Genomic DNA, 143,867 nt, shown 5'->3' on the forward strand with positions numbered 1-143,867 from the left:
AGATCTAGGAATCTGTGGAGGGAGAGAGTGCGCAAACCCTAGGTCTGGGAAGCTATGGAGAGTGTGTACGCACGCAAACCCTAGATCTGATTAAGATCTGTAGAGTTGAGACAAATTTGGGAAGCGATTTCACAAATCCTAGATCTGGAATGCTGTGGAGAGAGACTGCGTGCGAGAGATAGATACTGGAGAGTGTGATCAAGACTTTTTAAGAACGAGAGAACGAGAGAGCGAGAAAATGAGGACGAGAAACAGAGCGTCGTTTTTCTTTCCCAAAAAAAATTCTGATCGAAGAGTTGATCTTCTTCTTGAAAATTAGAGAGAGATAGATTTGAGAGAGAGAGAGACAGATAGATTCGACAGAGAGCGATGGATTCGAGAGAGAGAGAGAAGACAGAGTCGTGAGAGGAGCAGTCGAGTGAGAGTGAGAGAAGAGAGAAGTTTGACAGTGGCTATTGGCACCCCAAATTTTACTTATCACCGTTTGTTAGTTGAAACGACGATTAAACGACTGCCAAAAACCGTCGCCATTAACGACAGCCTTTAGCAGTCGTTTTTACCGCAATTGTGGCGTTGCAAAAACCGCATTATGTGCAATGCAGTCATAAATCAACTGTTAAACTCATTTGGGATCGAGCGGGAATGGGTAAAACTAAAACTGTCGGTAAATTGCTATGAAGCCTCTTAAAATCAAATTATCGTACCCTTGCGTGTGCCCCAACAAACGTTGCAATTAATGAATTGGCTGCACGTGTCATGGATTTGGTTAAAGTCTCCAATGATTTAGATGCTGGAAATGATTTGTTGTTATATTCATTTGGAGATCTTCTTTTATTTGGGAATAAAAATCGATTGAAAATCAGTGGTGATCTCGAGGAGATATTTTTGGATTATCGTGTTGATAGGCTTGTAGAGTGCTTTGCTCCGTTAACTGGTTGGAAGAAATGTTTTACATCAATGATGGATTTTCTTGAAGATTGTGTTTCTCAGTATCATATATATTTAGCTAATGAATCAAGAAACATTTCATTCCTTGAGTTCACACGAAAAATGCAGTTGTTTCATGGTCTTGCTCTCACCCATTATACTAGGAACTTTTTTTTTATTATATAGATTCTTCGGTTTCTTCAACCAAGTTATGACAGATTTACGTATTTAGAATTTGTTGTTACAGCATGGGATGGATCAGGAAAGAATGTCAGCATTGGTATTGTATTCCCATAGTCTGCTCAAGTTTCTATAATTCAAGAGAAACTGAGACAGAAGTATGAGAAGCTCAAGGAGTTCTTTGTAAGGGTGAAGTCCATTGATGGGTTCCAAGGTGGTGAGGAAGACATCGTAATAATCTCTACTGTTCGATCTAATTTGAGAGGATCAATTGGGTTCCTGTGGAATCGTCAACTCACTAATGTTGCTTTGACAAGGGCTAAGTATGGATTATGTGCTTCTTAAATAGATATTTGCCAAGCTGATTACCTAGTTGTCTCTATTTACTTCAATATTGGATTCTTGGCTTTGCAGGCACTGTCTTTGGATTTTGGGAAATGGAACAACTCTTGTTAACAGTGTGTCTGTTTGGGTAGCATTAGTCCGTGATGCAAAGGACCATCATTGTTTCTTTAACTCAGACGAAGATAAGGACATCGCCATAGAAATATTAAATGTCAAGAAAGAGCCCGATCAGTTGGATCATTTGCTTAAGGGGGGTAGCATATTTTCAAAAGTGCAAAGTGGAAGGTAATTTTGTCTTCAATAGTGGAAGATTTGTTCTAATTTTTTTTCCATAATTTATTGTATTTTTCTTTTATATAGGTTTTCAAAATTGTCTTCTATTTTATTCCAATATTCCCAGATTTATTGCAGAGACTTTGGAGTGGTTGGCGCCCACAAAAGAGGAATGTAGACACTATGTGTGAAAACTTGTTGCAGCTTGTCAAACAATTCAAGGTTGAAGGCCTATATGTTATTTGCATAGTTGACATTGTATACTCAAGTGTTGAAGATTTGGGATATTGTTCCGCTAGAGGAGATACCAAAACAGATCAAGCACTATGTGAAAAAAGCCCATATTTGACGGTCTTAGCCCGTCAAATTTTGAGAAATTTGACGGACCCTCCCATCAAATATGCTCGTCAAATATTCTTTTGTAGAATTTTTTTATTTTGACGGCCCTGGACCATCAAATATTTTCTTGTAGAATGGGTTTCAAAAAAAAAAAAAAATCCATAGAATATGACCATCGAAAATGGAGATTTAACAAACAATAGGCGGTCCTCTAATTCACCAATCACAATAAATGAAATAATAATATAAAAAAATCAGAAAAATAACAAACAAAACAAAAATCATAAAACAAACTCCAAATTAAACTAAACAACTCAAAATTCATATTATATATTAAAATTCCATTACTAAACAAGCTCTAATTGAAACAATTGGATAGTTACAAATGAAATTATGTCACATAATTGTTTAGAAATAAAACACAGTTAGAAGCAAATGGTCGTGATGCCCTTGATCTCTTCTGCTCTCTCCGTTTTATCGCGTCCTCTTATTTTCCTCAAGATTTGGATTCCCCCCCCCCCCACATTGCTACTGTTTTGAAAGAAATCCTAATAGCGCTCTCGTACCTACACGAAAAAGATTTGATCTATCGAAATATCAACCCAAAGTAATAAAAGAACATAGTTAGATTTTATTCACAAATGTTAAAAAGTAAGAAATATATTATCAAAAGTGCTAGAACATGGTTCTATATTATATATATATATATATATATATATATATATATATATATATATATATATATATATTTTTTTTTTTTTTTTTTTATGAACAAGTAATCGAGCAAAAAGTAAAGACAAGGAAACTAAACCTAAGCAAATGCCCTACCAAGTTCAATTATCCCTGTTGTTTGTTGGAGACCACCTTCAAGAGTTCCAAGGGAGTAGTTTTCCACAACCCAAGCAAAAATTCCTTCATCAGTGACTATAACAATCATATGCCATTTAATAGTAAGCTTCTAGACTGTGGACAAAAGTCTGAAAACAGATTGTAAATGCAGAAATTGGCAAATATCAAATGATGCAAAATAAAATAACCCAATTTAAATAAACAAATACAATACTGCGATGCAAGCACACCCAACAAAAAATATATATATTTTATAAGGGGTTTTTTGACCTGCCATGCAAGCACACCCAACAAGGCAAAAGGTCGGATGACAAAGCGTACAAGTTGAGATTCAGCAGAGATTGTATCATTACCTTGCTACTTAATTTCTAGCATTTCCACATGTGAGAAGCTTCATTTCACCCAAACCAGCCTCTGGTGTGAAAGTGCTACAGTAAGTAAATGTTGAAGAAAAAAAGAAAGCGTAGACTAAACCATCTATTGTTTTTTTTTTTTGGCTAATATGTATGACAGGAGGGAATAAACAAGGAATTTGAAGACAAAAAGACTGAGATCCAAGCCAAAGTTGTTGAAATCTATGAAGCTTCTTCGGTTGAAATCAAGGTCAGTTTTTTTTTTTTTTTTTTCCTTTGCTTTTGGTCTTACAGTTACAGAGAGACTTATAATTGATTTTATCTTCTAAACAGACTTTGGTGAAGGAAAGAAAGGAATCAGGAATCAAGAAGAGCTCAGCTGAGGTTCACAAATTCCTGAAAGAACTAGCAAAAATCGGTAAAATTCAATCTTTTTTTCTTAATTTTGTTCTATTTTAAAATTTTAATTCCTTGGTGGGTATAATTAAAAATTAAAAATTAAAAGAGAGATTCTATTAACACACCAACTTTTACTTATAACACATCAATATATTGTTAAAAACCATTTCTTGATTGATTGTGCTTAAGGTATGTTAGATGGCCCCTGTCAACATAACTAAAAATCCTGGAACAATTATCTGTGTCAATTGGGATCATGTCAACACTAAACTATCGACATGGAATTGACTAAAAGAAATAAAAAATCAAAGTGATATTATCATGAAACAGTTTGGATATATATATATATATATATATATATATATATATATATAACAAATAATTATTGAGCATACCTCCTCTGCACTAAACCGATGAAGTGTTGGGGGAGGAACAAAAGCATGTTCCATATCAACTAGTGCAACCACCATCTTCTTTGCTTCGTTCTTAAACACATCCAATGCAGCAAAAATAAGAAGCATCGATGGAAATTCCCAACCATATAATGCATAACTATCTCTCTCTTAAACGGAGGATATCTTCCAAGACCCGGTGTCGAATTTGCAGAAGTAGAAACTATGTCTACCAGTACACGGTGCACCTGTTTGGTAGTCCGCATGAATAGCACAGAAAAAACAAAGTATGTCCACATCAAACACTACGTGAAAATCCGAAATTTTAACCAAAAAAATCGATGGGCCTGACCCGTCAATTTTTTATACCAAAATACCGCGGCCCTCGGACCACGTTTCCCATCCTCGTTCGATCTCACTCTCTCATTGTCTGTCTCTCGATCTCATCTCTTTCTCTGTCTCTGTCTCTCTCACAGTCTCTCTCTCTCTCTCACTCTCTCGATCTCATCTCACACACTCTCTCTCTCAGTCTCTCTCTGTCTTTTTCTCACAGTTTCTCTCGATCGATCGACCTTGCTCTTTATATCTCTCTATCTTGATCGATCGACCTCTTCATCTCTTTCTCACAGTCACTCTCTTGATCGATCGACCTCTCCATCTCTCTCTCTCTCTCTCACAGTTTCTCCCTCGATCGATCTGTCTCCCTCGATAGATCTCTCTCACTTCCATATCTTTCTGACGTAATCGCAATCGGATTTGAAGTCTCTAGGGTTTCGATTTCTCTCACGCAGTCGGATTGAACTCTCTAAGGTTTCGATTTTGTCACAATCCGTTGTCTTAGATTGGAAGCTGAGTTTCTGCTAAGATATTCTCACTTTTCTAGGTATGATCGACTGTAAATTCGATGATGATTTGTTGGTTTACTAGTGCGTCTTACGATTAAATCTATCTTCGATTATTTTAGTGATTCATTTTGTATTATTTTGATGGTTTTAATGGTGGATTCTATGAGGATTATGAGAGTTTGGATATGAAATTGTGAGATTATTCTGTTTTGTTGAGGTTTTGAAGGTATATGAAGTGGAAAGTTGGGTTTTTGGTTAATTTTTGTCGTACAATGAACATCTTTTAGTGTTTTCAGGTGTTTGTTGATCTTCTAAAGCAATTGGTTTGATTCTATTTTTTGTTTCTGTGAAATTGGTTTCCAAATGTTGAATTAGATGGTCAGATTCTTGAGAAATTATAGCCATGTAGATTGTAGATTGGAATTTTGCTATAGGTTTCATCAAAGTGTGTAATCTGCCTGATTTCATGGATAAAAGAGAATAAAAAGAACTATTGGGGGTAAAAATATATAATTTTTTATTCCCTTGTTAGTCTTCTTTAATGGACACACGTACACACACACACACACATATTGATTTTATAATTGAAGGTATGGATTAAATGAAATCATTTTTCAAATAAGAATGTAATTATCCTTGTTAATTGATATTTGTAAGTTTTGGTTATTTTGAGTGAAAGCTCTTGGTTTGTTAGGAGATTAAGATCTGATCCTCTTGACCGGAAAAAAAATCCAATTGATCACTTTTTGTTTCTTGAATTTTTTTCCTTTTTCTCTATTTGAGTTTAGGAGACTTGTGGCCTTCATTGCAGTGCAAACTTGAATTGCTTTGTATTTTGACTTAACACATAAAGCAAGCAAATGGATGGTGGTTGATATGAGATTAATTCCCAAATAAGCAAATGCCATTGTTCACCCAATATCTGTATAGAGTATGGATGATGTTGATGTAGTTTTCAAAATTCAGTTCATTATGTTTTCTGTATGTAATTGCCTTCTACTAGGAAGAACTATATATATTCTGCCTGGAGCTAAGGTAACTTGCCTCTCTCTCTCTCTCTTGTCCTTTTTTGTGTCTCCCATTTGATACAAGTTGTCCCAATGGACTTTGTGATGTGGGATTCTACAGTCCCTGATCTCTTATATATTTCCTTTACAAGTGGATTAGTCATAGGAAACCAGCATTTGTTCTTGAAAAAAATTCAATTTAGTCATACGAGTAGTTCAGTTATTATGGTTAAGCTTCACTTTAAATCTTTCACACTTTTTTCAACTGATAGTTAAACAACTTTGAGAGAAATTTTCCTAACAAGATCAAACAGCTCCCCTTGGATAGACATTTTGACATCAACAATGTCAAAGGGGTATCTTTCTCTGCTCTTTATTCTATTTGTATTCTATATATATATATCACAACATATATATCAGCACAAATTGAACATTTTGTATTGCACATTTCACCCTTAACCTTGAGTTCATTTCTCATAGGACTAGGAGTTCTGTTTGTTGATTTTTGGAGAGGAAACCATCCTCTCGAAAAAAAAAACCCAACACTTCTAACCTTGTGACTGCCTATTTCACCTTCAATTTTTTAAAATAGCTCATTGTAACATATCAAACATATAATTTAAAAGAATCTGGACTATTGAAATCCTAATCTACTTTAAGTTCACAATTGATGAGGTTGATAAGTTTAAGAATGAGCTGATATTTGTGATGGAAGTGACCTTCTTAGTGAGGAGAATATTCTCACTAAAAATCAGCCTTGTGAACTAGTCTGTAGTACCCTATGAGATTTTCAGGGAAAACGACACCAGATGATTCTTCCTAGCCTCTAAGTGTGTCACTTGTTTTCCATGACTCCATACATTGGAATGTTTTTGAATTTTCCTCAGGTTTCCTCTTTTAAGTTTAAATTGGTTGTTATTGTTTTGTTTCTTGTGCACAACATTTACTAACTTATATGCTCAAGTGAGATGTCATAGTTTGGGAAAATGGATCATGGGTATTTGGTGCTTTTTGAAACATAAAATGTTTCGTTGAATTATTTTTAGTTATTTACATGATCTAATGAGTACTCTAATTGTGATGATAGTCCAATATGCGAATTTTGGTTACTGGGGGCGCCGGATTCATTGGTTCTCACCTAGTGGATAGATTGATGGAAAATGAAAAAATGAGATACTCTTAATTTTCTTTATTTTCATAATTATTTTCTTTGTTTGATTGTTATATATCACCCAAGTGTTGGGTGATATCACTCCCGCATAAAATATTTAGGTAAATAAAAAATAAAACTTGTAGTATGCAAATACTAATGCCAAAAAAGTAGGTAGATGAGTTGATATGTGTCTAATCTTTTAGACAAATGGAGTATCTTTCTTCCATAAGATTTATAGTAGGGGTCTGTCTTCTTTCTCAGGTTATTGTTGCTGATAACTACTTCACTGGCTCAAAAGACAACCTCAAAAAATGGATTGGTCATCCAAGATTTGAGCTTATTCGGCATGGTACTTCCTTCTCTTAACTTATATTTCACTGTACAAAATAGCATATCACATCCAGTTAGAGTATATGCTTTAGTTGTGGTGCCAATCTTATCTTACAAATACAAACATTCCATCATCATATTCTTCTTTTTCTTCTATTGGTAGAATGAAGCAGAGGAATAAAAGTGCATTTAAAATTCCAGTTTTATTTAGATCCACTTCAAAAAGATTAAATTAAACTTAGCTGGTGAATAAGAAGATACATGTTCCCACTACGTTTTAACTTTCGTAAATGGTTTTGAGGGATAAATCATCTAGGTTGGATCTAGCAATTCTCTAGAGCTATTTTCTCTGGATTTATTAATGTTTTGTACTTCCTGCTTCTTGTTATTATGTTTCGCTCAAAATGGTTTACTTATATCCTCTACTGTCTTCACCCAAATTCGTGTCATTGTAAGGGTTTTTTTTTTTCATCCTTATGTCTCGAGTTTCAGGAATTTTTCTTAAGGTGAATGATTATTTTCTTAATTTTTGCTCATCCCCTGATAATTTTGTATTTACTCTTCTTGTAGACATCACAGAGCCACTGTTAATAGAAGTTGATAAGATATACCATCTTGCTTGCCCTGTTTCCCCAATTTTCTACAAATATAATGCTGTAAAGGTACGCATTTATGTATTTTCTCTTGTACATGAAGTGCTAACCCTCTCTAGTTTCCAAATTTAAGCCACATGATTCTATTTCACAGCTCTGTCAGTGCATTCATCTTTTGCTGCAATATTGATTCTTACTTGCAGTAGACTATTTGTTTTTATTTTTTATTTTATTTAATTTTTTGCATGGTGGTGAATTCTGCCTTCCTTTACCACTTTTATGATAAATGTAAATTTATGTCTTTTGCAAGTATCTTTGTGCCTGTGTAGTGTATCATCCAATTTTGATAATGTTGTTGACATGTTATTTCACCCATTTATAAGGATCATAGTATTGAATTTCGACATATTTCCACAAAATATACTGAACTATTTCCACTTCCACAAGGGCCAATATCAAATTTAGCTGATAGTTTATTTTTGTATACATTTCAATGGCAATCACTATTGATTCATGAAATATCTAGGTGAACAGTAAATTTTGACAGAAATGATCAAATTTCAGGTATAATGATGTGTTGTCTTGACATTGAAGGATACTATGATGTGTTGCACGAATTAGGAGTTGCTATGATGAGGGGAAGCGTGTAGCTGAAACTTTGATGTTTGATTATCATAGGCAGCATGGCATTGGTAACATAACATTAATTATTTGCTACTTCTGTGGTGTCTATAGTTGCAGTTAATTATTTGCTAGCCCCCGTGTACTTATCATTTCTTCCCCCTACAAATACAATAGGCACTATTTTTTCTTTTGTGTGTGTGTAAGCATGTTTTTAATGATAGAAGAAGTATGATGGGAAATGAACGCAGGTGTATGCTATCCTGCTTGCTCTTAACACAACTTCTAGCCCAATTACCAGAACGTGTGGAAAAGGTTTGTTTTTTTTTTTTTGTGGCACCAAGTGGTACCTGTCTTTGGAAGCAGAATTGAAAGCCAAACTTGGCAATTTACAGAAGTTGCTATATCTATCCATGTTTGGAATGCACCACTTAATATAGTTGTAGCTCTCCAACGTCTTTGAGAGTAATAATCCAATGAGTCTAAATTGACCAAAGTCATGGAGTTTTAAGAGTTCTCTACAACTCCAATTTACATTGGATTTGTAATTAAACCAGTTCAATTTTCAGAACTCAGAGTAGTACAATTTTTATTAATTTTTCAGAACTCACAAGTACAACCTTGAGGAATCAGACATATCCTCAGTGCTCTTTGTTGCCTTGTCTCATTGGGTGGAAAGTGAGTCCTATTAACAGGGCACTGGCCATTCAATTTTGAAAGAATCTAAAATATGCTTTTTAGACATACTCTGAGCAAAACAATGGGGACGCATTGATGGTGTCTTTTATCAGTCAAATACATCAATAGGTCTCTAATTCTGAAACATGGAACCAAATCTCCCATCAATTTGATATATACTTCAAAATCCATGAAACCATTTCCCATGGATGAACAACAGTCGGCTTTGCATGGATAAATTAGGACTGGTAAATACCAATGTAGATGATACAAGAAGAGAAATTGGATTAGTATCTTTCTTCTAGGAAATTAACTGCTACTGACCACCCCTTCCCAGCTTCCCCAAAGAAATGTGGGCTAAGATTTTTGCACACTAGCCTTAACCTTTGTTGAGAAGCCTCTCTCAACCATTTCATTGAGAAAATGTGTTGCCTTAGGGATAGCATTATTTTGGATCAATCCTTGAACCATGATATTGAATGTAACATCATTTGGAATAGAACCCTTCTTTTCCATTGTCATGAACAAATCTTCAGCTTCTTTCAACATTCCTCCCTTAAGAAAACCGTTGTGCATTGTGGTATATGTTATAGTGTCAGGTCGAAGATCTTTGGTTGAAAGATTGCAAAAGAATTCCTTTGCCGCATTTATGTTCCCAGTTTTGCATAAATTATCTATAATGATGTCATAAGTTACAATATCAGCTTTCAATCCATTGTTTTCCATCTCATTAAATAGTTTCATAGCCTCGAAAAGGTAATTGTTTGTCCACAACCCATCCAACAATGTATTGTATGTGATGATATTTGGAATTTGGCCATAAGTTTGCATCTCATTGAAAAGCTCTTGATATTCGATGAAGACTGAATGGGATTTTGACAAATTCATCACACTAGGAACTTTCAATGATCCTTCTAATGGATACCTTGTAGATGATGTGTGTGTGTTTGGAGCAGAGGTTTTTGTCTGCAAGGAAAGAAGTAGAGGCGTAGGAGAGTGTCTCTCGATGATAAAGGGAGCTAGAACTAATAAGCACACTTGGAAGATTGATAACCTTTTAGATGAAAAAAGATTTAAGCAACGTCATTTGGAATCTGAAGCATTCATGGCTGGAAATCACGAATGGTATACATACATACATATTAGTACTATTTAATTTAATTTGTTTTCAATTAATTGGTATATATTTTGTAGGAAGATTGAGCTCTATCCAAATGGACATGGTGAGGGAAATGGAAATAGTGTTTCTATGTTTTTAGCTTTGGCTGATTCATCAAGACATTCTGTTGGTAGAAAACAGCTTGTGGATTTCACCTTGAGCCTAATGGACCGAAACCTGAAGAAACGACAAGCTAGTGGTAAGTATATGCATAGATCCTTGTACATGTTTTAAAACTCATCGATCTAAGTTGAGTAAAGTCACAAGTTGATTTTTATGAGTCAAATAATTGTAAGCTTTGTTTCTAAGTTGATTTTTATGAGTCAAAAATCCTTAAACACTAGTCTCAATTTTACTCTCTTTGATTACCCATCAAGTGATCAAAACCTTACTCTGTTCTATGGGTGCTCGATTATAGCTATAGCTGCACCACCAGCCCCCAATTTTACTTGTTCAATTAATGGTGTTATTAGTGATGTTTATGTGATTGGGTTTGGTCCAATTCCAGTAATTGATGGCTTAGGGAAGTGTAATGTTAGTGTTTTGGTTCCAGTTCTTCTATCATCTTTTGAGGCACTTAGGATCAATGAATCTAGTCTGGGTGAGGTTCTGAACCAAGGGTTTGATGTGCAGTGGTTCATGAACAAAACGTTTTCTAGGGATTGCATCGAATCTGGAGGACATTGTGGCTACAATTGGACTTCAAATGAACCGATTTGTTTTTGCAACGATGAAGCTTATTTAACGACTTGTCCTGCCTCAGGTACACATCTTAAAACTTAAACTTCGTGTGATGATTCTCTTTTTCTTAGTTCTTAAACTTCTGAAATCTGAATCGTATGGTTTTAAAACCTAGCTTTCCGAATTCCTAATCGGATTGTCAATCCCCGATGTGTTTTAATTCCAATCGTTGTCATCATAGGAACGGGATAGCGTTGTGGATTGGGAGTCACCCAAAGTCGCACGCACACGTAGTCAAAGTTCAAGTAGTGCTTGTTGTCCATATATTTTTTTAATATTTATTGTTCTAAAGCAAGCAACACGGGTTCCCAATTTTTTACGGAAAGGAGGTTAGTTAGTTACAGTGTTCCTATATCATTGGTTTTTGGGCCAGCATATGAATTACCTGTTTCATAGAGCTATTTGCATACATCACTTTTTCGTTAAATTTTTTTTTCCTGCTTTAGTGGGAATGCTTTTCATGTAATAGCCATTAATGTCTGTTCTCAAATCCTGTCCTAGTTTAAATAAGTATCATTATTTCTTGCTTGTTCACAGCAACAATTTGACCAGAGAGTGTAAATGTTGAAGCTGATTTTTTTCCTTCTGTTATTAATGTTTCAGGTGTCATATTTTTTCAAAAACCGTGATGTTACAGATATAGTGATCTTCAAGGCTCCCCCAGGCCTGCAGGTAAAATATGCAACTTTACTATGCAGCCTTATTCGTGCGATATATGTGATAAAGCCCTTCGAAATGACATCATTCAGTTACTTTGTGCAGGAAAATGGTTTTGATGTGTTGATCAAAAGAATTGTAGCCAAGGCAGGAGATTGTGTTGAAGTGAGCTTTCCCCTCCAAATATAAGCTACCACTTTTACTCTGGAAGATCCTTTTGTTTTACTCTTTTTGGTAATGGGTTCCACTTCTCTGCATGTCCATCACTTGAAATTTCAGCCCACATTCTTCAACTACTTGAAATAAGCCCCTGTAAGCACTCCAATCATATTGCTTAGGACCCTTGGCTTCTATTACACCCCACCACACATCCACCATGACCCCATCAACATCTACCCCTAGTTGCTTGAGTTGTTTCTCAATTTCGTCTTTGTTTTCAAAAACATTATCAACTGTCACCACACCCAACTATTCCACAACACCCAATTACATAATCAAAACAAAACAAAAACAAAAACAAAAAAACATGTCAACATTAGTATTTGATGATATATGTTCATGACCAACCTTAGCATATAGTAAATATTAAATGCTTACGTTCCAAAGTTTAAATGATACTTACTGGTAACATGACAAATACAGGGACATAATTAGCCAACATGCTGTCTTTCTGAGTGAGTAATGTTGGTGCCTGCATTTTTTTGAAGAAAGGAAGAAAATGGTCTTAGCTCTTGGGGGGTTTCCTTTGTGAGAATAGCAATGGAGATGCTAAGCTTTGCTGAATCAACATTGCTTTATAATGTTGGAGGCAATCATCATCAGGTAGATGCCCTTATCTTCAGGACAGAGACTTTTACTGTGGCACATACATTTGCTTTAACGAGACGTTCCAAATTTGTTCATTGTTTCTTATTTTAGGCACATTTTCTTAATCAATCATAACGAGTTTATCATTCTTTGTGTTGTGCAGATTTTCGCATTGTTCCTAAGGCCAAAGAAGGAGCACAAGTACAGGATTTACTGGAATTTTTACCACCATATTGTTGGATACTCCATCCTTGTTCTTGGTATCGTCAATTGTTTGTGTTTCGTGTTCTAAATTAAATCAGGAGTGTGAATTAAAATGCTGTATATATATCATATACTGCTTTATTGTCAGTTATTTGTAGCTTCGACAGAATTTTCGATCTTAATAAAGAGGTTTACATGTATATTAACTTTTTGATCTTTTGTTTTTTGTTTTTCTGTTTTTTTTTTTTTTTTTTTTTTATATTATTTTGTTCATTGTGATTGGTGAATTAGAGGACCGTGTTATTGTTTGTTAAACCTCCAAATTTGACGGTCATACTCTATGGATTTTTTTTTTTTTTTTTTAAAGTCCATTCTCCAATAATTTGATAGTCCAGGGCCGTCAAAAAAAAAATTCTACAAGAGAATATTTGACGGGCATATTTGACGGGAGGGTCCGTCAAATTTCTCAAAATTTGACGGGCTAAGACCGTCAAATATGAGCCTTTTTCACATAGTGAAAAGTGCATAAAGAAATATAGACAATGATATATATTGTAAATTTGCAAAAAGAAATACAGACAATGTTAATGGAATACCAGCTCACTTGTGAAAACTAGATTCCATGGTGCAGGGACAGTTGGTTGATTGATATATTCAAGGAAACCTTTGTGTGTACATTCATATTTTATAATGAAAGATTGAGGGCAGAAGTCAGGCACCAAATTGGAAGAACAATTACACAGAATCAAGGCCAAATTTGAGGGAACAGTTAGAGAAAGAAAAGTATAAGAACCGTAGCCATTAGCTCCAAAATAGAACAAACCTTCAATTCTGTAGACCCCCAAAAATACTATATAATGAAAATGAGCCTTTACAATGTTTAAAATTTTCAGCCATTCTTCAACACATTTTCTTGTACCACTGAATTTTAGTGGTCCATCAAACCACTTTCTTTTAAAGTTCTACATACAATCAAACATAAAATTTATAATTAGACTTACCCAACCAACATTGTCAAAATGTATTTAGACACCACATATGTATCTAATTTCTTGTTTTTAATGAAAATTCATCAAGGTGTGGGCCAACGCATGTATGTGATAGGGTACCAAGAAAATACGTCACGTGTTCAACAAGATAAGACTGTTTATTTGGTAGCGGGCCAATCCAGGGAGTACAGGATCATCTCCCCTCCACCACTTAAATGCTTAAAATCCTAGAGGATTGAGGTGTCACTTGGGCCAGTGTAGCAGTCCATGCGACCCAAATATGTACTTTGGTCAATATATAAAATCAACGGAGGTCCTCATTTGGTCTTTGTGAATTACAGGACCGAACAACCTCAGTACGATAGGCAGAGCCAGCTGCAATGGACAGATCCAAACCACATCAAGACCCATCTTTGGCCTGCAAATGTAATGTTTGCTCGAAAATTAAGGACATATGAAGGGCAACATATGTTGCCGACATGAACCCTGCAACACACACAAGACACCCACCCAAGCAGATTCACTGTGTCATCGTCATGCTCGTCATGCCAAATCATGTGGCAGTTACACACACACAGAAGCAACACATGAAGGCAAGTAGGCAACAATAAATAAGACAAAAGGTCCAAAATAATTTTACTAATGAACAATAACTTCTGACAAGGCAATACTCATGGTTCACAACATTACATGACAAAAAGGACTTGTGCTTGCATAAATATTCAGAACGGAACAATAAAATTTGAACCCAATCACACTGAACTAAAAGTGACCCAAGTCGAATTAAAAAGTTTGAACACACATGCAGACATAACTGTCCATCCCAATTCACACCAATGCAAATGTGTTGAAGAAATAGTCTCCATATCAACTGCCTCTAATAAACACTTTTACTACAGCTAAAGCTAATGAGGTCATACAATACCTGTTTGCAAAGAAGTGTATTAACAACCCTGTTTTTACCAAATCGATCGGTCAATCCTATTGTGCACCGGAAAACCCCACCAAAGCTTACATCTTCTCCAAATACGTAAGCACTGAAAAAAGAAAAATTATTTAATTTTAATTTACATGAAGATGTCAACATTGAATATCCATGTGAACTATATTATCTAATCATTTCCAATTAGTGACCTCAAGAACAAACTGTATCCCATCTCAACTGGCTATGAACAATGTGCTGAAAAAGACCAAGTTCACTTTATTCTAGAGTAGATTTAAAAATTAAAACTAAAAACTTGTTAAAGTATAACTTGAGCACATGATAGAGTAATTCTTACCTGCTGTGTATTGGGTAGTTGAAGAGGGAGAATTTGGTAGAATGCTGCACATGAAATCTTCAGCTTGTTGTCTGAATGGCTCAAAAGATTTATCCTTGTCAAGCAAAGCTCGCTACACCAATAATAACAAGAGAATGTTAAACCAAAGATTTAACAATACCCAAGCAAACTAAACACAAGCTTAATAATCTAGTTCCCCACATCACAAAATCAAAGATTTAACAATGCCAATTCAAACAAATAAATTAGGAAATTGAATAAAACTAGAGAAGTTAAATAAATGAGTAAATGATGAAAAATATAACAAATATTAGGCAAAAATAGGAAAGGAAGTTGAAAATTTATGGTAGTAGTTACAGTAATGTCAAGTTTCTAGCTATTATCAGATACGTGTCACCGTAACCTCCAACAAGTTTAAAAAATATAACAAATTAACAGAGATACATTGGCAACAAACTTGAACTACAGTCATAGAAGAAACAAATTTACACTATGAGAATCAAGAATCTTAATTCAATATGATGAGCACCTTTACATTTATGTGCCCTGTGAATGTTTGGAGAGGATTGTCAAGTACCCGTGTCACCATGCTTACATTGTAAATAAACAAAAGTTATAGTTGGAACACCAAGACAATACTCACTTTCCCAAAAGCCTTCTCAAATGTGGAAACCATTTCAAACACAAATGTGCCACGCCTAGTCCCCAAATTGTAGGCCGTACACAACCTAAGATGAGCATTAAAACTCAATTACAACTAATACAGTCATATGTACATATACATGGAGGGTTTGTATGAATGCATGAATGTATCTATTGGGAAAAAGAGAAAGGAATCACCTATATTGTCTGTTGCAAATAGCAAACCAAAAATACACCTCCCCTTCATCATCCAAAATTATATGGAATGGATTGTATTCAATCTCCCCATCTTTATAGATTATAGATCATTCTAGAAGCAAGCCATGTTAAAATAAAATATAAAAAGACTCAAGTATTCACATATCATAGTAATGAGTTTGAATGGTGATTGTGGGGCGATAGATCATAAGGTCAACAGACTCCTACGAGGCGTTTATAGAAACCAAATATGGAATTGATTCCCTTGCCAAAAAATGACTAATAATACTTTGAAATTATGGTTACATGTAAGATGATTAATCATCAATCAACAACTGTGCCTCATTTGCAAAGGAGGCATCTGGAATTTTCAACTAAAAGGCTTCCCACTCATTTGCACAAAGTCAAGGATATTGTTGGCCTGGCAAATGTTCACAGCTGAGATACAACTCACTTGGCCAATCTCAGAATCTATCACTGATGAAATTGGATGTTGATGCTAAGTTTAAAGAGTATTTCCATATGTCACTTGTTTCTTCATTCAATGCCCAGGTTCAAATGAGCACCTAGAGCTTTTTCATAACTTGCACAATATGATAAATAAATATAGATTTTAGGAATATAAAAAATACTTGTACATCTAATAAAAACAGAGTCACTTGTATATTCTTCTGACTTTTGTCTAATGTGGCATTTCAGAAATGAATAGAAGACATGGTGTTAAAATCATCAAAAGATGGACAAAAAGAAACCATGACCTTCTATGTTTGGCTCAAATCAACATAACTACCAGTTGAAAAAAGTGTGAAAGATTTAAAGTGAAGCTTAACCATAATAACTGAACTACCTATATGACTAAATTGGATTAAAGAAGACTAACAAAGGAAGAAAAAATTATATATTTTTATCCCCAACAGTTCTTTTTATTCTCTTTTGTCCATGAAACTAGGTAGATTATACACTTTGATGAAACCTATAACAAAAGTCCAATCTACAATCTACATGACTATGATTTCTCAAGAATCTGACCATCTAATTCAACATTTGGAAACCAATTTCACAGAAACAAAAAATAGAACCAACCGATTGCTTTAGAAGATCAACAAACACCTGAAAACACTAAAAGATGTTCATTGTACGACAAAAATTAACCAAAAACCCAACTTTCCACCTCATATACCTTCAAAAACTCAACAAAACAGAATAATCTTACAATTTCATATCCAAACCCTCATAATCCTCATAGAATCCACCATTAAAACATCAAAATAATACAAAATGACTCACTAAAAGAATCGAAGATATATTGAATCGTAAGACGCACTAGTAAACCAACAAATCATCATCGAATTTACAGTCGATTCTCTTCAAATCAAGATTTACAATTGATCATACCTTGAAGAGTGAGAACACCTTAGCAGAAACTCAGCTTCCAATCTAAGACGATGGATTGTGACAGAGATCAAAACCTTAGAGAGTTCAATCTGATTGCGTGAGAGAAATCGAAACCCTAGAGACTTCAAATCCGATTGCGATTGCGTCAGAAAGATATGAAAGTGAGAGAGATCTATTGAGGGAGACAGATCGAAAGAGAGATCGATCAAATAGAGTGGGAGATGAGATCTATCGACGGAGATAGATCGAAAGAGAGACTGTGTGTGTGTGTGTGTGTGTGTGAGAGAGAGAGAGAGAGAGAGAGAGAGAGAGAGATGGAGAGGTCGATCGATCAAGAGAACGACTGTGAGAAAGAGATAAAGAGGTCGATCGATCGAGATAGAGAGAGATAAAGAGCGAGGTCGATCGATCGAAAGAGACTGTGAGAGATAGATATGGAGAGGTCGATCGATCGATGATTGAGAGAGAGAGAGAGAGAGAGAGAGAGAGAGAGAGATGAGATCGAGAGACAGACAATGAGAGTGAGAGATCGAGCGCGAGATGGGAAACGTGGTCCGAAGGCCGCGGATTTTTGGCGTTAAAAATTGACGGGCCAGGACCATCAATTTTTTTGGGTTAAAATTTGGATTTTCACGTAGTGTACCCAATCTCGTACCCCAATTGCATGCATTGTTTTCTCTTTCTTTTCCACCAACAATAGGGTCGATTTTGGTATTCTCTAGAGAAAGAAGGTACATTAATTGCTTTAGAAAAAGAGAGAGAGATGGAGAAGGCCTTGACTCCGATAATGGTGTCCATCTCTTATCCCATCTATCACTTATTTAAATAAAACAAAAGCTTCTTGTTTTCTTAAATAATTTAAGAAATTGAGATGTAATAAGTAAAATGGTTTTATTAACAACTTAACGGATGCAATAAGTAAAATGGTATTGGTAAAAGAATATTTTTTAAATGGTATTTTCCATACAAAATCCAATTTTGTATTGCACTTTAAGGTAAATGTTAAAAAGGCCTAAGTAAAATTTGGAGTGACATGGCATTTCTATTTGAAAGAAGTGAGTTAATGTTTTACTTTCTCTTCCTTTGACAACGAGGTTAGTTTTGGTATTCTATTGAGAAAGAAGATACAATAATGGCATTAGAAAAAGAGAGAGAGGTGGATAAGACTTGACTCCAATGACGTCCATGTATTTCTTATCTCATATGCTATTTAGTTATTTAAACAATCAAGAGCTTCTTGTTTTCTTAAACCTCTAAGAGCTTTGATTTTATTTGTTTTTTCACATAATTAAAGAGAGAATTAATGGAAGAAGTTGTGGCAACCATTTTCCTTCGGAGATTAAATTCACTATTACGTGAGGAGTCTGAAATATTTGGTGGCCTAGAAGATGAAATCCTACTTCTTAAGTCCCAACTTTCACATCTAAATTCTCATATTCAACCTTTTCATAGCGAACTCGTTCAAATCGATTACTTCAGTGCCATGTCCAACATAATAAGCATTGAATTGAAAGAATTGATTCACAATTGGTTGGTTAGGTTCAAAGAAACCATCCATGACGCTGATGATTGTATCAATCTATTCATCATTCAGATGACTAATAATAGCAAAGATGGTTTGAGCGACTCAGATCGGATAGTGGCTGCTGCTCTGCTCGGATGTGAATTGAGAATTATCAACGAATGTTTCGTTGAAATTCTGGGTGTCAAGTCTCAGCTGGATACTTCAATTGCGTCAATGTCAATCGAACATAATGCCATTATTAATGATGAAGGTGAAAATTCTTTTATAAATAAATTTATTACTTTATCGATAGACCTTAAATCCTGCTTCATGTACTCTTGCTTTTACATTCAAAGTAGGTGTACATATAAATACGATTTGGTTCAACTATTGATGGCCGAAGGTAATATTGTCGAAGAAATTCCAGGAGGAGAGAGAATGGAGGATATTGTCGAAGGCAATATCAACAAGTTAATTGAACTAGGTATGGTTCAAGTTCAAAATGAATATCTGCCCGACTCTCTTCTCTGCTCTGTTCCCAAGCCATATCATCACTGTGTTGCAAAAGGAGATGCATATTTGTACATTAAGGATATTCGTCACCTACGTATCTACGACAAAGAAATAGTAGTCAACTTGGAAAATATCCATATCTCATCAATTCGATCTCTATTTATTTCAAATCCTTTGGAAATGAAATTATATAATTGGAAATTGTTGCGAGTGTTAAGACTCAATTATGAAGGAAGTAAGAGCATCATGATAGAAGAAGTGGGAAATCTGATAAACCTAAGATATCTAAAATTGACATTTCATAAGTTAAAGAAGCTTCCAGAGAGTATAGGCAATCTTCGAAATCTCCAAACTTTGGATATTGATTGTCCTCCGTTGAAAGATCTACCAAGTGGAATTCTGAATCTCTTACAATTAAGGCACCTTAATTGTAAAATAAACAGATACATTTTTGAGCCGAAACGAACTTTGGCCCTTATAGGGATAAGGCGATTGACGAACCTCCAGACTTTGAGTATTTTATACGTCGGTGATGGCATTGCCAGTGAGCTAAGTAACTTAACCCAAATCAGAGAGCTTGGAATTGTTCAGTTGGGGGAAGAAGATGCAAGTGAGTTATATGCTTCTATAAGGAAGATGACTGGACTTCTCTCCTTATCTCTATCAGCAACAGCTTGGAACGACTATTGTTACAGCAAAGAAGAGTTGCTACCTTCTTTGGAACCATTCTCGCCTCCGCCTCTCCTTCAAAAGCTTCGTCTAGTAGGGTGCTTACTGGAAATGCCTGATTGGTTCAGCTCCATGAAAAACCTCACTCACTTAGTTTTACGGTTTTCTAATATACTCGAGAACCCAGCTTCTGTCCTTGAGTCTCTTCCTAACTTGAAATTTCTTGAATTCTATGAGGCCTATGAAGCAAGGTATATTGGTAGAGAATTCTGCAGGTCTGGTGGGTTTCCTAGTCTAGAGACTCTCAAAATTATATCCCATTCTCTAATTGAATGGACGGAACTTGAAGAAGGATCTTTTCCAAGCTTGAAGTTCCTCTACTTTCATTGTTGGAGTTTGAGAACTCTCCCCGAAGGTTTGCAATTAATCACCACACTCCAAAAATTGAATATGCCCAATTGTCACGATGATCTTGCACGGAAGTTGAGCCCTGATGGAGGCCCAGAGAATTATAAGATCAAACACATCCCAAGGATAGAGTTTCATTGGTAAAATTCTTCACTTTTAGATTTTATTTCTTGACAACATGTTGATCGATGGTGTTAAAAAATGGTTGTTATTTATCAACTTATGAATTGTGGTTACAAGAGCTTTCTTTGTGTTAAATATATAGAGATGTTGGATGGTCATGATAGGTCTATAGAAATTTCTCAAATGTGACTACACTTTTAAACCCATTAATGTGGAAAGACTAAGCATTATGAAGCATTTTTTTTTTCATTTTTATATTTTAAATTCATTAAAGAGGTTGAGATAAATTAAGAATGTCATCTCGGTCTTGGAGTCAACCAAGCGAGAAAGTCAAATTGAATCATTCGTGATCTGGGATGACTCAACCGATATTTTGAAATCTTGGCGAAGCTTTTGAAAAGTCAGCCTAATTAACCAACGTAATTTCATATTTTATATTGTTTTCTAATACTTTAAATGGTTGTGATATATATAAGATATGATTTTGTGGTTGAGCATTTGAGCATCTGTTGAATTGAACCACCTTTTAATAGATAATAATCATTTAAATATACATCTATAAACTTCCACCTTTTAATACATCTATAAACTTCCATTTTGAATTTGAGCATCTGTTCTGCCCCTACAATTAATGGACATGGGTAGGGAGTATTTAGGGTATTTTAGTGTAAAAGCTTACCATTTTAAAATTTAAATATATATTACACATTGAAAAAACAGGGATTGGTAAGTATTTTGGAACGTGCACTGTCCCAATTATTCAACCACTCTAGTCATTCTAAGTAGAAATCTGATTTAACAAACAAACTAGTTTGTAATTCAAAATTGAAGTTAAATCATATAAAAGAAAAATGAGAAAATCATTAAAAGAAGAATGAAGATAAAAAAAATCTGATGATAACAGTGGTCCAATCAGAGAAGAAATCCCATATATATATATATATATATGTATATATAGCTATGTGTTTTTGTTTTCTTTTCTGTAAGTACGACTAGGGTACATAGAGAGACATGGACTGAATCTCTGACTCCCATATTTTCTTTAATAGTTGAGAAAAAGTCGTGCATTGCCTATGGTGTCGACATGCAGAGGAGCTGCAGCGAAAGAAAAAGTTGGCATCTCATACAACGGAAGACAAGCTTAATGCAGAAACAATAGGTAGAAGCTCACTTGATTCTGAAAGGGCACCAATAGTTCCAAGGAGAACTCATGGCCGGAGATAGCTTACAATGTAAGAAACTTTACATTTCAATTGTTTTTTGAACTTGGTATTTGCTTAATTGGATTTCAGGGTCCGTCTATGAATTCAACGCCTAATTTTGGGGTTTCACCCTTGTTTTGACAATACTTGAGTGCAAGGGCCTAGAGTTTCAGGTGATTGATTTTTTCATTTCTAGGATAAATCCCATTTTCATGTCCAAGACATACATGTATTGATTTTTCATTTGCAATGTGGCATAAAATGTTAGCTCAGTTCAAATATTGGTCTAATCAATTTTTGTAACTTTTTTCCTTTTAGATCATGTCTTCTTACATTTTGTTGCTTTTGCAGGATGTATTGATGTACAATTTTTTTGGCACATCTCCTCTGAAAAATCAATTGAGAGTAATCTATGTTTATATGAAGGAGCAAGACGTGCTTGACTCCGCTGCACCAAGTTTCACAAAATTTGGTAAGGCCAAACACAACATCCTTTGATCTGAACTTAAGCAATTGGAACGTTGCTATAAAACGTACAAGGCAAAGGTTATGGATTTGTGAGAATACAGAAGATTTTCGAAGCCTATGTTTGACTATTGGAAGAAGCTGTGCCTTGTCCAAGTTAGATTACTTGATGACTCACTTGCACAGGTGATGCAAGTTGCTAGCAGCAAAGAGGATTGGAGTTCATGTGGTATCAAGGTTTGAACTGGGATGTTTGAGTTTTCTCTTCTTTCTTTTTTCATATTTGTTTTTTTTTTTCCTTATTATTCGACTTCATCACTTGTTCTTATATTTGGTAGAGAAGTTCTGAGTCATTCCTAGGATTCTCTTACGTATTTAACATCTTCGCAGATATTAAACAAGGGTAACTTTGAGATGGCAACAATGTGCTTTGTATTGTCTGCAGATTTATCTTTAGGTGAGTGGATCGAACTTTCTTTCTTTAATTTAATTTAATTATTTTTTTTTTTGGCAAGAATTAAGGTTTCTTTGGAATTTGAATCTCATCCAGGAGGTTGATTTTAGGGTTTGGTTTTTTTCTTCTCTCTTGATGTACATCGAATCGATCGATCGATCGATTTCAGTGTATATTGTTTGTTGAAATTTGTTTCTCTTAAACCTTAACCCTAATAAATAAATAAATTAGAATTTGAGAGATTGGGCGGTCTCTCAAATTGTTAATCGACATTATAAATTTCTCAAACCAGATGTATTTGTTAAATTAAATTGTCCCAATAATGTATCATGTTTTACGGATCAGAAAATAATATATAGTTCAGGAACCTATGTTGTTGCAAAATTAGAATTTTGACTCTATTGCTCTGCTCAAGTTATTATTTTTGTTTTGCCCAATCCAAAATTGGTTACTATTTCAAGAAACCATAGCAACGAAGTTTGGATTCTGAAAATTATTTCGCATGGGTCAGTTTGATTAAATTCGGATAATGCACAAAAATTTGGGAAATTTTCAGGTGGAGGAATAGGCTACAAAAAATTCAAGTAGAGGGATAGATTAAAAGAATTTCTGACTATTTTGAAAAATCGGTGAGTTTTTTTTTCTAAATAATTGATGACTTATTAAAAAAATTGCGGATTTTTGCAATCGACCCATTAATCATTGATTTTTTCAATGAACCCCCTCTTTCGCGATTTTTTACCATACCAAGAACCAAAGGTCTCATTCATGGTTTAAAATTTCATCTCGTTTCGTACGAAACATTTCGGAATTTTAACTTGCCAAGAAGAAACATGCAATAATCTAATGATCCTTCAATGTTTCGTTTGTATCGAAATGTTTCGTCTGAAACAAAGTCACGAATGAGCCAAAGGGAGATGCAACTGTCACATATGAGGATCCACATGCAGCATTGGCTGCCGTGGAATGGTTCAACAACAAGGATTTCCATGGGAGTATCATTGGAGTATTTATAGCTGAGTCAAAGAATAAAGATGATCAATTATATAACTCGGGGAATCAAATGAATCAGATGGAAGATCCAGGTTTGGTTGGTGATTTTGTTGGGCAAGAGGATGCTAGTGATATGAATGAGAGTGGAGGAAGAGGTAGAGGTAGAGGTTGGGGTGATGCTTCAGGGAAAGCACGGCAACAAAAAGGAGACTGGTTGTGTCCAAATTCAACGTCTGTTATGTGACATTGGTGAGCAGCTCTTTCTTGTACATCTAGTTTTAGACTCTTTTGACTCTTTTGTTGTGTTATATATTATTGAGGATACATCAGGGGATTCTGTTTCATTTTGCTAGTAGTTGTTCCAATGTAAACTTCGCATTTCGTGGTGTGTGCAACCATTGTGGAAGTGCTCGGCCTGTTGGTGTCTCTGGTACCGGTGGAGGTGCTGGTGGTCGTGGGAGGGGTCGTGGAGGTGATGAATCTGGGGGTCGTGGCCATCCAGTTGGTGCTCCTACAGGGCTCTTTGGTCCAAATGATTGGTCTTGTCCAATGTAAGATTAATCTAACTTGTGTTCTAGTTTGATCGTTTGCATGCTTTGTGGGATTTCTGGAAAGTTTCGAAGGTTGATATTCATAATTGATTCTATCAGCTCATTTTTCTATTTTTTTTCCCACCTATTCATTTATATATGTCTAGAAGGTGACATCTTTCCTTTTGGGCTTATTTAATAGAAAAAAAGGGGCTGTGCCTTCTGGAGATGCTTTGCCAATGTGCTGCTACTATTCTTTTTTGTGCCTAGGTTTTACAATTTATACGTTATAATTGAATTGTGCATGTATCATAGGGCTAATGTTGAATTATGCAAGGTTGTGTAGTGAGTCAATTATATGATCTTTATAGATATTGTTGACACCCAAAAAAACATTATAAAAAAAATATTAGTGTGTGCTTCTTAGGAAAATTATTTTCTTAATGAGGCAATTTTATAAGACCTTATAAGTTTAAGCAAAGATACATAAAAATCATAACCGTTTTACAAAGATAACTACACTATTCATAGAACCCTTTTTTTGTTGAGCTAGCCATATTTCCAAATTGAAGCTAGAATCTATGACAATGTAATATTATAGCTCTATAATATTTTGATAAGTAGCATCATAGAGGTTAGAAATTTGTAGGTGAAGGCATGATTCGAACATAGATCATGGCATCAACACTCATCGACTTTACCAACTTAGCAAACTATATGAAAAATGTTTTACATAAATCTTTGAGTTGACTGAAAGTTCTTTTGAGAATGAATATGCAACACAACATAATTTTCTGCAAAGAAATTCTACTAAAAAAAAAATAAAGAATACATCGGTAGGATTAATATTTTTCTTGCTTGGTATAAATTCAAATACCGATGGATTATAAATACATTATGACTAAAATAATAAAGGAAATTGCAAGGAATAATAGTCCTTGAAAGAAGATATTGTCCTGAAGTGGTGAAGGTATGTGCAAAAAATGCATGTTTCTCGTCATCCTAATTATGGGTCTTTTTCGACATATTTCAAAGCTCCATAGGGTTGAGATAGGGGCACCTGTCGTTCCTTTCCTTTTTTATCAGTGTTATCAAAAGGGGCAAAAGACACTTGTCTAGGTGTTGCCATGCAAGGCCAAATCGCTTCACCTTCTCTAGGCTCTCCATTAGGTGTTGAAATACAAAGTTGTTGACTTCTGGTCATGTCAAATGAGGGTTTCAAGTTAATGGTATTATGGACAATCCAATTTTTTTCAATTTGTGATCCTCTTTTGGTAAGGCTAGATATGTTGGAATGAGCTCTTTGTTGCGAGTATGTTCTCGATGGTGAAGAGATGTCATTGGTTTTTTTTGTTTGTTTTGTTTTGGAAGCGCACATGATTTTGGTGTGCTTTTGTTGATTGTTAGGATAAATTAAAGGAAAGGGAGAGAGAAATGAGGAAGCGGAAAGAGAGATGAGCAAGAAATGGAGAGAGTGCGATTAAAAGTTTGTAGAAAGGAGATAGTTGCTTCTTATCAAGCTTTACTAGTAGAAATAATTAAAGATCCTCAGGTAGTTTCCAAATCTTATTTGGTTAGTTCAATGATGTTTGGTGGACCGTGCAAACACTTGTGAAATGGCATTAAATACCCTTCTTTTTTTGTGGTTTCACACAAAACTGGATTCACACCAAACACTTATTCTTTAGAAGTCTATTACTTCAAATTAAATCTCTTATTTTGGCTAATAATGGTAACAAAATTCGAATTTGTTATTATTCAGTGGGGGATTCAATTCGGTTAGTTCGAAAGTTACGTGAAAAATTGGCAAAATTCTGGAGATTATACAAAATATGTTTTTGGGTTTCTTGCCAAAGCCCAACATCTTCAAACTCTATGAAAATCCTGTAAAAAATGAAAATTTTGGAGGTGAAGGGTAAAATTATTCCCATGTTCCCCATTAATTGAGGAATACAATTAATTCATCAATTTGCCGATTTAATCGGTTAAGCCCTAATTTGGAGAATTTTACATTTTTTTTGAAAGATTCGGAGAGTTTTGTGACTATCTAATTGAATCCCAAGTTTCTAGTTTCCTGGTTAGTACCTACTTTGAGTTAATTAAATATAACTTTTGTGCCTGCATATGCATTTTTTAGGCATCTTGGACTGAATCAAAGCCTAAGTTGGAGAAAATTCCCCAAAGGCGTGCTATTAACTCTGAATTAGATCAAGTTGACACAGAAAAGCTCTTTCGGGAGCACATTAAGGTTCTTCACGAGGTAATTCCACAACCATTTCATGTTACCTCTTAGGATTTCCATATCAGAATTGTTTCTAATTACACCATGTTGTTGATCCTGTAATTATTGAAGGTACACGCTCTTTGAATGTCCTAGCTAGGATGGAGGCAATAAGTTTTCGAAGATCTCTATAATTGTGACCTCATGTATCACATACTCTTCTATTTTGCTTTTTTTGTGTGGAACAATTTCAATTTTATGGAAAAAAAACTCTGAAGCGCCCATCCCTCTTTAAACTTTCGGTAGAACCCTCTTGCTTAGATGACATGTGGTTCTTCAGGGAGGTATCCCAAATATTAACGAAAAATAAGGGTGAAATAAAAACAAAAGAGGTTACATGTTGTGTTGCGAGGAGGGTTCCTCCAAAATTTTGAAGCTGCTAGGCCGCTTCAAAGTCGGACTCCAATTTGATGGTTACCATCATTTTAATAGGGAAATTTTCACTCGTTGATACTCACACCAACATGAACGAAATGTTATCAATCGTCATTTTCACATACCATATGGTTATATTTAAGAATAATGATTTTTTGATGCCCCCATCACAGAATCGTGGATCATTTTCCTTGAGATATGTAGAATCATAAATCTTTTTCTTGTGTATCTTGAGGCAAATGATCTATGGTTCTGTGATGGGGGCGTATGTCAGAAGGGGACGTCAAATTAGCACTACTCTTATTTTAATTTTAATCTGATGACATAGGTTTTATGCTTGTTTCATGATGTCCTAAAGTTTTACACATTTCCACTATTCCATCAATTCCTTCAAGAATCTATAATTGCCACTCTGGTCAAAATATTTCAATTTCTCGGCCAACTTAAATAGACATTCAATGAACATAAATTTAATGCTTGATTTTCCTTTTCAGCGATGTGCACGTGACTTCCAAACTCTATTAGTTGATATTATAACTGCAGAAGCAGCCACCGAAGTGACTGAAGTTGGGAAGACTGCCTTACTTCTTGGTTGACTACTAAACACCTTCTAAAGTCAGATCCTAGATATTCTAAGGTGCCGAGAAAAGATAAAGTCTCTATGGTGTCGACATGCGGAGGAGCTGCAGCGAAAGCGAAAGTTGGCATCTTATACAACGGAAGACAAGTTTAATGCGGATGCGGAAATAATAGGTAGATGCTCACTTGATTCGGAAGGTCACCAATAATTTCAAGAACTCATGGCCGGCAATAGCTTAGAATGTAAGATACTTTACATTTCAATTGTTTTTATGAACTTGGTATTTGCTTAAGTGGATTTCAGGGTTCGTCTATGAATTCAACGTCTAATTTTGGGGTTTCACCTGAAATGATAATTTTAGTGAGCTGCTATTGTCACCCCAACTTTTACTTATTGCACCCCTTTAAAAATAATAAAATAAGTCAATGGTTGAAAATATGTAATAGTTGAGTGTATATTTTCCTCCACTCTCGGGTGTGTCATATCCCAATCAAGTCCCGTGACCTAATATTCATTGTTTTCCCTTTTTCCAATAGATTGGTTTTTTGGGGTAAATGGTTTGTCAACTTGGTATCAGAACGGGCCTTCCTCTCCTCTCCTCATCCAATTCATATCTTCATGTGCTTTTGCCCAGTTCGGCCCATACTTGCAGGGGTGTGTTGAGTGTAGTCCTACATCGAACACAAATTTCCTTGTCTCTTCTTATAAGTTCCTGGGCGTTTTCACTCATTGCCAATTGATTTTGAGTTGGACCCCCAAACTTATCATGATATTAGAGCGTTAGGTTCGTATAGGTCACGGGTTCAAATCTTTCCACCCTTATGGGTGAGTGAGGGGGAGTGTTGAGTGTATATTTTCCTCCACTCGAGCGTGCCATACCCCAGTCAAGTCCCCTAACCCTTTTATATTCATTGTTCTCCCTTTTTCCAACATATCGATTTTTTGGGGAAATGGTTTGTCAACAAAAGTTGGGGTGCCAATAAAAACTCTAAATTTCTATTTTTTAGATTTAGGATTTTATATGAGCCTAATTCTAATTGTAAACAATTGTTGAAATTGTTTAAATGCCTTACAATGCTTTGTAATAACTTGGACCAAACGTTTAGGATGTTTGAATGGTATGTTTTAATCTTTAATAGGGTGATAAACAATTTAAGAAATTTGGGTGTAATAAGTAAAAGATGGGGTGCCCGACATTTCTAATGTTGAAGGTAAGGTACCCAACATTTTGATTGTTTAGTCTATGGGGTATCATCTCGATGAAAAATCAGTTGATAGGGTACTCATCAATTCTAGAAGAGCCATAGTTTCATAAATTTCCTCATTTTTTTTGCTAGGTAACTAATGGACTGGGTGATTTCCCAGCGTCAAGAGACAAGAATCATGACCTTGTGGGGAATTCTCAAAATGTTGACCGAATAATATTATAGAGACAGGTTTGTTCACAAATGATCAGTAAGAGAACAGTTGCTCCTTAGTCTCGTAAACTAGGGTTAGTGGCTTTGCCTGTTTTGCATAATTAGTTCTAGTCCAAATCGAATACGATCCTCATTGTATTGGTCCCAGATTGACCACAATCCCATCTAGACCCGATCCATTGACAGACCTACTTGCTTGGTACCCCAGATCCATATGACTTGGCCGAGTCATCTCGTTTTTTGGCAAGTTTGAAATTAGTTAGTGTGTTTCGAAAAGAGAGTTGTTGGCACCCCAACTTTTGACTTATTACACTAATAAAAAAAAAAAAAAGGGTGAATCTCCATTTCGTGTGTTGAATATGACGAAATTTCAAGTCTAGTACACTGTTCATTTTAATTCTCAAATCATTTTTTTCAGTGAATCGTCAATGATTTTTCCATATCAACAATCTCATTGGTAATTTATCAATGAATCTGTTGATATAAAAGTGATGAATTCATTGGAAAAATATATTTTGGGAATTAAATGAACAGTGTGCTAGAAGCAAAATTTTGACATAAGTTGCGCACGTTTTGGAAAATATCTCATAAAAAAAATATGTAATGGTTGAGAAATAGTAAAAATTCGGGTGCAAAAAGAAGCTCTCTCTCTTTCCCTTTTTATTTTGTTTAGTTTAGATTTCTATTGGTTAGATTTAGGATTTTATATGAGCCTGATTCTAATAGTAAACAACTGTTGAAGTTGAATGTGTTATAATTCTTTGTAATGTTGAGGCAATAACTTGAATCAAACTTTCTTAATTTTTGAATGGTGTGTTCTAAATTTTAATCTTGAATTAGGTTGTAATAAATAAGGAAAATACTGTGTAACATTGAAATTGACATCATTTCAAACATCATTGATGTGGATTTGGGTACAGAACCATAGATACTTTTTTATCAAGATACAAATGAGAAACATCTATGGTATGTGCACACCAATGCTTGAAATGATGTCAATTACAATGTTACCTCAACAAGACTCTTATAAATAATTTATGAAAGTCATGTTGGGGTGACACAATGATTTGGTGGCGTGCACACAACCATAGATGCTTTTCCGCGAGATATGAGTAAAAAGCATTTACGTTTGTGCACGCCACCACGTCATTTGTGTCACCCTTGTATCTTTGTTTGTGTCATTCCAGCATTAGTCTATGAAAATTGGGATGTAATAATTAAACGAATAATGATGAATGCACACAGTTGGATATGTTGTTGACATGACAAGGGAATGGAACCACACATCTTTTTCCTATGTATTCCAATGAAAAAGATCAATGATTTTGTGTCCTTGCCAAGTCAGCCACGTACCTAACCCCGTACCAAAATTGCATGCATTCATCACGACTCTTTAAGTAAAAGGGTTTTCGAAATAAGCATGTGAGGGTATTTTGGTAAAAAAAAAAATGTATTTTTAAAAAGGTAGTTTTGGTACAAAATTCATTTTCAAAGTGTATTTATTGAACTTTAGTTTAAGGCACATGTTAACAAAACCTTAAGTAAAATTTCTGGTGCCAATAGCATCTCTCTTCGAATTGAAAGAAGTGAGTTAATGTTTGAATAATGATGAATGCACAGACTGACATGGCGAGTTTCTAATGTATTCCGATGGAAAAAGATTCATGATTTTGTGCACTTGCCACGTAAGGCACGTACCCAATCGCCCATCCAAACCGCGTGCATTGCTTTATCTTTCTTTTGCATCGACAACGGGGTTGGTTTGGTATTCTCTAGAGAATCTTTTGCATTGATAGCGGGGTTGGTGTTGGTATTCTCTAGAGAATCTTTTGCTGTGATTTATCTTTTGCATCGACAACACGGGGTTGGTTTTGGTATTCTCTAGAGAATCTTTTGCATTGATAGCGGGGTTGGTGTTGGTATTCTCTAGAGAATCTTTTGCGGTGATTTATCTTTTGCATCGACAACGCGGGGTTGGTTTTGGTATTCTCTAGAGAATCTTTTGCGGTGATTTATCTTTTGCATCGACAACACGGGGTTGGTTTTGGTATTCTCTAGAGAATCTTTTGCATTGATAGCGGGGTTGGTGTTGGTATTCTCTAGAGAATCTTTTGCGGTGATTTATTTTTTTGCATCGACAACGCGGGGTTGGTTTTGGTATTCTCTAGAGAATCTTTTGCGGTGATTTATCTTTTGCATCGACAACACGGGGTTGGTTTTGGTATTTTCTAGAGAATCTTTTGCGTAATCTATTTTCTGCTTGGACAATGGGGTTGGTTTTAGTATTCTCTAAAGAATCTTTGCATTGATATCGAGGTTCGTTTTGGTATTCTCTAGAGAAAGAACGTGCACTAATTGCTTTGGAAAAAGAGATTGAGAGAGATGGAGAAGACCTTGACTCCTATAATGATTCCATGTCTTATCTCATTTGTTATTTATTTGTTTAAAAAATCATAGATACTTTGATGTTATTTATTTATCAGTCTTACTAAGGTAACATTGAAATTGACATCATTTCGAACATTATTGATGTGGATTTGGGTACATAACCATAGATACTTTTTCATCAAGAGACGAATGAGAAACATCTATGGTTATGTGCACACCAATGTTTGAAATGATGTCAATTTCAATATTACCTTAGCAAGACTAATAAATAATTTATGAAAGAGTCTTGTTGGAGTGACACAATGACTTGGTGGTGTGCACACAACCATAGATGCTTTTCCGCGAGATATGAGTAAAAAGCATTTACGGTTGCGCACACCACCACATCCTTTGTGTCACCTCTCTGTTTGTGTCATTCCAGCACTAGTCTTTATTCAATTGGGATGTAATAAGTAAAAGAATAATGATGAATGCACACAATTGGATATGTTGTTGACGTGGCAAGGGTATGAAACCACACATCTTTTTTTTATGTATCCGAATGAAAAAGATCGATCAATGATTTTGTGCACTTGCCAAGTCAGCTACATACCCAATCATGTACCAAAACCGCATGCACTCATCACGACTCTAGGTAAAAGGATTTACGAAATAAGCATGTGAGGGTATTTTGGCAAAAAAAATATTTTTTAAAAGGGCATCTTTGATACAAAAAATATTTTTTAAAAGGGCATTTTTGATACAAAATCCATTTTCAAAGTGTATTTATTGAACTTTAGTTTAAGGCACATGTTAACAAAATCCTAAGTAAAATTTAGGGTGCCAATAACATCTCTCTTCGAATTGATAAAGGTGAGTTAATGTTTGAATAATGATGAATAGACATAGCTGACGTGACAAGGGCACAAAACGCACATCTTTTTCTGTATCTTTCATCGAGATACAAGGAGAAGCATTTAGGATTATGTGCACACCAATGTTTGAAAGGATGTCAATTTCAATGTTACTCTAGCACGACTCGACTCGATAAATAATTTAAGAAATTGGGATGTAATAATTAAAATGGTTTTATTAACAACTTAACGGATGCGATACGTAAACCTTGGAATAAGGATGTGAGGGTATTTCGGTAAAAGAATATTTTTTAAATGGTATCTCTCTTTGAAAGAAGTGAGTTAATGTTTTACTTTCTCTTCCTTTGACAACGAGGTTAGTTTTGATATTCTATAGAGAAAGAAGACAGATAATGGCATTAGAAAAAGAGAGAAGTGGGGATTAGTTGTGATATTATTTTAAGAAAGAAGGTGCAATAATTGCTTTAGAAAAATAAAAATAAAACAGAGAGAAAGAGAGACGACGGAGACGACCTTGACTTTATAATGATGTTCCATATTTTTCTTATCTCATATGCTATTTATTTATTTAAACAATCAAGAGCTCTTTGTTCTCTTAAACTTCAAAAAAGCTATGATTTTATCTATTTCTTCACATAATCAAGAGAATTGATGGAAGAAGTCATAGCAACCATTTTCCTTCGGAGATTAAATTCACTATTACGTGAGGAGTCTGAAATATTTGGTGGCCTAGAAGATGAAATCCTACTTCTCAAGTCCCAACTTTCACATCTAAATTCTCATATCCAACCTTTCCATAGCGAACTCATTCAAATCGGTTATTTCAGTGCCAGGTCCAACATAATAAGCATCGAATTGAAAGAATCGATTCACAATTGGTTGGTTAGGTTCAAAGAAACCATCCATGACGTTGATGATTGTATCAATCTATTCATCATCCAGATAAATAATAATAGCAAAGATGGGTTGAACGACTCAAATCGAATAGTGGCTATTGCTCTGCTCGGATGTGAATTGAGAATTATCAACGAATGTCTCGTTGAAATTCTGGATGTCAAGTCTCAGCTGGATACTTCAATTGCGTCATTGTCGATCGAACATAGTACTATTATGAAAGGTGAAAATTCTTTTATAAATAAATTTATTACTTTATCGATAGACCTTAAATCCTGCTTCATGTACTCTTGCTTTTACATTCGAAGTTGGCGTACATATAAACACAATTTCTTTCGAACTTGGCCTACATATAAACACAATTTGGTTCAACTATTGATGGCGCAAGGTCTAATTGAAGAAATTCCGGGAGAGAGATTGGAGGATATTGTCGAAGGCAATATCAACAAGTTAATTGAACTAGGAATGGTTCAACTTCAACATGAATATCCATATCTGCCTGACTCTCTTCACTGCTCTGTTCCCCAGCCATATCATCACTGTGTTGCACAAGGAGATGAATATTTGTACATTAAGGATATTCGTTACCTATTTATCAACGACAAAGAAATAGCATCCAACTTGGAAAATATCCATATCTCATCAATTCGATCTCTATTTATTTCAAATCCCTTGGAAATGAAATTATACAATTGGAAATTGTTGCGGGTGTTAAGTCTCTGTTTTAAAGGAAGTAAGAGCATCATAATAGAAGAAGTGGGAAATCTGATAAACCTAAGGTATCTAGAATTGAGTTTTCCTAAGTTAGAGAAGCTTCCAGAGAGTATAGGCAATCTTCGAAACCTCCAAACTTTGGCTATTAATTGTTGTTTAAAAGAAGTACCAAGTGGAATTTTGAATCTCTTAAAATTAAGGCACCTTAATATACGCGGAAATGGGCAGAAACGAACTTTGGCCCTTATAGGGATAGGGCGATTGACGAACCTCCAGACTTTGAGTGGTTTATACGTCGGTGATGGCATTGCCAGTGAGTTAAGTAACTTAACCCAAATCAGAGAGCTTGGAATTGTTCTGTTGGGGGAAGAAGATGCAAGTGAATTATATGCTTCTATAATGAAGATGACTGGACTTCTCTCCTTATCTCTATCAGCATCAGAGGGCGACAATTGTTACAAGAAAGAAGACTTGTTTCCTTCTTTGGAACCATTCTCGCCTCCGCCTCTCCTTCAAAAGCTTTGTCTAGTAGGGTGCTTACAGGAAATGCCTGATTGCTTCAGCTCCATGAAAAATCTCACTCAATTAGTTTTAAGGTATTCTAATCTATTGGAGAGCCCAACTTCTGTCCTTGAGTCTCTTCCTAACTTGAAATTTCTTGAATTAAATGATGCCTACACAGCAAGGTATATTGGTAGAGAGTTCTGCAGGTCTGGTGGGTTTCCTACTCTAGAGACTCTCATTATTATATCCAGATCTCTAATTGAATGGATGGAACTTGAACAAGGATCATTCCCAAGCTTGAAGTTCCTCTGCTTTTCTTGTCCGAGTTTGAGAACTCTGCCCGAAGGTTTGCAATTAATCACCACACTCCACAAATTGAGTATGCCCAGGTGTCACGGTGATCTTGCACGGAAGTTGAGTCGTGACAGAGGCCCAGAGAATTATAAGATCAAACACATCCCAAGGATAGACTTTTATTGGTAAAATTCTTCACTTTTAGATTTTATTTCTTGACAACATGTTGATCGATGGTGTTAAAAAATGGTTGTCATTTATCAACTTATGAATTGTGGTTACAAGAGCTTTCTTTGTGTTAAATATATAGAAATGTTGGATGGTCTTGATAGGTCTATAGAAATTTCTCAAATGTGACTACACTTTTAAACCCATTAATGTGGAAAGCCTAAGCATTATGAAATTTTTTTTTTCTTTTTTATATTTTAAATTCATTAAAGAGGTCGAGATAAATTAAGAATGTCATCTCGGTCTTGGAGGCAATCATGCGAGAAAGTCAAATTGAATCATTCGTGATCTAGGATGACTCAACCAATATTTTGAAATCTTGGCGAAGCTTTTGAAAAGTCAACCTAATTAACCAACGTAATTTCATATTTTATATTGTTTTCTAATACTTTAAATGGTTGTGATCTATATAAGATATGATTTTGTGGTTGAGCATTTGAGCATCTGTTGAATTAAACCACCTTTTAATAGATAATAATCATTTAAATATACATCTATAAACTTCCACCTTTTAATACATCTATAAACTTCCAGTTCGAATTTGAGCATCTGTTGTGCCCCTACAATTAATGCAAATGGGTAGGGAGTATTTAGGGTATTTTAGTGTAAAAGCTTACCATTTTAAAATTTAAATATATATTACACAATGAAAAAACAGGGATTGATAAGTATTTTGGAACGTGCACTGTCCCAATTATTCAACCACTCTAGTAATTCTAAGTAGAAATCTGATTTAACAAACAAACTAGTTTGTAATTCAAAATTAAAGTTAAATCATATAAAAGAAAAATGAGAAAATCATTAAAAGAAGAATGAAGATAAAAAAAATCTGATGATAACAGTGGTCCAATCAGAGAAGAAATCCCATATATATATATATATAGATACGTGTTTTTGTTTTCTTTTCTATAAGTACCACTAGGGTACATAGTGAGACATGGACTGAATCTCTGACTCCCATATTTTCTTTAATAGTTGAGAAAAAGTCGTGCATTGCCAATAGTGTCTTTATTGGAAAAACATGTTTTAGGAATTAAAATGAACACTATACCGGAAAGAGAACTTTGACATAAGTTGCCCACGTTTTGAGAAATATCTAATAAAAAAATAAGTCATGGTTGAGAAATAGTAAAAATTGAGGTGCCAATAGAAACTCTCTATCTTCTCTTTTTTGTTTTGTTTGGTTTCGATTTCTATTTGTTAGATATAGTAAAAATTGAGGTGCCAATTGTAAACACTTGCTGAAGTTGAATATGTTATATTTCTTTGTAATGTTGAGCTAATACCTTAAATCAAACTTTTGTAATGTTTGAATGGTGTATTCTAATATTCAAGTCCATGCTTTGCGACAAATGGGATATAAATACAAATACCCGTTGGTCCCAGGTAGGTGATTTTGTATGAAATCACATGTTTGGCTTAACATATCTTCTTTATATTGTTTACAAACACCTATTAAAAGGTACTGAAGGATGAGTTGCATGTGAAAACATTCTGCACATCAGAAAGATGAGTTGCATCAGCCAAACGAACTTCTTCAGATTTGAAATTTCAAATCATATGTTCTCAGGAAACTTGTTATTTTTCTTTTCCTGATCCATTTGGGTCTTAGAGAAATGGGTACCAAAACAGGATTTTGTGTTCTTGACATTATCAAAATCACATTAATTTTTGAAAAATTGCACCTATATTATTCATAATTGATTCCAAGAGAACTGGACTTAGTGATGAAATTTTAGAAGAAGATTACACCTACTTAATTGATTCCAAAAGAAATGGATTGATTGGATCCTCAATACTCAATGGGGGCGAGTTTTGGTTATGGTCCATTCAAGAGTTGTTTTATCAATTGTACAATTTTGATTGGTTTGCATATCATTAATTGTTTACAAAAAGTTATGGCATGATAAATGATACATGGGTTTGATACTTCTTTTCAAGAAAGATTTGTTGTGCAAATGACTATGAGCTTAGACCTACGTATTTGTAGTACATAGATTGTTTTGCATTACATGGAGTGTATCATCCCATTTGTTTTAGCTCATAAAGAAAAATATGCATGAATCTTTTGATTCAGTATGAATTCTAAATCTTACAATTTCTCACACTGATTTGATTTTGACAACATTGCTACACACATGCATGGGGTATTTTTCTCTTGATGTTCCTTTCATTGCGTATTTATTCATCTTTATAAAGGATATGTTTAATTGTTATTGGTATAGGTGAAGGATGGCCTCGGTTATTGCTTGGGGGGTGTGGAACGAGAGAAATGACAGGGTGTTCAATAATAAGATTAGAAGCTCTCATGCAGGTTTCTTGGAGATCTTGGGTTTTTTGTACCTTTCATCAAAACACTACATAGACTTTGTGGGGATTACTTTTGATGACTTTGTTTTTAGATGGAACTCTTTATGTAATCACTGATGTTGTAGTTTTCTTTTGGTTTGCTGCTATTTGTGAGGCTTCCTCGGCCTCCTTGTACTTTGTTCTTCCTCTTTTCTTCAATATATTATACTTATAAAAAAAAAAAAGGATAGGCTAAGGAATGACCCTAGGTACAAATCTGTCAAGCATGAAGAAAGAGGGATTTTATTTAACAAGTATATATCTGAATTGAGGGTTGTGGAAGAGGAAGCTGAACAAGCAACAAAAGCCAAAAGAGACGAGTCGGTAAGCACACATGTTTTGCTATTGAACTGTTTGGAATGGGTTATATACAAGGTGATGCCAAACTATACCCAAGTAACCTAAATGTGAAACTTAGGTTCCAAAGTTTGCACAAAACCAATCAATATGATCATGTGGTCATTGATCTGCGCACTTCAGAGTGATTCCAATGATTTGATGGATGGATTCATTTTTGGATGATGACAGATATTGGTGTAGATGTTATATGTTGGATCACTTGAGATTATCTGGGTGAAAGATAATCTCTTTCTGGAACTTCTGACCATGTCAAATGAGGGTTTCAAGTTAATGGTATAATGGACAACCCAAATGAGCACTTGGACTATTTCCACTAGGAGTCATCGTGTCCAGGAGGTGTACATAACTTTTGGATTAAGGGATTGGGTTTCTGTTAGTGTGAGGTTAAGTTTTTGTAATTTTGTATATTTTACCATTTTGCGCCACTCTGATCTCACCTTATGCAGCTCATAACTTATTCTCTTCCATACCTTGTATATTTTTGACATATGTATAATAAACAATACCTACCCTCAATTATCATTTATTCTCGGTTCTACGCCAATCTCATTTTCAATTCATAAACCTTATGTCACCTATTTTTCATCAACCCAATACATCCATCAATTAATCACTCCAAATCAGTTTCATATTCCAACTAATCTATTATTTGTATAACCCTAAGACAATAATTAACTCACATTATATCACTTCCCCACAAATATCTATCAATAAGAATCATTTCACATCTTCTCTATTCTTTATCTTTACTTGTCTCACTAATTTCACTGTCTATTATTTTTTACTCATACTTGCCATAAATATTACTCCTCACTGCATAGAATTATCACAAACACACCACTACTATTTGCACACCATTTAATACTTCTTAATAAAATAATACACAACATACACACTTAGTATATCCCTATTATAATACAAATATCTACTAACACTAAATTCGCAAACTGCATTAAAATATTCATTCCCAATACACCACTATCTTTATATTCAATGCAATATTCCATTTTCTACTCTACCTTACCGTACCTATTTCACTAACATTCTTTGTCCCATACTACTCAATAATTTTTTATCCATCACACTCTCCTTGTGGTGTAGATAATTTCATTACTCGACTCGTGTTAGTAATTTCTAACTCTAGCAAGTATGCAAAATCTAAGTAGAATTATATGATCTAGAAGAACCAATATGATCACACGCGTAACATGTCAATGGTCTTGTCTTCGTAGGTTTCTATGAAGTGGGCAGTTGGTAAACTGGAGCCTGCATGCTCTGAACCTGCTTAGTTGGTTCCTTTGGCCCTGTTGGCATCATTGGAGTCTCAATTGTTCTATAACTCAGTGATGGGAGAACTCTACAACTCGGTAGTGGAGGAGTTTTATACTGTGGGTTCACTGATTTGGGGGAGATTCGCCTCGAATACATTGGTCTCTTGACCGGGTCTGATCTCGAAGGAAGAGAGGTCTTAGGTTGACTGGTTTGTCCTCAGGACATCTGTAATTCCATTCCCTCCCGCTTTTGACCACTAGTTCAGTCTATTTGCCTTGGTATAAGTATGTCATCAATTTTGTTAAAACCCGATGGTCTTTTTATTCCTTAAATTGACTCAACTAACATTTTTCTGAGTCACGCATCTTTAATCGATTGACGTCGACCCGAAAATTGTTCCCCTTTATGTCCCAACTTACCACATTCGTAACATGCCACTACTCATTCTTTTGACTGATTTAATATTATATGTTGTTGTTTCTTGTAAAAATCTTCTATCTCTTGAGCGAGTATTTCTATAGTCTCGGGAAAGTTTCGTGAAAAATTGGCAAAATTTCAGAGATTATACAAAATATGTTTTTGAGTTTCTTGCCAAAACCCAACATCTTCAAACTCCCTACAAGCCCTGTAAAAAATTAAAATTTTGGAGGTGAAGAATAAAAATGTTCCCTGATTAATTGAGGAATACTCAAGTAATTCATCAATTTGCCAATTTAATCGGTTAATCCCTAATTCGGAGAGTTTTGTGACTATCTAATTGAATCCCAAGTTTATAGTTTCCTGGCTAGTACCTACTTTGAGTTAATTAAATATAACTTTTGTGCCTGCATATGCATTTTTTAGGCATCGTGGAATGAATCAAAGCCTAAATTGGAGAAAGATCCCCAAAGGTGTACTATTAACTCTGAATTAGATCAAGTTGACACAGAAAAGTTCTTTCGGGAGCACATTAAGGCACTTCACAAGGTAATTCCACAACCATTTCATGTCACCTGTTAGGATTTCCATATCAGAATTGTTGCTATTACACCATGTTGTTGATCCTGTAATTATTGAAGGTACACGCTCTTTGAATGTCCTAGCTAGGATGGAGGCAATAAGGTTTCAAAGATCTCTATTTTGCTTTTTTGTGTGAACAATTTGCTGGAAAAAACTTTGAAGTGCCCATCCCGCTTTAAAATTTCGGTAGAACCCTCTCACTTAGATGACATGTGCTTCTTCAAGGAGGTATCCCAAATATTAACGAAAAATAGGGGTGAAATTAAAACAAAAGAGGTTACGTGTTGTGCTGCTAGGAGGGTTCCTCCAAAATTTTGAAGTTGCCAGGCTGCTTCAAAGTCGAACTCCAATTTGATGGTTACGATCATTTTAGAAGGGAATTTTTTACTCCTTGATACTCACACCAACATATAACGAAATGTAATCAATCGTCATTTTTCACATACCATATGGTTATTTTAAGAATAATGATTTTCTGATGCCCCATCACAGAACCATAGATCATTTCCTCGGGATACGCAGAACCATAAATCTTTTCCTTGCGTATCTTGAGGCAAATAATCTACGGTTCTATGATGGGGGCGTATATCAGAGGGGGATGTCAGATATCATGACTCTTATTTTAATTTTAATCTGATGACATAGGTTTTATATTTGTTTCATGATGTCCTAAAGTTTCACACATTTCCCCTATTCCATCAATTCCTTCAAGAATCTATAATTGCCACTCTGATCAAAATATTTCAATTTCTTGGCCAACTTAAATAGACATTCAAAGAACATAAATTCAATGCATGATTTTCCCTTTAACGATGTGCACGTGACTTCCAAACTCTATTAGATGATGTTATAACTGCAGAAGCAGCTACCAAAGTGACTGAAGATGGGAAGACCGTTCTTACTTCTTGGTTGACTGCTAAACGCCTTCTAAAGTCTGATCCTAGGATGCCGAGAAAAGATAGAGAATCCCTATGGTGTCGACATGCAGAGGAGCTGCAGCGAAAGAAAAAGTTGGCATCTCATACAACGGAAGACAAGCTTAATGCAGAAACAATAGGTAGAAGCTCACTTGATTCTGAAAGGTCACCAATAGTTGCAAGGAGAACTCATGGCCGGAGATAGCTTACAATGTAAGAAACTTTACATTTCAATTGTTTTTTGAACTTGGTATTTGCTTAATTGGATTTCAGGGTCCGTCTATGAATTCAACGCCTAATTTTGGGGTTTCACCCTTGTTTTGACAATACTTGAGTGCAAGGGCCTAGAGTTTCAGGTGATTGATTATTTCATTTCTAGGATAAATCCCATTTTCATGTCCAAGACATACATGTATTGATTTTTCATTTGCAATGTGGCATAAAATGTTAGCTCAGTTCAAATATTGGTCTAATCAATTTTTGTAACTTTTTTCCTTTTAGATCATATGTCTTCTTACATTTTGTTGCTTTTGCAGGATGTATTGATGTACAATTTTTTTGGCACATCTCCTCTGAAAAATCAATTAGAGTAATCTATGTTTATATGAAGGAGCAAAACGTGCTTGACTCTGCTGCACCAAGTTTCACAAAATTTGGTAAGGCCAAACACAACCTCCTTTGATCTGAACTTAAGCAATTGGAACGTTGCTATAAAACGTACAAGGCAAAGGTTATGGATTTGTGAGAATATACAAGATTTTCGAAGCCTATGTTTGACTATTGGAAGAAGTTGTGCCTTGTCCAAGTTAGATTACTTGATGACTCACTTGCACAGGCGATGCAAGTTGCTAGCGGCAAAGAGGATTGGAGTTCATGTGGTATCAAGGTTTGAACTGGGATGTTTGAGTTTTCTCTTCTTTCTTTTTTCATATTTGTTTTTTTTTTTCCTTATTGTTTGACTTCATCACTTGTTCTTATATTTGGTAGAGAAGTTCTGAGTCATTCCTAGGATTCTCTTATGTATTTAACATCTTCGCAGATATTCAACAAGGGTAACTTTGAGATGGCAACAATGTGCTTTGAAAGAGCTGGAGACCTGTACAGGGAGAAATGGGCGCGGGCTGCTGGCCTTCGAGCTTCGGCCGAACGTATGCGTAGTTCAAATCTTGAATTGGCTCGTATTGCCCTTATGGAGGCTGCCACAATTTTTGAAACTATTGGCAATGCTGAGATAGCTGCCCAATGTTTTATTGAGTTAGAGGAATGAATATATTTTAGATTTGTCATTGTATTATATCTTGTCTCTGAAAATTTTGGGTGGGTTTTGTGATCGTATGTATGCGATCTTTCTATGAAATATTTTCTGTTATCTTTTTGAAGTAGGAAACCTTCAGTTGGGTTTGTCAACTTGCAGATTCGCAATATCATTTATGTTTTTTTTTTTTGAAGTCTTTTAGTAGCTACACTTGTTTTTCATGTCTTACGATAGAGTTCACTCAGTGCCCAAGTTTGCATTTCATTATTAAGAAACAAGGGTCACTATTGATTGAGAACCAACCTTTTGGAGGGACTGTCTTCTAGTTAGTGTTTGAGTGTGTGAGATACTATCATGTATTGGACCCGTCTTTGATGTGTTACTACCTTCCATTAAATCTTACCAATACAAGGTTTTCGTTTAGATTATTAAAATGCAAACCATAGACAAACAATGAGAACACAGAACACTACAGCTTGCACACGAATCAGACAGTTTTGAATTTGATTATCTTGGAGAACTCTCACCATTTGCTAATTGAGAAATTACTAAAAAAAAACTAAAATTGTAGGATTTTACAACCATCTCATCAGTATTTTTGGCTATGACATCTCTGAGACGGGTCTCCTAATTTGAGTCCTCAAACGCGTTTCTCACTTCATGAAAGGGAGTGCAGATACAACCGTTGATATGGTTGGAAGAAGTAAAGAACTAAAAGAAATGGAGCAAGCTTTTGTGGAGAGGTGCACTTCACTGTCATAAGTTGAAAGATACCTCAACTTTGATGAAGTTTGTTATGGCCTTCCATTCTATGAATTCCGTACATACTTTCTTAAGAACTCGGAATTATCTTGACGACCTCATGTTGTTGGAGAAAGAATGGGGGAATTTTCTTGAAGCGACCAGCATTGCAATGCTGAAAGGAGATCTTCTTCTTGAGGCTGATTTTCTAGGAAAGGGTGGGTGTTGAGAAGATGCATCTAGTCTGATTCTATTGTATGTTCTTGGGAACTCTCTTTGGGCAACCAAAAGCAAGTGTTGGCCTTCAAAGCAATTTACAACGAAGAAAGAACTTCTTACAAAAGCCAAGGTGATTGCTAAAGACATGTCAGATGTCTTCTACGAGTCAGTTTGTACAGAGGCGAGCATACTGTCAAACCATGATGTTAGCATGTTACACCTGGGAGAATGTTTGAGTTCTTCCCAGAGACTAAAGCATCTCCAAGCTGAAATTATCTCGGCTTGGAAAATCCTTGTTGTCCATTTTCACACGTAGACTATGTGATTTCACGTAACGATGTTTCTATTGAATCTCTCGTTTACTTTCAGAATTTATGGAGGGAGAAAATTATAAATATATTTAGATGCTTTCGATCTCTTGGAACACTGCATGAAAGAGAGTACATGACTTATGGGGAGTTCTGTTTGGGTTTCTTGGGTGCATGGAAAATGAAGTTTAATCAGAGTACCATCTACACGTTGCTAAAGAATAATGCCTATTGGAAGAAAGAAATCGATGACAGAAGTCTTCAAAAGAATGGGAACTTGATTGGGTGTGTCGTGCAATGCAGATTCAATAGCATCTCTTCAAAATTAAAGAGGAAAAAATGCAGAAAGTCTACCAAAATGAAGTAACCCTCTAATCTCCAATTATTTTCTTGATTTCGATCTGAAAAATGTTCCAAATTCAATTGTCTGCATTTGTCTCAAAGAATATTGTTTACATAGTGGATTCAGTGTGAATCGCTCATTCGCCTCATCGATCAGATCGAGCAAGCAAAAAATCACACCTTGGCAGAAAAACGGCCGATAATCCTCAAGATCTTCATCGACAAGATCTTGATAAATCTTCATTGCTTCATCAATGTTCTTCTGTAGAAGATGAATTGGAGCGATGACCAACTGAACATCTCAAACTTCTTTCTCCTTTCATTCTTCGTAAGAGAGCTTCATAATAGAGAGGATTTATAGCCAAAATCGCTTCCAAAACCTTTCTAACTTCTGATGTTCCCATCGATTAAGCTGAAATCACGTGATTCAAGATCTCCAAAGCTTTTTCATCTTCTCGATCTCCGATCTTTCGTTACAATTGAGATTTCAAGGCATCGATTAACTCAGAATCCGACTCCATTAACTCCGACAATGGAGATTCTTTGTTCTTTATCTCTCTCTTCTACTTCAACTATGGAAATCGGATTTTCAGTTCTCACAAGAAAAACACAGAATTTCCAGTCGTGTTCTTAATCTTTCGAATTACAGTATTTTCTTTTCAACTTTCGGATTGAAACTGGAAGAAATCAGAACTCCAACCCTAGATTGAGAATTCAAGGGGAAATGTGCTCAGGCTTTCTTAGGCAAGTCATCAGTCGTCACACTCTATGAGGTTATCAGGCAAGATAGTCAATGTTTTGAACGATTCAACTCATCTTAGAAATATATGATATGAGATCCAAGATTATTCCTTCGTATTTTGAAAATCTTAGCTGAATTTTAAAAAACCGACCTACAAATCCACCTATAATAGAAAAAATAATAATAATTTCATTAAACCAAAGGGCGGAAACAAACAAAGAGGTCAAGGAGACCTAATGGAGGATCGGTTCAAGTCTTGCCTTCACCAAGAAAAACTAGAGAGATTGCCATTCAAAGTGGTTCTTATATCAACAAATTACTAACAGAGTTTAAAACATACACTCCCCTTAATGTATTTTTCTCTCTGCATATTGTGACAAATATGACAGAAGAAATGTTCTTCAAACAATAAATCCACATATAAAACATGAGTGAAAAACATGAACAACAGACACAAATAATGAAAAGTTGGACTGGTGATCATCTGTTGCCCAGACTAGCTAGAGCTGCTTGTTTAGTATTTGTTTCAAAGAATCCCTGGGCTTACCGAACCATTGGGCATCTTCAATTCAAAGAAACACGTCAACAAAAGCATCAAGCTCCAATAAAGGGCCTCTAAGTTTCTGCATAGCGAGAAGATGAAACCCAAGGAAGAATCGGAAACACTCGAACACCAGTCCATCCTCAAGTGTTTTAGACTATGGTTACAGTTGATGACCAATGATTTTATGGATTCATCAGAAACTTTACGGCAACCACCAATGACCAGAGTCTCAAGAATCTTGCACGACTGGGCCAAGGAAAATATAGCATTGTCTCCAACTTTGTAACAATCTAGTAGCTTTAAGTTTCTTAGAGAAGAAGAACAAGCCTTGGCAACACTCGAAACCCCGGTATCTCCAATATGGCTGCATTTACTGATGTCCAAAAAATTGATTCGCTGACATCCTTCAACCAGAATTGCAAGACCCGAATCAGTTATGTTGATGCATCCTTGTAGCCCCAACTTTTCAAGATTGGGGCAGTTTTTCGACAGGGATTTTAATAATCCATCCGTAATGAATCTACAGCCCAAAAGGTGCAAGCTTCTTAAGTTGCAGCAGCTCTCAGCAATGGCAATCGGCCCCTTGTCACTGAGCTTTCTACAACAGGATACATCCAATGACTGTAGACATGGAAGACCATTTCCAAGAGAAATCAACCCAGCATCTGTAACACCTGTAACAGAGAAATATGAATTGACATGTTGTCAATGAAAAAGTCCTGTAAAAAACCTCACTTGGGGAAAATGTGGAATCATTGGAAAGTATTGATGCTTTTAGAACATGCAGACCTTGATAGGTATCAGGCCTGACGACCAATTCAATCATCCAGAGAGTATTGGAGGCGCCTGCTGTACGAGGCATCATTCCGATATAAGAGAGAGCACACAAATACATCAAACCCCATGATGTAACATGTAAGAAGCATTTTTTCGACCAATAACATTATTTTATCAGCCGTCACTGGTTAAGTTCTATATCAAACATTTATTTATCATCTGGTTGGCCTCTAGTCAATTTGACTTGTCAGCTAGGGAATCAAGGCTGCATGAACTATAAATATTTCTTTTTTCCCAGGGTTTTGATCCCAGGCACATAGACTTTACCACCTCACGCAGGTGACACAATGCTGCATGGAACTACAAATATATCTTTTTATATAGGTCTAAGTGGGGAGAAGGGGTTTTGATCCTAGGCATACAGACTTTACCACCTCACCTAGGTCACACCTTCAAGAAAGTATAATTATATAGGTTTGATGAATCTCCTCGAAGCTCACAACAAGAATGGAAGTACCCTATGATCTAATAAACCATTATGAGATACCTTCTCAATATCAATGCTCTCACTCCAAGGTGCAGACAGACAGGAGGAATAGAATAACCCTCCTGAAGAGATGCGTATCAGATACCATTTCAAAAGCAACATTCCCATTACTGAAATGGTTCAACACGAAGAACAAAAAACCTTACTTTTGTTTTGATAAGTATAAAGATTTTATAAATACCAAAAGAGAAGAAGAGTACAAAGGAGGCCGAGATAGCTCCCAAACAAGAGAAAGCACAGAAAAGGAGAAAAGCAAAACAAAAGAACAAACAAAAGCAAAACTAAGAGTTACAAAAAACCTTATTGACAAATGCCAAAAGAAAACCTTATATAGTCTTTCATGTATAGGCATAACAGAACTTGTAATCCAATTTCTTACGGGACAGAGAAATCTCCTTCCATATTCAGCCAAAAGTTGGTATGACACAACCACACTTCAAGCCTCAGATGACTATCTTCTACACCACAAAGTGTAAAATGTGCTTTGGCGCTTCTTATATGTTACAAACATGCATGCACACCCGACACACACCCCATATGGAGGACTGATATAGTGCTTTAGTTATGCCTGTGATAAATGAAATGTTTTCTTTTACATCTCATATTTCTTTACTTATTTTTGTTTTAAAAAATTATAATTTGCAATAACTAAAGCACTATATTATAATAGAAACATGTAGACTTTTATATATATATATATATATATATATATATATATATATATATATATATATATATATATATATACATATATATATATATATATATTTGGGGACTTTGTCTGTGTTTTGAGCTTCTCAAAGGTCCAATGCTAGACATTTCATACCTATGTTGAACACCAACACATGGCCAACTCAGACCATATCCATCCAATAGACATCAATCTGTCATGCCTGACTACCTAGTGTTTTTTTTTTTAATTTAAAAAAATTTACAAAACCCATGTTTACAGCAGGGGGGAGGCAAGAAATAATTGGCAGGTTTCATAGATGTTTTTACAAACTCTCATAGCATTTTTTGCTAGTCGTACGTGTGACAGTAGGGTTTTGATCCAGGTTTGTGCTATGACCACACAAATCCATTAGATTTTGTAAAATTCTTTACAGGACAAAAGTAAAGATTTTGTAAAATTCTTTAGAGGACAAAAGTGGAAAGAATTATACATCTTTCTGCCACATGGCTAGTGTTATCTGATTAACACTACTGCTTGTGTCATTCTTTATTTTAAATTTTTTATTAAAAAAAAAAAGTTGATGCGTTCCATCTTCGGTGCCTTCTTCATTAAGTTGTTGAACGCAACCATAGTTGTTTGATAGTATCCGCTCTTATAAATCTACCTACATTTATTAAGTTATTGAAGAACTCTGTGATAAATGAAATGTTTTCTTTTACATCTCATATTTCTTTCCTTATTTTTGTTTAAAAATATTATAATTTACCATTACTAAAGCACTATAGTCTAATAGAAATATGTAGACTTTTTCTTATATATATTTGGGGACTTTGTCTGTGTTTTGGGCTTCTCAAAAGTCCAATGTTAGACATTTCATACCTATGTTGAACACCGACACATGTTTTCGTGTCTTTGTAACACGTAAACACTGGATATGGACCTGTTTTGTCCTAAATCTATACAATCCACATTCTTTTTATCTCCCCCTTGACCTATTAGAACCATCAGCTTGCATATTCCTTCTAACTGGGTGCTGTAACGGCTTCATTGCACATAAAAAAAACCATCTCAATCGGCTTAGTTTATTAGCCATTGGATCTACTCCAACATTTTCTTAAATGTGTTAATTTTTAACTTTATCTTTCCTAATTTTTCCACTCACATCCTCATCTTTGCGATGCTAAATCATGCACATGTTTCTTTGTTGCCAGCTCTCTTCTCTATAGGGTATAGCTAGTCTTACCGTCGTCCTATAAAAAAATTCTTTTAGTTTGATTGGGATGCATTGTTCAAATAGTATTCCACAAGCAAACCAACAATTTAAAAATACAAGTATATTGAATCAAAAAGTCAATGGATCCAGACCTTATGGCTTGACATGCAGAGGTTTTGATGGGCAGGTTCTAGTTCGAGTATTAATGTACACAAGCCAGAAACCTATTGTGCTCAACGATCACGGTACTATCATTTTTTTCTGATAGTTAAAAAAAAATTCCATTCCCTACAAGATTCGTATAAAAAAAAAATTAAAATTGACTCTCTTACAAGAAATTGACACCATTGGCAATGTTATAATTGATGGTTATCAGTCTTAACTAGTTATAGATCAGTTCAAATTGGTTACCAATATTGTCGTGGTTCAAAATGTTGTATTGTCTTGGAATGTATTGATCAAGACATCTCATTTTTTCAACATTCTTAGATGATATGGGCATAGAATCGAAAAATTTGTTGTTTCAACATTCTTAGAGAGTCAATTTCTCTTCTTCTCCTCACCTCCTTTTTAAATGTATTAGAATATTTCGGTAATCTCTGTATCGTTACAACTTTTTAGAAATCGAAACATCGAACAAAACAATATTTTAAACCATGGCCGTTATCATACACAACTATTCTTATTCCTATCGGTTTCGATTCCAACACAGATAAAGGTACCCTCAAAACCATGATAATTAGTTCTGGTTCCAGTCAAGAATCAGTTAAGCTGTTACCAATTCACACCTTTATTGATTTTACTAAACAGAGAACATGATGAAATGCTTTTAATAAACAGAGAATGATCTCTGGTTTTCTTTTATCGATTTGTCTCATCCTACTACAATGATTATTTATAGAATTACAAACAAAGAATGAATGACAAGTGTCTTACCTTGTCATCCGATAGTTACAACTACTTGTCCTATATGAAAAGTGCACTATACAAGTGTGCGAGGAGTTACAAGAAGTTAGAAAGTAACTAAGAATGTCAACCGATCTCAAGAGTGTCAAAGTGGTTAGTGAGTGACATCCCATGCATGCATAGTACATTATTACTCTGACATTCAAACAATATAATATTTTATGAAATAGTTAACACCAAAAAAAGAAGAAAGAACCTTTCATTGATCATTGTCAATAAAAATATATATATTGCATATTCAATAATAACAGCATAATTCAATCTCTTTCACCAAATGCGACATGCATTTCATCTTTCAAAAAGAACTCCATAAAGATCACAAGAACCAGACCCTAGTTTACATGCACAAACATATATTGTCAAATATAGAGAATAATTCAAACACTCCCATGAGGGTCAAATCATGAAACTAACTTCAACAGAGCAAGCTACTAAACACAAGATTCCAATTTATGAACACTTCAAACTTACAGAATCTGTTGAAAAAAAAAAAAAAAACAGAAGGAACTACTACGGTGAGCTCCAGCACAAATCAACAAAAGAAATCCCAGTTTGTTTAATCATCCAGAGTGAAATTCACTACAAACAAAACCCTGAGTTCACCAAATTCAATATTTTATCAGAATCTGAAATGAACATTTTCGGATCCCACGACTTGAATATAAATAGAGCATGAGCTAAATTGAATTGCCACATAAAGCAATAATGCGATCTCACAAGTTTACCTAAATACTCTATTTCTTATAGTAATTCCAAAGTGAATTTCCCTCCAAAAGTATAACAATTATGAAAATAAATAAATAAAACCAAACAAAGGCATCATCTTTTATCCGATCAAACCCCTAAATTCACCACACAAGCACAGAAAAATACCGATAATCTCAAATAATCAAAGATAACAAAATAAATAAATAAATAAAAAATCACCTTTACAATTCTGAAGATTGAGAATCTGTAAGCAACGAAATCCAGAGGCAATGACAGAGAGATCTGAATCAGTGACTCCAGGATAGAACGAACGAGAAGCAGATTGAGAGAGATCTAATTAATATCGTAATTTCGACAGAATAGATCGAAGTTCGTCGTCTGTCGGGGTTTCATTCTAATTTCTTCGGAAATTGTGTTATTAATTGGCACCCTAACTTTTACTTATTTGTTACTGTCAGCCCCAAACTATGTTCAGCTGTCAAGAACCCCGAATTGTGTATATTACTTAAATATTTTCAGCTACGTAGTACTGTTATTCTCATGTTCTTTTTCGAAGTTCTTGTAGGTAACTTGTTATTTGTTAAATTAAGCATCTGTTCTCTTATCTTAGTTATGTTAATTGCTAATTTATTTTACATTATTTTTTATGCCAAGGATGAGATTCATCAATCACGTTTAATAAATATATATAACGTTACAATGTAAATGAAGTTGCAAAGTTTCCTCCCAATGGGTGAATAAAATGAGAAACCAATAACGAAACCAGTACAAGTAACTTTTTCCTAAACCTTGGTCACTAAGGAACAAGGAAATTTTCAAAAGAGGAAATGGTGTAATTTTCCCCGATTGGGTCAAAATCTATGTGGATCCAAGAGTTGAACAATAGTAGAATCTGAAGTTATAAATTGCTCTTTGTAAACAATTGTGACTCAAGTTTATGTAAGTAGATTGCACAAGTGCCTCTAGATTAGAGGTGTGCAATTGGACGACAATGAGATTCTTATATGTCCCACTTAGGTTATCTAGTAGATTATCAATTGAAGCCATGTGAAAATTTAACCTTGTATTGATTTGATTAAGCAAATTTAGTTATTGACCTTCATCGTCGATTGAGAGATGGAATCTATGTGGGTGAGGAAATGGACTTTGTCTATATTGATGAGGGTCAAGATCTTACCATGAGACAGGTTGCTCTTTTTAAATATATTTGTAGAAATTTTAATGAGGGATTTGTTTTCTCGGGCGATACCACGCAAACAATTGCCAAGGGGATTGATTTCAGATTCCAAGCTATAAAATCTTTGTTCTACAAAGAGTTCCTCTTAGAATCTGGAAGTGATGATAAGGATAAAATGAAAAAGAAGGGCCAAACACGTATCTCAGACATTTTTCATGTAACACAAAACTTTTGTACACACGCTGGTGTTCTTAACTTGTCACAGAGTCTTATCGACTTGCTTTACCACCTCTTTCCAATGTCTATTGATGTTTTAAGCCCTGAAACAAGTCTTATTTATGGTGAAGCACCAATTATATTGGAATCCGAGAATGATGAAAATGCGATTATAACAATATTTGGCAAAAGTGGAAATATAAGTGGGAATATGGTTGAATTTGAAGCAGAGCAGGTTATTTTAGTATGCGATGATTCTGTACGGAAGGAAATTGCGGCCAATATTGGAAATCAAGCCCTTGTTTCGACAATACTTGAGTGCAAGGGCCTAGAGTTTCAGGTGATTGATTTTTCATTTCTAGGATAAGTCCTATTTTCATGTCCAAGACATACACGTATTGATTTTTCATTTGCAATGTGGTATAAAATGTTAGCTCCGTTCAAATATTTGGTTTAATCAATTTTTGTAACTTTTTTCATTTTAGATCATCCGTCCTCTTACATTTTGTTGCTTTTGCAGGATGTATTGTTGTACAATTTTTTTAGCACATCTCTGAAAAATCAATGGAGAGTAATCTATGTTTAAATGAAGGAGCAAGACGTGCCTGACTCCGCTGCACCAAGTTTCACAAAATTTGGTAAGGCCAAACAGAACATCCTATGCTCTGAACTTAAGCAATTGGAACGTTGCTATAACATGTACAAGGCAACGGTTATGGATTTGTGAGAATATAGAAGATTTTTCAAAGCCTATGTTTGATTATTGGAAGAAGTTGTGCCTTGTCCAAGTTAGATTACTTGATAACTCACTTGCACAGGCGATGCAAGTTGCTAGTGGCAAAGAGGATTGGAGTTCACATGGTATCAAGGTTTGAACTGGGATGTTTGAGTTTTCTCTTCTTTCTTTTTTTATATTTGTTTTTGTTTCCTTATTGTTCGACTTCATCACTTGTTCTAATATTTGGTTGAGAAGTTCTGCGTCATTCCTTGGCTTCTCTTACGTATTTAACATTTCGCAGTTATTCAACAAGGGTAACTTTGAGATGGCAACAATGTGCTTTGAAAGAGCTGGAGACTTGTACAGGGAGAAATGGGCATGGGCTACTGGCCTTCGAGCTTTGGGTGAAAGTATGTGTGGTTCAAAATCTTGAATTGGCTCGTATTGCCTTTATGGAGGCTGCCACAATTTTTGAAACAATTGGCAATGCTGAGATAGCTGCCCAATGTTTTATTGAGTTAGAGGAATATAAAAGGGCAGGTTTGGACTGTTTCTCTCAACATTTTTAAGGATTTATATATATTTTTGATTTGTCATTGTATTGTATCTTGTCTCTGGATATTTTGGGTGGGCTTTGTGATCTTATGTATGCAATCTTTCTATGAAGTATTTTCGGTTATCTTTCTGAAGTAGCAAACCTTCAGTTGGGTTTGTCAACTTGCAGATTCGCAATATCATTTATGTTTTTTTTTAGAAGTCGTTTAGTAGCTGCTCTTTTTTTTCATGTCTTACGATAGAGTTCACTCAGTGCCCAAGTTTGCATTTCATTTTTAAGAAACAACTGTCCTTCCTGATTGTGTTGTAGGCCTCTTTGTACTAATGATTGAGAACCAACGTTCTAGAGGGACTGTCTTCTAGTAAATGTTTGAGCGTGGGAGACACTATCATGTATTGGATCCGTCTTTGATGTGTTACTACCTTCCATTAAATCTTACAAATACAAGGTTTTCGTTTAGATTATTAAAATGCAAACCATAGACAAACAATGAGAACACAGAACACTACAGCGTGCACACGAATCAGACAGACTTGCATTTGATTATATTGGAGAACTCTCATTATTTGCAAATTGAGAAATTACTAAAAAAAAAACCTTAAAATTGTAGGATTTTACAACCATCTCATCAGTAGGATTTTTGGCAATGACATCTCTGAGACGGGTCTCCTAATTGTGAGTCCTCAAACGTGTTTCCTTAGACATGAAAGGGAGTGCAGATACAACCGTTGATATGGCTGGAAGAAGTAAAGAATTAAAAGAAATGGAACAAGCTTTTGTGAAGAGAGGTGCACTTCACTATCATGAGTTGAAAGATACCTCAACTATGATGAAGTTTGTTATGGCCTTCCATTCTATGGATTCCATACGTACTTTCTTAAGAACTCAGAATTATCTTGACGACCTCATGTTGTTGGAGAAAGAATCGGGGAGTTTTCTTAAAGTGGCCAGCATTGCATTGCTCAAAGGTGATCTTCTTCTTGAGGCTGATTTGCTAGGAAAGGGTGGGTGTTGATAAGATGCATCAAGTCTGATTCTATTGTATGTTCTTGGGAACTCTCTTAGGGCAACCAAAAGCAAGTGTTGGCCTTTGAAGCAATTTACAACGAAGAAAGAACTTCTTACAAAAGCCAAGATGATTGGTAAAGACACATCAGATGTCTTCTACGAGTCAGTTTGTACAGAGGCGAGCATACTGTCGAAGCAGGATGTTAGCTTGTTACACTTGGGAGAATGTTTGAGTTCTTCCTAGAGACTTAAGAATCTCCAAGCTGAAATTATCTCTGCTTGGAAAATCCTTGATGTCCACACGTAGACGATGTGATTTCACCTAACAATGTTTCTATTGAATCTCTCGTTTACTTTTCGGAATTTATGGAGGGAAAAAATTATAAATATATTTGGGTACTTTCGATCTCTTGGAACACTGCATGAAAGAGAGTACCTGACTTATGGGGAGTTCTGTTTGGGTTTCTTGGGTGCATGGAAAATGAAGTTTAATCAGATTGCCATCAACATGTTGCTAAAAAATGATGCCTATTGGAAGAAAGAAATCGATGACAGAAGTCTTCGTAAGAATGGGCACTTGATTGGTATGGATGATCACCAATTTTTCTCTACCACGCAACGTTATTGGGTTTCGGAAATACTTTCAGTTGGTATGAAAGTATTGGAGAAACTCGAAGCTCTTCATATGTTCTGCATTCAGAATTCTTTCTCATTATTTTGCCAAGCTAAGAGCATTCTTAACATCTTTGAAGTCGCAAAGCATCTTTTGGAGTCCAAGATACTAGACTGGAAAATCCATGCTTGGGCACTGCAGAATTTCCTTGAATCGTCGAGATTGAACTTCTTTAACATTGTATTTCCCTTAGATTAGAGAGAAACAATGACGAAGAATATGATTTCTCTTAGAGAAACCGATCTTTATAAGGATCTACTTGAAGAAGCTAATATATGTGAGAGAATAAGATGTATTGTATTAAGATGCATGAGATACATTGTATCATTTGTTAATGTAACGCATCACAAATGAGAGGTTGTGATGGAGGATATTCTAAAATATATATTGATATTTAGAATATATCAACAAGGATATTCTTGAATATTTATATTAGGTAGTTTTCATATATCTTAGTTCATGTAATGCCTATAAATACCCTATTGGAGCTTTTGTAATGTTCATATAAAAATTCTCAATAAAATCATATTTCTACATGGTATCAGAGACAAAGCTTTACTGAGAGTTTAATCTTGGTGTTTATTTCTTCGGCAATGGTGCCACCGATATTGTTGCACCATCACTGGACCTAGATATCTTTTATTTTCTTCTTTGCTATTATTTTAGGTTTTTTGTTTTTCTAATAAAAATCACAATTCCTATATCTCTACAAATCTCCCAATTTCACACAATTCATGTTACACGATCTCATTTTTTTTTTATTATCTAAAATCTCTCCTACGAGAGTTCTTTCATTTAAATGAGATAGTCCAACTTTTTATGCTTTTGGGAGAAATCATGACAGATCTGGTCTAATAAACCACCGGTTCCAACATACTCAAAAAGAACGGGATGCAAGAGTGATGGACTTAATAGACGACCAGCAGCAAACACGATTGGCATTTTGACGATCAATGAACATATCCATTAATGAGGTCAAGCAATTATTCAACAAAATCAATCGCACATTCATTTTTCAAAGGACCATGCAATTGCGGGAGGATGTTAGAAAATAAGATGTATTGTATTAAGATGCATGAGATACACAATATCATTGTTAGTGTATCTCATCACAAATTGAAGGTTGTGATAGAGGATATTTTAAAATATATATTGATATTTAGAATATATATATAATGATATTCTAGAATATTTATATTAGGTAATTTTATATATCTTGGTTGATAAAATGTTTATAAATACCCTATTGGGACTTTCGTAATATTTATCTAAGAATTCTCAATAAAATCATATTTCCACAGTATAGAAAAAATCGACACAAAATGATAGCGAAGTGCTTTGATGTGAACCCACCTGGAAGTTATTTATTGAGCACTTAAAGAGCACCAAGTTTTAGAAACACAAGAGGCGTCTCTAGCCTATGATCTTCAAGTAGCTTTGCGAGAAACAATTAGTGCCAATTGGTGGAAAGAGTTTGATTATATATCTCCACATTGTTACATTTATCTTTTTGAACGTCTTCTGTACTTCATATCATCTTTCTGATGGAACTTTTTCACAATGAAATATTCTCTCCTCTTCAAATTTAGAATAGTGCTATGATACTATGGCTTGCATTGTTCAACAAATTCTCTACGATAGAGAGAGGATGATCGAATGGTTTACAAAATATGCATGTGCGGGTATTTTGGTAAAAAAATATTTTTTTTTAAAGGCAATTTCAGTACAAAATCCATTTTCAAAGTGTATTTATTGAACTTTAGTTTATGGTACATGTTAACAAAACCCTAAGTAAAATTTCGGGTGCCAATAGCATCTCATTTCGAATTTAAAGAGGTGAGTTGATGTTTGAATAGTGATGAATGCACAGGCTGACGTGGCAAGTTTTAATGTATTATGATGAAAAGATCTATGATTCTTTATACTTATCACGTCAGCCACATACCCAATTGTGCACCCAAACCGCGTGTATTGCTTTCTCTAGAGAAAGAAGGTACAATAATTGCTTTAAAACCGCGTGTATTGCTTTCTCTAGAGAAAGAAGGTCCAATAATTGCTTTAAAATGAGAGAGAGAGAGAGAGAGAGAGAGCGCGCGCCTTGACTCCAATAATGGTATCCATCTCTTATCCTATTTATCATTTATTTAAATAAAATAAAAGTTTCTTACTTTCTTAAAAGAGTCGTGTTGGAGTGACCTCAAGGTGGAATCTTATATGACATTTCTTCACATGAAAGTGGATAGGAATCATATATGCTTTTTCACTCCTATCTCAATGAAAAGTATCTACGATTTCCATATACTTTCACGTCGAGAAGTGTGATATGAGATGCTAGTCTGAGGTCACTTCAGCATTATATTTCTTAAAAATATTTTTTTTAAAGGGCATGTGAGTAAAAATCATATATATATTTTTCATCGAGATACAAAGAGAAGCATTTATGATTATGTGTACACCAATGCTTGAAAGGACGTCAATTTCAATGTTACTCTAGCATGATTGGATAAATAAATAGCATGATTAGATAAATAATTTCAGAAATTAGGATGTAATAAGTAAAAGGGTTTTGTTAACGACTTAACATATGCAATATGTACACCTTAGAATAAGCATGTGAGGGTATTTTGTTAAAAAAGCATTATTTAAAAAAAAAAAAGGTATTTTTTATACAAAATCCAATTTTTCAAAGTGTATTGAACTTTAATTTAGGGTACATGTTAATAAAACCTTATGTAAAATTTCAGATGCCAATAGCATCTCTCTTCCAATTGAAAGAGGTGAGTTAATATTTGAATAATGATGAATACAGAAGCTGACATGGCGAGGGAACGCACATCATTTTCTATTGTATTCTATAATTCTGCACTTATCGCGTCAGCCACGTACCCAATTGCGCACCAGCCACGTATCCAATCGCACACCCTACCAAACTGCGTGCATTGATTTCTCTTTCTTTAGCACACCACCGACAGTGGGGTTAGTTTTGATATTCTTTAGAGAAAGAAAGTACACTAATTACTTTAAAAAAAGAGAGAGAGATGGAGAAGACCTTGACTTCAATAATGTTGTCCATCCCTTATATTATCATTTATTTGAAGAAAAAAAAATTCTTATTTTCTTAAAAATATTTTTTTTAAAGGAGTATGAGTCAAAATCAAAAATATTTTTCATTGAGATACGATGGAGAAATATATATGGTTACGTGCACATCAATATTTTTGAAAGGATGTCAATTTCAATGTTATTCTAGTACAATTAGACTTGACAAATAATTTAAGAAATTGGGATATAATAAGTAAAAAAGTTTTATTAACGACTTAAACAGATACAATACATAAACCTTGGAATAAACATGTGAAGGTATTTTGGTAAAAGAATATTTTTTAAATGGTATTTTCGATACAAAATCCAATTTTCTATTGCACTTTAGGGTAAATGTTAAAAAGGTTATAAGTAAAATTTGGGGTGACAATAGCATCTCTCTTCGAAAGAAGTGAGTTAATGTTTTGCTTTCTCTTCCTTTTGCACGGATGGCGAGGTTAGTTTTTGTATTCTTTAGAGAAGAAAGATATAAGAATGGCGTTATAAAGAGAGAGAGAGAGAGAGAGAGAGAGAGATATGGAGAAGACTTGACTTCAATGATGTCCATCTCTTTTTCTTTTGCACCGACAGTGGGGTTAGTTTTGATATTCTTTAAAGAAAGAAGGAAAAATAATTGCTTTAGAAAAAAAAAAAAAAAAAATCAAAACCAAAACAAAAGAGAGAGAGAGACAACGAAGAAGACGATCTTAACTCTAATGATGTCCATATATTTCTTATCTCATATGCTATTCATTTATTTAAACAATGAGTTTCTTGTTTTTTTAAGGGTGAGTGAGGGGGAGTGTTGAGTGTATATTTTCCTCCACTCTCGAGTGTGTTATACTCCAGTCAAGCTATTGACCCTCTTATATTCATTGTTCTCTCCATCTCCAACAGATTGATTTTTTAGGGTAAATGGTTTGTCAACAAAAGTTGGGGTATCAATAAAAACTCTCTAGATTTAGGTTTTAATATGAGCCTAATCCTAATTGTAAACAACTGTTGAAGTTGTTTGAATGTCTTATAATGCTCTGTAATAACTTAAACCTAACGTTTATGATGTTTGAATGGTGTATTTTAATCTTTGATAGGGTGATAAACAATTTAAGAAATTCGGGAGTAGTAAGTAAAAGATGGGATGCCCAACCTTTTTAATGTTGAAGGTAAGGTACCCAAACATTTTGATTGTTTAGTGAATGGGGTATCATCTCGGTGAAAAATCAATTGATAGGGTACTCATCAATCCTAGAGGCATACTTTCATTGTTTTCCTCATTTTTTTGCTAGGTAAAATAATGGACTTGAGTGATTTCCGAGCGTCAAGAGACAGGAATCATAACCTAACAAACCAGCGGAACTGTAAAGTTCCATGACTAACCCTTAAGAGTAAACACCCGCAATGCTTAGGGTGCCTCTCTCAATTGTGTGCTCTGCCTGCTCATTTAACCCGTCATTTGTGTCAAGACGCTCGGTTGCAGTTGGTCTACCATGCCATAATTGGGTTTGAGGATGGAGTGCCATGTATGCATTAGAGATAGCTCTCTACAGAGGTTCAGCCACTCCACTGCTCCTTCCAACAGTAGGAAATGTATGTGTCCAAAGAGATACAAGCAGAGGCATGGCCTTGTTTCCTAGTCCAGGGTGGTCATCCATTTCCTTGTAGGTGACACCAGTGCTCAGGTTAGATTATACTGGGTTATGTGTGTTTGCAAGCATGGTAGCTATGTTATTGACATCAAACTTTCTAGTAAACATCGTTGCTGGACCAGGGTCATTGTTTACCGCATGTTTTACACCCCTAAATACTACCTCTTAATAATACATCTGTTCAGTATTAACCACATAATACTTCTAAGATGTAAGTATATTAAGTACATCATGAATGTGTAGTTGACTGACAAAAGAAAATGAAACAAAGAATCTACAGTTTGTTTTGGGGTCTTTAGGTCTCCCTAGCAACATTGATGGTCTTTTATTTAAGAAATACCGAAGATATACAGTTAGGATCACATTGACATACTACAATGCATAAAGCTGAAAATAGGACTACGGGAAAATATTCTCCAATGTCAAACTTTTCGAGTTTTTTTATAAGGATATCCATGTTGGCATTCAATTGGAACTCATGACCTCATAGAAAGTGATGGTAACAACCATAATCAACATTGAACAAATTTGAAAAACAAATAGCCAAGATGTGGCAAGTTCAATTCATGGTCAATTTGCCGGATTAAACCAAACTCGTTCAATTCAAGTTTGGGGCCTCCCAAACAGAAAAATTATTAACAATGACTAAACTAAATCGGCCTGGTGAGCATTGGAAAGAGAGACCTTGTGAATTCAATATAAGGTAAATGTGGAATTATTAAGAAATTAGAATTGAATTTCTAGTACACCAAGTAACACAGATTGAATTATAGTTACCATTTACGTGAGCTAAAAGTACAATTCTGTTCACTACAATAAAATATCAGAACATTTAACTATGAACTTTGAAGAAAGAAAGAATGAATTAGAGTTTTAAAAAAAAGTTATCTAAAAATGAGATAAAAAGGAACCAAGTAGAAATATAAAAAAAACTATATCAAAAACCAAATCACACGTAAAAGAAGTTAATAACTCAAACAACTTACATTTCCATCACCAATGGCACATGAGCCACCAAAGAATATACAAGATTGGGCTTTGGCACAAATGTAACAGGCATGTCAATATGATGGCGATCATTACTGAAAAAACCCAAGTTCCACATATTCTCTATTAAATACTTGATTCGGGAATGATAATCAAGTATAAAGTGATTTCATGCAATTATATATACGATGTGACATGAATTTAGCTATGAGTTGCTGCAATAACCTATTTGGTAAGCAGCAATTATATTGTCATAGTACCTATTTGGTAAGCAGCAACTTTCATCTTTTCAGGAGTTGCAGCAATAAGCTCGTAAGTTCTTGCTAAGAAGAAATCTTTGCATTTCTCCATTACTTCTGAGTTGGAACTTGTATGACTCTCGCCCCACTTATTAAAATTACATTCCTGCAAATTCAATTCTTTTCAGAATACATATAACTATAAGATTCTCTCTCACACATATGCATGATGAATGGAGAAAAGGAAAAACATTAAGTTCAATTCTTATGCTTCTATTACCAATGGGCCACCAAGATAATGGAAAAAATTGCATCATGCCCACTGCTACAGTCCCATGACTAAAGAAATCAATATTAATAAAGCACAGCTCGATACAAGAGATTAAGCCCAATTGGACCACATGATCAGGTAACATGCTTTGCTTTGGTTCAACTAACTCAGGTAGTTTCAGGCACATTATCCATATGGACATCTGGGTCCATCTAATACTACTTTGAATTCCTTTAATTTTTTCATTAAAGTTTCTATTAATTTCCTTTGCAGTTAATTCATAAAACTCCAACGTAATAAAATGGGAGAGATTTGAAGAGAAACCCTTTTAAAATATTTTATAATTCCAACTCTGCCCTAGATCTCTTTTTAAACATTTTTAAATTCTAAAGCCATCCCAATTTCTCTCCTATCAATCCAAACATAGTAGAGAGAAACCGAGTTTCTCTTCGCTCCACTTCTCTCAATCCAAACATAGTGTTAGAATTTTGTAGAACTCTACTTTTAGTCCATTATTTGGTTACCTAAGAAATGGATTTGCTTGGAAGCTTTCTTCAAGATCTTTTGATCGAGTTAAAAGGAGAGTTAACCCTTAAATTCACAGGATCCCTGAAAATAAATAAAGAAGGGATTGCACAAATAGCATTCCCTAGAAAACGCAATTTTCAGGTGCATGATTTTATTTGGAAGCTTTCTTCAAGATCTTTGGGATAAGACTTTGTTGTTGTTGTAGAATTATTATGAACCATTTTCCTACCATCCTTATTTGGAACACTCCATTTTAGGAGTCTTAAGAAAATCTTGTTCTGCATTACTTACCACCAAACTTATCTTTACAAAAAAAATTCACGAAATGCTTTTTGCAGCAAAGCAAACTTATAGAACCATGAATGACCAAGACCTACACAGCATTTGCATGTCCTGTACTCCTGTAAACACTTCTCTCAAAGAATTCCACTTCTCTTTGGCACGATGTTAACAATAAGTGGACCTTCCATCACTCATTTTAAATGAGGGACCACGGGCATTGGCATTGGCTTTGTTTAGATTTCTATTTGTTAGATTTAGGATTTTGTATGAGTCTGATTCTAATTGTAAACAACTGTTGAAGTTGAATGTGTTATAATTCTTTGTAATGTTGAGGCAATAACTTGAATCAAACTTTTGTGATTTTTGAATGGTGTGTTTTGAATTTTAATATTTAATTTGGTTGTGATAAATAAGGGAAACACTTAAGTAACATTGAAATTGACATCATTTCAAACATTATTGATGTGGATTTGGGTACATAACCATAGATACTTTTTCATCAAGAGACGAATGAGAAACATCTATGGTTATGTGCACACCAATGTTTGAAATGATGTCAATTTCAATGTTACCTTAGCAAGACTGATAAATAATTTATGAAAGAGTCCTGTTGGGGTGACACAATGACTTGGTGGCGTGCACACAACCATAGATGCTTTTCCACGAGATATGAGTAAAAAGCATCTATGATTGCGTGCACCACCACGTCCTTTGTGTCACCTCTTTGTTTGTGTCAATCCAGCACTAGTCTTTGTTAAATTGGGATGTAATAAGTAAAAGAATAATGATGAATGCACACAGTTGGATATGTTGTTGACGTGGCAAAGACATGAAACCACACATCTTTTTTCTATCTATCTAAATGAAAAAGATCAATGATTCTGTGCACTTGCCAAGTCAGCTATATACCCAATCACGTACCAAAACCGCATGCATTCATCACGACTCCAAGTAAAAGGATTTACGAAATAAGCATGTGAGGGTATTTTGGCAAAAAAAATATTTTTTAAAAGGGCATTTTTTTATACAAAATCCATTTTCAAAGTGTATTTATTGAACTTTAGTTTAGGGCACATGTTAACAAAATCTTAAGTAAAATTTCGGGGGCCAATAGCATCTCTCTTCCAATTGAAAGAGGTGAGTTAATGTTTGAATAATGATGAACACAGCAGCTGACGTGGTGAGGGCACAGAATGCACATTTTTTTCTAGTGTATTCTATGATTCTACATTTATCACGTCAGCCACGTACCCAATCACTCACCCACCCAAACCGCGTGCATTGATTTCTCTTTCTTTTGCACATCAGTCACGTATCCAATCGCGAACCCACCTAAACCGCGTGTATTGATTTCTCTTTCTTTTGCACACCACCGACAGCGGGGTTAGTTTTGGTATTCTTTAGAGAAAGAACGTACAATAATTGCTATAGAAAGAGAGAGAGAGAGATGGAGAAGACCTTGGCTCTAATAACGATGTCCATCTCTTATCTTATCATTTATTTAAAGAAAAAAAATGTTTCTTATTTTTTTAAAAATATCTTTTTAAAGGGTATATAAGTAAAAATCATAAATATTTTTCATCGAGATACGAGATAGAAGTATATATGGTTACATGCACACCAATGTTTTTGAAAGGATGTCAATTTCAATGTTAGTTTAGCACGACTCGAGTCGATAAATAATTTAAAAAATTAGGATATAATAATTAAAATGATTTTATTAACAATTTAATGGATGCAATAAGTAAACCTTGGAATAAGCATGTGAGGGTATTTCGGCAAAAGAATATTTTTTAAATGGTATTTTCGATACAAAATCCAATTTTGTATTGCACTTTGAGGTAAATGTTAAAAAGGCCTAATTAAAATTCGGAGTGACAATAGCATCTCTCTTTGGAAGAAGTGAGTTAATGTTTTACTTTCTCTTCCTTTGACAACGAGGTTAGTTTTGATATTTTATAGAGAAAGAAGATACATTAATGGTTTTAGAAAAAGAGAGAAAGGTCGATAAGACTTCACTTCAATGATGTCCTATCTTTTGTATTTTTTTTGTTTTTTTTCTTTTGCACCGACAGTAGGGTTAGTTTTGATATTTTTTAAAGAAAAGAGGTACAATAATTACTTTCGGAAGAAAAAAAAAAAAAAAAAACAGACAAAAAAAGAGACGACGGAGACGACGTTGACTCTAATGATGTTCATCTATTTCTTATCTCATATGCTATTTATTTATTTATTTAAACAATTAATGAGCTTCTTGTTTTCTTAAACCTCTAAGAGCTTTGATTTTATTTGTTTTTTCACATAATCAAAGAGAGAATTAATGGGAGATGTCGTAGCAACCATTTTTTTTCGGAGATTAAATTCACTATTGTAGACACCCCAATTTGCACGAACCTGTTAGGAAAGTCTAAATTTCCTCGAATTGATTTTGAGTTAGACTTAAACTTCTCAATGGACCCACATTGCCACTTGGCATCATATTCATGTATACATGCATGCTATTTGCATCTCATATCATGCCCATACCTTGTCCCTAAACTTATGTCCATCACCCATATCCTAAGTCCAAACTCAAGTTCATATTCCAAACCCAAGTCCATGTCCTAACCCAAATCCAAGTCCATGTCCTAACCCAAACCCAAGTCTATATTCAAACCCAACACCAAGTCCATACCCAAATCTAACACTAAGTCCCTCCTAAGCCCAAACCCAAGTCCATATCCTAACTCAAACCCAAGTCCAACACCTAGCCCATTCCAAGTCCATTCTCTCACCCCTTCACAAGATGACACATGTTGATACCTCATAAGCCTCCAACACCCAATGCATCATCGAATTGGAGAGTCAACCTTTCCTTTGTGAAAACTCAAGAATGCCCTTCTCAAAAAGTCTAGTCAAATCAAAAAGGTTATTTGGTAAAAAGCATCTATGATTGCGCGCACCACCACGTCCTTTGTGTCACCTCTCTGTTTGTGTCAATCCAGCACTAGTCTTTATTAAATTGGGATGTAATAAGTAAAAGAATAATGATGAATGCACACAGTTGGATATGTTGTTGACGTGGCAAAGGCATGAAACCACACATCTTTTTTCTATGTATCTAAATGAAAAAGATCAATGATTCTGTGCACTTGCCAAGTCAGTTGTATACCCAATCACGTACCAAAACCGCATGCATTCATCACGACTCCAAGAAAAAGGATTTACAAAATAAGCATGTGAGGATATTTTGGCAAAAAAAATATTTTTTAAAAGAGCATTTTTTATACAAAATCCATTTTCAAAGTGTATTTATTGAACTTTAGTTTAGGGCACATGTTAACAAAATCTTAAGTAAAATTTCGGGGGCCAATAGCATCTCTCTTCCAATTGAAAGAGGTGAGTTAATGTTTGAATAATGATGAACACAGCAGCTGACGTGGTGAGGGCACGGAATGCACATTTTTTTCTAGTGTATTCTATGGTTCTACATTTATCACGTCAGCCACGTACCCAATCACTCACCCACCCAAACCGCGTGCATTGATTTCTCTTTCTTTTGCACATCAGCCACGTATCCAATCGCGAACCCACCTAAACCGCGTGCATTGATTTCTCTTTCTTTTGTACACCACCGACAGCGGGGTTAGTTTTGGTATTCTTTAGAGAAAGAAGGTACAATAATTGCTATAGAAAAAGAGAGAGAGAGATGGAGAAGACCTTGACTCTAATAACGATGTCCATCTCTTATCTTATCATTTATTTAAAGAAAAAAAATGTTTCTTATTTTTTTTAAAATATCTTTTTAAAGGGTATATAAGTAAAAATCATAAATATTTTTCATCGAGATACGAGATGAAAGTATACATGATTACATGTACACCAATGTTTTTGAAAGAATGTCAATTTCAATGTTACTCTAACACGACTCGACTAGATAAATAATTTAATAAATTGGGATGTAATAATTAAAATGATTTTATTAACAACTTAACGGATGCAATACGTAAACCTTGGAATAAGCATGTGAGGGTATTTCGATAAAAGAATATTTTTTAAATAGTATTTTCGATACAAAATCCAATTTTGTATTGCACTTTAAGGTAAATGTTGAAAAGGCCTAAGTAAAATTTGGAGTGACAATATCATCTCTCTTTGAAAGAAATGAGTTAATGTTTTACTCTCTTCCTTAGACAACGAGGCTAGTTTTGGTATTCTATAGGGAAAGAAGATAGATAATGGCATTAGAAAAAGAGAGAGAAGTGGATAAGACTTGACCCAATGATGTCCTATCTTTTTTTTTGTTTGTTTGTTTTTTTTTTTCCCGACAGTGAGATTAGTTTTGATATTTTTTAAAGAAAGAAGGTACAATAGAAGGAAAAAAAAAAAAACAGAGAGAAGAGAGACGACGGAGACTACCTTGACTCTATGCTACTTAGTTATTTAAACAATCAAGAGCTTCTTGTTTTCTTAAACCTCTAAGAGCTTTGATTTTATTTGTTTTTTCATATAATCAAAGAGAGAATTAATGGAAGAAGTCGTAGCAACCATTTTCCTTCGGAGATTAAATTCACTCTTACGTGAGGAGTTTGAAATATTTGGTGGCCTAGAAGATGAAATCCTACTTCTTAAGTCCCAACTTTCACATCTAAATTCTCATATCCAACCTTTCCATAGCGAACTCGTTCAAATCGGTTACTTCAGTGCCATGTCCAACATAATAGGCATTGAATTGAAAAAATCGATTCACAATTGGTTGGTTAGGTTCAAAGAAACCATCCATGACGCTGATGATTGTATCAATCTATTCATCATTCGGATGAATAATAATAGCAAAGATGGGTTGAATGACTCAGATGGAATAGTGGCTGCTGCTCTGCTCGGATGTGAATTGAGAATTATCAACGAATGTCTCGTTGAAATTCTGGATGTCAAGTCTCAGCTGGATACTACAATTGCGTCATTGTCGATCGAACATAGTGCTATTATTAATGATGAAGGTGAAAATTCTTTTATAAATAAATTTATTACTTTATCGATAGACCTTAAATCCTGCTTCATGTACTCTTGCTTTTACCTTCACAAGTGGCATGTAGATAAAGACATGATGGTTCAACTCTTGATGGCCGAAGGTCTAATTGAAGAAATTCTAGGAGCGAGAATGGAGGATATTGTCGAAAGCAATATCAACAAGTTAATTGAACTAGGAATGGTTCAACTTCAACATGAATATCCATATCTGCCCGACTCTCTTCACTGCTCTGTTCCCCAGCCATATCATCACTGTGTTGCACAAGGAGATGAATATTTGTACATTAAGGATATTCGTTACCTATTTATCAACGACAAAGAAATAGCATCCAACTTGGAAAATATCCATATCTCATCAATTCGATCTCTATTTATTTCAAATCCCTTGGAAATGGAATTATACAATTGGAAATTGTTGCGGGTGTTAAGTCTCTATTTTATAGGAAGTAAGAGCATCATAATAGAAGAAGTGGGAAATCTGATAAACCTAAGATATCTAAGATTGGCGTTTCATAAGTTAGAGAAGCTTCCAGAGAGTATAGGCAATCTTCGAAACCTCCAAACTTTGGATATTAATTGTCCTTCGTTTAAAGAAGTACCAAGTGGAATTCTGAATCTCTTACAATTAAGGCACCTTCAAATGAACAGTTACAGTTATAATGAGGAACGGGCTTTGGCCCTTATAGGGATAGGGCGATTGACGAACCTCCAGACTTTGAGTGGTATAGACGTCGGTGATGGCATTGCCAGTGAGTTAAGTAACTTCACCCAAATCAGAAAGCTTGGAATTGTTCAGTTAACGGAAAAAGATGCAAGTGAGTTATATGCTTCTATAATGAAGATGACTGGACTTCTCTCCTTATCTCTATCAGCAACAAATTTGAACGAGTATTGTTTCAGCGAAGAACACTTGCTACCTTCTTTGGAACCATTCTCGCCTCCGCCTCTCCTTCAAAAGCTTCGTCTAGTAGGGTGGTTACAGGAAATGCCTGATTGGTTCAGCTCCATGAAAAACCTCACTCACTTAGTTTTAACGTATTCTAATCTATTGGAGAACCCAACTTCTGTCCTTGAGTCTCTTCCTAACTTGAAATATCTTGAATTAGATTTCGCCTACACAGCAAGGTATATTGGTAGAGAGTTCTGCAGGTCTGGTGGGTTTCCTACTCTAGAGACTCTCATTATTATATCCAGGTCTCTAATTGAATGGATGGAACTTGAACAAGGATCATTCCCAAGCTTGAAGTTCCTCTACTTTTATTGTCCGAGATTGAGAACTCTCCCCGAAGGTTTGCAATTAATCACCACACTCCAAATATTGAAAATTACCAATTATCATGGTGATCTTGCACGGAAGTTGAGTCCTGATGGAGGCCCAGAGAATTATAAGATCAAACACATCCCAAGGATAGAGTTTCATTGGTAAAATTCTTCCCTTTTAATTTTATTTCTTGACAACATGTTGATCGATGGTGTTAAAAAATGGTTGTTATTTATCAACTTATGAATTGTGGTTACAAGAGCTTTCTTTGTGTTAAATATATAGAGATGTTGGATGGTCTTGATAGGTCTATAGAAATTTCTCAAATGTGACTACACTTTTAAACCCATTAATGTGGAAAGCCTAAGCATTATGAAATTTTTTTTTTTTTTTTATATTTTAAATTCATTAAAGAGGTTGAGATAAATTAAGAATGTCATCTCGGTCTTGGAGGCAATCATGCGAGAAAGTCAAATTGAATCATTCGTGATCTAGGATGACTCAACCAATATTTTGAAATCTTGGCGAAGGTTTTGAAAAGTCAACCTAATTAACCAACGTAATTTCATATTTTATATTGTTTTCTAATACTTTAAATGCTTGTGATCTATATAAGATATGATTTTGTGGTTGAGCATTTGAGCATCTGTTGAATTGAACCACCTTTTAATAGATAATAATCATTTTGAATTTGAGCATCTGTTCTGCCCCTACAATTAATGGACATGGGTAGGGAGTATTTAGGGTATTTTAGTGTAAAAGCTTACCATTTTAAAATTTAAATATATATTACACAGTGAAAAAACAGGGATTGGTAAGTATTTTGGAACGTGCACTGTCCCAATTATTCAACCACTCTAGTAATTCTAAGTAGAAATCTGATTTAACAAACAAACTAGTTTGTAATTCAAAATTAAAGTTAAATCATATAAAAGAAAAATGAGAAAATCATTAAAAGAAGAATGAAGATAAAAAAAAATCTGATGATAACAGTGGTCTATATATATATATATATATAGATACGTGTTTTTGTTTTCTTTTCTATAAGTACCACTAGGGTACATAGAGAGACATGGACTGAATCTCTGACTCCCATATTTTCTTTAATAGTTGAGAAAAAGTCGTGCATTGCCAATAGTGTCTTTATTGGAAAAACATGTTTTAGGAATTAAAATGAACACTATACCGGAAAGAGAACTTTGACATAAGTTGCCCTCGTTTTGAGAAATATCTAATAAAAAAATAAGTCATGGTTGAGAAATAGTAAAAATTGAGGTGCCAATAGAAACTCTCTATCTTCTCTTTTTTGTTTTGTTTGGTTTAGATTTCTATTTGTTAGATATAGTAAAAATTGAGGTGCCAATTGTAAACACTTGCTGAAGTTGAATATGTTATATTTCTTTGTAATGTTGAGGTAATACCTTAAATCAAACTTTTGTAATGTTTGAATGGTGTATTCTAATATTCAAGTCCATGCTTTGCGACAAATGGGATATAAATACAAATACCCGTTGGTCCCAGGTAGGTGATTTTGTATGAAATCACATGTTTGGCTTAACATATCTTCTTTGTATTGTTTACAAACACCTATTAAAAGGTACTGAAGGATGAGTTGCATGTGAAAACATTCTGCACATCAGAAAGATGAGTTGCATCAGCCAAATGAACTTCTTCGGATTTGAAATTTCAAATCATATGTTCTCAGGAAACTTGTTTTTTTTCTTTTCCTGATCCATTTGGGTCTTAGAGAAATGGGGACCAAAACAGGATTTTGTGTTCTTGACATTATCAAAATCACATTAATTTTTGAAAAATTGCACCTATATTATTCATAATTGATTCCAAGAGAACTGGACTTAGTGATGAAATTTTATAAGAAGATTACACCTAGTTAATTGATTCCAAAAGAAATGGATTGATTGGATCATCAATACTCAATGGGGGTGAGTTTTGGTTATGGTCCATTCAAGAGTTGTTTTATCAATTGTACAATTTTGATTGGTTTGCATATCATTGATTGTTTACAAAAAGTTATGGCATGATAAATGATACATGGGTTTGATACTTCTTTTCGAGAAAAGATTTGTTGTGCAAATGACTATGAGCTTAGACCTACGTATTTGTAGTACATAGATTGTTTTGTCATTACATGGAGTGTATCATCCCATTTGTTTTAGCTCATAAAGAAAAATATTCATGAATCTTTTGATTCAGTATGAATTCTAAATCTTACAATTTCTCACACTGATTTGATTTTGACAACATTGCTACACACATGCATGGGGTATTTTTCTCTTGATGTTCCTTTCATTGCGTATTTATTCATCTTTATAAAGGATATGTTTAATTGTTATTGGTACAGGTGAAGGATGGCCTTGGTTATTGCTTGGGGGGTGTGGAACGAGAGAAATGACAGGGTGTTCAATAATAAGATTAAAAGCTCTCATGCAGGTTTCTTGGAGATCTTGGGCTTTTTGTACCTTTCGTCAAAACACTACATAGAGGTTGTGGGGATTACTTTTGATGATTTTGTTTTTAGATGGAACTCTTTATGTAATAACTGATGTTGTAGTTTTCTTTTGGTTTGCTGCTATTTGTGAGGCTTCCTTGGCCTCCTTGTACTTTGTTCTTCCTCTTTTCTTCAATATATTATACTTATAAAAAAAAAGGATAGGCTAAGGAATGACCCTAGGTACAAATCTGTCAAGCATGAAGAAAGAGGGATTTTATTTAACAAGTATATATATGAATTGAGGGTTGTGGAAGAGGAAGCTGAACAAGCAACAAAAGCCAAAAGGGACGAGTCGGTAAGCACACATGTTTTGCTATTGAACTGTTTGGAATGGGTTATATACAAGGTGATGCCGAACAATGTCCAGGTAACCTAAATGTGAAACTTATGTTCCAAAGTTTGCACAAAACCAATCAATATGATCATGTCGTCGTCATTGATCTGCACACTTCAGAGTGATTCCAATGATTTGATGAAGGGATTCATTTTTGGATGATGACAGATATTGGTGTAGATGTTATATGTTGGATCACTTGAGATTATCTGTGTGAAAGATAATCTCTTTCTGAAACTTTTGACCATGTCAAATGAGGGTTTCAAGTTAATGGTACAATGGACAACCCAAATTTTTTCAATTTGTATCCTCTTTTGGTAATGCTAGATATGTTGGAATGAGCTCTTTGTTGAAAGTTCTCAGAAAGGAGGCAGTTGCTTCTTATCAAGCTTTACTAGTAGAAACAATTAGAGATCCTCAGGTAGTTTCCAAATCTTACCTTGGCTAGTTCAATGATGTTTGGTGGACCATGCAACACAAAACTAGATTCACACCTAACATTCTTCTCTAGAAGTCTATTACTTCAAATTAAATCTCCTATTTTGGCTAATAATGGTGTCAAAATTCGGATTTGTTAATTATTCACTAGGGGGGGGGGGGGGGGAATTCAATTTGGTTAGTTCAAAAAAAATTCGGGAAAGTTTCGTGAAAAATCGGCAAAATTTCAGAGATTATACAAAATATGTTTTTGAGTTTCTTGCCAAAACCCAACATCTTCAAACTCTCTAAAAACCCTGTAAATATTTAAAATTTTGGAGGTGAAGAGTAAAAATGTTCCCCAATTAATTGAGGAATACTCAATTAATTCATCAATTTGCCGATTTAATCGGTTAATCCCTAAGTCGGAGAGTTTTGTGACTATCTAATTGAATCCCAAGTTTATAGTTTCCTGGTTAGTACCTACTTTGAGTTAATTAAATATAACTTTTGTGCCTGCATATGCATTTTTTAGGCATCGTGGAATGAATCAAAGCCTAAATTGGAGACAGATCCCCAAAGGCGTACTATTAACTCTGAATTAGATCAAGCTGACACAAAAAAGTTCTTTCGGGAGCACATTAAGGCACTTCACAAGGTGATTCCACAACCATTTCGTGTCACCTGTTAGGATTTCCATATCAGAATTGTTGCTATTACACCATGTTGTTGATCCTGTAATTATTGAAGGTACACGCTCTTTGAATGTCCTAACTAGGATGGAGGCAATAAGGTTTCAAAGATCTCTATTTTGCTTTTTTGTGTGGAACAATTTGATGGAAAAAACTTTGAAGTGCCCATCCCGCTTTAAAATTTCGATAGAACCCTCTCGCTTAGATGACATGTGCTTCTTCAAGGAGGTATCCCAAATATTAACAAAAAATAGGGGTGAAATAAAAACAAAAGAGGTTACGTGTTGTGTTGCTAGGAGGGTTCCTCCAAAATTTTGAAGTTGCCAGGCTGCTTCAAAGTCGGACTCCAATTTGATGGTTACGATCATTTTAGAAGGGAATTTTTTACTCTTCGATACTCACACCAACATATAACGAAATGTAATCAATCGTCATTTTTCACATACCATATGGTTATTTTAAGAATAATGATTTTCTGATGCCCCATCACAGAACCATAGATCATTTCCTCGGGATACGCAGAACCATAAATCTTTTCCTTGCGTATCTCGAGGCAAATAATCTACGAGTCTATGATGGGGGCGTATGTCAGATATCATGACTCTTTTTTTAATTTTAATCTGATGACATAGGTTTTATGCTTGTTTCATGATGTCCTAAAGTTTCACACATTTCCCCTATTCCATCAATTCCTTCAAGAATCTATAATTGCCACTCTGATCAAAATATTTCAATTTCTTGGCCAACTTAAATAGACATTCAAAGAACATAAATTCAATGCTTGATTTTCCCTTCAACGATGTGCACGTGACTTACAAACTCTATTAGAGGATGTTATAACTGCAGAAGCAGCTACCGAAGTGACTGAAGATGGGAAGACCGTTCTTACTTCTTGGTCGACTGCTAAACGCCTTCTAAAGTCTGATCCTAGGATGCCGAGAAAAGATAGAGAATCCCTATGGTGTCGACATGCATAGGAGCTGCAGCGAAAGAAAAAGTTGGCATCTCATACAGCGGAAGACAAGCTTAATGCAGAAACAATAAGTAGAAGCTCATTTGATTCTGAAAGGTCACCAATAGTTCCAAGGAGAACTTATGGCCGGAGATAGCTTACAATATAAGAAACTTTACATTTAAATTTTTTTTTGAACTTGGTATTTACTCAATTGGATTTCAGGGTCCGTCTATGAATTCAACGCCTAATTTTGGGGTTTCGCCCTTGTTTTGACAATACTTGAGTGCAAGGGCCTAGAGTTTCAGGTGATTGATTATTTCATTTCTAGGATAAATCCCATTTTCATTTCCAAGACATACATGTATTGATTTTTCATTTGCAATGTGGCATAAAATGTTAGCTCAGTTCAAATATTGGTCTAATCAATTTTTGTAACTTTTTTCCTTTTAGATCATATGTCTTCTTACATTTTGTTGCTTTTGCAGGATGTATTGATGTACAATTTTTTTGGCACATCTCTCTGAAAAATCATTTAGAGTAATCTATGTTTATATGAAGGAGCAAGACGTGCTTGACTCCGCTGCACCAAGTTTCACAAAATTTGGTAAGGCCAAACACAACATCCTTTGATCTGAACTTAAGCAATTGGAACGTTGCTATAAAACGTACAAGGCAAAGGTTATGGATTTGTGAGAATATACAAGATTTTCGAAGCCTATGTTTGACTATTGGAAGAAATTGTGCCTTGTCCAAGTTAGATTACTTGATGACTCACTTGCACAGGCAATGCAAGTTGCTAGCGGCAAAGAGGATTGGAGTTCATGTGGTATCAAGGTTTGAACTGGGATGTTTGAGTTTTCTCTTCTTTCTTTTTTCATATTTGTTTTTTTTTTTTTCCTTATTGTTCGACTTCATCACTTGTTCTTATATTTGGTAGAGAAGTTCTGAGTCATTCCTAGGATTCTCTTACATATTTAACATCTTCGCTGATATTCAACGAGGGTAACTTTGAGATGGCAACAATGTGCTTTGAAAGAGCTGGAGACCTGTACAGGGAGAAATGAGCGCGGGCTGCTGGCCTTCGAGCTTCGGCCGAACGTATGCGTAGTTCAAATCTTGAATTGGCTTGTATTGCCCTTATGGAGGCTGCCACAATTTTTGAAACTATTGGCAATGCTGAGATAGCTGCCCAATGTTTTATTGAGTTAGAGGAATGTATATATTTTAGATTTGTCATTGTATTATATCTTGTCTCTGAAAATTTTGGGTGGGTTTTGTGATCGTATGTATGCGATCTTTCTATGAAATATTTTATGTTTTCTGAAGTAGGAAACCTTCAGTTGGGTTTATCAACTTGCAGATTCGCAATATCATTTATGTTTTTTTTTTTTTTTTTTGAAGTCTTTTAGTAGCTACTCTTGTTTTTCATGTCTTACGATAGAGTTCACTCAGTGCCCAAGTTTGCATTTCATTTTTAAGAAACAAGTGTCACTATTGATTGAGAACCACCTTTTGGAGGGACTGTCTTCTAGTTAGTGTTTGATTGAGAACCAACCTTTTGGAGGGACTGTCTTCTAGTTAGTGTTTGAGCGTGTGAGACACTATCATGTATTGGACCCGTCTTTGATGTGTTTTTACTACCTTCCATTAAATCTTACCAATACAAGGTTTTCGTTTAGATTATCAAAATGCAAACCATAGACAAACAATGAGAACACAGAACACTACAGCTTGCACACGAATCAGACATCTTTCTATGAAATATTTTATGTTTCTGAAGTAGAAACCTTCCGTTGGGTGTATCAACTTGCAGATTCGCAATATCATTTATGTTTTTTTTTTTTTTTTGAAGTCTTTTAGTAGCTACTCTTGTTTTTCATGTCTTACGATAGAGTTCACTTCAGTGCCCAAGTTTGCATTTCATTTTTAAGAAACAAGTGTCACTATTGATTGAGAACCAACCTTTTGGAGGGACTGTCTTCTAGTTAGTGTTTGAGCGTGTGAGACACTATCATGTATTGGACCCGTCTTGGATGTTTTACTACCATCCATTAAATCTTACCAATACAAGGTTTTCGTTTAGATTATTAAAATGCAAACCATAGACAAACAATGAGAACACAGAACACTACAGCGTGCACATGAATCAGACAGTCTTGAATTTGATTATCTTGGAGAACTCTCACCATCTGCTAATTGTGAAATTACTATAAAAAAAATAAAAAAATAAAAAAAAAAAAAAAAAATTGTAGGATTTTACAACCATCTCATCAGTAGGATTTTTGGCAATGACATCTCTGAGACGGGTCTCCTAATTTGAGTCCTCAAACGCGTTTCTCACTTTATGAAAGGGAGTGCAGATACAACCGTTGATATGGTTAGAAGAAGTAAAGAATTAAAAGAAATGGAGCAAGCTTTTGTGGAGAGGTGCACTTCACTTTCATGAGTTGAAAGATACCTCAACTTTGATGAAGTTTGTTATGGCCTTCCATTCTATGAATTCCATACATACTTTCTTAAGAACTCAAAATTATCTTGACGACCTCATGTTGTTGGAGAAAGAATGGGGGAATTTTCTCGAAGCGACCAGCATTGCAATGCTGAAAGGTGATCTTCTTCTTGAGGCTGATTTTCTAGGAAAGGGTGGGAGTTGAGAAGATGCATCAAGTCTGATTCTATTGTATGTTCTTGGGAACTCTCTTTGGGCAACCAAAAGCAAGTGTTGGCCTTCAAAGCAATTTACAACGAAGAAAGAACTTCTTACAAAAGCCAAGATGATTGCTAAAGACATGTCAGATGTCTTCTACGAGTCAGTTTGTACAGAGGCGAGCATACTGTCAAACCATGATGTTAGCTTGTTACACCTGGGAGAATGTTTGAGCTCTTCCCAGAGACTTAAGCATCTCCAAGCTGAAATTATCTCTGCTTGGAAAATCCTTGTTGTCCATTTTCACACGTAGACTATGTGATTTCACGTAAGGATGTTTCTATTGAATCTCTCGTTTACTTTCAGAATTTATGGAGGGAGAAAATTATAAATATATTTAGAAACTTTCGATCTCTTGGAACACTGCATGAAAGAGAGTACATGACTTATGGGGAGTTCTGTTTGGGTTTCTTGGGTGCATGGAAAATGAAGTTTAATCAGAGTACCATCTACACGTTGCTAAAGAATAATGCCTTGGAAGAAAGAAATCGATGACAGAAGTCTTCAAAAGAATGGGAACTTGATTGGGTGTGTCGTGCAATGCAGATTCAATAGCATCTCTTCAAAATTAAAGAGGAAAAAATGCAGAAAGTCTACCAAAATGAAGTAACCCTCTAATCTCCAATTAATTTTCTTGATTTCGATCTGAAAAATGTTCCAAATTCAATTGTCCGCATTTGTCTCAAAGAATATTGTTTACATAGTGAATTCAATGAGAATCCTTCCACCTTAAGTCTGATTGGAGGATAGATCTCTTGACACTTCGTGAATCGCTCATTCGCCTCATCGATCAGATCGAGCAAGCAAGCAAAAATCACACCTTGGCAGAAAAACGGCCGATAATCCTCAAGATCTTCATCGACAAGATCTTGATAAATCTTCATTGCTTCATCAATGTTCTTCTGTAGAAGATGAATTGGAGCAATGACCAACTGAACATCTCAAACTTCTTTCTCCTTTCATTCTTTGTAAGCAAGTTTTAGGGTTTATTCAAGCTGTTAGAGCGCGATTTGGCTTTCTCCGCATGTTTCCATGATCAAGGATTTCTGTAAGAGAGCTTCATAATAGAGAGGATTTATAGGCAAAATTGCTTCCAAAAACTTTCTAACTTCTGATCTTCCCATCAATTAAGCTGAAATCATGTGATTCAAGATCTCCAAAGCTTTTTCATCTTCTCGATCTCCGATCTTTCGTTACAATTGAGATTTCAAGGCATCGATTAACTCAGAATCCGACTCCATTAACTCCGACAATGGAGATTCTTTGTTCTTTATCTCTCTCTTCTACTTCAACTATGGAAATCGGATTTTCAGTTCTCACAAGAAAAACACAGAATTTCCCGATCATCAATGATGTTGCTGTTAGAATTAGAGCTCCAGTCATGTTCTTGATCTTTCGAATTACAGTATTTTCTTTTCAACTTTCGGATTGAAACTGAAGAAATCAGAACTCCAACCCTAGATTGAGAATTCAAGGGGAAATGTGCTCAGGCTTTCTAAGGCAAGTAATCAGTCATCGCAGTCTATGAGGTTATCAGGGAAGATAGTCAATGTTTTGAACAATTCAACTCATCTTAGACATATATGATATGAGATCCAAGATTATTCTTTCGTATTTTGAAAATCTTAGCTGAATTTAATAAAACTGACCTACAAATCCACCTATAATAGAAAAAATAATAATAATTTCATTAAACCAAAGGGCGGAAACAAACAAAGAGGTCAAGGAGACCTAATGGAGGATCGATTCAAGTCTTGCCTTCACCAAGAAAAACTAGAGAGATTGCCATTCAAAGTGGTTCTTATATCAACAAATTACTAAGAGTTTAAAACACACTCCCCTTAATGTATTTTTCTCTCTGCATATTGTGACAAATATGACAGAAGAAATGTTCTTCAAACAATAAATCCACATATAAAACATGAGTGAAAAACATGAACAACTGACACAAATAATTAAAAGTTGGACTGGTGATCATCTGTTGCCCAGACTACCTAGAGCTGCTTGTTTAGTATCTTTTTCAAAGAATCCCTGGGCTTACCGAACCATTGGGCATCTTCAATTCAAAGAAACACGTCAACAAAAGCATCAAGCTCCGATAAACTACCTGTGAAGTTGACTTTACAACTTACGGGAAACCCTAACCCAGCCTGAAAACAATCAGCCTTTGTGACATTTGGGCATGACCTCAGATCGAGATATTCTAGGTATTTGCAGGAATCCAGAAGCATGCCTATTCCAGAAACTGTAATCTTCGGACAGTTGCTGACCTTCAAAACCTTTAGATGAGACTCAAAACCAATGTTCCTCAATTCACGAAAAGATTCATCTGTCACCTCCTCACAGCACCCAATATCAAGGGCCTCTAAGTTTCTGCATAGCGAGAAGATGAAACTCAAGGAAGAATCGGAAACACTCGAACACCAGTCCATCCTCAAGTGTTTTAGACTATGGTTACAGTTGACGACCAAAGATTTTATGGATTCATCAGAAACTTTACGGCAACCACCAATGACCAGAGTCTCAAGAATCTTGCACGACTGGGCCAAGGAAAATATAGCATTGTCTCCAACTTTGTAACAATCTAGTAGCTTTAAGTTTCTTAGAGAAGAAGAACAAGCCTTGGCAACACTCGAAACCCCGGTATCTCCAATATGGCTACATTTACTGATGTCCAAAAAATTGATTCGCTGACATCCTTCAACAAGAATTGCAAGACCCGAATCGGTTATGTTGATGCATCCTTGTAGCCCCAACTTTTCAAGATTGGGGCAGTTTTTCGAAAGGGATTTTAATAATCCATCCGTAATGAATCTACAGCCCAAAAGGTGCAAACTTCTTAAGTTGCAGCAGCTCTCAGCAATGGCAATCGGCCCCTTGTCACTGAGCTTTCTACAACAGGATACATCCAATGACTGTAGACATGGAAGACCATTTCCAAGAGAAATCAACCCAGCATCTGTAACACCTGCAACAGAGAAATATGAATTGACATGTTGTCAATGAAAAAGTCCTTTAAAAAAACTCACTTGGGGAAAATGTGGATTCATTGGAAAGTATCGATGCTTTTAGAACATGTAGACCTTGATAGGTATCAGACCTGACTACCAATTCAATGATCCAGAGAGTATTGGAGGCGCCTTCTGTACGAGGCATCATTCCGATATAAGAGAGAGCACACAAATACATCAAACCCCATGATGTAACATGTAAGCATTTTTTCGACCAATAACATTATTTTATCAGCCGTCACTGGTTTAGTTCTATATCAAACATTTATTTATCAGCCGTCACTTGTCAGCTAGGGAATCAAGGCTGCATGAACTATAAATATATCATTTTTATATAGGTTTAAGTGGGGAGGTAGGGTTTTGATCCCAGGCACACAGACTTTACCACCTCACCCAGGTGACACAATGCTGCATGGAACTATAAACATATCTTTTTATATAGGTCTAAGTGGGGAGAAGGGGTTTTGATCCCAGGCATACAGACTTTACCACCTCACCCAGGTCACACCTTCAAGAAAGTATAATTATATAGGCTTGATGAATCTCCTCGAAGCTCACAACAAGAATGGAAGTACCCTGTAATCTAATAAACCATTATGAGATACCTTCTCAATATCAATGCTCTCACTCCAAGGTGAAGACAGACAGGAGGAAAAGAGTAACCCTCCTGAAGAGATGCGTATGAGATATCATTTCAAAAGCAACATTCCCATTACTGAAACGGTTAAACACGAAGAACAAAAAACCTTATTTTTGTTTTGATAAGTATAAAGATTTACCCTTTATCTCCATTTTTGTTTTTGATTGTAGCTGAAGCCTTGGGGAGATTGTTTAGAAGAGCGGTTGACTTAGGTAAGCTTTCAGGTTTTAGGATTAATGACGGCCCTTTAATTTCTCACCTTCAATTTGCGGATGACACCTTAACTTTTTTGGAGGATTCGAGGGATCAAGTGAGGGTGCTTCGAGTGTTATTGTGTTGCTTCGAGGCTATGTCAGATTTACATACTAACCTGCAGAAAAGCAAACTTTTTGGGGTAGGAGAAGTTAATGATATTCATTTGATGGCTTCAACTTTGGGTTGTGGGTATGATACTTTGCCCACTTCCTATTTGGGCTTACCGCTGGGAGCACCCTACAATAGTATCAAAATTTGGGATGGTGTGATTGAAAGATTGGAAAAAAGGTTGAGTACGTGGAAGGCTAATTATCTTCGAAAGGAGGGAAAGTGACTTTGATCAAAAGTACCTTAACGAGCATTCCGGTCTACTTTCTCTCTCTTTTCACGCTTCCGAGGTCCGTTGAAATTAGATTGGAAAGACTTATGAAGAACTTTTTGTGGAATGACAAGAGTGGTAGGAAGAAGTATCATTTGGTTAGATGGAAGGTGATTTGCATGCCCAAGACGAATGGAGGACTAGGCATTAGGGGTCTTAAATTTGCTAATAGAGCGCTTCTAGGAAAGTGGCTTTGGAGGTTTGGCGAGGAGAGGGGTAGTTTGTGGAGGAAGGTTATTATGGCTAAATATGGGGAGAGGAGTTTAGGTTGGTATAGTGGTGAGTCTAAAACCTCGTATGGGTGTAGCCTATGGAAAGGAATTTTGAAAGTTAGCAAGGATTTTGAGCAATGGATTAGATTCAAAGCAGGTGTGGGGGACAGAATTAGATTTTGGGAAGATTGTTGGTGCGGACCTTCATCGCTAGCGTCTCAATTTCCATCATTATACGTCTGTTCTGTTAAGAAGAATCATTCAATCCAGCAATGTTTGATTCACAACGAGTCCGATCCTACTTGGGATTTGGGGTTCAGGAGAAATTTTAATGATTGGGAGCTAACCGAAGTTACATCTTTCCTCGATCTCTTGCATACGCTTCATCGCAACGAAAGTGAACAGGATAGGTGGGAATGGATTAGAGCGAAGGATTCGAGATTCTCTGTTAGATCCTTCCATAAATTGCTCACTCCTAGTGCTGAGCGTACCATCTCGGCTTCCATCATTTGGTTTAGGTCAGTACCTTCTAAAATCTCTTTCTTTGTCTGGTTGGCTTCCCTTGGTAGGATTCTTACGATGGATAACTTTATTGCTCAGGGTTGGATCACTCCTAATTGTTGTCCCCTTTGCTTGATGGAAGGGGAATCTGTTGATCACATTTTAATTCATTGCCCTTTTTCCTATAAGGTGCTTCGGGTTTATTGTGCTGCTTTGAGGCTATGTCAGGTCTGCATATTAACTTGCAGAAAAGTAAATTGTTCGGGGTAGGAGAGATTCAGGATATTCATTTGATGGCCACAACGTTGGGTTGTGGGTATGATACCTTTCCCACGTCTTATTTGGACCTACCGTTGGGAGCTCCATATAATAGTATTAGAATCTGGGATGGAGTGATTGAGAGAATGGAGAAAAGGTTGAGCATGTGGAAGGCAAATTATCTGTCGAAAGGAGGAAAAGTAACTTTGATCAAAAGCACTTTATCTAGTATCCCGGTTTACTTCCTCTCTTTGTTTACGCTCCCGAGGTCTGTTGAAGGTAGATTAGAAAGGCTTATGAGGAACTTCTTGTGGAATGATTGGGAAGGTAGGAGGAAGTATCATTTAGTCAGATGGAAAGTTATTGCACACCTAAGAAGAATGGGGGGCTAGCATAAGGGTCTTAGAATAGCTAATAGAGCTCTGTTAGGAAATGGTTGTGGAGATTCGGTGAGGAGAGGGGTAGTCTGTGGAGGAAGGTGATTAAGGCCAAATACGGGGAGAGGAGGTTAGGATGGTATAGTGGTGAGTCGAATGGTTCGTACGGTTGTAGTGTTTGGAAAGGGATTCTTAAGGTAAGCGAGGATTTTCAAAAAGGGATTAGGTTTAAAGCAGGTATGGGAGACAAAATTAGATTTTAGGAGGATATTTGGTGTGGCACCTTGCCTCTGGCTTCTCAATATCCATCTTTGTACGCTTGTTCTATTAAGAAGAACTGTTCTATCCAGCAGTGTTTGATTGGCAATGAGTCTGGTCCTACTTGGGATTTGGGGTTCAGAAGGAACTTTAATGACTGGGAGCTAACCGAAGTGACATCTTTCCTTGATCTTATGCATACATTTCACATCAACGAAAGTGAACAGGATAAATGGGAGTGGATAAGGGCTAAGGACTCGAGATTCTCAGTCAGATCCTTCTACATGTGGCTTACTGCTAATACAGAGCGAACACTTTCGACTTCCATTATTTGGTCAAGGTTAGTCCCCTCTAAAATATCTTTCTTTGTTTGGTTGGCGTCCCTCGGTAGGATTCTTACGTTGGATAATCTGATTTTGCGGGGATGGATCACCCCTAATTGTTGTCCCCTATGCTTGAGAGACGGGGAATCTGTTAATCATATTTTACTCCACTGTCCTTTTGTGTATATTATTTGGTCAAGTTCCTCGAGCTTTCCATGTTTTCTGGGTTCCCCCTCGTGAGTTCTCTTCTTTGTTAGTAGGGGGGACCAGTAATGCTTTTCACACCAAAAGAGGATCCTGTGGAATATGTTACCACCGACGCTATTGCTTGGGGGGTATGGAAGGAGAGAAACAATAGAGTGTTCAACAATAAGACTAGTAATTCTCATGCATGCTTCTTGGAGATTTTGGGTCTGTTATACATGTGGTCTAAACAGATCATTCAGTTCATAGGGACAACTTTTGATGATTTTTGTTTTTAGATGGCAATCTTTATGTGAATAGTGTAGCTTAAGTTTTCTTTCCTTCTCTTTGGAGGCTTTCTCAGCCCCCTTGTACTTTCTTTCTCTCTTATCAATATATTATACTGTTTCAAAAAAAAAAAAGTCCAACGTTAGACATTTCATACCTATGTTGAACACCGACACATGTTTTCGTGTCTTTGTAACACATAAACACTGGAGATGGACCTGTTTTGTCCTAAATCTATACAATCCACATTCTTTTTATCTCCCCCTTGACCTATTAGAACCATCAGCTTGCATATTCCTTCTAACTGGGTGCTGTAACGGCTTCATTGCACAATAAAAAACCATCTCAATCAGCTTAGTTTATTACCCATTGGAGCTACTCCAACATTTTCTTAAATGTTAATTTTAACTTTATCTTTCCTAATTTTTCCACTCAACATCCTCATCTTTGCAATGCTAAATCATGCACATGTTTCTTTGTTGCCAGCTTTCTTCTCTATAGAGCATAGCTAGTCTTACCGTCGTCCTATAAAAAATTTCTTGTAGTTTGATCGGGATGCATTGTTCAAATAGTATTCCACAAGCAAACCTACAATTTAAAAATACAATTATATTGCATCAAAAAGTCAACAGATCCAGACCTTATGGCTTGACATGCAGAGGTTTTGATCGGCAGGTTCTAGTTCGAGTATTAATGCACACAAGGCAGAAACCTATTGTGCTCAACGGTCACGGTACTATAATTTTTTTCTGATAGTTAACAAAAAATTCCATTCCCTACAAGATTCGTATTAAAAAAAATTAAAATTGACTCTCTTAGAAGAAATTGACACCATTGGCAATGTTATAATTCATGGTTATCAGTCTTAACTAGTTATAGATCAGTTCAAATTGGTTACCAATATTGTCGTGGTTCAAAATGTTGTATTGTCTTGGAATGTATTGATCAAGACATCTCATTTTTTCAACATTCTTAGATGATATGGCATAGAATCGAAAAATTTGTTGTTTCAACATTCATAGAGAGAGAGAGAGAGGTCAATTTCTCTTCTTCTCCTCACCTCCTTTTTAAATGTATTAGAATATTTCGGTAATGTCTGTATCGTTACAAGTTTTTAGAAATCGAAACATCGAACAAAACGATAATTTAAACCATGGACGTTATCATACACAACTATTCTTATTCCTATTGGTTTCGGTTCCAACACATATAAAGGTAACCTAATTAGTCCCGGTTCCAGTCGAGAATCAACTAAGCTGTTACCAATTCACACCTTTATTGATTTTACTAAACAGAGAATATGATGAAATGCTTTTAATAAACAGAGAATGATCTCTGGTTTTCTTTTATCGATTTGTCTCATCCTACTACAATGATTATTTATAGAATTACAAACAAAGAATGAATGACAAGTCTTACCTTGTCATCCGATAGTTACAACTACTTGTCCTATATGAAAAGTGCACCATACAAGTGTGCGAGGAGTTACAAGAAGTTAGAAAGTAACTAAAAGTGCTTAGGTGTCACATTCTCCATCTCAAGAGTGTCAAAGTGGTTAGTGAGTAACATCCCATGTATGCATGGTACATTATTACTCTGACATTCAAACAATATAATATTTTATGAAATAGTTAACACCAAAAAAAGAAGAAAGAACCTTTCATTGATCATTGTCGATAAAAATATATATAGCATATTCAATAATAACAACATAATTCAATCTCTTTCACCAAATGCGACATGCATTTCATCTTTCAAAAAGAACTCCATAAAGATCACAAGAACCTATTGTACCATTGGTCAAAACAAAACATAGACTTTGTTGGGATTACTTTTGAAGACTTTGTTTTTAGATGGAACACTTTTTTGTGATTTTTGATTTTTTTTCCTTGTTTGGTTTCTTTTAGAGGCCATCTCGGCCTCCTTGATTGTTGTTTCTCTCCTTTTTATTAATATATTACAATATCAAAAAAAAAAAAAAAAGATCACAAGAACCAGACCCTAGTTTACATGCACAAACATATATTGTCAAATATAGAGAATAATTCAACACTCCCATGAGGGTCAATCATGAACTAACTTCAACAGAGCACCTACACAAACACAAGATTCCAATTTATGAACACTTCCAACTTACGGAATCTGTTGAAAAAAAAAAAAAACCAGAAGGAACTACTACAATGAGCTCCAGCACAAATCAACAAAAGAAATCCCAGTCTGTTTAATCATCCAGAGTGAAATACACTACAAACAAAACCCCGAGTTCACCAAATTCAATATTTTATCAGAATCTGAAATGAACATTTTCGGATCCCACGACTTGGATATAAATAGAGCATGAGCTAAATTGAATTGCCACATAAAGCAATAATGCGATCTCACAAGTTTACCTAAATACTCTATTTCTTATAGTAATTCCAAAGTGAATTTCCCTCCAAAAGTATAACAATTATGAAAAAAAATCAATAAAACCAAACAAAGGCATCATCTTTTATCCGATCAAACCCCAAAATTCACCACACAAGCACAGAAAAATACCGATAATCTCAAATAATCAAAGATAAACAAAAATAAAAAATAAAATCACCTTTACAATTCTGAAGATTGAGAATCTGTAAGCAACGAAATCCAGAGGCAATGACTGAGAGATCTGAATCAGTGACTCCAGGATAGAATGATCGAGAAGCAGATTGAGAGAGATCTAATTCGACAAGACTAGTGAACCTGGCCGCCAATTTTATAAGCATATGAGGTCCAGCACGAGCGCAGAGTTTCTTCCTCTCTGTGCTCTGCAAATGCAACCATCGTTTGCAAACCAATCCGAAACCCTCCGTGTCCTTGTCGCTCTGTAATTTCGACAGAATAGATCGAAGTTCGTCGTCTGTCAGGGTTTCATTAATGCAAACCCTAATTTCTTCGGAATCTTCTACTTCCGCCATTAGAGGTTGGAGAATGAGCTAGCATAGAGAGAGAGTATTCTAACAGAAAAAAGGACAGAGCGAGAATCTTTACTAATGTTTAATCGATTCTATTTCTGAGTTGATCATAGATCGTTTCGTACTAAACACGGCATATATAAGTAGAACATAAATTTTCCTCGAGATGCACAATGTATCATCTCCGTAAATATGTGCAGTTGTGTATCCCGAGAAAAAAATATATGGTCCTATCAACATGCCACGTCAGAGTGGGGGTCAGAAAATCATTGATTCTTTCTTGAATATTGTAAAGACGAATAATGATAAAACGACTTAAAAAAACAAAAATACTCAAATGATATGGAATGTGGACAACCATAGATTCTCGTTGTGTATCTCGAGGAAAATCTATGGTTCTGTGTACACACCACCTCAGTTTAGTATGTTTAAAAATGTTTTTTCCGAGTAAATCACTACTACATTACACATCCTCTAATATTTTCCAAGTGATGACATACTTCCTTTTACCTCAGTCTTCTTAATAGACTAATAAAAAGAGGTCTAAATGTCCTCAACTTCAACATCCAGTAAAAATTCTGAGTTTTCTTCTCAAAACTAATATCAACTCAAGTAAAAATTTTAATTGGTTGTCTTTTCCGTCTTCAAATCTCAAAAAAATATACGATTTTTATTGAAGTGTAAAATGATGACTGAAAACGATGGAAAATTAGGACAAGGTTGAAAAAAATATGGATGGTTGAAGGTTGAATATCATTAAAGCTATTTTACCTTAGATTCATGAGCTTGAAGATCTGTTTAGGAAAAAAAATTATTAAAAAAAAAAAAAAAAGAGGAATTGATTGCTAGGGTCACATATGTTCTCTTCATATGCCATGAGACTCTTGGATTGATTTGTGAGAAATTTGTGCCTTTTGTTTTGCAGTAGAATTGAAACAACAATCATCATAACCTATAGTTGTCATGGATAATGTTTATATTGGGATTGGGATATATGTGTTCTGTTAAATAATATACAAGCTAGCTAAGTCAAGTTTTATATTAATGTTTGTAATGTCTTGCTAAATATTTTGTGCCTACTTTCTATAGACAAATCTTTTAGTCAAGAGTTGTGATAATCCGCTTCTTTTTTGTATGCCCACTTCACAAAATTGTTCAAAACCATAAATATTTGTCCATGCATATCTCGAAGCAATGGATCTACGGCTCTGTGAAGAGAGCATACAAAACAAGGGCGTTAGATTATCATGATTCTTTTGTAAACCCTATGTCTGAACACTCATGCTGATTGGTGATGTCACTTATAAGAGTTGATAAATTTTTATGACCAATTATTAACCATATTAGTTATGAATCTAGATCATATACACTAAGTGACAATGATTAAAATCCACCTCTCACACCTCAGATCTTACCACATAAACCTCTCATTAAAAGCATCAAAAAAATAAAAACGGTATTTTAGAAACATCCCCTGTAAAATTGGTGATATAAGGTTTACCCTCTTGACCACAAGTCAAAGTTGTTTTTTCTTGATGATTTAATAGTAAAAATTTGTTATTTTTCAAATTTTGATTTAGTAATTCAAGTATTAAAAAGACAATTTGAGAAGAAAAAAAAATTAATATTTCACCATTAAATCATCAAGAAAACACAAGGTTGACTTATGGTCAAGAGGGGTAAGCTTAATCTTGCATTTTACAAAGGGGGTAAATCTAATATTACTGATTTTATTGAGGGTTATTTATTCAATATTTATATGGCAAGATCTGAAGTATGGGAGGGTTTTAATGTTTCTTCTTGAATGCATATAATAAAGACTCCTTATTATTCATTTAATGGGTTGGGATCTGATGACTCATGAGAAAACAAATGGTCCCAACAATGTAAAAACAAAATCTAACGAACAAGATTAACATGTATCTTCATAATACACATCTCGGTGATATTTGTCTAGAGGATAAATCTTAACCGTTGAATTTTTTCACAAGTCACCGGATCCTAACCCTTATTTAATTATAGATATAATAAGAAATGTTTTATATATCATTGGATTTTTGGACTGTATTAAATATATATTATGAAGTCAATTTTAGAAGGGGAACCTCAATTTTTTGTCTTTAGGTTAAAAACAACAAATTTGTATGTTTCACGACACGTTCTCACGTAGGGTGCCCTCCTCCTAACTTCTCTCTTTGGTTTTAGTAGGGTTGTCAATGGATCGGGTCATAATTTCAGATCTGCATTGAAAATTTGGATTCCAATAAGATTCTGATTTGATATTTTTAACTTTTAACTTATGGGATGATTTGATTAAGAATAATGATTTTTTTAGGGCAACACACGCCCCTATGTGACATATGTTACAATCATAGATTCTTTTTATCGGGATACACAATTGTACATTTTTATTAAGATGTACATTTGTGTATCTCGAGAGGGAAATCAATGATTCTAACCCATGCCATATCGGGGCGTCAAGAAATCACAGACTCAATGATTAAAAATGTCCCAATTTGATAGGGGCCGCCAGAAATTAAGTAATTTATAGTGTATATTCTATTTAGATAAAAAAAAAATTATTTAAATTTGTATATGAAATCTGTTTGATCCGATCAGGTTGTTATCAGGTCCGATTTGGATAAATCCGATCCAATTGGATTTCCGGATTTGATTAATTACTTGTCGGATTGCAGCATGTTGGATGTTCACTTACCGAACGCCGTCACTCCAAACCAATTAAAAGATAGGCCCACCAGTTTACTCGACTCATTGCAATGGAGTGCATGTCTGCCACGTGTCTGTTAGTTTCAAGTACCAAGTAATCCTCAAATCAATTATTTGCCTCTAAAAACACTCTTCTTTACGCGCGCGCCCGAAAACATTTACAGAGATCTGTTAGAACTTACAAGGTCCCGTTTCGTGACTTTCGTCTTCATCGAATCTGTTTAAGAGAGAGAGAGAGAGAGAATTAAATTGATTCCTTAAATTTTCTCTGAAAATTAAAATATAAAAAATAAAAAATAAAAAATATTAATGGCGCGGAACAAAAAACGGCCGAAACGTTTCGCTCTAATTTCCGAACCGACGAAATCCGTATCAATGTCTTCTCCTTCTTCTCACTCACAACAGTTCTGTTACAGATTCTATACGATTCTCTCCTATCTGTCTCTCACAAATACCCCCTAAATTTAGCAGAAAATTTATTTGCTCTAAATTTAGCAGAAAACACCCTCACAGCTTCACTATTCTAAATTTAGCAGAATTTTCTTAATTTTTCTCTTTATCTTACTCTTATATACTCCTTCAAATACAGAGTTTCTCTGTGGTTGAAATTTCTAGGGTTTCGATGCAGAATCGTGTTTCAGAAAATGAAAATGTTAGGGTTAATAGCTCTCCTCCGAATCATCTTTCCTCTTCTTCTTCATCTGGTTCTACTGTAAATTATTCCATACCTATGGTTTCGAGGATCGGCGGTGATGATTTTAGAGAAGAGAAGCCAAAGATCGATAGTTTTGGAGAACTAATCGATAGAAGAAAACTCGCAAGATCTACGATTCAAGTACCGAGTTTGATTTCTGTTTCGGCAGCAACAGCGGAGGCTTCTTCGATGAATCTTGCACATATTTATAGGAGTGAAGGAGTTGGAGAGACGAATTCGATCAAAGTTGAGGAATCTGGAAGAGTCAATCTCAATGTAGCGGTTCCAGGAGTGACACCTGTGTTGCAATCTCAACCAGGTCAATCTTTGTCTGGTTTTCTGGATATTTCTGAGTTTCAATTTCTGTTTTTTTTTTTGTTTGAATATTTTGAGATTGATCTGCTGAGCTATTGTTGTTTGTTGCCGAAAACCCTACTGTTTCAAATTTGAATAGTAACTATTGTCTGGTTCAATACTAACTCGACTGCTGACTCAGTCATGACTCGGCCTTGTCAACTCACTTGTAATTCATTGTGTCTTGGGAATGATTTCTGTTCACAAACTATACTAAGAGATCTGTAAATCGAACTATGTTGCCATCTGTCCATCAATGTGATTGTTAGTAGTAGATCAACAAGCCCAAAAATCAAGTTCATTTTTGAAAGAGAAAACTGGTAATTTTTTATCATTTCTCATGTAGGATAATCTTGCTGAAACAAAAGATTTGTTTCAGCTAATCTAATTGAGGAGTCGTAAAAAACAAAATTGAAGTTTCTGATCACTCTCTTACTTGAAACCCCCTTATTTTGCTAGTCTCTATTGTTGGTTTTGATCTTCCATGACGTTATCGAATCTTCAATGAATGTTTCTTATTTTAGATGAGATCTCCCAAAGAAAAGTTGAGATTGGAGACACTAGAGTTTCCGCAATGCAACTTTTTTACTCATAACATGCCAAAATAGGTACGGAACAGCTACTCATCATATGCATGTCCTCTATGATACTATCTAAAATGTAGGGAGAACCCTTATCAAATTTTTGTTTTTCTATATTCAATGATTGAAATTAAGAATAAAATGCATCTTAAAGGGTCATTGGAAATACCCTTTTGAAGGGAGAATTGTTCATACATCTCATGGGTACTCAACTTTTAAGGAATATAAGGCCCATATTGGAGCTTGTGGAAGGGTTGCGGAAAGAACGTATAGTTTTGGGGTATAACACATCACTTTTAGGAGATCCTAAACCTACTGGATCTATGTCAAGGGCAGTTGTTTGACATGGATGTTTTGTGTGCGAAGGACAATCAATTATGTTGGAAGCATGAACCGAAAGGAGCAAATGTTTGTGATCATTTTTGGTAACTCAACTCAGGGTGGGATCATTTTAAGAATTGTTATATTTTCCTGCTTGGAGAGAGGAAAATAGAAGAAAAAAGAATGCGGGGGGGGGGGGGGGGGGGGGTTCGATTCTCTGTGACATCTTTTATTTGTTGGTTTGTAATCTGGAGTAGAACAAAACCTCATGTTAAATTATATTTCACACCAATGTAAAGTTTCAAATTTGAGCTATTCTTGTGAATTGTAAATCCCCTTCGGTATCTTATGTGATATTCTACATACCAAGGAATGTGATAGTTCATAAAGGGTTTAGTTTTTTTGTCTAATTGCCAAGTTACATAGACAAAAATGCAAAAAAAAAAAAAAGTCCAGCTCATTAGTAAAACTATTCATTTGAGGAATCCCATCTAAGAGGCTAACCTCATGATTTTAAATGGGTCTTTTCTGAAATACAATACATACTCTATTTTTTGGGTGAGGGTGAGCAGTTGAGTCGAATCTTTATTTTCCTAATAAAAAACATACGCCAATGAGGAAAAATATTCATTCCCCTCTCCAGTAAGGTAGAAGATTCGTTTTTTCTCATGTTGATGATTGATTATTGGGACATTTCATGATGGGCATGCATCTCCTTGGTTTTCTACATCTAATTGCATTATGTGGTGTAGTTGGTTGTTGTATGGTGGGGAGGTTGGTATTGAGAATGTTGGCATCATAATTGCTTATGGTTCATGTGTGTAGTGGGTACCTTTCTTGGTGCAGCAAATTGCATGCATAGTTTATTATCCAGATTTGTTACTCTTTGGTATGGACTTGGTAGATGGAACTTTTGAAGGAACGTCACTTTGATGAGTTGTAGGTTTGCATGTCTGATCTCAAGCCTGGATGAAGGAGTTGGTTGCTTTTGATTGAGAGTTAGTGTAAAACAATGTTGAAACATCCTCTGTCTGTATGAGATATGCTTGCAATGCCGGTCCTAGGCTGGTAAAGGAATGGGTTGTGTCAAGTTGATAATTGGCATAAAATTGCGTCTTGTCTCTGCATGGTTTTCGAGTCTTAATGAAAGAGTCATTTAATGATAAGACATACACGATGTTATGGCATAATCTAGTAGTTTGGCTATAATTTGACGCCATATTCCAAAAGTTAAGGTTAATAGGAAGTACACCACAATTTTTGTGTTGCTTGTAATGATGAAGAAAATTTGGCATTTATGAATAATGATAGAAAGGAACCCACCAATATTTTCTTTTCTGATAAATAATCGAATTTATAGAATTAAATTGAAGATTTTGGCAAAAGCTTCCCATCGTGCGTTTTTTGCTTATTAGTATACTACTTCTTGCCAAAAAAGCACTTTTGTTCATTAATAACTCATACAATACATAAACATTTGCATAACCTAGTTGACAAGTTCCATAGAGCACCTCTCCCAACCAGGTTGCCTCTTCATCTAATAACACCAGTGATGATTCCCCATGCCTTCCTCTCTCAAGAACCTGAATTCCTTGTTGGTTCTTCACCCAACACTAGTGAACCTCAAGGACCTTTAGGTCCACTTGCCCCAGCATTCTCTCCCAAACTTCAAAATTCTTTCATGATATGGAATTGTATGGGCTCAGTAAGTAATCTTTCTTGATGGAGCCAATGTCATTACATGGTTTCATCAGTCTGGTAATTAGATCTCATCCCTTGTTATCCCTGTCAAGTTATAAAATTCATATAGAAATGGAAAAAAGCAAATAAAAGACAAGTCTCTTAGATGTAAATTGATCAAGTTGACACTTCTACTTGACTTCAATTGAAATTTAGTATTTATCTTCAAGGTAAGCTCCTTGCATTGCTCTTGTTCTAAAATTGTGCTTCAAGCCATGAACAAAAAGCAATAAGTTGCCAAAGTAGCTAACATAATTGATTTTAACAGCTGGTATTTATATCTCTTTTAAACTTGAAATGATATCTTCTCTGAAGCCATTTCTCAAAATTTCAACTTTTGTATCTCAGCTGAAAAGTATGAAATGGTGAACATGGTTTAGTTTCTTAGTTCACAATTTTGCAACTGTTGTTGTTGTTGTTTATTTATTTTTTTTTTTGATAGATAAAAGAGAAACCCCCCTCCCCCAAGAAAAAAAACTACAATAACATGTGTTGATATTGCTTCATAGTGGTTACCAATGTGATTAGAGATTTTCTTTGTTTTAGGCTTTGCTCAATTTGCGACGGGACGCATTCCCATCTTTTCTGGAGTGAATAATTTGTGGGGTCCACAACCTGTAGGAAATCCACCTCAATATCACTGCTTTCCGTACAATAACATGTGTCTTTCTAGTGCTGCAACACCCAATTTGAAGCGGAAGGTGGAGGTTTCTGGGAACTCATTAAATCCTCAGCAAATGGAAAGTCTATTTGGTCATATTCCAGGTGGTTTTTATCAAGATTCAGGTGATTGAACCATCTCTTTTCAACTGTACATTTTGATATTCACATTAATCAAAACTTAGTGAAATTATAGATCTGCGTTGCAGACATGCAGTATCATAACTCACTAATACTTCTTAGCCATACACACGGAAACTTAAGAATCTGGGCCGTACAATCATTGGAGAACACCTTGCCCAAAGTTTCCCAAATATCTGGTTCTTTGTATCCAGTGATTGTTATTTGACTTGCCAAAAGTGTAGGGACAACGGTACTCTATATTATATAGATAGTTTGGATAATCTAATTGGACTTACTTCTGGGCGATCACTTTGGTGGCACCCATCATTTTCTTTACCAGAACTCTGTATGTGCCCCCCTATGCATACTGTAGATGATGTGGTAATGTTATCTTATCATTGTTCATATCTTGATGTGGTGTGGGTAAAGTTCAACATTGTCTTTCTTTATTCCTTTCTTCTCGGTGTTTTTTTGGTCTTATCTCGTTGTGTTATTCCAAGGTTGGCATCTTCAAGCAATTTCACTAAATAAAAAAATGAATCTTTTGGCCTCTAACCCCGTTTGCCTTATGTTGGGGTATTTGGTTGGAGTGGAATAGTAGGATTGTTAAGGGGAAGGAGCATCCTTTGCTTGAGGTTAATATTCTATTGGAGGAAGACATTGAAGGAATTAAAAGAAATTTTTGCTTACTTTTTTTTTGAAGATTTCTATATTAAGTGGAATTGGTTTCGTGACGATTGAGACATTCTATTTTTTTTTTCTTGCTTTTGTAGGGTGGCTTCTTCCTCCTTTTATTAGTAAAATCTTTTACCTGTCAAAAAAAGTTCCAAGTTTCTCAAGAATTAGGTCTGGTATGGTTCTTTGTCGTGTGTTTGTAAAACTCGTGATTTTCCAAGATCAAATTTCGTTCTAATGGCAACAGTGAGCGCTACTCTCCTAGCATCATGGATTGGATTACGAAAAAATATTCTTTTCGATTGGCAAACTTACCATTTGGGTTATTCTATTGTCTCCTGCAGTAGGCTCATTCAACTGCTAGAGATGTCAAGAATGCCTTCTTCCATGGTATTCTTAGTGAGGAAGTATATGTGTGATTGCCACTGGCTCTCAGCTATTCACAGTTTCCTTCATGTATGCAAGTTGCATGAGGCTCTTAATGAAATTCTAACCAACATCTCTATCGTGGTTCACTCATTTTAGCTCTTACTTCTCGGTGATTGGGTTTCACTACACCAGACATGACCACCATCACAAGTTTTCCGAAAATTTCCCAAAATTAGGAAAAATTCAACAAATAAGGGGTTTCCCAATTAATTCATTGAATTTATCGGCGATTCTTGATCAATGAATTGTTGCATAAAAAATGTTGCTATTATCTTGATCAATTGAATCTTCTCTAACCTAATCAAAGTGACCCCCTCCGAATCCGAACTTGGTGATTATGAACATGACTTTCGTGTATGTGATCATTGTTCTGCCCTAGTGTTGTTATCCTTCTCCTTTATATTGACGATATTGTCTTCATTGGGAAAAGAACACTCCTTTATGAGATTCTTTATCTCAGTCTTTTTTTTTCTTTTTTTTTAATTTTTTATTGGTACTTCATTATTTAGTTTGATACAATTGATCTTGGTGACCTTCATTATTTCTTAGTCATGGTGGTTATTCCCACTCAAGAAAAGTTTTTCCTCAGTTAGACCCCCGGTATACATTTTTTTTATGGGTAAGCTGACTTGAACCCACCATCTCAAGTCTTCTCTCTAAGCCATCCCAGTAGTCAACAGTCTTGCTCTAGTTTTTATTGGTCACTCCCAATCATTAATGTTGATTCATGTGGATTCAATATCTTGTTCACAACATTAGAATCTTCTCCGCATCCACTTTGACTATCATTAGTGCTACATTAATGCTACATACTCGGAGTTGAATTCTTCGCACTCAAGAAACCTGTGGATATTGATTACAATTTTACAAGTGGGTGTGTTGCTAGGGGCTCTCTTCATTTTCTTTTTGGTCAAAATGTGGATTGGCTTGCACATTTTTTCACGACGGATCTTTCATTTAGTCGGTTCCAATTTCTTTTGGACACAATCATCACGAGGGGGTGCTGGAATACATATTATTTCCATATGATCTTTTCTCTTGTATTCATACCTATACACCACATGTATTTATGCAATCTTTTTAAATATTAACGCAAGAATGCAACAAATGGAACCCTAGAAGGGTTGACCGTGCATTCCCTCATTTTCTTGGGTTTGTTTGTGGGCTGCCCTACACATCAAGAATCCACCTGATTGGTCATTTCTGGTCATTGGATTTGAGCATTTTTCCGCAAGGGCTTGAAACACTTATTTTTACTCATGGGCTTGTTCCATGATGAAATAGGTATACATATGACTTACTAATTTCTATTTTGGTCTCAGCATTGGAATGAAAGTGCCAATGATGCTCACAACATTTTATTAGCCTGGTGATTTACCATTTTTTCACTAACTTATACTACTCTTTTTTCCTTTAATTTCCAGTAACTTACCTCTTTAATTCTTGTAACCTTGCAGTGTTCCCCACTAACTTTGTGCCTGTTCAAGCGGTGTTCCAGAACCCGTTATTTCCCACAGCGATGAGGTTTCCTCCCTTGAATTATTCCCTCTATGCACCCCACACTAAAAACCAGGAAACAAATGCTTTTGCAACTTCTTGTGATCAAGGGAATGGTAATTCTCTGGTTGGTAGTGCATCAGCTCCATTGCACAAGCGAAAAGTGGTTCGTCCGAGCTGCTCTAGCACCACAAGCATGACTGCTCTCTTGGATGGAAATAAGAATGCCAATTTGGAACCTTCAGCTAGAGGTGAGTTCCCCCCCTTGCGGGAACATAGTGCATTGGAAGCTACTCCAAACATAAGGACATCTTTGGTTTCTACTAGCTCAGACCCTCAGTCTGGATATCTTCCCTCGGAAAGTTCTAATAGACCTGAAGATGACAAGGTCTGTTCATTTATTCTTTTCTTGATATCTCAATTGAGATTCTTTATTTTATCTCCTATAGGGGCTATTCCTAAATTTCCTCAAATGTTATCAATGAGGTCTCTGACCAAGATGAGACTGGAAAGTATAGTGTGATATATCAAACAGAAAAAAATGATTCTGGTTCAACATCCAGACTTCATTCTATGCACCTATGGAGATTTTCTTAAACATCACACACGTGGTCATTAGTCCGGACCCCCCAAATGGCCCTGGATTGGATACAAAACAAAGTATTTTTCTTCTTCTTCTGGTAAGTGAGATACTAACCACTGGGAATGGGCGTTTAAAACCCTGTCCTTGGTTGCATGGTGATGATGGTCCACATGGCATGAAGTTTAGTTTGTGTCATTTGGCAGTCTGAATTGATGAACCTTGAGTACCGTTTTCTATGTAGATCTTCCCATTTTACAACCATAGCTAGGTGTATTTGCATGTGGTTAGGTCAAGATTCTTGATCAAATGGTATGGTTCATGCAAATAAATGACCTTGGGTTTGCATTCAGTCCAAGGCCATGCCCAATACTCATGGTTCAGATTCATTTCCTAGGGTGCCATGTCAAATGCCTGAAGGTCGTGGTGGGTGACTTGACTATCAGTGAGATTTTCTTTTCTTTTTCTTTTTTTCCCCTTTTTCTTCCTTTGTAATTATATTAAGAATTGGAATGTCTCATGTCTTATTTGATTTATGGAAGGACAGTTGAATGTATCCATTAAAAGAACAGTTCTATGTAGCATTTTTCCACCAATTGATGTCACTCCATATTTTCCTAATATTTGACCCAATCTGAGATTCAGTTGTGGTTTTGATCTGGTCAGGAAATCGAAGGGAAGGATTGGGTAGTGCTTGTGCAGAAAGAGTTGCGGAACACTGATGTTGGTAACCTGGGAAGAATTGTGCTTCCAAAAGTATGATATTCTCAATTCTAATAGAATTATACAAACTTGGATATTTTACTAGAGGAAACCTAGGGTTTTATTGAGAAATGGGTAGTCTAATCATTTTTATCTGTGAAAAACACATAGGACACATGAGGGTTTTGATCTGCCATTTATGGGCCCTTAGCTCTCAGGTAGAACTTCTAACTCAAAAAGATAACCAAATCAAATGATTATAACCATCCCACGAGTCTAATCTATCACATTCTCTTGAACAGTTTAAAAAAAAAATGTGAATGGTCCTAACAATTTCAGTAGATCAGATTGTTACAGTCATTTGATAAAAAATGATTGACCTACAAGGTATCCTTGATGGGAATCATTGTACAGTTGTTGGTCTTCTCTGTATGTAGACAGGGTAGGGAACTATGAACTTCCCATTTCTTCAATAAAACACAAGGTTTCCTCATTTGGTAATCATGCTACTAGTGTGAAGCTAGAGATAACAATTGTTTCCATTGGATTTACTTTTGTAGAAGGATGCAGAAGCGAATCTCCCTCCATTAGTTGCAAAAGATGGACTCATTCTACAAATGGAGGACACAACTTACTCAATAAAATGGAGATTCAAGTATAGGTAGGGGTGAATTCATTTGACAATTCAAGTATAGGCGTTTTTCAAATATGTATTATGAAATTTGGTCTGCATATTTGCTCAAGTCTTTTAACTTTGGATGTAGTCCCACTTTAGAACATTATTTTCATTACTCTTAGAGCCCTAAATAGTGTCTATAGCTATAAATATTCAAGGTAAGCATGTATGTAGTAAGGAACAACTCTTTATTTATGTTAAGAGGAAAATCAACTTTGTGGAATATACCATTAAGAGGAACCAACGGTTGGGGGAGGGGTTAAGCTATTTTACCATGATACTTCAAAATAGCTTCTGTAGAGTGTGTGTGTCCGTGCGGGCATGTGTGTGTGTGTGTGTGTGTTACAAGTAGCCCAGCCAACTTAATTTCGGCTGAGGGTTGAGGTCTTCAGAAACTCAACTTCTCTTGGAGCAAGCTTTACTTGACTGAAGAGAATTTCTGAACATGTTAGCTAATGATTTTAATATTTATATGGATGCTTGGCTTTGTTTACTCGGAATCAACTTGCTGAATTTTTTTTAATCTTTTATGTCCTTTGCAGGTACTGGCCAAATAACCAAAGTAGAATGTATGTTATGGAGAATACAGGCATGTTGAACTTTACTCCCTCCAAGTTTTTGTCCAAATCTGAATTCATTTCTCTTAGACCATTTTCTACCTTTTAATGTAATTATTTTTTCTTTTTCTTATTCTCTTTTTTTAATCTTCAGGAGATTTTGTAAGAAAACATGACCTACAAACTGGCGATTTTTTTATAGTTTACAAAGAAGAGAGCTCTGGAAAATATGTAAGTAAAAATCATCTTGGCAGTGAAACTGCTTTAAATTCCTACCCTCCATGTTTCAAGAACTAAGTTTCATTCCACATTTAAGAAGAGGAACATTCAATTAAGTTCGGATGGGAAGATCGTCACCATAGATCTGCAATCTTTTTTCATTTTTATAGTGGGACCTCCATTAATGGGATGAAGGTATTGAGAAAGAATATAAAGGCACATGCCTTGACTGAAGATACGACCCAATATAGACTTGAGTGGTAAAAAAGGATTTTTCCAGTATTTGGGATAAATCATAAGCTGATGAGGACCTGTCAATGGGATTTGGCCCAAAACTGGTCTAATAATCCAAACATTCTGATCTATTATAAATTCTTTCAGATATTAGGAAAAAAAAAAAAATGTTGAATGGTCCTGAAAGAACTCTTATCATTTCAAAGGAGCAAAAAAAAAATCTCCTTCACTTGGCTCATTTAATAGTTTTTCATTGTGTATTAGTGTTTAGTTTTGATCTGTTTCTGACTCTTATTCATTTGAAGATTGCTCGTGGAAAAAAGGGAATGAGATCATCGTACATTGGAGATATTGGGGGGCTGAGGGACAATGTCAGAGTGGAGGAAGGAGAAACAGTAGCTAATCGCCAATTTGGTCCAGGTCAAGGAACCTCAGGACTTAGTGACACATCAGCAGAGTCAAAGGACGAACACAATGTGTTTGCAACAAGAGGGAGACGGTAGTGGGCCATCTCAGTTACATTCCATCACCTTTACCTGATATGGATCTCACAAGATCACTATGTTGCCTCCGATCAAAGTATTATTTTTTTGCCTATTGATCTGGGTCGAGACTTCTCTTTCAAGGTTTTTGTAATCCGCTGTGCGCTTAAGAGAGAGTGATTCGTTGCTCCGCCCAATTCAATGGAGACTGGTAATTTTGATCTGTTGCTGTTAGGGTTCTGAATAAACAGTTTTCGAATGTCATTTTGGACCAACTTTTCTCATTAAAATTTTCTTAATTTCCTTTCTTCTATTAAATAGATAGATAGTTGGAATAGTTGGTTTTCATCTGATGGGTCCACCTAAGACGATCCTTTGTAATAGGATCGTGTGCCATGTGTGCATCAGAGACCAAGATTATTATTGCTCCTTATCTGTGCTTTGGTTTACAAGGCCTACATGAACATAGTTTTAGAGATACAGTGTACAATGCATTGTTCATACCTTAGAGACCATCTTCATTACATCTCAAACCATTATTACATTTTTTAACTTCATGAAAAGTCCGCTAGAAATTGTCCGCTAGAAATTGAAAAATCTGGGTTCATTCAAACAATTATTTTAAGTCATTTTTTTAATGTAATAATGTCAAAATAGATTGATTTTTTTATATCATGGGGGGAATAATAGTTCAACATGCATATGGTTGGATCTTCCAAGATGTTACTCATGACCTTTTCTAGTGGGAGTAAAAAAAAATTTACATCTATCTTTAACCCCAAAACCCTATTTAACTCAATCAGAACTAGGAGTGCAACTTGGTTCGGTTCGAGGTCAAATTGGAACCGAACCAACAGAGGTCAGTTCCACTGAGTAAGAATCAGAATCGAACCAAATTCCAGTGGAATCATACGGTTTTGTTCGGTTCGATTCTATGGGTTGTCAATATTCTATAAATTATAAGTAATATTTTTTAATGTAAGAAAACAAACATAAAATTCCATACAGTAGATCACTAATCTATCCATAAAAAGTCATTAGTTTATCCATAAAAGATCACTAATGCATAGGGGGTCGGTTATCGGTTTGGTTCGGTTCTATATAAGCTTGATTTGAGAATTGAACCAAATTGACTGGTTCTCCATTTTTGTAACCCAGAACCGAACCGCAACTTGTTCCAAACCAAACCAAATCACTCCAAAGTTATCGGTTTGGTTCGGTTCTCAGTTTGAATTGGACCCAGTTGCACCCCCAAACAGAACCATTTGGGTTGGATTGTGGCTTTGACCAATTGAGACTTTTGGATTAAGGCAACAACTTCATTCTTTAGGGTAGTGTTAGGGCTTAATTTTGTCAAGTCAAATTTGTTTCTTTTACACCATATTGGGTAGGCTTGTCAATGGATTGTCGAAATTCGAATTTGGATTCGTATTCGAAAAATCATATATTATCCGAAAAATTTTGGATATTATTTCAACATTTGAAATATTTTCGAATATTGATGCATTCAATCCTATTTCTTAATAAAATTAATATATTTATTATACATTATATTTGATAAGAAAAGAAACCTCTAGATGTTTCATCCCTTCCACCTCAACTCTAATCTTTATTCTCCTCTCGCAGTTTAGGGTTTGTGTGTTTCGAATTAGGATTCAGGTCATCTTCTTCGGCGATCTATTCTTCATCTTTCCAAGTAAATACCTTCTCTCTCTCTCTCTCTCTCATCTTCAATCAGTGAGCCATAAATCTCCTATTTTACTCTCAAAATGTTATGTGCCTTCTTATTTTTTAGGAATTTTATAGATATTAGGTTACTTCGAGGGCAACCAACCTCCTAAATAATTCTGATTTTTTAGAAATTTGACTTCCATTTTCATTCCAATTAAGAGATATAAATACACAACAACTCTTTTAAGAACCAATCCTATCCTTAACTAACTACCCATAATCATAACTCCTACACAATCCGTAACTACATAAGACTCCTTAACTAATTAAAACTCTAAAACAATTCAAATAAAATACATCAAGATACACCAAATCTTGATACAAGAGGATAATTTTTAGGCACATAACACAAAAAATATACCATCTTCAAGAATATCAACTCAAGCAAACGTCACAACGACCACACCAGGTACATGTTCTCTTTCTCTCTCTACGTCTCTTTCACTCATTTGCAACTTTTACCTGATTTTTTTTTCAAAATCCATCACCCTCAACCAATGTTTTCAATCTCAAATCCCATGTTTTTTACTTCCCCCAGTGAATTAGATTGAAGTTGGCTGGTTTGGAGGGAACAAATTTAGTTTCTAATTGCAGGAATGAAGACATGGGTATTGTGGTCATTTGGTTTATCGAACGGATCGGATAGTTTCGAATAATACACTTATCGATTTCAAATTCGGTTAGAATTTCATTGATCCAATTGGATTGTTTGAATTTGGATACCTTCAATTTTTTTCAATTTCAAATTCAGATACACCGGTATTAGATTCGATTGGTATTCGTCACCAGCCCTTATATTGGGGACTTCCAATGCACAAAAGAAGAAAGAGGATTGCTTCAAGCTGAAATAGGACTTAAAATTATATGAATTTTATCCGAAATCCAAATCCAAATTTAGCAGGTTTGGTTTTATCAAATATATCCAAATTAAAATATGGTTCGGATATTGGTTGATGTCCCTTGACCTAAGTCAGATCCAAATCGAATATGATTCCATCCCTATATCTGTCTAAATCCGAATGATTTATTACTTTGCAAGACATATTCTTATATTTTTAAATCATTTTTTATTAACCAACTACAGTTGGATGCATAGTCAAAGCCTCTTTTCAAAATAAAGAGACCTTGAATTCTTCCGTTTTATCACATTTTAACAATTTTATTTAAAATAATCTTAAACGATTTAACATTATTAAACCTGACCAACTCGAATCAATAAATTCGGTCGGATTGAATTCGAATATGATTTTAATAAAAGTAAAATGATTCAAATATGACCTCAACTAATATGATCCGAGTCAGATTCAAATTTAGAAATGAATTCAGTTAAAAATTTTGGATATGGATATGGACACTCATATCCGGCCCATTGTATGTCTTAGATTGACAGCCAAGCTAAAGACTTCATCACCAAACACAAAATAATAATAATAATAATAATGAACGTGCCATTGTATAATAAAATGCCTTTTCTTTTCTCAGTATAAGCAGTGTGCTACTTGAAATTGTAACTCAAGCATGAGATGGGATCCTGCACTGTCCCTACAGGAAATAGCACTCATAAAATTATATACATAATATGGGAAACTAAGCACAGAAATGCACCCAAACCCTTCTCTCTACTCACAGCTTCAACACACTCTCTTCAACCATGTCTATAAGTAAAACAGAGGAAACTAAACAAACAATCAAATTGATGTAAATTATAAATTTGAAACAAGAATCATAATTAATTCATCCTTGTGCTGTTCCTCCTTCCCCACCACTTCTTCCTCACCTTTTCAGCACTTCCTTCCTCAGTGCCAAGCTTATGCAGTATCACCTTCGTTTCCCGAAGTCTAGACCCGTAATCTTTTTTCCACGCTTCGAACATTTGTTTCAACCTTCTTAGCTCCCGATCTGGGTTCAAGCTTGCCTCCGCCTGTCCCGACTTCACCTCCACTAAGAACTTGGCATCGTCACCGAATACCTGACTCCGCTGTTCAAACTCCTCAGCCAACCGACTTATAACACTCAGACCAGTACTCATTTCTCGGTCCATGATTCTTGACCCAGGTCTCACCCCATTACTGTCACGGCCATTAAAATTATTACTCCCAAGATCCCAACTCCCATCTTTTTCATCGATCAAATTGACCGAGGCATCAGACCTTCTCTCGGCATCATCAACAGCTAGGCTCTTCTTTGCAATCGAAAGACTAGATTGTAGAGATTTCATCTGTTTCTGCCATACTTCTTCCATTGACTTCATCTTCAGTTCGTACTCGGACCATCGGTTCTCGTATTGTTGGATCCGTTGGTGGAGAATATCGTTCTCCTCTTCTTTCTCTCTCAAAGCATATTCTGTTTTTAGAACTCTGCGTTGTAGTTCCGCTAGGAATGATGCCTTCACCAGCACCTCATCTGACTCATTACCCTGGATATGAGTTTAAGCTTATTTAGTATCTTAAACAAGTATATTCTATATAGAGGAAGAGTAGTTTGGTCACTTGATACCTTGTTTCAGAAAATGTGGAAAGCTAACAGAAAGACTAACTTATAATTTTCTTGGTTTTATATTTGATTTAACTTCTGTTACTAAGGTATCAATACACATGCAAACATAGAAAAATCACTCTGGTGTCAATAGTTGGGAAAAAGATTTTAAGCTTATTTAGTATCTTAAACAAGTATATTCTATATAGAGGAAGAGTAGTTTGGTCACTTGATACCTTGTTTCAGAAAATGTGGAAAGCTAACAGAAAGACTAACTTATAATTTTCTTGGTTTTATATTTGATTTAACTTCTGTTACTAAGGTATCAATACACATGCAAACATAGAAAAATCACTCTGGTGTCAATAGTTGGGAAAACGATTTTAAGCTTATTTAGTATCTTAAACAAGTATATTCTATATAGAGGAAGAGTAGTTTGGTCACTTGATACCTTGTTTCAGAAAATGTGGAAAGCTAACAGAAAGACTAACTTATAATTTTCTTGGTTTTATATTTGATTTAACTTCTGTTACTAAGGTATCAATACACATGCAAACATAGAAAAATCACTCTGGTGTCAATAGTTGGGAAAAAGATTGGGTGAGGAAGATGATTCAATTATTTAAGAAAAAACTCACCAATTTTGGTTGGCAAATCATACATGCAGCAAAAAAAAAGAAAATGATCATCGGATCTGATCTTTGAAAAACTATTCAATTTGGGTTAAAACCAAATTAGGTCAAACCAGACAATTTTGAGTCCAAAATCTGACAAAATAATTAGCTTAAAAAAGAAAAAATAAACCTGCATAGTTAACCGAAAATGACAAACTTCATCAAACTTTTGGCATAATACCAGGATAGCTTTGACAGATGAATGTGCTGAAATATGGTCTCAACTTGTAAACCATAGTCACAAAATTCTCCTACTTTTTCGAAAATTGTGTAAAATTCTCTGAATTAGGGATTAGGCAAATAAATCGACGAATTAATCAGTAATTTATTGATTAATCTTGGAATATAGTAAAAAAATTATCTTTCACCCTCAATTTTATTTTCTCGAACAATTAAATCTCAAGAACAAGATAGGGTTTGTAGGGAGGTTGAAGATGATGGATTTTGATATATATATAAAACATCTTGGTATATTTTCTGAAATTCTCCCCATTTTTTTATGATACATTTCCGAATTTACCGAATTGATACCTCACTGAATAAATACCAAATCCGAATTTTGTTACCATGCTGTAAACATATGAAAGATGCAACAGCAAATCTAAGCACCACAAGGGAGTAGAGAAGATGAAGCATATTGCCAAGAAAAAAGATAGCAGTTGAATAAAATACCTTTTTGCCAGTTGAGATCAGTAAACCTACATCTCCAGAGCACCTTCTAACTAACCAGCCACGAATAACTGCCAAATGAGTTCAGAACAGAATACAGATCATGAAATTTAGACATTCAATATGTTTCCTGCAATTTTTTAATTTACTAAAATTTGGAACATAAAACCTTACCTGACTGTATCAGTGTTGATGCATCAAGAACTTTCACAAACTTTTTCCTAGCAACTCTGCCTTTTATCTGCCTCTGTATGACCACGGCAGCTCTATACCTCTGTAGTAAGACTGCATACTCTCTTCTGGTTTTCTCACCGCGAACAACTGCAGTAATATGGGTAGGATTTTAGTTCACTCTATTAGAAATAGATAAGTAAAAGCTACCATTAGTCAATGGACCTTATATTGAGAAAAATATCAAGTAAAGATGAGAAACACAGTACATGACTGTAGTGTGGAAATTCCTCTCCTAAGCTCTCTGAGATAAGAGCGAGCCTGGTGACCTCTGAAACAGCTCTGCAGCCGTAAAATTCCATGGAGGGTATGGTTTCTTGTATCCTCAAGTGCTCCAATCTATAGATTATCATAGCTCCAAAATGGTCAGCACACACAAACACACCAAATTTTCCCAACTATTAAAAAGAACGTGATATATTGCCTATTCTTTACTAGGCCAGACGCATTGAATGGCATGACCAAACCCCTCTTCACGAGCACTATATGTAAATAACTCTTTTAGCTTGAAGGAAGGAAGCTCATTGATCTAACCTGTCCAGTTCGGAAAAACAATTTTGTGTAGCCAACTTGATACAGGTCTGGCAGAATGTTGAACTGGTGAAGAATCGCAACTGAAACACTGAGTGGGTCTTGGGATGCAACACTCTCCAGAAGAAGAAAACCATACCTGATGTGAATACACAACATCCACAAAAAGTCCCCAGATTGAGAAACAGAAAAATAAAAATAAAAATAAAAAAATTTCTGAACCCATCACTACAAGCAAAAAAAATATCTAATTTATATTGCTTAACCTTTTAGCGAACTTCTGGTGAGACATCCTAGTAGGATAGCCAGATCTTGATATTCGGACCACCTCAAGGACTCCACAACATCTAAGCTGTTGCAATACAAGCCCTTGTTCATAGGTTCCAGGACGTTGCAAATTATTAGGCTTGATACAACGTATGAAGTGTGGGGTTGTGTTCTCCAGACGTTGCATTAATTGGAAAAGTTGACCCTAAACATCAATCATGAAAAGAAATAATCACAACCATGTATCAAAACAAAGGCTTCATTCCAAGGCTGACATAGCCAATTTTTAATGATATAATAAAAATAAGATATACAGAGTTCGATTTTTTATGCTTGATGCTTCATTCAAACTTCTGTGTTTTTTGTAGTAATATTCTTGCATATAAAGCACAACCCAAAAGTTTCAGAGGCCTTTCAACGAGTTTGCCAATATAGAGAGAGTTCCTTTGATCACTAATAAGTAGTGTTGACTGGTTTATACATGCCAATTGGTAACTAGTGTATCTTGTCTTGACGATTTGCCTCCTTTGCTTGAAGCAATGGTATACCACACACTACCCAACAATAGTAAAAACACATCAACACTGATTGATGGCTTGTCCTGGCAAAGTTTAAGACAGATCTTTATTAATTTTTCCCGCACCAATTTTCCCCTCAAAAGCGTTGGATTCTTCTTCTTTCTAGACCAATTTACAGTTAAGATCATGCCAGATTTTCTCCAACAGAACTTATCCAAAAATAAATAAATAAAAGATTTTCCCCAACAGAATAAACATCTTTCTTTTGCCTAGTTGGAATTGTTGTATTTGATGCATGTGCAGCACCATTGAGATGAAGTGCTTCGGTGCATGACAAGGGCTCTAAAGGGGGCAAGAGGAAGCTGAAACATGGAGGTAGTAAGAAAATATATGGAATTTTCTTTGACTGGAGATAGGTTTCATGATAGAGATAAATGGAAAAATAGGATTCATGTTGCTGACCCCAACAATTGGGATAACGTGCAAATGATGATAATGGAATGCCAGTTGATTTTAATAAATGCTATTAAATGATATACAATAATTAATATCTGATACTTGAATGAACGTAGATAGTCCTTACTTGTTTAGAAAGAAATATTATAGGATTAATAAGTAAGAATTAAAATTATAGTACTTAACAGAAAACATGACACTTAAGACAGAATTATATGGAGGAAAAAGATTATTTCCCCACTCCAACTAAGATCAGAAAACATGTTTAAATATTTAGCCTGTCAATGAGTAAAGATTTATGCACATCACATTCATATACCAGTATTTAGTCTTCAATTCTATTAAGTTTTCAGATTTTTCATCATTTCAGATCTAGCGACTTTAATCAAAAGAATTAGCTGGAATCAGGCTTTAGGAAAGGAGAAAGAACAGAAAGAGAAGAGACTGGGAGAGAAAATAATATTAAGTACTAACATCACGGTCACGTTTTGGACAACAGGGAAGGTGCTAACTTAGCCAAGTTGGTTAATGCGTGTGGAGTGTTGATCCCACAACCTAAATTCAAATCTTATTGAACCCACTTTCACGTTGACTAATAGCCACCTTGCTTGCTTAGCAAAAAAAAAAGATAAAAAAAGTTTCGGACAACAAAAAACAAATAAGTGAGCTTTACCTTAAACTTCATTGCAACACTTAGCTTTTGGGAGTCTGCTCCACCAGATCTGTGTAAAGGACCTGTTACTGGCTTCTCGGATTGAGTTAGCATATTGGATGCAAATATCTGAGGAAGTTGACACTTGCAGGAAGATAGAAGTTGAATAGAATCCAAATGCAATAGATCCCTGTTCTTTTCCAAGAAACCACTGGTGTCATACGTAACCTGAGTAAAGAATCAAATAAATTGTCAAACCTTCAGCCAACCAGAGTAATGAATGGAAGCAAAGGGAAAATCTATGGTATCTGTGAGATAGATAATAAGATTGTCAACCTACATCACGGTGGCATCTTAGCAGGGATGCATGGGAGTAGATCAGCATTTTATGAATCCTACCAAACCATCTATTACACCCAAAAGAAACATCCATTCGTTGGATGGATGCAATCCTTCGAGAAGATTGGGATTCAGCATAAGACAGAAGAAATCTACTATGTCAAAAAAATTTTAAAAATCTCTTATTTGAATGGTGCCACACTTGTTCCACCCCCCATGCATATGCATCATAGAAAATTCTTAGAGTCTATGTGACAGATACTTTAGATTTCCTCAGAAACATTTTGTTAGGCATTGAGTCCCAACCTCCCCTGCATAGTGGCTGACACTAAAAGCTTTCCCTTGTTCTCCCCTGAAACAGGAATTAGAATTTAAGTGCTGCTTAAGCTTATTGGCAAATGTCAAGTCACTGCCATTTGGGAAAGTGGACTCCTCATCCAACAGAGATAAGAGCCCCAGCGGTTTCTGCATGAAAGATCATAAAGAAAGCTCAAGGTAGTGAATATATCAAATAAAAACTACAAGTAGCCTAATATGTTATTCAACAGGAAAACTTTAGATGGCATTAGATAAAAGTGATAAAGAAAATATTTAGAAGTTCGAATTCTATTTTCTTACATATGCTTTCCACTTTTAGAATTTAGTCAAAAGAATTATATATGGTCCTTGTAAAAGAATCAGACGAGTGTACCATACTGTAATGGTCAGCCACTCTGAAATAGATAAGATTAAAATGCCAAGCATACTAACAAATACTAGATATTCAAGTTACAGAAAACCATCCAGATTGTTATGATTAACAAAATAATGTTGTGTAGTGAAGCATTAATGGGATACATACCCTCTCAAAAAGATTTAGACAATCCTGATTGTCTTCAAAGTCAACTTTTGTCCAGTCTATTCCATCATGGATATACTCCTGTAAAAGAAAATTTACATAAGTGTTCAAAACTCTTAATGAGAGGACATCTGCTTTCTACCCATGCTATCATAATCGTTTAGCATGAAATTAACATTTTTAGAATAAATGAAATTGATTATCTAGACTAAACTATACCAATATAGTTTGTCACCATTAAAGTTCAATATCATAAACTTATTGGAAAAATGTAAGATAAATATCACATGGAAACTCTAAGGTAGGAAATTGAAGTGAAAGATATAATGGAAATGGAAGAAGAAACAGTTCTTTTCCAAACAAGCACTTATTAAATTGGTTTTAAGAGAACAGAAACCATTTTACAGTACCCGATCAATGATTCCTATGAGCTACTCCTCTACTTGAGATATATACATTTGATAACTCGTGATTAAATGACGACAAAATGAACGACATTAATAAATCTATGAATGAAGCAACATAGTAAATCAGATCAGTAAATGTACATCAATAAGAAAGTAGCAAAATTCAAATCTCTTGCCTAAACTTTCTAAAATTATAATTTCAAGATCCTTCATTTGTGACCTATAAACAATATAAGAGATGAAAGTGGGAAAACTACCTCCTGCTCTAACTTGAATAAATGGCGATTAAAGTGTTGCTGCAATCTCTCATTTGCATAATTTATGCAGAACTGCTCAAAACTATTTCTCTGCAAAAACAAGTTCTTTCGCATGAATATTTTTGTACTCAAAACAAACTATAAGTGAAAAATATAACAGACACATACATCAAAAGACTCAAAGCCGTAGATATCAAGAATGCTGATGGATCTGCCTGTACGCCGCTTGCCTACTTCGAGTGACTTGTTGATTTGTTCCACCAACCACTCAAACAAACTAGAATAAAGTGATTTTGCCAAAGCATCTCTTGCATCGATTGCCTAAAATATGAATTCAGATAGATAATTTTATGTCCCCGTACAAGAATACAAATTAAATACAAGCTTCACATTTAGGAAAGAGTTAACCCAACTTGCCTGCCAAGTAGACCAATAAGGACAATCTACCAATTGTATACATCAGAATATATGGTGCAAATGTATGGGAATGATCAACATAGATAATTTCCCACTCCAAAATTTGCCTGATCATATGGTCTTGGAATGGGTTATATAATCATCTAATAAGCTAGAATCTTATCCTAGCCCAAAAGATTAATTAGGAGTCATACAACAAAGGAGGGGCCAATTTCATTCTATATGATCCATTTATACTGTTGAGTCATTGGTCAACCATCCTTACAGTCTAAACGGGAAGGAATCAAATATTTCATATCTTTTATATGAAATGCTGTTACCTGCGATAGTGTAAGCTTTTGGACAATATTATCATTGCCAACTTTCATGTTGCGAGTTGATAAGGCCAGATTTAGCTCCCCAACTTCACATCCAATCAATTTAGCAACAGTGTTTAAACCTGAAAATAAAATGTGATGTTACAATAAGTTCAAAAAGGAATGACAAGAAAACATGAAATTGACCAATCAATGAGTGATGAATAATATAACATAAAAATGAGTCAATCATTGTAAGCCAATAGGTAGACCTAAAAGGAATACTGAAGTTTGGATGGGAGGAGATCCAGCAGTTGTTCTACTTGTCGGTGCCATACATATGGTGCACCATACACGTATAACTGGGCTGTCAATGGATCGGATTCGATCCAATCTGATAATATTTGGTATAGACTGAGGTATTGGGTGGAATAAATAGGATTTGAGCCATGGAGTCATGCTCTAAAAGGCTATCAAATTGGTTTTGGATTGATTCCTGATTTGACCAGATCCAATTATATTTACACACAATAATAATGTGTATATGCTGAAGGAACATTTTCCCATATGTTATTTGAATTACAATTTGCAGGTTTTGTTTTAGGCTCAATAATGGGTCCCTCAAATTCACTCTAAAATCCATTGATCGGGTCTAGATCCCATCCATTGAAACCTCACCGGATCTGGATCAAGTGGACTACTGTTACAATGATCCTGGATCAGCACTGATCAGATCTGAACCCATTCTTTTGATAGCTTAGCATAAAGAAGCTATGGGAACAAAATGCTAAGGAAATGTGGAATAATCTTTTAGACAAAAGGAAAGATTATGAACAACCTTTCACAGGATTAGCAGGCTAAAATTGTTAGGAAAGCACTTCAAACAGCAGATTGAGACACTTGACAAAAGTGGGTTATTGTCAGTGTAATAAAACTATTTCATGGCATGTTAGGTACAGTCATTTAGTTTTCTTGTTCTACTCAACTTTAGATAAAAACGAATTATGATCAACCTTTTACAGGATTAGCAGGCTAACATTGTTAGGAAAGCACGTCGATACAGTTTAACCTAATTCCTTTTTTGCTCTTTTGGAAGGTTGGACGCTCAATATCTTCTCTCTTAGAAGAAGGCACCTTTGGGCTATTCTTCCTTTTGCCATTACTTGGGGTCTCTGGAAAGAGAGGACAATAGGGTTTTACAAAGCAAGGAAAGTAACCACCATACCATGTTTCTGGAGATTTTGGGCCTCTTGTACTTTTCGTCCAAGCTTAGCAAGGATTTCGTGGGCATCTCTTTCCAAGATTTAGTGTTCAGATGGGATGCTATTTGTGATACATAGTCTTCTTAGCTTTTTCGGCTTTTGGCTTTTGGCTTTTAGCTTTTGGCTTTCAAGTTTCTTGTTGTTTTCCTTTGTCCTTTGTTCTGGGGGCTATCTCAGCCGCCTTTTTTCTCTCCCCTTTTTCATAAATTTTTTATACTTGACAAAAAAAAAGCATGTCGATACGGTAGATTAGAACACTTGACAAGAGTAGTAACTTAATCACAAGGATCTGCAAGAGAAAGCTCAGTTCGACTTTAAGGGGGCTTATTAAAGACAGGCTCGACTTTAATAAGTTCATGCTCGACCTTGAAAGGATAGGGAGAAGGAAGGCCGCTCGACAAGCTTAAAATAGGGAAGCATTCTCCCAGTTGTCATTCCTTTAGTGGAGCACTCGGCTGAGGACGCAGCGGGACCGCCTATCATATCTTCATAAGCGGTTCAAATCCCTCTCTCTTTTCCACAGATCAAATGGATTCTTCGATAACCTGGTAGATCCTCTTATCAAAAGCGCTTTCTGATCTACAACCATCCTTTCTTCTTTCCATTCCAAAAAGGAATGGTTGGTATGTGTTATAGGGCCATTTTCATAAATAATTAGGGATAACTTAGTACTTAGTTTTCTCTTTCTACTCAACGTTAAGTTTATGTGAATTTATAAGGGGGAGTTTGTTCTTCCTTCTTATAATCCTACTTTTTCTCACTATTTTCACCCTTGTGTGGCTTCTGAACTCAGAAGTATATTAAAAAAAAAAAAAAAGCAAAAAGCTAGTTGCAAGCATTCATCATATACAGTGAACAGTATAGCCATCTGATCTGATATTGAAAGTTGCCCATACCTTCATCTACCACAGCTTCAACATGGTTTTCATTATCAATCACGATAAAAGAGATGTTACCCAACCACAAAACTGCAGCAAGCATTGCAAACACACTATCTTGATCCTCTTTGCTAACATGAACAATATCCAGAGCTTCCTGGAAAGAACCAAAGCAAAATTCATGAGCATGACAATATTTTATTTCACAAAGAATGGTAGGAATAAAAACTTGCTTAAGTAAGAAATTCAGGCTGTAGGAAGAAACAAGCCATTAGTTCAAGTACCATAACAGTGCAAAACCTTTCAGCATCATCGACCCCAGCAATAGAATAGCAACTACTCTGCTTCAAATATTTATAATCATTGGCACTCTTCAAATTCAATTTCTCTGAGTTTCAAAGCAAAAAAAAAAAAAAAAAAGTTAAATCAAATTAATTAAATCATAAATTAGGGAAAGAAAAATTAATGTCACCGACATTTATAAGCCATTAATGTCCACACAAAAAAAAAAAATTTGATGTATGAGAATATCTAAGATAGCATTGCCTTGTACAATGAAGTTAAGATGCACATACAATTTATGGATTTGTTTTTTTTTTTTTTTTGTATTGATAAAAGAAAAGAAATACAAGAAAGGGAGGTCGAGACGACCCAGTCCAAAACAGGAAGGAAAGAAAACAACACGCTAAACAGAAGAGAGATTACAAACACAGTCCCACCGGACTAAAAAATCCTCGAAAAACACCCCTGTAAATTCTTTGAAGACTTTGCACCAAGAGAATAAAAAACCAAGAATCGAGAGAACCAACTCATGATTCAAATTCCTGATCTCTTCAAAAGTTTTAGCATTTCTAACTATCCAAATGCCCCACAAGATCACAAAAGGGGTTAAACTCCATAACAACCTCTTGGAATGATGGAAGCTCGCCCCCTTCTTGAGTCCATTCCCCAAGGAGATCTCTAACTGTTCCCGGAACACACAAATCCACCCCAAACAATTTATGGATTCCATAAGTTATAAGTTCAGTAGGAAATCCTTGTGAAAATTAGACCGGATGCTGCTGATTCTGGACTAGTAACTAGCTCAACATTTCAGGAATTTCATTTGGCTAAGATATTTGAAAGAATCAATTGGTGCTTTTTAACATAGATGTGCAGTATTTCCTAAGCCAACTGTAAAATTGGCTGAGTGAACTTATTCACATAAGTACAACCCACGTTCCCTAGGTGAAACAATTCAGGTTCAATGTATTTCCTTGGCAGGGAAAAATTGTAGGCAAAAAATAAAGATAGGTCCAAGTTTGCCATCTGTCCATGTTAAACATTTTCACAACCTTTTATCAAGCAATGTACGCTACAAGACCTATGTAAGTATCGAGAGGGTGTGGTATACCTCTAAGAGATGGAGAAGCGCCGGCACAGAGCTGATAAAATATATGATATGATCTTTCTCCCTCTGCACATTGGACCACTCTTGACTGCTCATAAAACAGATATTCACTAAACAGTTGGTAGAGAAAACTTCAACAAAAGTCCAAACCAAAGGTGAATAGATATACCTTTTCAAGGAGAACTACATGGAATGAAGAACCAAGTTTGCAGCAGTATGGCAGACATGAAGTTAATAAAGTCAGTTTCAACTTTCACATAGAATAATGAAATTCTAGCACCGAATACATGGCCAAAACAAGTGAGCTTACAAGTTTGAATCTTGGCGCCTGAAATTTTTCCAGTTTCACTAAAGTGAATCTCAATCAGCTTCCCCTGCAGCATGTTTATCCAAAAGACAGTTATTTATAGACCAAGGGTCCTAATATTTGGAAAAGTTCCACAGAATAATTACAATATTTAAACTTTAACACTATTAAGTGTATATTTTCCTCCACTCTCAGGTGTGTTATACCCTAGTTAAGCCCCGTGATCCTCTTATATTCATAGTTCTCCCCTCTCCAAAAGATCAGTCTTTTGGAGTATTTGGTTGGTTAACATGGTATCAAAGCACTAGGTTCGTGTAGGTAACAATTTCAATTCTTTCCACCCTTGTGCGTGAGGGGGAGTGTTGAGTGTATATTATTCTCCCCTCGCAGGTGTGTCATACCCCAGATAAACCCTGTGACCATATTCATAGTTCTCCCCTCCAAAAGATTGGTCTTTCGGAGTAGTTGGTTGGTTAACACATACTAACAAGTAAGAGGTTTGAAGATTTCGTGCAAAGGTAGGTAGCTTACAAAACGACTTGAGTTGTCATTCCTGGATGTTTTTGCGTTACCAAAAGCTTCCAAAATTGGATTAGTCTTCAATATTTCATATTCTATTCCACTACCCCCTCCAAGTGCGGCCAAATATTGCATTGCTATCTTTGCCGTTTCAGTTTTCCCTGCTCCACTTTCACCACTGAAAAACAGATGCACAGTGTAATCAACTATGTAAATGCATATATAGTACAGAAATCAAGAGCTTGAGCTCAAATAACAGTGCAGCCTTCCTATAAGTCATCCTATGGTTCAATACTAATTTTACGAATGAAGCAGCAAATACCAAATGAACTTAAAAACTAATCATCTTGTAGTTCAGTGCATCCCAAGTGAAATTTAAATTATAGTTCTGAATATAAATAAATAAAAGGATTCAAATTGCAACATATTCTGACTTAAAATTAATTGAATGGCCAAACTATTTTGTGAATTAAATTGTAGAACAATTCTCCAGTTATACATGTACAAACGAGTACACAACAACCAATATCAACAATTATGAAACAAGCTAGCATGCGTGTATACAACTAAAGGACGTACTCAGAATAGAAAAAACTATGAAAAGCCAAACAATCACCCCTTTCTTTGATCTTCTAAAACCTTACCTCTCATGTGCATAGGTCAGAGAACAACTAAGAAATCAAAAGGCCATAAATTCAAGGACATGTGTCTTGCTAAATAAGAAGGAATAATGCTAGTGCCAAATCCAAAATGGGTCAAAACAGGTCACGAAATGGAATTGCTGCCAGTCTGTGAAAGAAGGATCACAATTGACATAAGAATGAAAGAAGTAGACAAGAAAGCTTCAGCCCATTGTCTTTGGAATGATAAAAAAATGGGAAGACCACAAAATAGGTGAATTTGTAGAGAGAATATGAATGACAAAAAACAGCTTAAGATCAAATTCCCAACAACCAGAAAGCGTGCACAGCAAGAGTGGATCAGGATGATATATAATACCAAGCAGGGCCAAGGTTAGCTTCATAACAAGCACAACAACATACATATACTGGACCTGGATGCAAACATACATGTTCAAAATGCAGCAAATTCATTTTCGACTTACTGCTCATGCAATCCACTTTTACAATCAATATATCATTTTTTTTAAAGGCAACAATCAATACATCACTAGTTGTTGCTTTAGAAACTGCTTATTACACCATGAAATCAAATATGAATGAAAATATATACAGCTGAACTTTTTGTGATCTAATATCAAACCTTATAATGATAGATTGGTTGACTTCATCTGCATAAGAGATAGAAAATGCAAAGTCTGAGTCCACGTGAAACAAAAGTAACAAACAAATAGGATTTCACGACATCATATAAAGTTAAACCACCTCGTATCATTTCCCTGATGGCTGTATCTGTGATGGCGTACACATGTGGGCTCTCCATGGATTTACACCTATATGCTTCAATGTAATCATTTCCATACAAAGGGACTTCCTTGAAGGGATTAATGGCAACCAACACTGGTCCAGCTTTAGTCTAAAATGGGCAGAGATATGATAAACAAAAATATCAGCCAGTGTTAAACCCTTTAGCAGCAAATTTGAGAAGAAATATAACACCAAAGAGAACACTCACATATATCATATCTTGATTGTATCTATATTGAAGGTTGTACAGCACTGATGGTTCATTTAAGTAACTAAGTTGCATGAGATTGTCTACACCATCAAGGATATCAGGATTTGCGGGTAACAAACGCTCAGCATTCACCCTTATAACCTGAAAATTAGAACAGAAGGTAACATAGAGACACAATTATATAAGAATGTAAAATATCTAACAGCGCAAAACATCCTTTGGAGAAATACTGCTAAGTAGGCTTACTTTCCCTTCTGGTAGTGAAATAACAGATTCAGCTCCCGAAGTTGACAAAACCTTCCCCAATGCCCAGTTGCCATTTGGGAGTTGGCACCAAGATTGATGCTTCTGAAATAATAAACTTCAAAATTAGTTACAACAATCAAAAGATGGTGTGCTGATTATGTCAACGAAAACCATCACCACTTCAGCATAAAATCTTACATATTATCTCATAAGGAATATAATCTAAGAAATCATTTACACCTCCACGACATAAGAAACTGTCATTAGTAATTAAGGGATTTCGTGAAATGCCACCTTTAATAAAGGTGCAACACTTTTTGTGCATCTCTATGCTATGGCGTAACAATTATCGTGGTTCGGGGCTTTTTTTTCATAGGTTCACCTCAGAGGCATTACAATCCAAGTGAAAAACATAGTATCACAGGATTTTATTAAAATTCAACAGACGGCTACCGAACTTCCAAATTTAAAATTAACATTTTTTTTTTAAAGAAAAATATTCAAAGTTCATAGAATTTTGCCCTCTACAACCCTGTGGCATTGGATCGTGTTTTTGGATGTCATAAGGTGAGCTCAATGACCATTAGTAAGAATTGAAATCTAACTAAGTTAGTAATGCTAGTTGGACTCATGCAAATTAGAACAGTATGTGACAGATAATAGTTGTTGTGATCATGGAGATAAACTTTCTACGAATTCAGTGGGTTACATAGCGTGGAAGCAATAGAAACACATGTATATTGTCAGGAAACCAAAGAGATTCTGAGTGGAAATCACAGCGGATATTAGCAATTCTTTCAAGTAATCAATCCCTCGTTTTACCTTCGATAAGCACATCAACCATTTAATCTTCCATAAACACAAGTTAAAACTAAAACCCAATCAACATTAAAATGAAAATACCTTCTTTGGAGCATAGGAGCTAGTGTCACTCCATTTGCTTTCAGTACGAGAAGGCGAATGTGCAGGCAAAGGAGAAGCAACTAAACCCGAGTACTCATCTTGCTCGAAAGGCTTTGCTTCATCAGAAGTGATTCTCTTACTATAGGGTGAGTCATCATTGATCGGTTCCATATTACTGACAGTAATCTTAAGACCCTCAAAACCCTTTCCAGCAAAATCATCGTTTTCAGGGATACTAGTTGAAGATAGTGTGTGATCGTTGCCACCATTAATGGAATCAGGCATTCCAGTTGGTAAACTAGTAAACCTAAAATCGACGGGCAACGACTTTATCGACTGTAGGTAAGGTGGAATGGGGGCCTTAGAGGTTGGTTGTTTCTCAGCCATTTTCTCAGAAGAGTCTTGGGTACTCGAATGTGCTTCAGCAGAGATGACGCCTTGCGACGATAGAGATTAAGATAAAAAAAAAAAAGGCCCCTTTTTACCAAAAGGGGCTATCAAGCTTTTTCAACAATCCTCACCCCACTTATCTGTTCGACTCAATGGAGGGGACCATAACAGATCATATTGTTCTTCATTCCTCGATCCCTACTGATTTAAAAAAGCTATCATCCCCAAACGAATGAAAATTACTAGATTGAGAACAAAAAACTGAAAAAAGACCCAAAATTTAACATTCTTCGATCTCCAAAAACGATCTTCTTCACAAGATAGATGCTTAAAAGCTTCTTCTAAGAACTCAAACCGATCGATGAAGCCAGATAAGCGATAAATCTCTTGAAGATCTTCGAGACTGTTCTTCCACTAGACGATCTTTCACCTTAAAAGGCTAAAATACACCATTTTCTAAGCATCAATAGATCTACTTGTAGAACTCGTTCTTCAATTCTACCAAACTTTCAGTAAAAGATGTTCAGAGAGCTGAGAACTCCGGATAGATCTGCCACTAAAAATTGATATAAAAAAACCTAAAAAATAATAAAAACTCCAAAGCAAACTCGTGTTCGTTAAACTTTTGTAGAAAATCTCCCAAAAAAATTAAAAATAAGATGAAAAATCCACGAAACTTTCAAAGATTCTTAGGATCGAAGTCTGTCTAAATCGGACCCTAGAAATTTTCAGAGATTCATGAAGAATCAAATCCTTCTGAAACTAGATCTTTGCTCTCTCTGAAAAAGAAAGAAAAAAAATGAAACAAAATCCAAAGCATTTGGAGAAGAAGCGTAAGCAACTTTTGCTTCGCAGATAAAAAAGCTGCTTATGCTTTAAATGAAATTTCAAAAAGATATAATAAAAAAAAAATTATAAATTTGTAAAAGACTATAATACCCTTGTTATGTCTAGAAATGACAAAGACATTATTAACTGATTTACTTGGGAGTTGCAACTCAACACTCATCACACCCCTTTTTTTCTCAAAAACATCCCAATTGGTTATATAACAAGAAAAATTGAACACATTTGATTTGGACTGAATGGGTTTGATAAGGAACTACGAAATTGTCATATTTGATATTTTTTTTTTTAAAGGGTGCATTTTGATAACATGTGGGGGAGACAACGAGTGCGAGTCTACCTAATCTAAGTGTGATATGTTCATCTAAAACTATATTATTTAGATAAAAATAAGAACTCATCTCAAATATATTTGTTATCTCAAGCTTTGTAATAAGTTAATGACGACGAGATATAAGATCCCCAATATTCTAAGAGTGAAAGAGACCAGAAGAAGAACTTGTCTACGATAAGGGGTTTTCCCACAATCATGACAAAAGTGAAATAATTATGGACAAGGATACTGATCATTCTAACAATCAAAATGACCTTTCAAGAAAAAAAATTGGCCAAGAAACTACGTTTAACACATATGCAAAAGTTACGACAATTAATCAAATTTATAAAAGAGATAACATTTATTTGTTTAGGGAATTTGGTTTCATGGTCGAGACCATTCGTTCTATGATTCTAAAGTAAGTAGTTGCAATTATAATATAAAATTCCATTTCATTTGAAAATGTTTAGCCTAGACATCTCACCATTTCAAGCTTGGGACAATGGGGGGAAAATTACAATACTTACGTTATCTTTGATTTATCTTATACAATCTTGGTCGAGATGTAATTTAATATTTACGACGTTAAAAAAATTAAATCTTTTAAAAAAATAAGATCGATTTACAAGTTGTTAAAAATAATTGAAAAAAGAAATAAGGGTAATATTGAAAAATTTTAAGTGGATATGGAGTGGGTGGACATGACTGTCATTCTAAGCAAAGGTCTGAGAAAAGTGGGAATTAGAGACACGAGGGACATTTCTTCATTTTGAAAAAAGTAACGGAAATAAATAAATGATTTATAGCGAAAAAAGGAAATAATATAAAAACTATAGGGGAGTGAGTCAAGGTGGCGGGACCCACTTCAAATCTAGACCGTTGGATCTATATATACGGATTAGATGACCTGTAAATATAAACGGTTTGACACTGTTTCCCCACGATACTCGCTTTTTCAAAAGCCGGCAACACGGGCCTGCTCTGGTGCCTGTCTCTCATTTGGGATTTTTCTAAGCTACAACATCATTGGACGCTTTTTTATCAACGGCCAAGGAATGAGAAACTGACACGTTTAAAGATTTGACAAATCAATTTCAACTTAAAACCGGTTGCCTAGGTCATCAGGTTCTTATGTCAGTCAGCTCTACCAACTTATTGTCATCCAATGGTCTAGAGCTTGGTCCATTGGATGACCTAGAGATTCGTGTTGTTCAATCTTGTGGTTTTGGAATCTACAATCTGATTCTTATTCAAAATTTGGTTCTAAATCTACATCTAAACATGTTTTGCACTATACTTAAGGGCGCAATATAGATCTATACGTGTCTCGAAGCAAATCCTCTGTAATACGTGTTCCTTGCAATTCCTTGTAGTGTTGTTTTACGATTGAGGGAGAGCTACGTCACATATCTACAATATCTCCTCCGTTAAAAAATTGAATGTCATGGACTGTCCATTTTCAAAGCCTTCATCAAACTTTAAAATATATTATTTTTTTCAATTTATTTATTCTATTTTTTTTTTTTAATATGATCTACACAAAGATCCATACAAGTTTGGGGTGCAAGACTTTGTTTTCAAGAAGTCAATATCTACTACTTAAATTCCACGATAGGGTAGTATAGAGATGGTGTGATTTGGTTCTGTTTATTTATTTATTTACCGTTCTCTGCCATGATGTTTTCTCTATCATCTTTCTTTAATTAGTTGATTAATAGGTTTTTGACATGTCATTATATTTGTTGAGGACGATCTCTTTAGATTCTTATCACTAATGATGTACCATATGTTAGAAAAGTATTATACTTTTATATTCAAATAAGATATCACACCCAACCCTAAGGAGGTGGTCCAGTGGCAAGTCGAGCATTGATAAGCTCTTCAGGAAGAGTAGGTCAAGTGTTTGAAATCTCACAAAGCAATGAATTTCTTGGGGCCACCCTCCAAGTCAGGTTGACCATCGATTCAACTTGTTGCATGTAGGACTTTCCGAGATGGCGGTGTGTGTGATTGTAAGATTAGTCTCACCTGAAGGGTAGGAATACTCATGATATATATATATATATATATATATAAAAAAAAAAAAAAAAGAATATGTCACCCAAATTAAGGTCACAAGTAGGGTTGTCAATGAACATAAATCTGATTTAATAACTTTTGGTCTGGATCGAGGATTTAGATTTCGATAAGCATTCGATCTGATAAGGTTTCATATTGAATTGATTCTGAATCAACCATGCCTTGATATGATAAAACATGATAAAATGTATAAATTATACTACATATTCTAATTAAATATGGAGATTATTTATTTTTTGTATATCATATTGATTTGACCCTATCTGATTGTTATTGGATTGGGTTTTGGATCCTAGTAGTAAGATCTACTAAAAACCTAGTTCGTAAAGAGTTTGTTTTGAAACATGTCAAATTAGTCTTAGATCCAATTTTATCCCTATCAAATTGGTACCAAATCAAACTCGATCTGTTTTAAAACATGTCAAATCAATCCCAGATCCGATTTTATCCTTATCAGATTGGTACCAAATCAAGCTCGATATGTTTTGAAACATGTCAGATCAATCTCGGATTTGATTTAATCCTTATCAAATTGATACCAAATCAAACTTGATCAGATATAAACCTATTCCATTGACAATCCTAGTCACAAGGAGCACATACTAGTTCATCTTTAGTATTACGGTTCGGGGTATTAATAATTGAACCTCAGATATAATCATATTTATAATTTACTTATTTACCCTTCCAACGAACCCACATTCAACTCAAGGCATAAAGGTAAATTCATACCATACATGATATAACCATTTTCATGTAAAAGAAACGATGCCAGTTATATATTTATTTTCATAAATATTTATAAAATATGACTGATTCAGTAATTTTCACAAAATACATAACCGTTTTAGTAAATTCCCCTTTGTTTTTATAACCTTTATGAGTAAAATATAATCCAAACAAAATAGAAAGATCCGGTAGAAGTAGAAATCGGATTGATTTGCAACTTTTTGCTTCTTGGTGTCGTTTTATATTAACGTGAAAGTTTGTCGTCCAAATTGGATGCTTCGTCGTGTCGCAACCTCCAATATTACAGATTTTTTTTTTTTTTCTTTAAATGGGTATTTTAATAAGTAACCGATTCACTGTGTTGATTTGAATTCACTGAGTCGACTCAGATTTCTTCACACGAGACCAGAAATCTCGGAGAAGCTACATACAAGTTGTTATTTTATTATTTGAATACTTATTTTTATTGACTTACCAAAGATGAGATTTAAAAGTCATCGAGTTGGCTTGACTCGGTGGATGTCCGAGTTGAGTCTAAGCATTAAATAATAGACATTCTTAGTGACAAACAGACAGACAAACCATGTACCTTTGACTAAATTTTGTTTGACTTCCATGTGATTGGAGACAAATTTTGATGCTTTAAGAATGCATCAACTTGATGTTAATAAACTAAAAGGCATCAACGATCATCGATCGAACCCATATTTTTCAAGATTTGCACTGAAAGCAACTTATATCTGCCCTTCTTGAATAATGGGCAACGATATGATTCATTATTCATTGAATAATGATTTTTTGATGCCCCCCTCTGGCATACGACCCCATCACAAAATTGTAAATCATTTGTCTCGAGATACGTAGAATCATAAATCTTTTTCTTGTATAACTCGAGGCAAATGATTTACGTTCTGTGATGGGGCATATGTCAAAGTTTTCCTTTATATATAACACTTCTGTTACGATCAATTATTTGTGCATTTTTGGATTCCTCGAGATCATGTTTATCCATTTTCGTAAATCACACTTTTCGTTACGTTGTGATGGAGTGTCCCTACTAGACCATTCTCATTCACAAATGAGTTGGCATTTTAAAACCATGGTACTAATAAACATACATAAGATGAGAGTTACAACTCAGCGGCCAATGTGTTTTGTTCCATTAATTGAAAACTAAAATCTGTGGCCCAACCATATCTTTGAAATGTTTTACCAAAAGAGTCTATACCCATTTTGGTATTTACTTTTACTAAAATTTGTGAGGGGGGGGGGTGTTTGTAATGGTATTAGCCTCCTTGAATTTTAAAAAAGAAAAAGAAAAAAAAATTATACTATTTTATAAAATTATGGAGAAGCTAAATGGGTACTTTTTTTTTTTTGGAGAAAAAAAGAAGAATGTTTCTACAAATTTGTACAAATGGCCAAATGGGTATGAAGATAACTTTGATTTAATGTCCATACAAACTATATCCATTTTGGTAAAGTATTTAAATATCAAAATAGATATATAACCATTATAATTTGTATTTTAAAATATGACTGAGACAATCTACGTAAAATACGTGATCGTTATGATAAAACAAGAAGAAGAAGAGAGGAAGAAAAAGAAGATTTTGAAAGCAAGATAAAGGAGAAAAGGAAGTGGAAGACCAAACCACATCTTTGTGTTTGTAAATGGCCCCAACTTCAAGTAACAATAATGTAGGTTGATTTGGACACATACCCTTAGGGTTTTGATGAGTATTTGAGGTGCACTTGAGTTTTCAAATTGATAGCAAACCTTTTGACATTACTCTCCCATGAAAACTAATAAAATGAACTAAAAACCCTCTTCAACATCTATCCAAAAATCCTTTATTTTTCTCCCATTAATTCCTAATCATCAATCTTAGGGCAAAGTCTCTTTTACCCTTTCAATCTCATCTTCAACATTTTTTCTAGGAACTTTTGAATTTCCTACCAAAAACTTTATTATCTTCATTTTTTCCCCAAAAATCCTATCTTGTTAGTTTTTTTTTTTTTTGATACAGTGGTATTCCCTTAGATAGTAGGCCCTGGTGTTCTATATGAGCTTGTGCCCAACCATAGACCATTGGGTCTTATCCGACAGACTAGTCCATTGGGCATTGGTCTTTGCTAGGTAAGTTAGGAGAGCTTTGGAGGTTCAGACACATGATCAGGGGCAAGCCACTGCTAGTGTCTTACCATCTCGCCACACCACTGGTGGGTCTATTTTGTTAGTTGTTATCTAGTTTTGAAGTTTTGAGGAGATGGGATCTTTGGATTGAAGAGGACGGTAAAAAAAATTCATCCAAGAGTTTTTAAGGTAGAAGAAAGAATCAAAGAATTTAAAATCTAGAGATTGAATATGATGGCATTTTTGTCATTTTCTATTAGTCTCTTGAACAAGACTAAGTTCAAGGTATCCCAAAGTGAGCTCTTCTAAATCACTCAATAATATTTCGGGTAATGAGTCCCCTTTAAAAATTGTTCGAAAGAGACTTCTTACGTTAGCTGAAAGTAGAAACATCTCTATTGTGAAATTGATGATTCGGATATCTTCTTAAGCCTTTAAGACTTTATGTAAAAGTCACACAGAACCTGTACTAGTCACATCTATTTTCTGTGGGCACCCCACCTTTGACACTAATGCACCCCACTAACTCCCCCCAAATATCTCTCATCCACTATTTGAAAGGCCTGTTTACCAAAACTCAGTCTTAAATTTGATTTTGTTCCAAAGGTACCTAAATCTGAGATCATCATATATATATATTTTTAATTTAATTTCCAAGTATAAAATAAGTGGAATCAAAATTAAAATCGTCAAGAATTACATATATTTACCAATTTTTATTTTTAAGAATCATAATGAGATAAAGAACACTTTGAATTATAGTGGAATTCCATTTTCTTCAAATGCAAGTATGTTTCCATAACAAAATATGAGAATACATCTTTATGGAATCATTGAAAAAGTACCAACAACACGATCATCATTAGTTCAGCTAAAGATTATATGATTTTATAAATCCCAAGGGGGTGGCTCAATGGTAATTTCTAATTCAATAAACCATGAGAGTCCATAGGTTTTGTGTTCGATACCCAATATGAGTAATATTTCCTTGGGGCCATTGAGAGGGAACTAATGCATGTGTGATGTGCTGGCGTTGCACATGCCCAGAGAAGGGTCCCATATGCCTTGGTTCCAACTCTGGCTCATCTGGTCCCCCTAGTTGGAAATAACTCTGGACACCCCATTATAATAAAAGAAATTGATTTTATATTTTATTATTTATTTTTTTAAATTTGAAATTCATCACTTTACAAGTAACAAAATTTCAGAAGAGATGGTACACTTTAGAATTGTACACATTATTTACAGGGAAAATTGAAAAAGCTTAGGTAATATCTACTATTTTAAAGGGTAGGGGAAGCCTTCTCCCATTTAATTTGAGAGCCGTGATAAATCGATGCAGCAAAACAAACGTGGTTTGTATGCGGCCGATGTGGCAAGGGCACAAAACCATAGATATTTTTCTTCGAGATACACAAGGAAAAGATCAATGGTTCTGTGACCTTGCCACATCAGCCACGTACTATGTATGTTTTGACATGTCAATTTATTATTAGTCTTAATTTAACATTATTTGTCCCCTTTTTCATAAGAAGAGGTTATCGAAAACACATTCTTAAAATAAAACAAAGCTTATTTTCTTTGTTACCTTTTAAAAATTTTTGCACCTCTAGTAAAGAAATCGATACACTGAATTTGTAAACCCAATTAAACGGAGAATGGGAATGGTTTTCAAGTCTTAAAAGACAATTAAACGATTTATTTTTTTGTTGTAAAATGAGATCCAAAATCTGATTTTATTATAATTGCACAACACATTGGGGTCTGTTTGTGTCTTAGTGACCAGAGGTAGAGCGGGAACAGGAACACGAAATCATTTAGTTGAAAATATCTTAAGGTGCAGAGCGTTTCCTAAACGTGATGTACTGAGTTATATATAATATATTCAAATATCAATTTTACTATTATATACTTCATTTACTTTAATTAATCCCTCATTACGTACTTTCTCTTAACAAAAAACATATCTTTAATAATTTTTAATAAAATAAACACACTTAGTATTGTTGTTACTGTGCTACTCACCGCATCCAATTAGTAACGATAAAACAGTTCTTGATCAATATAATTATTATCAATTAAATTAATATATTTTAATTATTTAAGTTCCTTCTATTATGAAGAATTCAAATTAATTCTATAATTACAATAATTTTTTAATTTTTTGGTCATAATAATATTGTTGTTTCTAATTATAATACTCAGTAATAATTCATTATTTTATCTATTTTGTAGGACATACATGACTAATAGTTATTTAAGAAATAAAAAAATACTTAATATGATAGATGAAATGAGATTCTTTATGTGAGCGAGTTTTAACATTTTGAGAGCAAGTTCTCATATTTTGATAATGGGGATTGGAGAAGGATTCGTTTCGAAAGCACCAAAGTAAGGTTTAAGAGCGTGAACGCACCTCTAGCAGAAGGATTAGGTCACTAACTCTATGAGCTTTATGGCTTCAATGCCTACCATAGGCATTTAAGTCTTTCCTTTTAGAAATTAGAATAATATACTATCGATGATAAATATAAACTTGAGGAGATTTTCCCTACTTATGAAAAATTAAAATACGTTTTTGACTTAAATTACTTATTAAACTTCCAACATTTTAATCAAATTTTCCTTTTTTTTATAAAAAAGAAGTGATTATCTACACTTATGCCTTTCTTACATAGATTAACTACATGAATCAAAATTGATAAACTTTTGTTCACATTCAGTCATGTCGACCTGAAATAAGCTTCCAACTAATATTCTCCTTTAATTTGCCATTTTGGAGTCCATTTTGTAATCAATTCTGTTACTATGCTTTTATCAGGGTTGTCAATGGGCTGGGCTGGGCCGGGCCCATTGGAGACATTTAAAAATTACCTCTTTCCAAATCTGGCCCACAAGTATTTGGGAATGTTGACAGTCCCTTTTTGCTTGGGTTTATATTTTAAAATAGATATATAACCGTTATAACAAAATCCAATGGTTGAGATTTATGAGTATCTTGATAACACAAATCTCGGCGATACTTATCTCAAGGATAAATCTCAACCATTGGATTTTGCATGTTCAAGGGTTGGGATCACACTGCACGCGTCAAATAAACTATCAAGAATCGTCAAATTAACTATAGCTAGTTTATCGATCACTAACTATACACATCAGAGACGTGCACACGGACTTGATCCACATGCACGGAAATCAGTTTTAGTGAAAATAAAAAGAATGATGCAGACATTTATTCATTGGAAAATGCTGGAAAACACTAACGGAGACACAAAGGTGACAAAAATGATGGGGTGGCGCGTACATAACCGTAGATACTTTTTACTCGTATCTCGCGGAAATGCATCTACGGTTATGTGTGCGCCACCACGAGTTTTTGTCACCCTTGTGTCTCCCTTTGTGTCACCCCAGCACAACTCTTATTCATTTGTCAAAGTTTTGATACAGAAACATCTCGAAATCAATAACCCAAACTTGCTAATAAACTAGAATATCAAGAACGTGGATTTCGTTCATTAATAGGTAGTGTTGAATCTCCATGATTCAATTGTAATTGTGATAAAAAAAATAAATCAATATAGGATAAACAACCAGAGTCCGGGAATTTAAACCACTTTTATTAATTCAATATATATAATATAAATGTGGTTTGCACTAGAACCACACTAGTAACTAAAATCTCTGCTTTTATAAACCAATTACAAAAACAAAAACAAAAAATGGCTTTCTTTTCTGCCCCCCTTCAGTTAAGGATGAGAAATCATACTTCTTGGTGAGTTGCATTGTCGCACCTTTGTACATAAGCTGGTTGGAAAATCGTACGGAGGAAGTTCTACTTTATATGTTAATATATAGGTGTCCCCATATCATGAATGCTGTAAGAAAACATAAGAAACTATAAATAGAAGCAATATCTCTATGAACATGGGAGGATGTTTAGAAAGTTATAGATATTTTAATTAAGAGAAACTTGTATCATTATGGGAAGTTTGAGAGGAATACCCATTGCTATATTGGCATTAGAAAGTGTTTGTTTTTGTTTTTTTTTTAAAGCCATATATAGGTGGAATACCTTCAACCAAGACTTGTGTATGTCAAATGCACATTTAAATGTTGAAAGGGAACAAAAGGAAGCACCTGATTAGTTCTTGAAACCATACTGAATATTAGTTAATTTCTTTCTTCCACGATCCTGAAGGTTATCTTTGCGGATATTTGTCCCAGAAGAAGCCATCAAGGATCCATTAGCATTCAGCACATGATTTGTTTCTGTAAAAGACACTACCTTTCGGCTACTTGGCGCCTCAGCAGTCACTAGAGGAGATTGATGCTGGTGAAGGAAACATGAAAAAAACATGTAAGACAGCAAGAAGAAGCAATGACCAGTGTTTGAAAACAAATTTTAAATAAAATGGGATGAACCAAGTTTTATCAGGCTGTAATGTGGTTCCCATATATAAGCATTCAAACAAAAAAATTTAGTAATTTTCCATCCTTTTAATGTATCCAAAATAAATATAAATACAATACAAAACTAAAAAATGCTATCAAAATTCTTTATTAAGCAGAAACAATTTTGCAAATTAGGAAAAAATGGATGATCCTTCCATTATTAATATGGTATACGATCATTTTTAAAAAGCTAGTGTTTGTTCCACCCTTCACATCATATGGTACATATGTCCCACCTTTGAATCAATCTAAACCACCCAATTGGTAGTCTATAACTCCTAACACACATTGCATCCCCTCCCAACTACCGTTTGCAGAGCCATAGCCTTTTACTTTGCAAATCTCTCTCTCTCTCTCTCTCTCTCTCTCTCTCTCTATCTCTATATATATATATATATATATATATATATATATAATTGGCAGTATTTTGAAGAGCAGAGTTTTTCTGTGGGCAAAAGAAGAGGGAGATCTAGGATCTCTACCTTTTGGCTGCAAAAAACGATGACGGTTGGGTAGGATTTTGTTGTAACTGAATTTTGGGTAGAATATAAAAATATTTATGGATAGCCATTATGAATAGCATACTTGGAGTGCATACCCCTGAAATATTCAAAATGATTCTCCATAATGGAATGCCTAGTATTTATGGATATCCCCATCGGAGTTGCTATGGCAAAAAAGTCTCACTTTGAACAATCATAACTATCTGATTTATTGGCTTCTTCTCTGACTGTAAACCCACCTTATCATTGGCATGCAAATTTTTTCTCCCAAATGGACAATTAAGATAGCTGAACTGAAAATATATTTTTTGCTATGGTCCATCAAAGGGGTGGTCCACCATTCATGCAGACGCGCCAGATGTCCAAGCAAGCAAAATACAATATGGTGCCAGGGACAAGTATATCCCTTGAAAATACCAGGAACATGTGTGATGGTGGTATTTTTGAGGAGATCCATACTCCAAAACTACACATTTTTTTTTAAAGGTGCTTCCTACTATTTGAAAGGGAATTTGCAAACATCAAATGTCAAGTAGAATTGACCTTTTTGAAGAGGGTCCTAAGGTCTGTCTCAATCATTTGTTCACTGTGAACTGGTGGGGCCATTGCTGACTTTACACTTGCAACTTCTGCTTCTGATGCCCAATTACTTTGGATTGACTTCATTGGCTTAGTCTTCCAGGATGAATGAGCTTCTTCTGCAGCTAAAAATTGTTGTTGAGAGTTAGAGTGGAGCAGCAGGGCTACTTCAGATGAGTGCTAAAAATCCATGAGTTCATTTGAAACTTGGCCACATAAACTAGGATTCAACCAAGTTTTCCTCAATTGAACTAGCTGACGAAGAACTTGGCCACATTAATGATTGTTTTGGAAAGGCATTGCAGAAATTTCTTCCATACTGTAAAACCTATTTCATTGACCTACTTTACTCACTTAAATACCAAGATTCATCATGTCAAGTCACACAAACCTGTTTAGTGGGAACATTTCAACACCATCAATATCATACCAAATATTGGGATCAACACATATATCCTGTTTAACAATGCAAACCTAATACCCACATAGGCAAAGTTGGCAAGGACAGTCGCACGCCTTTATAAAAAAAGAAAAAAGAAAACTAAATAGACGGAATGTTGATCGCTTACACTCGAAGGTTGCCCAAGAATTGCCGCTCAAAGGAGATACGATAGCAGTGTTCTTATTTGAACCTTCCACAAAGAGCCCATTGAAGATACCAGTAGTAATGCCACCCTTTTGGAAGGGTGGTACATATTTGTGTTCCTCCATTTTTAGCCTCCCCATGGAGGGAGGTGATAGAATTACCTTTGTCTTCATATCCATAGAACCCTGGATAGGCATGATGAACCTTCATCAGCAAGGTCTCAAAATCTTTTTTTTTTTTTCTTGCTTTTGGTATAAATGACAAGTTTTGTCAAGAACAAAAGAAAAAGAGGAAAAAAAGAAGAAGAAACATGAACGTGGATATTCAAGAGTTCGTCAATCCCTGAAGACCTCCCTTCTACATCTTCTAGTTCACAGATCTAAACAATATTTGTTTCACATAAAATGCAGCCACATGCATTGTAAAAAAATACTCACTTTTAAGAGTTCTTTTGGCAAAAATAATTTCTTAGGATCCAAATTCTTAAAAAAAAATTAAAAATCTCAGTCTAAGAAATCCATTTTGGTGGTTGATTGATGTGGCAAGAATTAGAGGTGCCCTACAATTTGCAAGAACAAGCATACATAAAGGACATCTTCTCCCAAATCATCTTGGGAAATCAAATAAAAATATGATTTCGTTGTTGTTATTGTTTTTTAGGGGCGGGGGGATTAAACCAAGACGAGGTCATTTATCTTCTTCTTTTTTTTTTTTTGCAAGATTAAATGGCTCAAATTTTGTGGAGAAATCCAAAAAAATTGGATTGCATGGATTTTGAGGGATTACATACATAAACGCCAATGCAAGGAACAACTTTTGATTATTTTCTTAGAATTTCTGATTGTGAGGAAGAAGAAGACCAAAAACATTGTGAAAAAGAAAGAAATTTAGTAAGCCTAATTATTGACCAAGCTTCACATATTAAGCATGATAATAAATATGATATTTACCTGCCGGGGTCTTGTTGTTGAAGGTGTTACTCGATTGTTCTTGATAGGAATCTCAACATGGAGGGAGGATGTCTTTGTCTTGAAATTAGAGCTCTTTTCCTCTGGTTTTGGGGTTGATTGTGTCGCTCTTTTTGAAACCCATCTTTTCTCTTCATACCTGATGAGGAAGTAAGATCATATAGAATTTAAAAAAAAAAAAAAAACATATAATCTCTTATCTTCAACTCAAATGAAAGGTTCTGAATAAGTTCAGTTGAAAATGTACTTGGCACGAATGAAGCTTTCAGTCCCACTCTTTTCCAAATTTGGCGGCAATTCTGCTTCCCAATAATTATTGGACTTTTCATTCCCCATGGCTACACAATTGGTATACAAGATCAAGACTTGGCAACACCCATAGATTTTCAAGTGCAGTAAATGCTATTCTCACAATGCCCAAAAAACATTGAAGAAGAAATAAATAGCACTCATCCAGTAGAGCTCATAAAATTCTATAACAGTATATCCAACCATTTGCGCACACATAGAAAGAATGGAAAAACTCAACCCACATAGGACACTCCCATGCCAAACATTGAGTAATAATTTGCTCTATAAAATTACTCTAGATGGATCAAACAAAAATGTAGCAAAACAGTCACGTATGAGACCAAAATCATTGGCCCAGCCATATTTTTCAAATTTGGTCATATTTCCTTGGTTTATTTCGTATTAATTGGGTTCTTCCTCGTAAGTTTTCTTCCTTGTTGAATGAATGGACCAGTAATGTCTTCCACACCAGAAAACGTTACCTGTAGACTATGCTTCCTTCGGCTATTGCTTGGGGGATTTGGATTGAGAGAAATAACAGGGTGTTTAACAACAAGATCGAAAGCTCTCATGCCGGTTTTTTAGAGATCTTGGGTTTATTATACCTATGGTCTAAGCAAAACATAGAGTTTGCAGGGATTTCTTTTGATGATTTTATTTTTAGATGGGACTCGTTATGTAATTAGTGTTTTTGTTTGTTTCTTTCCTTGTTGTTCTTTTGAGACTTCCTCGGCCTCCTTGTATTCGGTTCTCCTCTTTGCAATATATTATACTTATAAAAAAAAAAAAAAAAACTTTTATTAAAACGAGTACTCTTTGTACAGTTACATTTGCAATTGTACTTTTCTAATCTTATTGTGAACCTCGAACAAAAAGACAATGATATTTTAGAAAATTATGAAAAAGAAAAATTAAGCTAAATGGGTCCTTTTGGAAAATAAAAACAGTTCATTTTTATAAAGGTAAATTAAGTTTATTGTCCCTAAAACACTTACATGGCCATCTTGATAAATGTATCAAAAATGTGGCTAGGCCAATAGTTTTGACAAAGTACTTCACCGTTTTGGAAAAACACCCAAGATAAATGTCCTTACATTGCATGAAGGAAACTTGTTCTGGAAGCCATGTATCCAAAGTAGCAGACCGTACCTATGGTTCAAGTCAAAAGGCTAATCCATCATTTGAAGTGGTAACAAAAAGTAACACACACACACACACGCGCGCGCGCGCAGGCACATGCATAGACACACAAGCTTTAAGGATGATAAAGTTGAAATCACAGTCATCACTAAACTCAATACTGAAAACTGTACATAAAATTAACTAACTGAACTCTAGAATTCCTCTTGAATTTTATAACATAATTACAAGATTAATTACACACCATCATGATACTGAAAAGAGAGAAGCGAAGAATAGATGAAGGATTTAACATTGTATACCTTTGATATATGCACACCAAGACTCCGATGTATTCCTGAACACTGTATGCAAATAAAGATTCCTAGGTTCACACTAGCCCATCGCGGGGCCCTGAAATAAATATTTTACAATGTAAATATAAATCAGTCATAAAAGAAGAAGACGAAAAAAATGTTTTAGAATAATCATCCTCATCAATTTTTAAAAAAACTTGAGAAGATCATCAGAAAATTTATTATGGCATAATTAGGAGGATATCTCCTTAGAAGCCAAGGAGGTTTGGGGATTAAGAATTTTAAAACCATGAACGTCATTCTCCTCGGTAAATGATTGTGGAGATTTTAAAAAGAATACTCGAGCTTTGAAGGAGAACCATTTCTTGGAATTTAAAAATTAGGAGAAATCTGTGGGGATAGTGATTACTGCATTTGAGGCTTCTCTTTTAGTAACTTTGGGATCAGTTGGACAATGCCGAATTCCATCTTGGACGTTTGCAGTGGTTACTGCATCTAGAGAGTGTTGGAAGGAAAGGAAGAAGTCTTTCATGATATTATTGTTTCTATCAAGGCTTTGTTGCTCAAGTGGTCATTTTTGTTCCAAAACTGTACACTGTAGGGGTTATGTTAGGAAGATTTGGTTTCTAGATGGGATCTCACTATCTAGGGGGGACCTTAGCTTCTGTTTTGCCATTGTTTTACTTTCTTTTTATTTATTGTTGTTGCTTTGCCTTGGATTTTTAGGCCTTTTTCTACTCCTTTTAAGAAAATGTTGTACTTATAAGAAAAGGATTGAGTAAGCAATGTAGATTCTTATGGCTGACAGTCCAAACAACAATGGTCAAAGATGCACACCTGCTCCTACAATCTGCACACTCCTTATTCTCTGGTAGTTTAAGAAGACCCTCCAATATCTGCAAGAGACAAAATCTAAAACTGTGAGACATGATTTGGGCAGGAATTTATATTTACCATCAAAATTAATCAAATTATAATAAATATTAAAAAAAAATGAGAAACAAAGGGAATCAAACAATCAAAATAAGTAAATAAGGATGGTGAATCCCATTTTATGTTGAAAGGATAATTACATAAGCAAATCATATAGACTTTTTCAGAAAACTAATCTTTGCATATTTTCGGTGATGCCTAGTTTATAATAACAACTATGGAGTAAAATAATTAAATATAATCACAACTATAAAAACTTATAGCCTCGGTATATTGTTGAAATTTTCTAGTCACACAAAACGACATAAAAAAAAAAAGTGCAAATTTCATGGTTTTAAAGCAAAACAAAGTTCATGGAGGGTGTAGAGAGGATGCATTGCATCAACACCGGCTTTGCAAGGAGAAGCAAGCAACAACAGACTTGGGTGCCCACAGGTACTATGTGAAAACTGGAAAATTCGACAGAAAAAATTGACGGGCAAAGGCCCACTAATTTTAGAAATTGAATTTTGACTGTCTAGGACCGTCAAAATTCTTGATGTTCCCAGATTTGACGGCTTAGAGCTGTCGAATTTCTCCCATCCTTCATTAATTTGACAGTTTCGACCCGTTGAAAAAAAAAATTTGGTAATGAAAAATTCGACACCAATTTTATGAAATTACGTATATTCATATACACATCTCCACAGGGGAGATGTGATTATTGAGTCTACAATTGAATGTGACCATGCCAATAATAAGCATGCACATTAAAGAAAGATGCATATATAGTTACATTGAAGAGTGGATCAAATAGAATACATATGAAGCTCAATTCTCTCAAGGGGAAGGATCAATCAATGTGTGATGATAGTAAGCTTATCCCAAGAAAAAATCTATGAACACAAGATTGATGAGGTTTTGGACTTTTGCAAATAAAAGGTGTCCAAAGTAAGTTGGAACGAATTTGAAAGAAGAAAAAGTGGTGTCTTATTAAAGAAAAAACAATTTTATTTCGTGAGATATAATCTTTGTGTGTTTGGCGTTGAGGTCATTTGTAACAGAAGCTTTCCTGTTCATGTTTGCCTTCTTTGCTTACGAAGCCAACTAAGGGTATTTTTGGAATTACAAAAAAAAAAGTGAAGAGGGCAGAACCAGAAGGAGAGGTTTTGATTCACAACTCACAAGGAGAAAAATAAAGAAGGATTTAGCAATTGAGGAGAAATACAGAAAAAAAGGGGAGACTGAGTTTACTTTGACGAGAGAAACCAACTACAAATACGGATGATGGTTCATGTTTTTTCAACTATTTTTTATATTTTTTTATAGGAGAAATTATAATAAAAAAATCTATTTAAAATAGAATTTATTGAAAAGATAACAACTTTTAATGAACATCTAATCAGAAACAAAAATAGAAGAAACGAAAAAATATCTTAAAAAATGTTTTATTATTATTATTATTATTATTTTTGATTCTGGGCTTTACCCACTCCATAGACCATGATTTTGTCCAAAGATTAGTCCCGGGGCACATGCATCGCATGTGCATCACATGCACAATGTAAGTGAGGGTGAATCTTCGCAGGTGGCCCTAAGAAATATTGCTTATACTAGCCTAGGTATCGAATTCATGACCTACAAGCATTAACAACTAATTGATCTATTATATAAGTTTTATCAAAGAGAATTATAGGTTTTGAACATAAAACGAAAGTTGAACAATCCTTAAGAGTACAATATCCATGACAACTCCAACAATTTGTGAGAAAACTAGAAGATTTAAGGAAAAAAGGTGTAAAACAAATAGAAAATAAGGATTTATAATACAAAAAAAAATTAAAATTAAGCAATCCACAAGAACATGAGCAAACAACTAATCACTTAACATTAAAAAATATATCAATCGAATTCTTGAAACTTGATGGAATTAAAAACATAGTAAGTTTTTTTTTAATTTAAAAAAGAAAAAAAATCATTTTATTTCATGAGATCTAACCTTTGTGTGTTTGGCGTTGAGCTCCTTTGTAACAAATGTTTTCCCGTTCATGTTTGCCTCCTTCGCTTACGAAGCCAATTGAGGGTATTTTCGAAATTACAAAAAAAAGAAAAGTGAAGAGGGCAAAACTAGAAGAAAAGTTTTGATTCACAACTCACAAGGAGAAAAATAAGGAAGGATTTGGCGATTGAGGAGAAGTAGAGAAAATAAAGCGAGACCGTTAAGAATCCTACTCGTAAGGACTAAAGGAAAGGAAATTATGAGTTTACTTTGACGGGAGAAACCAACTGCAAATGCGGACAATGGTTAATTTTTTTTCAACTGTTTTTTATGTATTTTTTTTTATTTTTATAGGGGATATTATTTAAAAAAAAAATATTTAAAATAGAATTTATTAAAAAGATAATAATTTTTAAGAAATTAACAAAAGTAATTAAAATTGACTTTTCAACTGCCGATTTTTTTATATAAAAAAAAGTCAAAAATTGCGGCTGTCGATTTATTTATTTTAAAAATTTTAAAAATTTCGTCCTTAAAGAGCTGAATTTTTTTTTTAAAATTAATTACCAATTAACCCTTGACCTTGGTATTCTCTTATAAATTGAAGAAAAATTATCTAATGACAAAAAAACTTTTAATTTTTCTTGTCAAAACTAATCATCGTGATCTTGTCTTTTTCAATTTTTTAAAATAAAAAAAATTGACAACTGCAAATTTTAATTTAAAAAAAAAAAATCAACGGTTGAAAGTCGATTTTGATTTATTTTACTAATTTCTTAAAAATTATTATATTTTTAATAAATTCTATTTTAAATATTTTTTTTTGTTGTTGATAATTTCCCCTTTTTTTATATATGTCTGTTAATGGACCCATGTTAGGTATAAATCCGATCCAAAACCAATGGATCCCGATTTAGACCAATTATCATGGTTTTCAAACCTAAATCTGATCAGAACTAATATGTATATATGTTCCGAATCCATTCCATTCGGATCCAATATAATTTTAAACCGAGTTGTCTCGGTATCAGGCATGGAAGGGACAAATGCACAAGTCAAATTTTCAAACGAAATTTAAAATCTCAAGGTCATTTTTGAGCAAGACGTCTCAAATGTATCGGAAAACTCGTCCAAGACGACCCTTTGGCATGGACGAGATGAGACGCAAAACCAAGTTTTAATATAAGTACAATATTTATCAGTGTAAAATACAATATATATATATATATATATATAGGGTCAGGTTCAAGTCCCATGTGAGAAAACATGTAAGAAAACTTTCGGCGGTAAATAAAATTTTAAAATATGGGTTAGAAATTTTAGATTGAGCTGATTTTTTGTGAGGATGATCTCTATGATGGGAAGATCATCCAAAAAAAAAATCAGTCCAATCTGAAACTTCTAACCCCATTAAAAGTGATTTAGAATGTGGACCGTCGATTTTTTTTCAATTTTTATCACTAATTTGTAAATCACTTTTGATGGATTTAGAAGTTTCTGATTGAGCTGATTTTTGCGAGGATGATCTTCTCATCATAGTGACCATCCTTGCAAAAAATCAGCTCAATCCAAAACCTCTAACCCTTATTTTGAAAAACGAAAGTTTTCTTACATGTTTTCTCACATGGCCCTTGAACCTGACCCATATATATATATATATCATTTGTACATTTCTAATACATTTTCTATGGGATTGGAAAATGAGTCATCCAAAACAAATCCTATTACAAGGTATCAAATCAAGTTGGATCCTCAATAGAAGCAAATATTTGATTCAGACTTGTAATTACCATATCAAAACAGATTGGATTTCAAATCCAATCAGATCCATTGACCGTCTTGTTAAGAAAACAAGTGCAATCGAACCAAGAAAACGAGTTGAAACAAACACAAAACAAAATGCAATCACATAAAGAAACACAAATATTTTACATATTTCCTCAAGAGTAAGGTTCGTCCATAGATCACATTGATTCCATTATATGTTACACTGTCACTAAAAATGAAAAAAGAAGTATAAATACCACAAGAAATCTAACTCGGATTTTACATAATATTAATGAAATTACGCGAAAAAAAACCTCATTATTGACTAGTACCATCTGGCTCCGCAAACCACACGAAGTCTTACTGGGTAAAGCTGGGCACATTTCATCTCATCTTGGACAAGTCAATATGTTAAATCGGTTTAAATTATTTTATATAGATCCAAAACATTTAAATCATTAAAACTGTATCATTCAAGATAATAATAAAAAATAAATAGATGCCCAAATCCTGTTAACTTCGACCGATATTTCATAAATTCATTAGAGATTTTCAAAATATTGGGTGAATTTCAGATGATTCACATTAACTATCTCAAATAAAATTGACTATTTGTGCATAAATCCACCATACAATTTTCATTAAGTAAAAATTAGTTTCTCTTTAGCAAACAAACCCTTTAAAGATAATTTAACAAATAAAGCTTCCCATTCAAACCACGGGGTTCGGTTCGAATTATAATGAGAAGGAAAGTATAACTGTAATTTCAGCTTCTTGAGCTCAAGTAAATGAACTTGAAGACCAACATACATACTAAACGACAGTTGTTGCTATATGTGCCTTGCAGAAAGTTAACAGAATGGAAAAATCTTCAGTTCATCAAAAAAAAAAAATGCTTCAGTCATGAACATCGATTAGAATTGTGCCGCGTTCACCTCCAATTTCAGCAGCTTCACCCTCCAACAACCAAGATGTTTTTCTTCAAAATGATTCTGGCACCACTAGGAGTACTTTCTCTATATTGGCTATGTGGGTACATTTAATGGAATAAGACAATTTTGCTCGAATTAAACGATTATTTCACCTTGTTGAGCTCTTGTAACATCACACCCACCAAAGTCCAAAGGGATTGCTGTCTATAACACCACCTAGTTCCCCTTCAACACTGGCTAATAGAACACCTCCCACATTAAAAACTTCCCCAAGTAGAGGTTTTAGTTAATTAAATTCATAAAAAAAATCTTACAGCTTGATCAATCATCTGGGAACCCAAGGAATCTGTTTATGAGCTTAGCAACTGGCATGGCATCTGCAGGTGGGTAAGGGAGGAGGGACTCTAAATTCATGTCTATGATAGTCTGATAGAGTGTTTGAGGATGAGCATAGAGTAGATGCTTCCTTTCAGCTAGTTCTTCAGCTAATTCGCTTTGATGATTGTCCATCAAATCCTCGTTCACAACGACAATCAGAGGTTTACCAAGCCGCAATGTCTCAAAAATGCTTCCCGAACCTGAACCATAACCAAAACCCGTTTATTTAATGGTCTTTCTTTTTCAGTTCATTAACACAAATACATGAATCAAGGAAACAGTTACATAGTCAAAATATGTTTTTTTGCCTCCCTTTTGTGATAAATGTTGCCAGTATCAAACTACAATCAAGACATTAATACTCAAAAAGTATTGGACCCAATGCTTACTAAATATCTGGTTAAGTACTATAAAGTTAAAAGCAGATGTTGCTGTCCATTGTTTCACCTTTTCTAACTCTGAGAATCTGTGATTTGGAAGGATACTAAATAGTCTTGCAGCGTAACACTATAGGGAATCACTACAACATATGTAGCAGACAACATGTAGGTCGAAATATTTAGAGTTTCCAATCTTGGGGGGGGGGGGTTTACGAATCTAATAGTAAAAAGATTAACCCGAGCAGGTACACCCAACAATCGAACAGAGGGATTTATTGTCTATATCCTTACAAACATCTCTACTTTCCCAAATGCATCAAAGAATGAAATTCATGAGATGCTGAAATCATTTGATAGACTAAGTTCGGAGTTGGGAGGGGTTCCAAGAAAAACCCATTTAATAGACATTCAAGATTGATGAGCATGAAAACTAGATGTACAGGGTGATACCAGCCCATGACAGCAGTAACCCTGTCATTTCCCCCACAAACAAATAAGACACCTAAATTAAGAATTTACCTGCGTGACTGATAACAAGAGATGCCGATTTCAGGTAGTCTGCAATGCTTGATGAAAAAGTGAAGTAGTCCACAGCAAGACAACCATCTTCTCCAGCAGACTGCATGGAAAGAAAAGCTTATAAGATGCTGTGGAGGGTGGTATATCACAATGGAAAGGGGAAGTAAACATCAACAACAACAAAACAAAACAAAAACAACCACCAACACCAACCAACCAAACAAAGAAACCTATCTGCAAAGTGCAAACTACAATTTATAAGACCATATGCTATGAAAGTTAGATTAGCATCTTTTCTTTTTCCTTTCATTTATTCTATTCAAATAATTACATTAGCCATGAATTCATGACTGAAAAGGCAGGGGGCTTAACCTTACTAGCATAAATATGAGTTGGAAAGGATGGGGTGTATGAGTGGGAAAGAGTCAAAAAATCCAGGAAGCATCAATAGGTGGGTCATTCTGGAAGCATCAATAGGTGGGTCATTCTGGATAAAATATTATTAATAGAATCATTTAATAAGGCTTGCTTCACATGAGAAAATTGTTACATGGATAATCTCATGGCTAGGGATTTTAGTTCTATCAATTGTTGCTTTCTTTATAAATTTGGTGCAAAATCAGTCAATCAAGGGAGGTATGGGTTTCCTTTGTTATTACAAATTTAGAATGTTTTCCGTCTTTAGTTTTATCAAAACTGGCACCTCAAGGAAATCTCTCCCAAAGAAAAGAATTTTGGGGTCTTTAGCCCCATTTTGCTTTGTGTTGGTGACTTTGGATGGACTGGAAGCGCAAGGCTTTTCAAGGGAAAGTGCATTTGATGCAAGAGGTCATCCTGGTCATGTAGGACGGTTAGCTTGGCCTCCCATCTGTTTCTTTTAGTTCTAATAAAATTTAATTTATGAAAAAAACAAAACTAAGCTTTTCTTGAAATCGTCTGTTCTAAAAAAGAAAAAAGAATATTTAAAGAAAGAAGTCTACAAATGTACCATTGATAGTTGGGGGTCATAGATAGGAGATATGAAGCAATAATTAATCAGAGTGGTAAAAGACCTTACTGGTGGATTCAACAGCATCATGGGTTGAACCATGTTTTAAAAGCATAGCTATAAATCATTATAACAGTAATGTCCCTCTCAAAGGCCTTTTAGAGAGCCTTGCTCTGAAGCAAGCATCCAACACCTTCAAAAATATTTTCCTCATACACTTTTCTAGGTCATGTAAACGGGGTTTAGCCTGGGCCAATATTACCCACACAATTGCCATCCTCGTATTAGAAATGGTAGGTGGCATCTGAGTACATGTCAAATTCAGTACAAATCCCAACAAAAACCCTTTCAAAGACCATATCTTATTGCTGAAGTATCTGCTTCAGGAGTCATCAAGTTTGCCAAAAAATTATTTCAAAGATCAATGCCAATTGCCAAATACCTTATGCTTCCAAATGATCCAACCATTTTAGGCCTCCAAAAATGACAAAATATTAAGTAAATTGTTAGTAAAGACCATTTTAACCACTAGCAAGATCAAATTTACATATTTTGAAATGAATGATTTAAGATTAAATTCCTATATGTCATGAATTGGTTCTATTGGAGTCATGGTTTTAAAACTCGGTTTCATGTCTCATCTCGTCCATGCCAGATATTGACATTTGAGACGTCTCATTCCAAAATTTGAAAAATGAACGTGGGGTCTTAAATCTCATTTGAAAAATTGACTTGTCCGTCTTGTCCATGCCTGATACCGAAACGACTTGGGCGATACGTCTCGGTCTAGGACGAGTTTTGAAACCATGATTGGAGTTAATTTCAATGATTAGATTGGATAAAAGTGAAATTGCATGAGACACTTTTAGATTATTGCTTTGAGAGTATATGATTTTCTTTTAGCATGCCATATTGGGGATCATTAACAAACTTCCAATCTTTGTTCAACAACAATTCTAGTAATGGACAACCAAAATGAAATCCAAAAAATATTGAATTTCTGAGATATTTCTGCTATTATTGTGATTTAGTATAAGCTTTTACCAAATCTAAAAATTTCTCTCAATAGTTAAAATATTGATCATTGGTTCAAATTGCAATATAAAAAAGTTAGAACAGATACCTTTGTGGGGAGGTAAGATCCTCGACCCATTTGAATTAGAAGACGAGTGTACCCTTTCCTTGATAACTCTTCTTTAACTTCTTGGGAGTCAACCACTTTAACAAGAGCATCAAAACAAGTGGTGCCAACAGTCACAAAAACTGTTTTCGTCGCTCTTACATCATCATCTTCATCGACTCCTCCCATTATTCTCTCTAGTATCTACGTTTTCCACAAAACATGTAGAATTTAAATTTTTTACAAAAAAACATACAGAAACAGTTGCCAGAGGCAACAATAATTCACATTTGACACATTCCACCAAAGAAAGCTATAATTTTGAGAAAAAAAAAATCAGAGATTTTCGAGATTCTTTGCAAGGCAGAATCTCTGTAAAAACAAAGATTCGCACAAGAGAATCTCCTTCTTCAGGAAAATCACGAATCTATTGGAGTTAGGGTTATTATAAAAAGGGGAGAGGAGAGTAATAAAAACCAACACAAAGATCTATTTGTTTCTTACAGACAGACAGACAGACAGAGGGAAAGAATAAAGATTAGGGTTTCTCTAAATTGAATATGGCGTACCAGACGGAGTTAGATCGAAGGATTTGTAGACGATTTTCTCGCTTGGATTTGCAGAGGCTGTCGTCGACTTTGGCGATTTTCAGAGATTAGTCGTCACTCGTGTGGTCTCTGATTCTTAACTCTCGTCTATAATCTCGGTTTTGGTTTTGCGAATGAGAGAGATGGCTGACTAGCCTTACAATATTAGTAAGTATTTCAAAGTTACTAAGGGTCCTTGGGCTCACCCATGGTATCCAAAAGCATGATCCTTTGCTTTAAGGTTGTAGAGGAAATAATTCTATGAACTTTTCAAAAAATAAAAGTTATTTTTCTTTGTTCAATTTCAATTTTAAGTTTTGGAGTTACGTGGAAGTTTGGTATCCATCCATCATCAAAACCTTGAATCAAACTTGAAAAAAACAAAAAAAAAAAAGAATTTTTGAAATTATTTTTTGAATCAGAATTTTCTTTATGAAACTTAGAGGGTTGTAGTGTTGAATTTCTAATGTGGTGATCCGTTTGAACAAGACAACTCTTAGTAAGGCTTGAAATCTTATTGATTTAGTCAGGGAAATGTTTCTCTCATTCTAAAGAGTCTTACTAGACTTACTAAATTAGTAAGGATTCCGCCCTTAAAAGTTATTTTTAACTATTTAATTTCAATTTTAAGTTTATCTTTAAATCCTTGGATGAAGCTTAAAAACATAACAAAAAGAAATTGAAATTGAAATTTTGGATATGAGTTTTTCGATGAAACTTAGAGGGCTGTGGTGTTAGATTTCTAAAATAGTGATCTATTTGGGCAAAATGACCCTTAATAAGGCTTAAAATCTTACTAGCTTAGTGCCAAAAATTTCTCTTAATAAGGCACAGGATCTTATTGAGAATATTTTCTCTTAATTAGAGAGTCCAACTATCTTTACTAAGTAAGGATCCCACTCTTATAAAGTTATTACAACTACAAAAAATTCTTCTATCATAAAGATCATCATCACAAAAAATCAGCTCATTCCAAAACTTTTAAGTCGTACATTGAAAAAAAAAAAAATGTTTGACTCTCTTTAGGGCTTCTGAACACCACCCATATCTATATTGCATTTCATCACAAGCAGCTTGTACCTTAATTGGCAAGTAGAAGAGTTAGAAATAACAACTGCTAGGTCCGGGACGGACGGATAGTGCGAATTATTAGATAAAAGAATCAATAATTCGTATTGGGAAGCAAAACCTTCATAACAAGATCCTTCAATTCTTTTCTTCGTTGAAGTAATGCAATCCAGGAGTATCTGGTTGCGAAACATTTATAATCTGCACAGAAGTACCATGTAAACATTGTAACTACTTTTCTGCTAAAGATTGACATCACTTTAGCCTACTGGACACATTTAAATTCTATGCACCCAAAGAACCACAAATCTTAAAAGGTGCAATCTATGTAACAATGACATGGAAATTTTAGAATTTTTGGACATGCCAGACACATCCATACATGTAAGATAGTATCACAGTATCACTAGTTATGCTAATCGTTTTCTATGAACACACTTGACTTCACGAAAGGCCTGGCTTTAGACAAAATTAAATGGAAGAACATACTTTGATCACCCAACCACGTACTAATTTATTAAGTTGTTCAAAACATCTATGTTTTGATGTTAGCAACCCACTTCTATTAAGTAAAACATATAGAAAGAGCTTCATCTCCACATCATTCAAGTTTCAACACAAGTACTAATCAACTTGTGATTCCCCAACTATAGCTAATTACAAAAATCAATTTCTAACAACCAAGAGCTTAATGTATCGCTACATTCAACTTTTAATTAGTCTCCACCACTGATCTGAATAAGTCATAAAATTGAAATTTCTCAAGCCTTTAGTGGTATTCAATCACCATTTTGTGGAGCTTTTAGTGATATATATATATATATGGGAGCGGTTCGGCAGCCCTAAAGTTTGCCTAACATCTTGCCAAACATTTTTTGTAAATCACTTTTGATGGGGTTAGAAGTTTTGGAATAGGCTGATTTTTTGTGAGAATGATCTCTACGGTGAAGAGATCATTCTCACAAAAAATCAGCTCATTTTGGAACTTCTAACCCTAGTTTACAAGTTGAAGAATCGTGGACCGTCCAATTTTGTAAATCCCTTTTGATGGAGTTAGAAGTTTTGGAATAGGCTGATTTTTAGTGAGGGTGATCTCCTCATCATAGAGATCATCCTCACAAAAAATCAGCTCATTCCAAAGCTTATAACCCATGTTTTGAAAAATGTTTGGCAAGATGTGTGGCAAACTTTAGGGTTGCCGAACCGCCCCCATATATAAATATATTTGAATTAATAATTATAAATCGAATTAAATGGTTTACCTCAGTCGAGACAAGTTGACTCAATCAAGATAACTTGGTCTTCACTTTCTGAATCTCATTATCCTTCATCATTTGGACAACAACCTTAGGAGGCAATCTATGAGTTTCCATTGTTTCACCCCGAGACCATCAACATTAATAATAGAACCCAACAACAAAACCACAACTAAAACTAAAAATCAGATCCTACCCATTAAACCCCAGCACAAGTGGTGTTGGAATTTCATATCATTCAATAGCCTTAGATTCATGCATGTATTGTTAGAAACTTAGTGTTTCAATCCTACCAAGAGAGTTGCACATTTTTTCATCATGGCCAAGCATGTGTGGTGTGTGTATTATATACATAATAATCCATGAAAGATAAATGGGTTATAAAGGCTTCAACTCCCACTATTTTCGGTCAAACCACCTTAAACATTATATATCCAAGGTTGAAGTCAACTTACTAAGAATGGAAAATGGTATTTCATAACATTCTAGGGCTTTTCTAGAAAGAGAAAAAAAAAAGATTAGAAGAAGTAATGCAAACAACTAGAATTGAAAACTACATCCTAAACCCATCTTGTCTCTTGAAGTTCTTGCTTGAGTTTTTTGGTAGATTGGATTTTATGTTGAACATGTTGATGTAGGATTTTAGATTAAAAAATGACCGAAGATTTCTTGTAGAAGGTTGTGAGTTAGAGGATGGTTAAGGGCTTTTGAGTAGGGATTTTTGAGTTGAGAGAAGGTTAAAGTTATTGATGGGGATTTTTGTAAAATTTAAGGTTGAAAGAGGGGAGCTTGAGAGCATGAATTGCTCATAGAAAATGTGGGTTTATATAGAGATTTTTGAGACTTTTTTTGGGGTAGAATGGTCCACCCTTTGAGAAATGACATGAGAGAGGTGTAGGAAACCCTTTTGATTTGCAATGTTCTTTG

General features: G+C 35.0%; 9 protein-coding genes and 1 long non-coding RNA gene across 49 annotated transcripts; 4 read left to right on the top strand and 6 right to left on the bottom strand.

Moving 5' to 3' along the window:
- Positions 1 to 2,354: 2,354 nt before the first annotated feature.
- LOC147397855 (uncharacterized) lies at positions 2,355 to 18,080 on the bottom strand. Of its 6 annotated transcripts, none has more exons than XR_015179632.1 (8): positions 17,357 to 18,078; positions 15,765 to 15,849; positions 15,122 to 15,233; positions 13,457 to 14,878; positions 4,061 to 4,305; positions 3,267 to 3,327; positions 2,893 to 3,041; positions 2,355 to 2,630 (listed from the first exon to the last, which is right to left on the bottom strand). It is a non-coding gene; the product is annotated as an uncharacterized LOC147397855 (long non-coding RNA). The 6 variants fall into 6 exon arrangements; XR_015179629.1 differs by having other exon boundaries at positions 2,893 to 2,988; positions 17,357 to 18,075; XR_015179630.1 differs by having other exon boundaries at positions 2,893 to 2,988; positions 14,767 to 14,878; positions 17,357 to 18,022.
- Positions 4,549 to 13,064, top strand: LOC147397856 (uncharacterized). Of its 6 annotated transcripts, none has more exons than XR_015179627.1 (9): positions 6,690 to 7,411; positions 7,963 to 8,054; positions 8,550 to 10,409; positions 10,479 to 10,642; positions 10,997 to 11,206; positions 11,788 to 11,856; positions 11,934 to 12,006; positions 12,484 to 12,663; positions 12,812 to 13,064. XR_015179627.1 is itself a non-coding variant. In XM_086446904.1 (8 exons), the coding sequence occupies exons 4-7, from the start codon at positions 10,141 to 10,143 to the stop codon at positions 11,811 to 11,813; spliced, it is 669 nt and encodes a 222-aa protein (XP_086303030.1). In that variant the 5' UTR covers positions 4,549 to 4,940; positions 7,324 to 7,411; positions 7,963 to 8,054; positions 8,550 to 10,140; the 3' UTR covers positions 11,814 to 11,856; positions 11,947 to 12,075. The 6 variants fall into 6 exon arrangements, 3 of the variants coding, with proteins under 3 accessions (XP_086303030.1, XP_086303032.1, XP_086303031.1); XR_015179626.1 differs by having other exon boundaries at positions 11,947 to 12,006; positions 12,812 to 13,063; XM_086446904.1 differs by lacking the exons at positions 12,484 to 12,663; positions 12,812 to 13,064 and adding an exon at positions 4,549 to 4,940 and having other exon boundaries at positions 7,324 to 7,411; positions 11,947 to 12,075.
- A 500-nt stretch (positions 18,081 to 18,580) lies between the features above and the next one.
- LOC147397857 (putative disease resistance RPP8-like protein 4) lies at positions 18,581 to 73,567 on the top strand. 23 transcript variants are annotated; one of them, XR_015179643.1, is made up of 10 exons: positions 18,582 to 20,590; positions 21,623 to 21,948; positions 22,127 to 22,477; positions 22,631 to 22,697; positions 23,251 to 23,323; positions 23,591 to 23,936; positions 24,041 to 24,238; positions 25,625 to 25,769; positions 26,355 to 26,477; positions 27,368 to 27,822. XR_015179643.1 is itself a non-coding variant. In XM_086446908.1 (2 exons), exons 1-2 carry the CDS (start codon positions 18,660 to 18,662, stop codon positions 36,974 to 36,976), a joined length of 1,935 nt encoding a protein of 644 aa, XP_086303034.1. In that variant the 5' UTR covers positions 18,581 to 18,659; the 3' UTR covers positions 36,977 to 37,238. The 23 variants fall into 23 exon arrangements, 1 of the variants encoding a protein (XP_086303034.1); XR_015179646.1 differs by having other exon boundaries at positions 23,767 to 23,936; XR_015179645.1 differs by lacking the exon at positions 23,251 to 23,323 and having other exon boundaries at positions 21,623 to 21,732; positions 21,866 to 21,948.
- Positions 44,418 to 50,185, bottom strand: LOC147397858 (uncharacterized). Of its 2 annotated transcripts, none has more exons than XM_086446913.1 (3): positions 49,899 to 50,185; positions 45,585 to 45,641; positions 44,418 to 45,469 (listed from the first exon to the last, which is right to left on the bottom strand). In XM_086446913.1, exons 2-3 carry the CDS (start codon positions 45,619 to 45,621, stop codon positions 44,778 to 44,780), a joined length of 729 nt encoding a protein of 242 aa, XP_086303039.1. In that variant the 5' UTR covers positions 45,622 to 45,641; positions 49,899 to 50,185; the 3' UTR covers positions 44,418 to 44,777. The 2 variants fall into 2 exon arrangements, with proteins under 2 accessions (XP_086303039.1, XP_086303038.1); XM_086446912.1 differs by having other exon boundaries at positions 45,585 to 45,644.
- Positions 65,433 to 70,072, top strand: LOC147397859 (disease resistance protein RPP8-like). Of its 2 annotated transcripts, XM_086446911.1 has the most exons (3): positions 65,899 to 66,040; positions 66,127 to 67,493; positions 69,695 to 70,072. In XM_086446911.1, the coding sequence occupies exons 1-3, from the start codon at positions 65,969 to 65,971 to the stop codon at positions 69,696 to 69,698; spliced, it is 1,443 nt and encodes a 480-aa protein (XP_086303037.1). In that variant the 5' UTR covers positions 65,899 to 65,968; the 3' UTR covers positions 69,699 to 70,072. The 2 variants fall into 2 exon arrangements, with proteins under 2 accessions (XP_086303036.1, XP_086303037.1); XM_086446910.1 differs by having other exon boundaries at positions 65,433 to 67,493.
- A 3,164-nt stretch (positions 73,568 to 76,731) lies between the features above and the next one.
- Positions 76,732 to 84,644, bottom strand: LOC147397860 (RNI-like superfamily protein). Of its 2 annotated transcripts, XM_086446917.1 has the most exons (3): positions 84,222 to 84,644; positions 78,033 to 78,092; positions 76,732 to 77,917 (listed from the first exon to the last, which is right to left on the bottom strand). In XM_086446917.1, the coding sequence occupies exons 1-3, from the start codon at positions 84,571 to 84,573 to the stop codon at positions 77,013 to 77,015; spliced, it is 1,317 nt and encodes a 438-aa protein (XP_086303043.1). In that variant the 5' UTR covers positions 84,574 to 84,644; the 3' UTR covers positions 76,732 to 77,012. The 2 variants fall into 2 exon arrangements, with proteins under 2 accessions (XP_086303043.1, XP_086303044.1); XM_086446918.1 differs by lacking the exon at positions 78,033 to 78,092 and having other exon boundaries at positions 84,222 to 84,640.
- A 2,862-nt stretch (positions 84,645 to 87,506) lies between these two features.
- Positions 87,507 to 98,131, top strand: LOC147397861 (uncharacterized). Of its 2 annotated transcripts, XM_086446914.1 has the most exons (8): positions 87,512 to 88,310; positions 91,534 to 91,773; positions 94,332 to 94,759; positions 95,618 to 95,707; positions 96,214 to 96,314; positions 96,872 to 96,918; positions 97,041 to 97,117; positions 97,645 to 98,131. In XM_086446914.1, the coding sequence occupies exons 1-8, from the start codon at positions 87,920 to 87,922 to the stop codon at positions 97,840 to 97,842; spliced, it is 1,572 nt and encodes a 523-aa protein (XP_086303040.1). In that variant the 5' UTR covers positions 87,512 to 87,919; the 3' UTR covers positions 97,843 to 98,131. The 2 variants fall into 2 exon arrangements, with proteins under 2 accessions (XP_086303041.1, XP_086303040.1); XM_086446915.1 differs by lacking the exon at positions 91,534 to 91,773 and having other exon boundaries at positions 87,507 to 88,310.
- Positions 98,132 to 100,977: 2,846 nt separating this feature from the next.
- Positions 100,978 to 116,957, bottom strand: LOC147397862 (myosin-1-like). Its single transcript, XM_086446919.1, has 23 exons — positions 115,723 to 116,957; positions 114,820 to 114,921; positions 114,571 to 114,714; positions 114,321 to 114,471; positions 114,199 to 114,226; positions 112,948 to 113,113; positions 112,420 to 112,483; positions 112,279 to 112,292; positions 112,113 to 112,197; positions 111,004 to 111,107; positions 110,738 to 110,876; positions 108,604 to 108,722; positions 108,035 to 108,187; positions 107,867 to 107,956; positions 107,206 to 107,283; positions 106,671 to 106,829; positions 106,047 to 106,253; positions 104,399 to 104,604; positions 104,136 to 104,271; positions 103,811 to 103,940; positions 103,545 to 103,691; positions 103,374 to 103,441; positions 100,978 to 101,968 (listed from the first exon to the last, which is right to left on the bottom strand). The coding sequence occupies exons 1-23, from the start codon at positions 116,107 to 116,109 to the stop codon at positions 101,282 to 101,284; spliced, it is 3,564 nt and encodes a 1,187-aa protein (XP_086303045.1). The 5' UTR covers positions 116,110 to 116,957; the 3' UTR covers positions 100,978 to 101,281.
- Positions 116,958 to 125,819: 8,862 nt separating this feature from the next.
- Positions 125,820 to 134,235, bottom strand: AGD15 (ARF-GAP domain 15). Of its 3 annotated transcripts, none has more exons than XR_015179658.1 (10): positions 133,946 to 134,235; positions 131,872 to 131,930; positions 131,041 to 131,131; positions 130,693 to 130,747; positions 129,555 to 129,645; positions 129,290 to 129,446; positions 128,323 to 128,524; positions 127,718 to 127,878; positions 126,292 to 126,549; positions 125,820 to 126,094 (listed from the first exon to the last, which is right to left on the bottom strand). XR_015179658.1 is itself a non-coding variant. In XM_086446920.1 (10 exons), the coding sequence occupies exons 1-9, from the start codon at positions 133,994 to 133,996 to the stop codon at positions 126,361 to 126,363; spliced, it is 1,056 nt and encodes a 351-aa protein (XP_086303046.1). In that variant the 5' UTR covers positions 133,997 to 134,234; the 3' UTR covers positions 125,820 to 126,094; positions 126,357 to 126,360. The 3 variants fall into 3 exon arrangements, 2 of the variants coding, with proteins under 2 accessions (XP_086303046.1, XP_086303047.1); XM_086446920.1 differs by having other exon boundaries at positions 126,357 to 126,549; positions 133,946 to 134,234; XM_086446921.1 differs by lacking the exon at positions 133,946 to 134,235 and adding an exon at positions 132,974 to 133,041 and having other exon boundaries at positions 126,357 to 126,549; positions 131,872 to 131,928.
- A 2,232-nt stretch (positions 134,236 to 136,467) lies between these two features.
- Positions 136,468 to 140,757, bottom strand: LOC147397864 (glycosyltransferase family protein 28). Of its 2 annotated transcripts, none has more exons than XM_086446922.1 (4): positions 140,599 to 140,757; positions 140,033 to 140,233; positions 137,922 to 138,021; positions 136,468 to 137,222 (listed from the first exon to the last, which is right to left on the bottom strand). In XM_086446922.1, exons 2-4 carry the CDS (start codon positions 140,216 to 140,218, stop codon positions 136,966 to 136,968), a joined length of 543 nt encoding a protein of 180 aa, XP_086303048.1. In that variant the 5' UTR covers positions 140,219 to 140,233; positions 140,599 to 140,757; the 3' UTR covers positions 136,468 to 136,965. The 2 variants fall into 2 exon arrangements, with proteins under 2 accessions (XP_086303048.1, XP_086303049.1); XM_086446923.1 differs by having other exon boundaries at positions 140,033 to 140,226; positions 140,599 to 140,723.
- Positions 140,758 to 143,867: the final 3,110 nt, after the last annotated feature.

Source organism: Akebia trifoliata, chromosome 7 (genome assembly GCF_017979445.1).
Source record: "Akebia trifoliata isolate Shusen 1 chromosome 7, ASM1797944v1, whole genome shotgun sequence".
In the NCBI taxonomy this organism is placed as follows: Eukaryota; Viridiplantae; Streptophyta; class Magnoliopsida; order Ranunculales; family Lardizabalaceae; genus Akebia; species Akebia trifoliata.

Excerpts from the sequence above, each read along its gene's own strand:
- LOC147397856 (XM_086446904.1), top strand. The coding sequence starts at position 10,141 with ATGAAGACTGAATGGGATTTTGACAAATTCATCACACTAGGAACTTTC. Across the intron at positions 10,410-10,478 it reads ATGGCTGGAAATCACGAATG|GAAGATTGAGCTCTATCCAA; the intron begins GTATACATACAT and ends TATATTTTGTAG. Across the intron at positions 11,207-11,787 it reads AACGACTTGTCCTGCCTCAG|GTGTCATATTTTTTCAAAAA; the intron begins GTACACATCTTA and ends TTAATGTTTCAG.
- LOC147397857 (XM_086446908.1), top strand. The coding sequence starts at position 18,660 with ATGGAAGAAGTTGTGGCAACCATTTTCCTTCGGAGATTAAATTCACTA.
- LOC147397858 (XM_086446913.1), bottom strand. The coding sequence starts at position 45,621 with ATGATTGAATTGGTCGTCAGGCCTGATACCTATCAAG. Across the intron at positions 45,470-45,584 it reads CAGGCCTGATACCTATCAAG|GTGTTACAGATGCTGGGTTG; the intron begins GTCTGCATGTTC and ends TCTCTGTTACAG.
- LOC147397859 (XM_086446910.1), top strand. The coding sequence starts at position 65,569 with ATGGAAGAAGTCGTAGCAACCATTTTCCTTCGGAGATTAAATTCACTC.
- LOC147397860 (XM_086446917.1), bottom strand. The coding sequence starts at position 84,573 with ATGGCGGAAGTAGAAGATTCCGAAGAAATTAGGGTTTGCATTAATGAA. Across the intron at positions 78,093-84,221 it reads CAATCTTCAGAATTGTAAAG|AAGGCGCCTCCAATACTCTC; the intron begins GTGATTTTATTT and ends TGCCTCGTACAG. Across the intron at positions 77,918-78,032 it reads CAGGTCTGATACCTATCAAG|GTGTTACAGATGCTGGGTTG; the intron begins GTCTACATGTTC and ends TCTCTGTTGCAG.
- LOC147397861 (XM_086446914.1), top strand. The coding sequence starts at position 87,920 with ATGCAGAATCGTGTTTCAGAAAATGAAAATGTTAGGGTTAATAGCTCT. Across the intron at positions 88,311-91,533 it reads TGTGTTGCAATCTCAACCAG|GCTTTGCTCAATTTGCGACG; the intron begins GTCAATCTTTGT and ends TCTTTGTTTTAG. Across the intron at positions 96,315-96,871 it reads AAATGGAGATTCAAGTATAG|GTACTGGCCAAATAACCAAA; the intron begins GTAGGGGTGAAT and ends TGTCCTTTGCAG.
- LOC147397862 (XM_086446919.1), bottom strand. The coding sequence starts at position 116,109 with ATGGCTGAGAAACAACCAACCTCTAAGGCCCCCATTCCACCTTACCTA. Across the intron at positions 111,108-112,112 it reads CGCTTCTCCATCTCTTAGAG|AGAAATTGAATTTGAAGAGT; the intron begins GTATACCACACC and ends TTTGAAACTCAG. Across the intron at positions 108,723-110,737 it reads TGAAGCTGTGGTAGATGAAG|GTTTAAACACTGTTGCTAAA; the intron begins GTATGGGCAACT and ends TTTTATTTTCAG.
- AGD15 (XM_086446920.1), bottom strand. The coding sequence starts at position 133,996 with ATGAACGGGAAAACATTTGTTACAAAGGAGCTCAACGCCAAACACACA. Across the intron at positions 129,447-129,554 it reads GAAAGCTTCATTCGTGCCAA|GTATGAAGAGAAAAGATGGG; the intron begins GTACATTTTCAA and ends CTTCCTCATCAG. Across the intron at positions 126,550-127,717 it reads TTAGGACCCTCTTCAAAAAG|CATCAATCTCCTCTAGTGAC; the intron begins GTCAATTCTACT and ends TTCCTTCACCAG.
- LOC147397864 (XM_086446922.1), bottom strand. The coding sequence starts at position 140,218 with ATGGGAGGAGTCGATGAAGATGATGATGTAAGAGCGACGAAAACAGTT. Across the intron at positions 138,022-140,032 it reads GATCTTACCTCCCCACAAAG|TCTGCTGGAGAAGATGGTTG; the intron begins GTATCTGTTCTA and ends CTTTCCATGCAG. Across the intron at positions 137,223-137,921 it reads TCTTGTTATCAGTCACGCAG|GTTCGGGAAGCATTTTTGAG; the intron begins GTAAATTCTTAA and ends GTTATGGTTCAG.